This window comes from Diplotaxodon limnothrissa, linkage group LG7 (genome assembly GCF_057381915.1).
Source record: "Diplotaxodon limnothrissa isolate DT_005_m linkage group LG7, D_limnothrissa_male_GT1.1, whole genome shotgun sequence".
Taxonomy (NCBI): domain Eukaryota; kingdom Metazoa; phylum Chordata; class Actinopteri; order Cichliformes; family Cichlidae; genus Diplotaxodon; species Diplotaxodon limnothrissa.
In genome coordinates, this window is record NC_140602.1 from 18,374,282 (window position 1) to 18,485,939 (window position 111,658).

General features: G+C 41.0%; 1 protein-coding gene across 1 annotated transcript; it reads right to left on the reverse strand.

Annotated features, from left to right (window-relative positions):
* Positions 1 to 12,726: 12,726 nt before the first annotated feature.
* Positions 12,727 to 89,443, reverse strand: LOC146628153 (A disintegrin and metalloproteinase with thrombospondin motifs 20). Its single transcript, XM_085359381.1, has 39 exons — positions 89,199 to 89,443; positions 88,630 to 88,991; positions 83,197 to 83,365; positions 73,796 to 74,049; positions 68,801 to 68,884; positions 68,129 to 68,253; positions 67,978 to 68,018; positions 67,537 to 67,642; positions 64,308 to 64,454; positions 60,180 to 60,321; positions 58,914 to 59,018; positions 49,182 to 49,327; positions 48,840 to 49,021; positions 47,856 to 47,992; positions 47,582 to 47,699; positions 44,999 to 45,094; positions 43,150 to 43,316; positions 42,733 to 42,862; positions 41,903 to 42,029; positions 41,610 to 41,820; positions 41,351 to 41,515; positions 40,802 to 40,972; positions 39,850 to 39,969; positions 38,419 to 38,526; positions 36,845 to 37,009; positions 35,088 to 35,357; positions 33,835 to 33,996; positions 33,451 to 33,627; positions 22,964 to 23,131; positions 18,868 to 19,041; positions 17,866 to 18,036; positions 17,118 to 17,318; positions 16,817 to 16,946; positions 16,091 to 16,185; positions 15,891 to 15,985; positions 15,655 to 15,788; positions 14,317 to 14,408; positions 14,096 to 14,200; positions 12,727 to 13,828 (listed from the first exon to the last, which is right to left on the reverse strand). Exons 1-39 carry the CDS (start codon positions 89,287 to 89,289, stop codon positions 13,739 to 13,741), a joined length of 5,733 nt encoding a protein of 1,910 aa, XP_085215507.1. The 5' UTR covers positions 89,290 to 89,443; the 3' UTR covers positions 12,727 to 13,738.
* Positions 89,444 to 111,658: the final 22,215 nt, after the last annotated feature.

A 111,658-nucleotide genomic window follows, 5' to 3' on the forward strand; every position in this document is an offset into this window, starting at 1 on the left:
CTTTTTTGGGTACAGGGTTGTACTTGTAACATATTAGTCATTGTGCAATATCTATAATCGTTATACCTTCACAGGTTAGTGTTTCTGTCACAAATAGGAGTCCCAGACCTCTTGCGCCTTAACAAGAAACTAAGGTTAATACGTAGGTAACGTTTGATTGTTATCAGACTTTCCCAACAGATGTCTACTGAGTCATTACTAGATAAGTCAAAAATATTAATTTGCTGTGGTTAGGAATGCATGTATAAATTACTTGATACCGTAAGAGTCCAGGAAATGAGGAACAGAGGTCACACAGGAGGAAGGAAAGAAGAACAGAATCAATGTTACAACCACATCAGCAGTGAGCAGAAAACAAAATATTCCCTTAATTTTATTCTAATGCCTCAGCAGCTGTTCTGAGCCAGAGAAGCTGGCGTGTGAAAAGAGAAAAAGCTGGGAAAACAACAGCCCTTTGTCAGACACAGACCTAGAAAGGATCTCTACAAGCATTAGTACTCAGGAAGGAATGTGAAAGAAAACATGTTCATTGCATCCTGTCCGCAGGAAAAAGTTTACAAGTAGTTCAGTAAAGCAAAGAAATTTCAGAATTTAAAAAATGATTAAGAATTCTATATTTAATATTTCCAAGTACAAATATTGTTTTCTTTTCATCTGCCATATCTGAATGCATATCAACATGTGAATCTTCACAGGTGAAAAGCTTAGGACATAATATTTTTATTTTGGAGGGGAGTGCGTGCAAAGCTAGCTAAATCAATCAATCAATCACTGAATACTCTGAAGCTACATGTGCAAATGAATTAATACCCTGAGGCTACAGTATGTGTGAAAGGAACTAGTCTGTTAAATTACATTTGTTTTGATACCTACCTAAACCCTGGTTGTGCTTTTTACAATTGTTCCTCATTATGAGTAACAATTTTAAATGCTTTACAGTACAAAACCCTGTTTTGGCTTCTCTGATCATGTTTATTTTAGTCCAAGAATCATGCACTGACTGGAAATTGTCTTTAATCATTAAGTGAGTGTTGTTTTGTACAAATTTAAAATGGGTTTAAATGAACAGTGATCCACGAATCAAACAGTAAATACAAATGGCAGTTGAAAAAGAACTTTAAATGCTGACTTCAGACCTTGTTTTAAAATGACAACCTTTATTTTTTTGACTTTTACTTTATGAGTTTTCTCTATTTGGCATCTTTATTGCTTACTTTACTTTCAGTTCGACTGCGATTGGATCATGCGAGAGATGTCATCCGTGGTTAAAAGATGCCTTACAGGATGGTTAATCTCATCTCTTTGTTGTCCCTCACCAGGTGTATCTCAGAGCTCGTCTTCATCTAGGGCACTACTACAAACTCCAGGTGACGTTCCCATACAGGGGATGATTCTAAACAAACATTCCAGGATAATCAGTCCTAGACAAAAGAATAAGGGGGGTAAGCTGGAGTCTGCAAATGCTGTAAAGTAGACCTATCATTTCCACTACAACTAGAACTCTATAATAAAAATATTTCTATCAGCGAAAATTACCCTTCCATGGTCTTGCACCTGATGTAAATCAGATGGAGGAAAAATTCCGCTTTCTGCTCTAATAAGCATCTTGTGCACACAGATTCAGCGTTCATGCAAAGATCAAACATTTCTCTAACATTCTTGGAGATACAGTGTTATGTATTTGCCAACATGAAATTACAAGAATAAGGACATCAACACATGTACTTATGATGTACATTTTGCACAGTAAGACGTTCTGCTTTGACATGCAGGGCATGAACATCTAAGATGAGTCTGCCAAATAGCTATACCTACTGAGGAACACCCAGAAGAGAGGATTTTGGGTAGTTTGTAGCCCTTGTCTTGGTCTATGAGCCTAGCTCCTCTCAAGAAAAGGATCCCTTTAGCCTTATTGTCAGTGTTCTTTCATGCGGGAATAATAGCATGTCAGTGATGGCCCGTGCAACAATAGTTCAAGATGAGAAAGGTGTAAGGGTCCAAAAGAGAACTAACAACACAAGGTTTTGCTTTGGCTGTGGCGCGACTATCTAACAAAGCATCAGCACAACACCCCAATGGCCTCGCTGTGTGGCCTCAGTTTCTTCAAACACTTTCGAAAGGCGGCATTACTGGAAAATTTTCTTGAAAAGTATTTTATCACCACAACAGATAAGTGCTTTAAAAAAAGGTACGTTTTGCAGCGTGTGTGTGGGTTATTAATTGCTGCTATGGAAACCATCTGGTTGAGAGAAATGTACAGAAAAATAAACACAAGAGCAGGATCAAATATATATCTACAACACATCTGTCATTCAGTCATCTCTACATGTGATTGTCTTTAAGAAAAACAGCAATAATAAGCCCTATTTTTGTGTCCTTTTTATCTATCGGGGAGGTCACAGAGGACAAAGAAGCAGATAATATCTAGGTTTATGATCTACTGTACTGTGATAAATGCTTTTTATGAGGAAAGAACTGCAAATTAGTATGTAAAATCTTACAATGAAGCATGACTGTCTAATTAGAAGACATCTAATTATGTGTCTAACAAGTCTTTTTGGCCTTCTTCTCAGTCAAGCCTTGTCCTTATGGCAGCTGACAGACAGTCTGATCAAAGTGGCCTCTGATGCTGCACTCTGTGCCAGCAAAATGTGTCACAAGCAGCTGGGTGGGGTATGCCGTTGAGCTACAATAGCCAACCATATGGAGTGTTAAAACTGAATAAATCCTGCTGCTACCAAGACATGTGAAACACTGTTAATTCTTTCTTATACTGCATGACACGTTATAGCTCACTCAACACTGCCCATGTGCATAATGCCAACATGAGGTCCAAGGAACAAGGCTTTGAGGTTCTTTTAAAATGAATACAATAAAGCTTTGGAATTGTAGGTAGGTAACAATCATTAATTTTAGAGTGGTAGCAGTAAGGTTCACCTGAAGCATCAGAGAGAAATGACTGGTGGGTAGTTTGCTTGGTTCAGAAGGGCCATAAATTTCATGTACTCCACCTTTACAAAACATACCAAAACCTAGTCTTTTCGTTAGCTGAAAATTTTTAAGGTAAAAAAATATGGCAAATATCTCAATAAAAGCAGTTTTAACAAAAGCTGAATGAGAGCTGATCCATGTTTGCTGTGTCATTTTACATCCATGCATCAATACTGAGATATTCAAAGTCCTTTTTGTACCCCCTTTTCCTATGAAGACAATTGCTGTTCTCCTCTTTGCATCACTGTAGATATATCATCCATCCATGCATCCATCCATCCACCAAAACTGCAAACAAAAAAAATTCTTTCTCTCACAGCTACTAAATTTGAAATTTGCTTCTCATCTTCCTTCTCTCGCATTCCCTTCTGCTCTCACTCTTTCCTCTCTGCCTCTCATATTATTTCCATCCACTGCTGGTTTCAACCCTCAAATCACCCCTGCTGCCTCCGCACTCAACCAAATCTTTAACGAGCAGTGTGAACAACTTTGCGTTGTTGTGTGCAAACAATTGCATCTGCGCTGTAATTTTGCTGAACTTCCGCTACCTGTGGATGCAACTGCCAACACAGCCACGAGTGTTTCAGTGAGTAAATGAAAGTAATGACGAATGTGTTTCTTAATAAACACGTAAGCTTTTCCCAAACAGTACATGAAAAGTGCAAACTGTGTCTCAGTGAGCTATTTACTGTCTTACAAAAGACTCATTTAATGAACAGGTTCAGCATTTAGTTCAGAGTTTTAATGTTCTTGCAGTTTTGAAAAAAAAAAAAAGCCAAAAAAAAGCCATCTGTTACACATCTCACACCCAAAACAGGAGTTTAATTACTTGAAAAACACATCCCTACTTAAAATTATGGGTTTTGGTGCCGTGGGTTTTGTTTTTTTAAGCCAACCGATTTGTTCACAAAAAAAAGAAAGAAAGAAAGAAACTTGGATCTGTTTAAGTGATGCTTTCCCCTGTTTTTCAGACAATAAAATAGCTGCTGATTTGCAGCCTTTTGGATTGTAAGTACAAGCAGTGACACTGAGTGCACTCCCCAGAAGGATCTTTTCCATGGCTAATATATATTGCCAAGCAATCATTTACAGTCATACAATTCACGCTCGTAATTTGGGATTTTAGAGTCCCAAAACAGGCAATTTGTCTGCATGTTTTGGACTGTGAAAGTAAAGCAGAAATTCCAGAGGAAACCCTAACAGACAAAATACTTATAATGCACCGTTCTTCAAAACCCAGTTTAATAGAGACAATTTTGGAGGCCAGCTTTCCCATTAAACAATCATTTTTCCTGCTTCCCAAAGCAAAGTGTCATGAGCACTGTGTATACTACTGCAGACATACTTTAAAATAATATCAATGGGCTACAACTGAAGGTACTTATTTATTATTGTAAAAAATAAAGATGTTCACATGGCAAAATGAGGCTGGAGAGCTTAAAAGCTTGTCATTGGCTATTATGCCGGTGTACTGAAGTGGTTTTCTGTGTTTGAGCAGCTCGAGAGAGAGAGAGCATCGAGTAAAACTGGAATAAGTGCCCCTCTTACTAAGCTAATAGATTAGATGTGTGTGTGTGTGTGTGTGTCCGAGAAAGAGACTGTGGTCGTATTTAAATGTGTGTGAAGCACATGCACATTATCAAACACAAAGACTTCCCCAGACACGTACAGTCTGTGGTCTGTAGTCCAGACAGAACGACATGTTCAGAACAAGACAGCATCACTTGGAGTGACTCTCAATTAGAGCAGGTACACAAAAGGGATGGAGATGTTTTGGGGGGAGGGACATGGCTGAGGTTTTGAGGGCCTTTTAAAGGATGAATAGTGCAGTGATAGTGGTGCTTTTTTTGTGGGTTAAACATGGTCACACTCTTTTCCAAAGACAGAATGAATAATAATTACAACAGAAGTGATTTCTTTATTTACATTTCTTTTATTCTTTTCCCCCTCATTTCCTCCTGTCCACAGATTGTATCTTACTTAGTTTATGGGTTAGTTTATGTCTCTCAGGTACAAGAAAGTAGAACATATTACTTAGTTGAGCACAAAAAAAAGAAGTTCTGGTTCCAAATTCAGAATGAACTGATTTGAGTTTACTTGTCAGATGCAAGGTTATGGATCAATCCACCAACAGCGATAGATCCGTTCCAAATGGTCTTACCTACCACTGTTAGAGCAGAGTGATACACTCTTTGCTTTCCCTTTATAGTAGCAAGGAGCTACAGTTCAGTGCATGTTTGCTGAAGGCAACAGTGCCATCATTAGCTCATACTATGCCTTGACACAGTATCGATTTTTCTAAGAATATCCTAATAAAAAAAAAACGAATCAAAGATGCTGCTGACGATATAACCAAGAAATGTTTTAGGTATGAAACTTACTGTGCACAAGTCTTGAGTCGCCCCTCGTGTTTTTAATATTCTTTCCTTCTAAGGAGCCTGACTTTCCTCTAAAAGTTTTGTAAAACTTATTTTTAAAGTTTGAACAGTATTTTTCAAATGCTTTCAAATGCTGTCCTTGACTTATATACTGTAATTCCATGCATGTTTGCATGTAAATCACCTTTTCCCCATTTTTCTTTCTGTCTTTTTTTTGTTAACAAAAACAGGTGATTACTCTGTAACAAAAAGTTACTTTAACTGAGTAAAGTAGCTTACTCTGCTACTGATTTGTGAAGAAAGCGCTGGTCCTCTATAGAATACAGAGGAAAACAGCTGGAATTGGAAAAATGCCCCTCATCTATTCTGATCTACCTGGAAAGTAATTCCCCCATGACCTCCAAAATCGTTTTTCATTACCTTTGCAAACATTTCCATTGAAGACACATAAATTTCACCCTTCTCCCCTTCATATAGCATTAAACCCATAAGATGCTGAAGTCACAATAATCTGAAAGCATTTCAGCTGCTTGAACTGTGCGCTCTCTGTGTCATCACATGACACGGTATATGTGGGTTGTACTGTATATGCAGTTCTCACTGACTTTTGTGAAATGCATAAACAAAGGAGACATTCTGTTTAGAGGTCTGATATTCCCTGGTGACATGAGCCACAACAGTGTGTAAAAAGTCTCCGGATTAATTGGAGTGTAAAGCTGTTAAAAATAATTGGCTTCCCCCCTCCCACCTCTTATCGTGAGTAGTTTCAATCACAAAAGACTGCCCACAGCTCACAGCTATAGTCGTGTCTGGCCTTTGCCTCAAGTCATTGTAAGTATGCTGACATGGGGCAACATTTTCCAGGCTTCTTAACAGCCCAAGTTTTACAATGGGAAAGTATTTTCTATAATAAAAACACTACCACTGGCCATAATGTGCGCATTTATTAAATGACTTTCAGCAGGTTTTTATAATTCCTTCACTGTGAGAACTTTGAGCTTCAAATGAGGGGTAAAAAAACAAACAACAACAATATGAGCTACAAAATAAAAGCTGTCAAAGAAAGCCTTGCTGTATTGTATGCCACGAAGATCCCTAAGCCGAAGTGGAAATCCTTCAGGGAGTGTGTTCTGTTCACTGCTAGCCCTAATGTGTGAGTCACGCTGGGGTCTCACATTCATGGATCAAACAATGCAAGTCCATTTTTCACCACACCACATGTGCACATAGGCTATTGGCACATACTTGCAGGACCCCAGGGCCCCAACGCTAAGCAACCACCCCCTCCATACCCCCCTCCCCTCGCTTGCACTATGCCCGTTTCTGACAACATACCACCCAGCATACCAGTGAATAGGTGGTCAATGCTGGACGAAGGATGCAATCCCCCACACATCGCATGCAGCTGTTACAAAGTGGACACTTTAGACATGTAACACAATACCTAAAAATGACCTCATTCAGCTTTAACCTGTTAAAGTCAAAGCTGGCACAATTTCTTTAAAAAAGAGCTGACAGAGAGCCTGACAGTAGTGTCTATAATGCCCAGACGGCAACGTGCCAACAGCTTCTACCCCTCAACAACCAATGGCCCAGTTGGCAGTGTAGAGTACTTCAAAATTGTGCATGGGTTTGTTAGATTTTGACACAGACATGGTGCATCAAAAGATGAAACTGATACTGTTCAAGGCCAACTGTTCCACTGCAGGATGTGTGTGAGGAGTGGAAAAGGGGTTTATGTGTGAGGTTTACGGGATTTGAGCTTGCTTAAACAACCTCGTACTCCTCCTGCAAAAGCTTTTACTGGAAACAACTGCTGGGCTTGAAGATTGGACGTTTGTGCTCACGACTCTTTATCCAGTATATGTGCATACTTGCATTTGCCCAGATATTTAAAACAAAATAAATAAATGCTGGAGTACATGAACATTTGAAACCTCGCACAACAAAGACTTTGCATAATCAAAAACAAGACTTCACAAATATGTGACTTATATTTTTTCTTTGTATTATTGTAGGGTCTTTACCTTACAGTGCAAGGCACCTTGAGAAAACTCCTGTTGTGATGTTGTTGTGATGTTGTTGTGTAAGTAAACTGAAATTGAACGTATACGATACACTGAACTGTGCACTGTATGTCTAGAATACACTGTTCTTGCTTCTTTACTTACAGTTAATCTTTCACGTTAGCCATAATGAGGTAAGCCAGTGGCTTTTCTAATGCTTTAGCACCATCTACTGGCCGGCAGTAAAGGTGCAGTATAGGCTTTGCACCAACCCAGTCCATCTCAGGTGAAAGTCTTAATACCACAGTTTAAACCTACAATAAATATGAAAAGCCGCAATAATATTTAACATCAAAGCACTTGATTAAAAGATTTCTCTGCCAATTTTCAATCATTTAATATTTGTCATATATTTATATTCAAGCCTCATTTATGTTCTTCATGAAGATCCCCCTTTTACTGATAAGGAAACCCGTGTTCACCTTATTGAAGAAGACCACTGAAGCAAAGCTGTAAATAATAAAATCACTGATGTCGTTAGTAATACTTGTCTTTTCCTACAATGATGAGTCTTAACGGATGAAACCTGAACTCCAAGGCATTTTAATCAAAAGTTTAGCAAAACATTTTGTATACATAAAGAAACAATAACAACAACAACAACAACAATAATAGGAAAGGGGTTTCGCATTGTTTTTACTGTTTTTGTCCAGCACTTTCTCGTAGGCTACATTAATAAACTGACGACAAGCAAAAATGTTCCAGTTGTGCAATGTAGTTGGGCCTATTTTATGCTCAGTAACTTAAACCCACTTTGCATAAAAAAGCAAAAAAAAAAAAAGCAATCGAATATGACAGTAATCGATTATTCATAGTCCTCGTAATTATGGACATAATGATTCATGTATGTAGTTCTATGTTGCGGACGGTAGGGGTCACTGTTCTCTCAGTTTGGGAAATGTTTGTTTCTCAGGCCAGAAAATGATCCCTTCTTAGATTTCAGTGCAGATTCTCATAGCTGAAACGTAATTTTAAGTGGCAAAATGCAGTAGCTCTTCCACTGCTAAATTTAAAGTTTTTTCTTTGCCTCAGTAGTAAACTTGTAAACTAACTTTTTTAATGTTTCACACACTCATCAACCACTTGGTTAAGTTGGTAAGTTACATCTTCCTAGTACTGGGTTGTAACTTCTTTGGCTTTCATGATAGCATCACAAAGTTGGTAACACATCCATAATGCACATTTTGAGTTCCACCGCATCCCAGAGGTGCTCTATTGGATTGAGTTCAGGTGACTGTAGAGACCATTTGAGCACAATTCAGTTCAATTCAGTTTTATTTATACAACAGTTGCTTCAACACACTTTGCATTGCAAAGTAGACCCTACAATAAAACATAGAGAGATAAACCCAACAATCATATGACCCCCTATGAGCAAGCACTTTGGCAACAGTGGGAAGGAAAAACTCCCTTTTAACAGGAAGAAACCTCCAGCAGAACCAGGCTCAGGGAGGGGCGGCGATCTGCCACGACTGGTTGGGGTGAGAGGAGGAAGACAGGATAAAGACATGCTGTGGAAGAGAGCCAGAGATTAATAACAAGTATGAATCAGTGCAGAAAAGGTCTTTTAACACATATTGAGTGAGAAAGGTGACTGAAGAAGAAACACTCAATGCATCATGGGATCCCCCAGCAGCCTACACTTATTGGAGCATAACTAAGGCCCTAATTATATGCTTTAGCAAAAAGGAAAATTTTAAGCCTAATCTTAAAAGTAAAAATAATCTCTGTCTCCTGAATCCAAACTGGAAGCTGGTTCAGTGTACAGTGAACTCATGTTCAAGAAACCAGTTTGAGATTTTTTCTCCTTTGTAACATAATGCCATCAGAAGATGGGTGAAATGTTGTGGTCATAAAGCGGTGGATGTGATCAACAGCAGCAGCACTCAAGTACACTGTGACATTTAAACAACCATGCTGCAGCAGAAACCAACACTCATGAGACCAGGCATTGATTTTCTATTAAACTGTTCAATTTTGGTGAACCCGTTTGAATTGCAGCATCAGTTTCCTGTTCTTAGCTGGCAGGACTGTCACTCCTTATAATAATAACAAGTATTATAAGGACCATATAAGTTATATTATGATTTATTCAACAATGGGGTTATTGTATCAATAACTATTTCATCTTTAATGTTTACTTAATCAGTATGAGAGTAATGCAAAAGTACTCACTTTTATGAGCAAAATGTACTATGAGACATACAGTACACATAAAACAAACATTTGACATTAAGTTTTTATTACAGATTTATTCTTATTTTTCATAGTTACTTCTGCCCCTTAGAGCAGGTTGCAGCTGTAGATTTTACCAGAATGTCTGTGCCGTTACCTCAAAGCAGACTGTGCGCCGTGGTCAACATCAATCATTAACACTTTTATGAGGATTCTCTGCACAGGTTTGTGTTTTTCAGCTCCATCATTAGCAATATCTGGTTTATGAAAACATTAAGGCAAGAGGAGTTTTTTCCCAACGTCCACAGCCTGGGAAGTCTGAAAGGACCTCATCACAGCTTGATTTCACTGGAAAACTGCTCTTGAAGGGAGTTGTTGTTGTGCTTCAGGACTATTCCAAATCCTTAGATTAGATTTTAGGAACCAAAGCAGGCTTTTGGCAAGAAATCAAAGCAGCTCTTGAGGCACTACAGTATCTGTTTTCATTTAATGTACAAAGCTATCTTGGTGCAATGAGCCCTAGAAAAGTGGCTTATATATAAGCACTCCACTTTTTCCTGAAGTACCTGCACCTTTATTACCAAGGGAATTTGGTGACATAATTCCCTGAAAAGGAACTTTTCCACTTCTTTCTGGGGTTTACATGAAACTTACCTCATTCCTGGATTTTGACACAACTTTGATGATTCGCTCTGTAGTTGACAGCTTAAGGTGTTTCTAGATCTCAAGAATACATATATATTAGTGAGGACTGGTTTTAAAAGGTATTTGCTCTGTTTATATGTCTCTTAAGTGGAACTGAACTCTTGAAAGTCATGTTGTGGAAAAGCAGTCTGCATCACTAAGTGAATCCACATGGAGCCACAATGTGGTGAGCAAAGCACCCAGCCAGAGCTGACCTGCTGCCCTTCTTTAGAATCCAGCTGACTCTGTGGCCGACAGAAACTGCTGTAGTGATAAGAAGGACCCGTGCTTTAAGTGACTTCATACAGCCATGTAATATTTCATTTAATATATTTACTTTGCTGCATACAGAATGTATATGGAGTTTGACCTTAGATTTTGAGTTTAAATCTATGTGCACATGATTATATTAGAAAACAGGGCAATGACTTGATCTGTTTGAAGGATTATTTATATAAATTATGTTGCATATTGTTTTAGTTCACTAAAATAAAAATTAAAAGTAGACTTTGCAAAAATAAAGACCAATTGAAATGATTTTGTCAACTTAGTTTGGTTAAAAATTGTTTTGCAACTTGCATGATTAGAAATTCATGGATAAAAAGTCCCAAAGAAATAGATAAACAAAACACAAAACTAGTATTTAGTATTTTAGTTTTAACTAGTAATAGTGTTAGAGTATAGATATTTATAGATTGTGATTTGGGATTTTATACTTTTTAAAATCAATATTTTTAAACTGCATTGAGCCTTGATGTGAGAGACCCAGATCCGACCCTCCTAGCAGTTTAACGTCACGTGTCTTAACGTAAAGGGAGTTGGTATCCAACTTTTCTAAAAACAGCAAGAAAATAGCAAAGTATAAAAACTGAAAATTGCAAATATAAAGAACCACACCATCACTTTGTTCATCAACGAGTCTGTTGGAAAGCAAGTTTTATTCTTACTTATTCTTTAACATTAGTGTAGTAGCAAGACATACAAGTAATAGTACAATTAGTATAGCACCAAAATCATTTGTTTCTTTTATACAGGCTGCGTACATACTGTAGGTACATAGGATTCTTTTAAACATCTTTGGATAAAGCATGGCAAACAAGCACACCGTTTCTCTACTCAGTACCAATGCCCATTCAATATTTTAGCACACAGTTTGCAATTCAAGTATGAATATTACAAATACACATATATCATAAGTTACAAATCTTAATGGTTATTACAAAAAAACAAAAACAGGATTACATTTCTACAAAACTGACAGCACACAGTGCATCAAGTATTCTTTAAATTTCTGATACAGACCTCATAGCACAATTGACCATCATAAAATGAACGACAGCCAAAGGTTTTCTAGCTGCTCACTGACTTTTATTATTTTCAGCCATTCTTTAAATCAAAAGAAGCGGCATTGTCTGAGAGGGAAAAAAAAACAGTCTGCATCTACTGCCTAACTTTGGTTAAAGCTTAACATTAGCGAATCCGCGTGTTCAGTTGGTTGATAGTTGTATTTGCGGTCATGGCAAAAGCCGGATATGATGCGTTACAGTAAGTATTGCTCAATGGGAGAGTCCTTCGCACAGTCGCTGGTCTGTTTTATCGGGCAATCTTGCATCTAAAACATTAGCTCTGTTCATAAAAGGACCACAACAGGCTATAAGGAGATCCTAGGGAGTCTGCTAGAAAGAGTTGAATCTCTGCCCTATCGAGTGTTATTCCCAAAGCCAGTTTTCCTTCTCAACATTAGAGGTAATTCCAGTTCAAAAGCACCTTTTAAAAGATCCTCATTCAAGATTAGTGGTTATATGCTACAAATAGTAGGATAATACCTATTTTAGCAGACAACGGACAAAACATATCAGACAATGGCTTCTCTGTTGGTAGTAGTCATTGTACCGTCATACAGAACATATCTACAAGTCAATGCAGAATAAATATGTTCAAACATAAATATATTACAACACATATCTCAACCGAGTATGGATGTCTATGAGAGGTAGGGTTTTGCAGGCACCTACAGTAGGCCCAACGGAGGGTGTGAGGTGAGACGCGCACGCATACACACACCTGATACTGTGTCAAGGTGTAACAGATGAGAACTCGTGTGACAAAGAGAAACACCAATAACAATCTAACTATGAAACACACATGCACGCACACGCACAAAACAGACAAAATTGTACTTCAACACCAGGAAATATGGAAATAGTTCAGCTATTTCCTCACAGCACTAGTGTTTACTCTGACAGTCGTGCCTCAGTGTCAGTCGGTGGACTGTCTATGTGGGTTTCAGTAGTTTTGTTAAAAATACCTGACAACAGATGACAGCAGACAGACTCACAAAGTACACGACAACTAAAACAAAACGTTATCTGTAGTTATTCTAAAGGCTCCTGATGTTCTCCTAACGTTTGACCTCTGACATGAGACAGGTGTGGAAGGACATCAGTACTTAGTTGCATGCTGATACGTTTCAGAGTCTTGAGCCGCAAAAACAAAAAAAGCATAAGAATTTCTCATTCCACCGACCGTAAATGTTTGTACGTCTCAAACTATGTCATTACTCATGCAAGTGGCCCCTTTCACATTTTTCAGGTTAAAAAATAATGGTTATTTGATTTATACGTTATTCTCATTATTGTGTTGCAAGTGAAAACGCAAATGGGAAAAGGGGTCACCTCCTGAGTAAATCCCAGGATGAGACATACGTTTAAACAGGAACCTGAACTACTTTTGTTCCATTTCTTTTCCATATGGGAATCATTCCTGCTCATCTGTTGCTGAGAACAAGATTTGTAATGCCCTCATATATATACCAAAGCAGCTAGTTCCTGTAGCCATCATTTTTCTTAATCTGTCACAATGTAGAAAAATAACACAACTATCCCTTATATACTCTTCCATAGTCTGCGTATAGACCTTTTTTTTGAACCACAGTAGGATTGCAAGGACAGCATGTCTCCTTTTATACTATCTTGCTGACCACCATATCAGTTGGATCAGAGCCCAAGTGTTTTGTGTCTTTCTAAGTTTGGAAAAAGTTCCTTATCAGCCGGGAGGATATTTCTTTTCCTCCTGTCTTTGTATTTGTTTTCCCAGTGTTTTCAGTCCTGTATCCCGTGTTATGATACAAAAAAATCAATTTGCGTCATGCAAAATAATTTAGTCTCCAAAGCACATGAGTGCATGACAACGTCTGCACAACTGCTGACTCCTCTTAAGTGTTAGTAGTTTGGGTGAAGTACCTGATGGTGGCTCTGTAGCACTGCACTATATATAGCGTCCTGTCTGTTCAAGCTGCTGTTTGGGGATTGAGGATATTACTGTGGGATAATAATTGTTAAATGGTCCCCCTCTGACACTCACGGATGACTGCAGGATCAAATCTCTCTTATTGCCAGTATCTTATTCCAGACAGATTTAGGTGGTTTGGTCTCTGCACAGCTCTCAGTGGACTTGAAGAAGTAGGCCGTTGTGAGCCTGGGGAATGCACTTCCCACAGAAACCACCACAGCGGCCGTAGATTCTTGTCCCATCCTACAGACAGAGACAAATGAGAGAGGAAAAGTGGGCAAAGGGCAGAGAATGAAATCTTCATAAATGTCATGAAGGGATTCCTGCTCAGTGAATCACATTGATGACATTTCAGCACTACAGGCTCACACCACAACTGGAGTGATCCAGCATGAGGCTCAGTCCACCCCAGCAAAATGAAAACAGTGATCCATTACTTGAAATCTGCCCGGCATGACCCACACTAAAGGCAAGCATTATAGGAGTTCACTTGGAACGTTTTGTTTTTACCTCCGATCTGTGGACTTTGACTGAAACATAGTTGCCCTGAGATGTCCACTTGGTGGCCTGAGCCACTTTGAAGCCAGTGCCAATTAGATTGATGCTGAACTGGCCCTGAAAACACAAAAGAGACGGATTTATTTCATAGAAGTTCTCTAACAGGTAAGGTAAAAGAATATAAAACACACAACCAAAAAAAGCAAAACTGTCTTTCTTTTTTTTTCACAAACCTGTGGACATTTGGCTGCACTATAACAATCCCCCGCTGTAGCAAAGGGCACTGGCTGACCAAGAGGTGTCTGGGAAAACCGGAGGTCTGTGACTGGTAAACAGATACCAAAGACACTGATTTAAAGTCACAGTGACCACAAGCAGAAAAAATTGACTGAAACCACATGGCTGTAGAGTATCAACAACTAAGATTTTACTTTCTGGAAGAAGATATTTTTCAACATCTTTTCTCCTATAGTGAATTTGCTTAAATCTAAAGCAAAATTAGCAAAATCCTACTTTTTAAAACATATTTACCTATAGGAAATCTTTATGTTACACTTTCTAATTGTTTACTGAAATTCAAATACTGTTTGACTGCATGCAAGTAACATTTGCAATATTGCAAAAGGCACACCACATTAGCACCTCTTCATATTCTGCCCCTCATCTTTAACTCATTATTTCTCCTCGGCTCTCTTTAAGCCACCTGAAAACTAAATGAGTGTTGCGCAGACTGGGTGTGGGAACATGTGCTGTAAGGACCCAGATGAGGTGAAGGAGACGGGAGGATGATAGCGTAGGTACTAATCCAGCTTCTCAAGCATGCAAACTCATGCAGACACATCTTGTGTTTACCTATTTTTATGGCCATAACGCCTTTCCTTAGATATTCCTAAAGCTAATTAAAAGCGGAACATCTAATCCTACCCATTACCTTTATTCTCACCATAACCTAATTTTAAACTTAACCTGGTAGCTAAGGTTTAGCGATGAAAAAGCCTCTCAAACTTGCACAGTCCTGCAATTTGGTTCCAACAAATCTGCCTGAAGCCACAAGTATAATTGTGTCTCAGCTTTTGGGCCCTGAGAATATAATAAACACACACTAACACACACCCACACACATGCAAAGACAAAAGAATAACAAAAAAAAAAGCACAGTAATCTACATTGTTTTATGTAATCAAAAGCATACTTGGACAAAATAGGGCAGGTGGAGCTGAGTGGAATAATGAGCAGAGGAATATGGCCTGAAGATGTGCATGTGTGCACATTGTAATTGTATGATTGCTTGCATGCAAGCGTGAGGACATGTTTTATTTCTGATGCAAAAGGATGGATGAGTGCTGACGGGCACGGTTTCAAGTCCTCTCCAGGGACACGAACACACAGTGCTGAAATCTCATTATTTTGATTTGGGAGGAGAGAGCGTGGAGTAAGGCTTACTTTCATTTGGACTGGGCTCTGGATGTGGCATTAGCGCTTTGGAGCGAGGCGTGTGAGGGTTAAAAAAACACCCATGTGTGGTCACGATACAGTGCACGGCGTAAGGCAATCATGAAGTAATTACTCACTCGTTATCCTCAGGGAGTTTAGGTCCAGACGAACTTTGTGGAAGAGTGTGTATCCCGCTGCTGAGTAGTCGTTCCTACACTCACAGTCCTGTTTTCGGCTGCCGTTATACGGGCATTGAAATGGGTTCAGCAACCTGTGCGTTTAAAGAAATATGGGAACTGAGTGCAAACAGCACAATAACCATATTTCACACATTGCATAACCATACAGCGAGTCATCTCCACATCATACGCACCTGTGGCCATACACCTCGGAGTAGTTATCGGTCTGACCGCTGCGCAATGTCACATACTCCTTGGGGAAATCAGTCTGCATCTCAGCACAGTAAATCTAAGAGCAAACATATTGAGGTAAAGGATGAGATCCCACAAGTTTGCTGCTGCTGCTGCTTGAATCATGACGTGTGCCGGAGTAATTCTGGCAGAACATACAAACCTGTAGGATCCGGGATTTGACTTTGAGATAGTATTCGCCATCTATCCTCACGCCCTGTCTCATCTGGACCTCTCGGCACGTACTGAACAACTGGCCTGGGAGAGGGAGTGAGGAAGAAGAGCTTTCAGTGCAACAGTGGGAGCTGTCGACAGCTTTTAAAAGCTGGAGTATTTAGCCATCTCATTTTAAAAGTTAGTACATAAATCTTTTGTCAGCAAATAGCATAAAAATGTTGAAAGCTAAAAAAACTAAGCACTTCTCCCTAAAGCGGATAGTGACTTGGATCTAATCTTCCCAAGCTTGAGGTGTTGTAATTGTCTTGTTTGTGTTGCAGAGCTCATATTGAGCTGATTAGCTAGTCAAGATTAATACTTGACCAGAGAACTGACTGTCCAGTATATCCTTTCAATTTCATCAGTGCCTGACTTGGCAGAATCTAAGTCAGGAATGATTAACCCTGCGAACTTTGGCTTGCTGTTTTACAGCACTTTCCAAATCCACAATAATGCCTGGCTCAGCTGAAGCCCTTGAGGCATTCTGACAGACTGCACAATTTGCAGAAAACTGCTGACTGTCTGTTTATTGTTCCACTAAGTGATCACTCCAAGAGCCTTTAAGTAGTTTATTGTGTAAAAACAAAGCAAAACACAGAGTTTTTAGAATCAGATATGGTTGTTTCCACAGAAAGCACCGACAGTGACCATTACATTACATTTTACCACTCACATTCTCTTTCCTGACATGCAGCCTGAGACTCAGGTCTCTCTGACAGACGACAGTGTTTGGACGTTTGGCCTTTTGAGGTCACGCACTCCACTCTGCGCTCCATCACTCCTGCTCCACAGGTCTGCGAGCACTGGTAAAAACACGCACATACACAAACTCATTCCCTCTAAAAGTGAAAAAGGCTCCAGTCCAAATCCACAAATGAGATTTATTAAAATCCACAAGTCATCAAAATGTATTGTTAAAACTGTGATTAGCTGAGGAGGATTTCTTGCTGTCTAACAAGCCTTTTCTGACTCACCTTGCTCCACGGGCCAACTTTCCAGTAGGACATGTGATGGCATTCCGTGAGGAGGCACGGCCGGCTGCCAGGAGGGCGAGGCTCAGGACAATTCGTGCTGGCAAAGGAGGACTGAGTGTACACACCCTGAGCGGGAGAGGTGGGCATCAGGGAGCAGGAGACAATACGCTGCTGGTAGCCAACACCGCAGCTGGCAGAGCACTAAGACACACGAAAATACACACAGTGGGTTAAAAGCTTTGGCTTTAGAAGAAGCTGTTGTGCAGTAGAACGGGGCCTCATTGGTACTGCTGATGAGAATTGATGACCTTGCTCATTTTAAAGCCTTCTCCATTTGAATGAGCCTGATTCTACTGAAATGCAGATGTTTTGAAGCAATTAGTTGATTACGATGACAATTAAATTAGCAGAAGATGTCAAACGTTTTCGTGTTTTATTTAATGAACATTTTGAAATAAATGCCACATTTTCATCTTGTCAGCTGTTTTAGTACATACACAGCAGATCTCCCTATGACTATTCGAATATTTGTATGTGAGAAACAAGAAGACACCTCTAAATAGACACAGTTTCTCCTTTTTATCTCATTTTTAAGTTAACACCTTTTGGGTTCAGACAGTTGTTTGAAAAAAGAAAAAGATGAAACAAAGTTCCTTCAGTCTTAAATTATTTCTTTCCATTTTAGAGAAATTATGAATTATTTGATACCAATACTGAAACTTATTACTTATATTTCTCATGTTCTTACCATTGACCAGTCTCCTGTTATCCACATGTAGTGACAAGGAGCTTCTTTGCAGGGCTGGAGCAATGGAGGTCGGGCTAATGGATCACAGTAATCACCCTGAGCAGGTGTCATTCCTGGATCCATGCACACCACTTTCCTGCTTCTCACGCCTTCTCCGCATGTTGCATTACACTGATAAAAAAAAATCACACACAGGGTTGTGAGATGGATTGTGGTTTCAGCAACTAAATCAACTTCTAAGACTCCTGGACATCCCTTTAGCACAATAAATGCACATCCCTATTAAACCTTTACACAAATGGAGGAAAGTGAGTGTTGTGTAACAACTGGAACAGTAACACAATGCCAAACATGTGCTCTTGACAATGTCAGTGTTAAAGATAAAAGTTAAAACAGATTTCCCTTCAGTAATGGCTTAAAAGTCATAAAATGGATCAGGATTTGAAAATTTGTGTGTTTTTCTTTTCACTTTCTTTATATTTCATAAGAACAGAGAGGATTTCAGCGGCAAACTGTGAGAGAAAGAAGGTTCAAAGTTTTTGCGGCAGCACAGACAGAGATCTAAACACTGCAAAGATTCAAGCAGTGCTATGTCCCTACAGGATGTCCCTTTTTTTAATGCCTCGCTTTGAGGACAAAGCACATCGCATTAAAGAAAGATGAGCCAGGAAGAAAACAGTCTGCTAGTGTGACACAGAGCAGTGCCGTTCAGTAGCACAGAAGGGGCGATGGCCATCAGTACTCTCAAGTTTGGATATCATTGATTTGTATCATATTTAGTTGCGATGGTTAACACTAAAGCCCTCACGACAGATAAAGGGTGTATGCAGGACGCCCATCTAATGGTGCAGAGAGAGAGAGTTAGCGACAAAGTGGAGATTGCAGCCAATAAAAGCTTTAATAAGATGCTTAAACATCTGAACATCTGTTTCACACTTGGAGAGTGAGCAAAGGAAATACGTCGTCACAGATAGGAAGAAAGAGAATAAACAAGTTACTTACTTCTTTCCATTCATCAGCGACCCAAGTGTAGTGTGTGCACTCTGCAGTTTGGCACGGCCGCGCAGTAGGAGGACGCGCGCGAGCGTCACACAGGTCCTCGAGGACTCGTCCCGTACCTTTTAGCCTGCAGTAGACATCGCGGTTCTGAACTCCGACCCCACAGGTGACAGAACACTAGTAAAACACACACAAAACACACATCTCATTTCGAAAACATGGCAAGAAGTGGGAAATGACTCTAAAGGAAGCTTATTTTTCTCCAGCAGCAATAAGGCTATAAATACAAAGTATTCGTTTTTGTGGCTTTTTAAACTCATTTCTGTTGTAGAGCTGACCTTAAAGGGGCACTAAGCTGATGACACAGTCTTAAAAGCTTAAAAAAGAAGGCGACTGAACTTCTTTAAGTCCGTAAAGATGTTTCGCCTCTCATCCAAGAGGCTTCTTTGGTTCTTAAAACAAATGGTGGAGAGTTCCAAGCATTTAACCTCTAGTGGGAGCTGACCACTTCGGAGGTGGTGCTGAGGGTCGCTGACCCACTATTGATCCTGTGTATCATCAGATGAGCCAAAGTCTGATAAAAGGGGTCATTACCATCACAGGGGGTTACGGGTGAATCCACTGTGTGACCTTGCCCCACCCTCACGCGATCTGTTGAGGTCATCTGAGGCAAGATGTGAGTGGAGGGTAAAGATTTCAAAGATTTCTCTGATTTGATGAAAGTCCAGTTGGGTCAACCGTATGTTCTAAGAGATTTCTTTACATGTGTGTGCTCCTTTTCTTGATTTTTCAAACTCTTAAGACTACCATGGCCTGGATGAGGGCCTACACAGACACACTGATTTTACACATTAAATCCAATTTCCTTGACATGAGAAAAATGCTGTACAACATATTTTGTTATTAACCTTGACTTTGTCATTGGAGGTATGTTGCCCTGGAGTTTAGACTTAAAATTGTGCATGAGTACGGTTTAGAACAAGTCACTATTTAGGAGTAGTGGGGGTCAGTAGTAAGAACTGACAGCTGAGTTGCATTTTAGGACCATGTGCTTATGATGCTTCATAAATCTCTAAATCACGGACTCACCAATTTAAACTAAGACTATATAATGTCTGCTCAGCAGCAGCCACTACAAGGGGCAGTTACAAGATAATGGTTTATTGAATTTGCCCTTATTTTCTGAGATGCTTACGTATTGCATACTACCATTCTAACAAATATGCTAAGAAAATATGTGTTAACAGAGTAAGTGAGACAGCAAAATCCATCTTATAATTCTGTTGGTTTTCCTCTCCTAAGTTTCACAGGCGATATTTTTATAACGTTTGTTTGGTCTGCCGAGTTAAGATATGCTGCTTTGATGCTCCGGTTCAATGCACTTCATGAATCCAGAAATGGGTTTGTTCCTATTCTGTGAGCTGTATATCTGGGATCACACAAAGATCTATCTCAGACATCTCTTTGATGTTCTTTGAGAAGCATGCCTGCATACTAAGGTAGCGCTCTGTAAGATTTCTGTCAGTGCGCCCCACGGCAGCTGTGGCTACAATGTAGCTTGCCATCGCCAGTGTGTGAATGTGTGTGTGAATGGGTGAATGACTGAATGTAGTGTAAAGCGCTTTGGGGTCCTTAGGGACTAGAAAAAGCGCTATACAAATGCAGGCCATTTACCACGATTTCAGCTGACCACGCTGATTTCTCAGCTTGCCCGCCACACATTACACATTCATAAAAATCAGTGTACGACCCAGAAGTTGCTGCAACTTCTGTTATCGTTGCAGAGTTTATCCTTAGATGTGAAGGTTCAACTCTTTGAGTTTGGAGAAAGAACAAAAAGCACTGCAGGAAATCTGACCTTCAGATCAAAATATGCCTTTAAAAAGCAAAAACAACAGCAAAAAAAACTTGCGTCAAGCATGAAAATAGAACCTGCTGTTCAAGTGATTCTAGAAGTGATACAGCATAACCCAGCTTTAAAAAGTGTGCGCTCTTTAATCACAGTGTTTAGTAAGCAGTTTAAAGGGTCAGCTCATTTCATTTAAAAGGGCATTTTTTCCTGTACTTTCAAGCTTCGTATAGTGGAATTAAACAAAACTTGTTCTTTATCATTTTTTAAAGCAAACATAGATTTGACCATATAAACAAAATCATTCACCTTCATTTTATTAAAACAAAATAATTCAATAATTTGTGAGAAACATGCAACTAAAATCCAAACTCAAAATAAGATAACCAAATCAATAAGACCCTGAATCGTCCTTTCAACTTCACTTTACAATAAACATGTGTAACATGGTATTTCGAATAGCAAGTGGAGAGAATTTTGTCCTTGAAAACCAAACTGATTCCCAATGGGAAGCACCCCCTCCTCCCCCCCAGCTCCTCTAATATATTGTCTATTACATTCGCAGTCAGAGGTGACTGAGAGTGCTGGGTAGCTTCGGAATAACTCAGGCACTGGGTGCTGAGGTTTCAAAGTTGTCACATGCACGGACATTAAGATATAAAACATGTCTTTATGCTCTAGTTGAGGATTTCATGGTTGCTGGTGGTATGTGGAGGAAGATGATTGCTTCCAGACACCAGCGAGAGAAAAAGTGAGAGGGGAGGAGGAAAGGCTCAAAGAGTGGGGAGTGGCAGGAGTCTTGTGAAGGGGGAGCAAATGTAAGCCTTGCAGGACCTTTGGGGATTTTACATTTACATTTTATACTTTCCAAGCAGGCATGAGAGGCTTTTCATGAACTGCTATGAAAGTATTCAGTGTCCAAGTCACCAATTAGTACAGAAACCTCCTGTAATTCAGATATTTATCCCCTTCCCACCCTGTTTGCATGTGCATGCACCACAAACTTGGCTGCATCAGCTGCCATGTTTATCACTTTTCATTTTGACAGATTCACATTCACATGGTCAGTGTGTGGTCTGACAAAAAGCTTTCATAGAAGAACTGTACTCTAAGATAGGATTTTAAAAAGTTCCCTGAATATTTGAAACCACAAACACAAATGTTACACTAAGTGTGCTATAGTAGTGCACAAAAGTCTCGTGTCACTCCTCATTTCTTTACATTTTGCTTCCAAGAAGCCAGACTTTCTTGTCATTTTTAAAGTGGTCTTGAGCAAGAGTTCTTCAGGCTCTCTGAATGTCGTTCAAAGGTTTTCTATTGACATTAACCGCTTTTTGCACTTTAGTCCAGTCCTTGTACCTGACCATTTATAGAGTATTTCTTTTTTTGTTTATTGAACCATTTAACACTGACCTATGAAAAGATCAAGAATAAAAAGGCACCTAACTCAAGGGATGAACCACTTTTGTGTCTACACATAGCAGAAACTTAACCTAAGAACCAATTTGAAATTGCATCTTTAGAGCTATTAACTCAAACTTTGACATATCTTGGTATGCTGTCCAATGTGTCTTAAAGAAAACTGAGGAAAGTTGACAAGTGGAGGGCAAAAGATGACATATTGGGCATAAATAAAAACAACGCCATGTGCAAAGCATCCAGTAGTACTGCACTGGCTTCATTTCTCAGTATCACAATGATCCCAATCACATTGCCAGCGCAGTACAAGCACACTTGGAATGCTATCGGTTATAGATTGGCCTCCCCACATTCTGGACCTCAACATTATTCAAGCAGTGTGGGATAATCTTGACAGAAAATGGAACCAAATCCAGCCAACATCCAAAAAAGAGCTTTGAATGTCATTAAAGAAGCCTGAGAACTATTCCTGAAGATTTCTTTAACAAATTACAAGAAAGCTGCCTAAGAGAGTTCAGGCTGTGTTGAGGAATGAAGGTGGTCATCACACAATTATTGACTCTGAAGCTTGTTAGAATTTTGCACAGTACTGTACATAAACAGTCTTGGCCTTTAGAGTTTAGTTTACACTTTTGGGAATGACACATAAATCTTCAAAAAGAGCAAACTGAGCGGTGATTGGACAGGTGCTCTGTGTGTACATGTCCTACATCTGCAATCTCTAGAAAGAGTTTGTGTTTGTGCCTCAGCTGCAGTTACTCACAGCATGGCCTCTCTGAGACTTTTGGTTATTATCTAATCCCCAGAAGATAGCAAGAAGAACAAACATACCTCCCTCCATCTGTTAGCTTTCCAACTGGGGCATACTCGAGCCCGACAGGCCTTCTGTGTCCGAGGCCGGGGCAGATGACTGCAGTGCTTCTCTTCTATTTTGGTTTGGTTCTGATATACACAGACTACATCCCGCTGTTTGGTCCCTCTGCCACAGCTTACTGAACACTGGGGAGGAAATTGCAGGGAAGGGGGATGGGTGTTGGATAGAGAACAACACAAAGTTTAGTGAAACACAGTAAAGTCCAACTCATAGCTCGATTAGCGCTCACGCTTATGATTGCACCATGTAAACATTTCTGTACAGAAGTTCCTCGAAAAGTAAGTCAACTGAAAATAAAGTTGTTAAGCACAAGTTACCACACTGAAAACCAGAAGAGATTGATTTTTTTAAGGCAACCACATTCTGTTAACCAGAAATCTCATTCATAGGCTCTCTTGTAAAGCCTCAGATCAATATGCATAAACAATCGCATTTAATGCAGAACTTAAGGCCTCAACAGAAGAACACCCCTTTGACCCAACACCTAAAGGCCGACTGAACACACACTCCAAAACAAATTTAAATAAAAAACCCAAAATAGTGACGAAAAACCTTTATGTTAAACAGCCATGCTGATGGAATACAGTGAAACAACTGAACCTGTAAACACAGGGATTGCTTTTAGAGCAGCAGAGGCACAGGAAGCGGGGACAAGGGATGCAATGCAAAGCACACCGTAGATGCACACGCAAGACATTCATCTGGCACCAATAAGGAACTTAGATACACTTCAGGAAATCTAGACAATGAGGCAAGAGGACACAAAAAAAGGCATGAAGAATAAAAACCAGACACACCAATAAAAAGATCTGAAACGGCCTTTGCCTGAGATGTTACAGACAGCAATTAAGGTGCCTATTTCTGCTTGCTGAGTGAGTGCCTGTATACAAGGCCACTCTGAATAAATGAGATGCTAGAATCGAACACACCAGATGAGATTTTGCCTGAGCATTTTTTCCAGTCCAGATAATGAACATTATATTCTACTGTCCTCTAATTATGATCTCAGATTATTGCATAACTCAGAGGTGGTGACCTATGGGCTTTGCAGATGTGGAGTTTGTGTTTTTCTTCACATTCTGGGAGGTAGAGGAATGGTTTCCTGTTTAAACAATCTAATAATCATATGCTCCATTCAAAGCCTTTCAACAAAGCCACCTCATCCTGCCTTTTCTTGGTAAGTATGGTGCGGGTAGCGGTTGACACTGCACACACACGCATCATACACATTGTAATTATCAAGGCATTTTAAACACAGGGCCCGCTCAGCTGACAGATGACATCAAAGCCAAGGGCCAGAGCCTGAGTGACTAGTCCCCAAGCACGGCAGATTCACATACCTGCTGCACGCTCACTCAAAAAGCAAAACAGGACTCTCCTTTACCTCAGACAAGAGCAGAGAGAGGCAAACAAGTTGGAGGGGGGGGAGATGAGGAGTGGGGCTGGCCCCTCCTCATTCTTGTAAAAGAAGCAGGAAGAAAGAGAAAGGCAAAAAAAAAAAAGGGGTAGGGAAAAAAAGGAAATCACAGCCATACGAGCTACGCTCCCCCAGCTGAACTGTATCTGCGTTTTAACAGTGGAAGAAAAGACATTATATGGCATCGCGCTCCTCCCGCAACCCTGCCAGCCTCATCTGTCAGCCATTACTTAATCATGGCCGATAACACAGAGCACAGAGAGCTGGCACAGCGCGTGGGACCAGAAGACAGTTTCACCTCTGAGAGCAAGAGGAGGGCAAGGACTCAGGGACCTCTGATTCAGCGATCTACAGCTGGGTTGCTTCACTCACCAGCACCCACTCAGGTAAGACCATTTTCCCTATCAATCAGCCTGCTGCTTGTCTTTTATGTCCTGCATTTGTACAGTGTCAAACTTAAAATATGTCTGTTTTTTTATTTTCTTGGTGGAAAATTGATCAACACACATACTTATGTTAGTTTTTAGTGTATTTTACTAATGAAAAATTGCTTCATCTGAACCTCCACGTATGTACTGTATGTTTTATTAGTTGTGTTGAACTTCTAGTACTATTCAGGTGTGCTAAGGTGTAGCAGTTTTGAATACAGGTTCACAGTTCCTTGGGAGAAACGTATAAATCAACAGGTCACACGGGAGGGAAATTAAACCCTCTTGAGACAGATTTGCCCTCCCACGTTGTCCCAGCAATTAATTTCAGATGATTTGGCGGGCTAAGCCCACTGTAATCCAGTGAGGTTCATTTAGGCACGATGTGGATTACTCTAAAATGGAACGACTCAACAGCTTTAGATTTGGCAGCTGGAAATCAGCCAAATAAAACAGCTTTTGTCAAACAAGTTTTCTTTTTTTTTCCCCATGCAGAACAAAACTTCTCCAGAGGAAGACATAATTAATATTTACAGCCACATGTAACAAAGAGGCAGCTTTTCATTATTTTGCTTAGTGGCTCTAAAGCAGCCTTTTTGAGTTGATCAAGATTCACAGTTCTACCACAAATCGCATAATTGAGTGCTAAACCAAACCCAGCTAATTCATGCCATTTTTCTCCTTTTTTGCATGCTACAAAACTACAAAATACAGACCTCTGATTTTGATTAAGTGAACACTATGATCTCATATGGATGCTCCAACTGGATAATCAAACTGATATCAGATACCTTTTTGTGCATCAATGCCTTTGTCTAGGACTGGCAGGCAGAAACCTCGAGATGACCCAACCCACTGCTTTAATCTAAACAGGTAAGCCAACAGAACACATGGAAATTGTTAAAACGCCCCAGGGAACCTTGACTGTAGTTTAAAAATGTGTCACACTGCTAATAAATGGATATGACCTTGCAGTACCTTGTGGAGAGGAAAGAATATTCCACAAAACCAAGTAACCACCTCGTTCAGACAGACTAGTTTGTCATCATGGCCTTAAGCAGCAAACATTTACTGCTGCTTGAACTATAATTATGGGATGAAGAGGTTTTGTTTGGCAATAAAAGCAGAATTCAGGTTTGTTTTATGTTGGAACTGAAAAATATTATGTACCTCCTCCTAAATCCATCTGCATGCTGGTTTATCCCAGAATTTCATCTTTTTTCTTAGTGTAATATATCATCATAGTAGCTTTTTTTTTTAATTAAAACAAACTGGATCATAGGACAAAAAAGTATATCTTTCGCGTTTAAAATAGCTTTGTAGATATAAATCCTAATAGAGGGACAGGGACAATTATGGTGTTGTATATTGACTACAGTAAGTGGTTCTAACTGAGTACACATCTTAAAATGTGAGGACCATGGTTGCATTCCAATCACATTGCAGCATGCTCGCAATGCAAGGGGATGGTAATACCAAGCATATGGCAAACTGTAGTTGCATACAGTCTTCAAAGGAGCTCAGTGCTGACCTGGAGGAAGAACAGCGTGTGGAATCATACTCTCAAGCACATGTTGTCAAGGCTGAGTGATAAAATATCACTCAGTTGAGCAAAGTTGACTTGTCCTCATTAACCATGCTAACCCAGCAGAGTCTTAATCTGGTAGGAGTTTAATAGGTGGGAACTAACCAAACGCTGACATAGTTGACATAGCGACATGTCTTGAGTAACTATGTTCTTGGCATGCAGCTGAACACATCAAGTTCAGATAAGGAGAAGAGGAAGACGTGGTGTCACAGAACATTCAGGCTTTTCTGTCCATGGTCTTGTTTTGCAGGGAGGTTTCAGAGACAGAAGCCAAAACAACACATGTTATCAACATGGGAACAGCTGGTAAGAGTGGCGTCATGGGGCAAAAGAATGTCAAGAGTCATAGATCTTTTCTATCCAACAGGCTAAAACACCCAATCAGACTTCTTCATCCTAGTTTCATTGATTTATACTGAATATCCAACTCCAACCAAGTTTATAAGATGCTTTGAAATAAGAACAATGACAATGCACATACAGTATATGAAGATCAGGATGCAGTTCAATATATTGACCTAACAAGTGATGAATTTGAAATGATGGAAGTTGATTTTGTCATATTATTCATTTATGGATGTAGTTGACTTTATAATGTGGAAATAATTTCTGTCTATCCAGTTTTTCACAGACGTTTTAACACAAGATCCACATTGAACTTCCAAATGGCTAAAACTAAGCACATTCTGACCTAAACGTGTAAGTATGAACTTGCCATAAAGTGTTAAATAAACAGCAGGTTGAGCGGCATGTACAACAGTCTCCAACACAGTTTGCTTTTCAAGTCAACACCACTCAGAAAGAATATAACAAGTGACATAAGGAAAAAAATGGACTATCCAGTCAATTTTTCCAACTCTAAAGATTCCACCGAGACATTTCTCAATGAGCTTGTTAAACATCCTGCAATGAGCGCTATAATGAACACAGCCAAAAATGAAGAGTAGTCATATAAACATAAGAATAAAGCAAATTCTTGATGGCACAACTTGGAAAAACACAAACAGCAGATCAGTTAGTCATAAAGTAGTGACCTGTGACACGGGGCAGCCAAGTCAAACTTCCTCTTCCTGCTAAATGTTACGCAGCTGCTTTTCTTTTTACAAACAGCAACGTATGGAAAAGCTCAGAGAAGAGAAAGATCTGAACCTTTCAATTTTTTCTAGGAAAAAGAAATGTACAAGGAACTGATGCAAAGGAATCTTACACTTAATGCATATTTTCAAAGTGGTATTCAGTTTTGTTTTTAGCCTTTGTGTGGAGATTGCCTTGTTTACCTTATAAATTGTTTTCCTCTCTTTCACCATCATTTTCTTTTTGTTTTGTAGCTCTCCAACACTGTACCTCATTTTAGTCCAAGTCCAAGGACGGTATCAATTCTTAGCAAAGGAAAATTTTTCCACCAGAGGAAAAATACAATAGGAATCAAGACAGAAAGTAAATAACAACAATGACGGAGAACAGATAATAGTCAGGTCTCAGAGTTCCTCCGTCAATCCAAATGCATCATGCAGGGGTCATGTGGTGAGGTGGAATTAACATCCTTTATAACTTCAAAAAGAAACAGAACTACCAGGTGGTGATATATTAAGGTTTTTATTTTAGCTAAAAGTTGAAACAAAGCGCTATTTGCTCTGTTACTGAAACTGACCTAGAAGACAGTGTCAATCATTATCGCACCCACAAGAGGGGAAACAGTCCATTTCACTTCATCACTTGATAGCATCGACATGCCCAAACATGAACAGGCCCCATTAAGTCTGTGGTGGTAGCCTCATGTGAGAGGACTTTTCATGTAAGTGGAGTCTATGAAGTAACTCCTGTGGGTTTAAAAACACTTCACAGTGCTTCACTTAAAGGAATGCGAAAAAGCAGATGTTTTGTACCTGTGTGAAAACACGATCATGTTCTCTGCCATTCAGCCAGCCCGGAGAAGACCAAATCAAATGCTTCCAGAGACCTTCAATCCCTGTCTCCTCTCTGTTCATCTCACTGCATCAGCTCCCAAGCTGGATCACCCACAACAGCTACGCTCACTAAATGGGCACTTTATTTTCTTTCAGTAGCTTTCACACACTCACTGTGCTTCAGCAGGAGCAGGAACGGCATTAATAGACTTCTCCTAACTATCATTAAACTAAACTAGATCATGACGATACTTGTGCAGCAACCTGCAAAGATAGCTTCTGATATCATCTCACGGCATCAGTGCCACCTAAATCTTAGCGGTTTGCCAAAATGTGTAAGCCCCAGGGATTGATCCTTTATGTTAAAGTCTTTTACCGATTTAGCACACACAGCAATGATTGTTCTAGTGAGAAGCACCAGGAAGCCGCTGCTCTAATAACCTAAACTCAACTAGCACACGGGCAGCATAAGGAATCACAAGGCTGATGATGTCACAAACAACTGCCCCCAAAGTGACAGGTTTGATGTTTCCCCCCCTGTTGCCCTCAAACTGGAGTCAAGTATGTCAAAGCTCTACATGTGGATTTCATTTGAAGCAGCATGATTAGCGTGCAGACGCTTTACTGTGATCCCCCCTCCATGGGAAACCCACACTCGACGGGAAGTGGTATGTTTTTGTTAACAACAAACAGGCATAAATCACATAAGTGGTGCAACACAGCCGTATCACTGGTCCTTACACCCAGCTGACATCAAGATTGCTTTTAAGGTAATTACCATTAGCTAATGATATTTATGTTCCTAAAAGTTTATGTTGAACTGTGTGCCTATAATCCGGAACCTGTGCAATAAATGTGGTAATTGTTTTGTGTCTTTTTCTCTTTTTAAAATACTCTCTGATGGCGTGTATTGGGAAAATGAATATGACTTTAACAGTAACTGATCAGTCAGACCTTTCTGGTTACTTACAACAGATTGATGGAAAGACACTTAAGTCAGTCAATCAGTCAGTGAAGAAGCAAGTAAACAGTTGAATTTATCAAGATATGTTTTTTAATATGTAGAAGGTGCCAAAAAGGAAAACAAAAATGAAATCAAGGGCACAACAAGCAAGATTAGTGTCTAAGATTAAGTCTCAATCTGAAAAGGTGAGTTTTGAAAAGTCAGTTTAAGGGTGTAAACATTTTATAAATCGAGAGGCAGAGAGCGAGAGAGGCAGAGCTCATTTATGAATATTTCCAAGATGGTAGTATGTACTCAGGTTTATTTCCAGGATTGTTGTTGTTGGTTTAAATATATTGAGAGGGCTTGATTAGAATGGATGGCATTTAAGGGTGTCTCTGCAAGATTACAAGGATTTTAATAATACAGTCTCTTATGAAATGTTTTGACAGAAAAAAAGGCGGGATACGTTTGAATATATTTGATTTATGTAACATATAACAACTAACATATACACTACTGCTGATGGTTCAAAATTATAAAAAAAAAGAAGATTTGGTATATACTACAAAGGTAAGATGCTTTTACATAAGGTAAGATAAATCCAAAGCCATGAGCAATATTGGAAATGTTAATTAAAACAACTGCCTGCCCCCCACCTCCCCACCATGCTGCTTGATCTCTATCTGGCCTCTAAGCGTCTCCTATTTCACCTGAACAAAAAAGGTTTGTTTGTATGAACAATAAGTGCGTTTTGAGCCTCTCAAATCATTGTGAATTCCTAAATTATATGAGAGTTTATGCATTACAGAAGATGAATAGGTAATTGTAATTTTGAATAGAAAAAGACTCAATGATTATTGTGTTGTGTACATTGGTGCTTTGTAGGTCAATAGTTAAAATAATCGTTTACTTTTAAAGAAAGAAGTAAATAAGTAATTCTGGCATATTGTGGGTTATTTGAAGCCTTTGTTGAAATACTAATTTAAATATAGAGTTTGACAGTACTTCAAAGATTATAATTGCCTGCATTTTGCAAACAGTGTTTGGTTTTTTTTTTAAGAATTTCTACTCCTTTCTCCAAAAACTAAACAAGACTTGCCAGAAAAAATTAATACCAATTATTGTTGCGGTTTAAAAAAAGAAAAAAGATAACATTACACTGTCTCCAGCCAAATGCATTACAGAGAGCACTATTAATACAATGGTAAACAGATGTGCCACCCAGCGCTAAGGTTTAATTTGGACTCTGCATGTTTTTCTCCAAAGAGATTAGAGAAGAAAATGTTAAAACACATAAAAGGAAAAGGGCCTGGAGTGTTATTACACTGCAATGTGCCATGGTATGTGAAACACTATAGATACTATAGAATCAGAGTTTAAGTTTTCCCCCCAAAGATTAAATTATTTAAAGTATTACTGAAAAACAAAACAGTAAAGTCAAATTGAGGGTCAAATACCAAAATACCCCTAATGGCCCACAGATCACATCTTTTCTATGGGGTGCTGTACGTTAACTTTGTACATAAACTGTATGTGTATTGCATGTACACAGTATGTAGAGCATATAAATGTACTGTATATAAAAAGTCAGTGCACATGAAAACAAACTCTTTTTAAAGTCAGTTGTTATTTACCTTACCCCTTGCAAAGCAACGTGTTTTTTTCTGTCTTGCTGTTCCTCGTGCAACATTTTGGCTTTATGACATTCACTAAAGTCCAGTGTTATTTTTTTGTTGTTGTTTGTTTGTCAATAAAACATTACAGTGAGAAACAACACAAATTTCACAGTTATGTTTCTTTAATGTTCTTTACAGTTGGAAACAGCTAATTTAACATATTTATATATTTCGCATGTGAATGAAATAAATAGCAACAAGCACAACAACGTACCAAAATATGCAAAATAAAGCAGAGTTGGCCCTTTGGGTTTGTGCAACTTTGCACCACAGACTTTAATAAAACGACTGGGAGTGAAACTGCCATGGGTGAGGAGTCTCGGTTGTAGTGGAAAGTCGTCACACAAATACGCAGGGAGAGAAGCAAAAAAATAAAAGAACCCACAAAAAGAGGCAGACTGCGATCCTCCTCCACTGGGAAGGATACCAGCAGAGACCAAGCTGCAACACTTCACCTGAAATATTTGTCATGATACTTTTTTGGCTTAATCCAAATGTAACTCGGAGGATTTACACATGTCACAGTGTATAATTGGTAATTAAGCATTAGTGGAAGCCTGACTCTGCAAATATAGATTCAATCCCTGCACGGTGTGTAAGTCCAACACATACTCAGACTGTATATGGCAAATGCTCTGTGTTTACCTGGATAAGTTACAAAGTGTTCACAGTTTACGTTACTAATACTTGACTGAAGAGCTGTCTTTTACTGAGTTAAACATTTCAAGTCTTTCATCCATATTAAGGTTGAATGTGTGCCTAGTTGCACCTGTAATGACACAAACACGCCTTCACTTCAACATTACTAACGAAAGATGAAATGTTAAAGAAAAAATGGCTTCAAGGTTCGGGTGTTTAGTTGCTCATTAAAGATTAGAACAATAAGAGCAGCAAACATATTTCTGAAATAATATTTAGTCTTCATGCTAATATAGAACATACTTTTCACCTGACAGCCGAATTTGGAAATGATGTGGCTCTTTGAACATGTTGCCTCTCAGTGTAGCAGAGTGAATGCAAAGACCAAAGCAGAATTTGGTCTTTGCATACTTCGCTTACTTTTTTTGTACGTAAAAAAAAAAGACATTAATAACCCTCCAAATGCAGAATTATTTGGCGGACGTGTGAAAAATGTCAAATAATTCAAGTGAAGCATTACACAAGTCTAAACTGCAACAAAATATTAAAGCTGCAACAATTAATAATACACTGTAAACAAATAAATATGATTCATTTGAACGAAATCCTTCAGAAATAAAACTGGCCAAAGGATGAAAGAGAAACAACAATCGACTGTAATTTTACACAAAGGAGGTATCTGCGTGCTTTCTTTGATCAACAATAATAATGAACTTCTCAATGGTTTTGATTTACTGCACACTGACTAAGCTGAACTGATGCTATCAACCAGAAACAGAATAAATAAATTATTTCTAAGCCTGGAAATATGATAAAAATTCAATCTTCACAATACCGCTAAGTCATCAATATTTAAAATTAAGTTATTAGCACCTTATTATGATGACGTATCCCCTTCTAACTGGAAGATGAAGTATACACAGTGAGAACTGGGACACGTCTTTGAAAGCTGTTGGAAAGTATGGAATTCTCCCGTGTGACATACATTACATCATATATTAAACAACCTTTACTATAATGCCTCTTGTTGAAAAACTTTGCATTTTTTTTTTAGGTTTTAAATATAATTTCAAAACGACTTTTTACGTCTTTTGTGAAATTCTCTCTTTTCCCTTAAACGTTACTGCATATATTTTCAGTTTAACCCAACAGAGATGCATTAAAATGTAAGTCAAAACAAATGATGGAAAATATTTTCCTCTGTACAAAATGTCATTATTCATTGAGAGACAAGAGAAGTTTGACCAAGAGCACCAGCGAAATATTAAATATAACCAGCTCCTTGCAAAATATCATCATACTGTACAAAAAAACATCTACAAAATGCACTGAAAGTCGTTGTTGTTGCTGTTCAATAAAGGTCATAATATTAACTCTTATACACAAATATACACTTGTGTACTTTGGGCACAGGGTGAAGACAGCAATAACAACATAAATCATTTACTTCACGCCTCATGTATAAAATAAATATTTTCTGGAGTTAGAAATATATGGCATTGTTAGACAGCACTGTCCTGATTTATATGTTTTAATTTGGAGCCTTGGCTCATAAATGGGATCCATGTGTTTTTAATGATTCCCTAAGTGGAGCAGCATTGTTTTGGGTATGTTTTTCCTCTTTTTTTTAACTTGTAATCAGCCCCATGCCACTGCAGGGCCCATCTGGGTGGGCTCGAGCTGGGTAGGCAACAGTGGTGCGAGATAACCCAGCTCTTGCTTCAGAACCTTTGATAGTTTCAGGCTGAAAACACACTAAGAACGCAGATCTGAAGTAAATGCAGCACACACCTTTCTTGAGGAAGAATAACCACTGAAGTTAAATTAGTTAGTACTATCATACCGGCTTCCATGGGTCACGGTGCCAGGAGGCAGAGCCTGGGCAGGACTGCAAGTTGCACTGCTCCATGTCAGGTGGCTTGTCTAGGATGTCACAATTGTAGTCATTGAGCCTCTGTCCATTGGGCCTTTGACATACCACCAGGCGAGTTCTCCTCCCTCCACCACAAGTTTGGGTGCACTGAGGGGAACAGCAAACAAAATGTTCTGTTTTTCGGATTCCAGATCAGTTTGCTTTGACTTACAGAGACATGACTACCAGATTTTTAGACCAAGTCCCTGTTTGTGTGATAAAAAATACACAAACAAAAATGGGGATCGCATAAATGGTCGATGGAAAACAAAAGAGATGAGCGAACTGCACTTCTAACTATAAATATGGTCTCACCTCTCCCCAAACACCGTAGTTCCACAGAGGACAGGGCCCAGAATCACAGTTCTTGGACTCAGCAGGTTTAACCCTCTCATCACAGTAGTTGTTGCTGCGTCCATCAGCATCCTGACAAACAACCACCCGCCTCTGGAAGCCTCCTGCGCAGGTGCTGGAACACTGGAGAGCACACAAAATATGCAATTATATTCAGACAATGATTATGATTAATTCAAAATGATTGGACTACCAAGCTCTTGAATTGACATCTAACATAAAACAAATGTAAAATCTCTTTATAGAATCTATTTGCAGCAGTATCATGTTTACATGAGTCTAAAGAAGAACTTTCAGTCTCCACCGCACCCATTATTTATGAAGTGTAAGAGTACATACATAATGCCACTAGGGACAATCTGAGTAAAAGTGACCCATATGTAACACTGCATTTGGTTTCACACTGATAACTGGTTGGAAACACATGAGCAATTTCATGCCAAATGCATGTAAAAAGCTCTTTTTATATAACATTAACAATAACACTACTACCAACAGGGACAACCACACCTACACTGACCTTCCTCCACACATGCAAACACTATGCAGACGTAAAACTACCAAACAAGGTTAAAAGGATTAAAAGAAGAAATGAAACATGGCATTCTATCTGAATTTGGGCCAACGCGATTCAAAGCCAAGTATATTAAGAGCCTCAACTGCCTCAAACTATTTGGATTTGTTAATGCTGAACTAATTTCAGCCAAGGAATCAAGGCACTACCTTTTGAATCTGTTAATAGGACCATCAAAAACAACACTTTTGATACCATATTGTTTTTTTGGTATTGCTAAATACCAGTCACTGACACTGACATGAAATATAACATTTGCTATGTATACACTGCAGCCTTCAGTATTCCTTTTAAGCTGTCCATAAAGTCCTTTACCATGTATGGCCTTCTGCCCTGGGAAATGAAAACATCTGCTACCTCACTCCTACTAGATGTGTTCGCAAGAATGTGTTTACACACACACACACACACACACACACACACACACACACACACACACACACACACACACAGGTCTCTCAACAACATGTTATATAGGCATGGCCTGTATATACACTGCTGGTTCTACATTAATATGAAAGCTTACTTTTGCTGTATGTAAAAAAAAAGACATTAATAACCCTCCAAGTGCATTAAAAGGAACCTTGACAAAATATATTTGAACCCTGCTATTTCTTCAACTATCTCATGCTGAACATACTGCGCCCCAAGGTCCGGTCCTCCATTGGTTGTCTGCTGAAGGCACATTCCAGCTGCTGTGCCCTGGGTGACGTCCTGGATCCTGAGGATATTCGTAGGGCTGGTCATTAATGCGTTGGCGGTGGTAAACAGAAGGACAGGGTGCAGCAGTACACTCCTGTTCTGTCACGGGCCTCTCATCCGGGTCACAGAAAGACTGGTCCACTGGCTGGGGGTAGTTGGAGCAAACCACTTGTCTGGTGGCTCTTCCTACACCACAAGTCACTGAACACTGTGGGAAGGTGTGGGAAGAGAGCCAAAGAGTTTTAAAAACAAAGGTGAAATAGAAGAGCTGTGATTTTTAATGAGAAAAAAATGCTTGGAAAAAAGAAAATCTACTGCATGTTCTGCAAAGCTCTGAGAACTATATGTGGGCTTTTGGATACCTTAAGTAAGAATCAATGTTTCAAACCTCGCTACGTGTTGCACCATGAGAAGCGCCGTCTTGTGTGACCAATTGCGGAAGCTCCACTACCACCACCACTACTAGTCTGACCAAGACAGACCAATCACCAATCACACAGGTTCCCAGAACCCCCTTTATAATAGCCCCCAGCCCCAAACCAAGCATACCTGCTTTCTTCCCTACAAAGATCACTAGAACTCCTCAGTGGTCCTGAGCCAAAATGATCCATCTTATGCTGATGCAACCATCAAGGTTAGACCATCAATGTGGGTATTTCTAGTTTAAGGATTAACTACTAAGTTATATTTGATGTACATATTTACATCAAGAGATATTCTTCTAGTAGTGGTTGTTGCATAACTGTAACACATCAAGTAGCTTGAGTTTTATGTTTGTTTAGCTATTGCTAGCTGAGCATTAGTGATTACTGCTACCACTGAATATTGTCAGGTAACCATTGGTGGCGTCTTGCCCTTGCCCAGCTGCTTGTGAGTTGACCCATCCCCTCAGGCATCACCTGGGTATCAACCACACAGAGGAATCTCTGGGATGCCTGCACTTCCACGAGCACTGTGGAATATTGCTTAGCAGAGAACCGTGGTTACACTAGTAACCAAACATTTTCTATATACTCCTAAAGTCTGGATAGTGAATGACTGCTTACCCTTTTTTTAAATTTTGCTTTTGATCAATTTCAAGATTTTTTTTTAAAATTTATCTCTCTCATGACATTTTTGTTGGATGTTTTCCATTTTCTGAATTACATTTGAGCAATGTTATTTTCACTGATGTTCCCATGAACAGATTTGCAGTATTTCGTGGTGAGTTCTTTTGATGGGAAGCCCCCATGAGACTAAAAACATGAATACAACAAGAGTAGAAATCAACATTATGTGACATTAAAATGTAATCTAATTAGGGGGGGGGACAATGGGAAACTCCCTTTTAACAAGAAAAGTCCTCCCACAAAACTATGCACAGAGAAGGCAGCCGTCTGCCTCGACCAGCTGTGGTACGTAGAGAGCAAAGAGGAAAAACATGATGAGTGAGAAATCAACAGACAATATAGAGTTGGCAGGTTGGTCCCACCATAAACTGTAAATCAAAGAAATCTCACTTGGGTTCAAATAGTATAAGGAATTTGTTTTTCACTCAAGCAAATTCATGCAAAAACTACAGCTCATCACTGACTCCATGCAAATGCTGGTTTAGTGACGTCACGAACAGTGTTTACAGCTCATTGTGTTTCAACACGATTTGAAAATTGTTGGAAACATCTGTTTCTATTCGACACAGCTGGATGTTTTACTTACAGGTGACCATTCTCCGGCGTGCCATTGCCCACAGGGGCTGAAGCAGGTGGCAAACTCAGCGGGGCGGGGCAGGTGGGCGCAGTAGGATTCGTCTGCCACTCCTCCGTGGACATCTCGGCAGCTGACATAACGAGCCCGCTTTCCCTTGCCACAGGACACGGAGCACTGGAGGACATGCACATACAAGCAGAGCTCTCTCACGTGTTCTCCATTCTTTAACTTCTTTGCTTCTATTTAGTACATGGGGATCTGCCAGGCCCGGGAGCCATCGACAGTCCCCTTTGAGGCCTTCCCCAAACCGCAGCTCAATTTATGCCAAAGCATTCACTTTTACCTACTAAAACGCTGTCAAACCTAAAATGAGGACGTGGGCCCAGCTAGTGAAATGGTTTTGTAAAGAAGGAAGGGCAAGCTTTATTGTGATATTTGGTAGCACGAAGCATTCAAAAGGTACTGCTGTCTGAACACAGGCAGAAAAATCAGCTCTAGATTTGTGTGCTTCACTTTACTGTAACCCCTCGACCATTTTAGGCTAGAGAGAAAATTCTAATGGTTCCCAAGAGATGAGAATTACAATATAAAATACATCCAGGAGTGCTGTATGACATGATGCTTATGATAAAGGGTTCAACTTTACCTCATCTAATTCAAGTCACTGATCTGGATCTTTTGGCCATGTTCAAAGTATTGGTGCCTAATTTCATTACAGTAATAACCTGGCTTTTTTATGCAGGAAAGGAGCAACTTCATTATGTTTTTTAAACGTATATACTGTGACTTCTTCACCTTACAAATGAATTCATTGTCACTGGTATCCTAACATAACTCCCTCAGCGCTCATAATTATGCTCTGAAGGTTTACTCCTGCCATCTCAGCGCGACACCATGGAAACATTTCTGAAGAGATGAATATCTAATGCAATCAAGCAGCTCTAGCTCAAACAGAAACATTAATATCGCTTTCATATCAATGTCACACTGAGGATGGCAATGCTGCTCCTTGGGGAATGCATGCATGTATATATGTGCATGTGGAGCATGTGTGTCTGAAAGACCGTACTGGCGCTGGCCTCTGACATGTGAGCTCACACCGGTTTTTCAGATTGACAGATGGGGTTCAATCTCAGAAACCGAAGACTCGTGTTTAGATGAAATCTGGTTTCCATTTGCTCCGAATAACAATGCAAAGTATTAGAAAGGCGGAGGGACCTCTTTGCCAAGACACTGGAGCCTGCACGTGTCTGCATATTGTATGTCTGTGTGAGTGTGTAGTTACAGCAGGGGGTAAAACAGAGGATTGTAGTTATGTGCAGTATGTACTTTCTAGAGGAATGTTGGGATATACAGTGATGTTGAATATGTCAACCTAATATTCGTAAACACATAACATGACTTGAGTGTGGTTGAGACACACGCACAAACCGCACACAAATTGCTCCATCAATATTCTTATTTTTCATTCTTTGTCAGAGGCCTACAGTCCTACTTTCACTCGATCTACACACACAGTGATGAACAAAACAGTACAAAGATTATGCTCTAACAGATCCACCAACCTCAAGTTATTTCCTTACCGCAGTCCAAGAGCCATATCTCCACTGAGTCAGGAACTGCGCAGAGTTGTCTGGACGAGGAGTGCTTTGTGCTGGAGAGGCTCGTGAGCATGATGGCATCTCACAGTCCTTCAATGACAAACATTGTAACAAACTGCCCTGTGATGAGCTAATAAGCAAATATGCAAGGATCTTAAGTTGTCTTAAAGGAATAGGGTAAATTAAACAAATTGGGGCAAAATATGGTTATTAATATACCCCAAAAATATATCATTGCACCTTTCTAAGCCCTAGAACCCTAAAATGTAGTACTGTTGAAGACAACCTGAAATCAAACACCTAGAAACGATCACTTATCTATAAACTTTAAGATCAGTCAAATGCCTTGAGTGTCCATCATTGTCAATGGACATCAAAAAGATTTTTTAAGTCAGTGTTACCTGTATGTTTCCCCTTCATTCTGCAGAACTATGCATGTTCCAAGATTGACACTAAAAGGCTCTACCTAAATTCTAGTTTCTTTATATGCATCTAAAATCTGAGTAAAGGGAGGGTACCTTTGAGCAGAATTTATGACCTCAGCTTGTTTGGAAGCCAAACAAAACACCATTAGATTAGTTTTCAAGCTAAATCCAGTAAGATTTAAAGCGGCACTTGTCCATGTCTATATCTTAAAAAATAATCTGCCATATCGAGCCTTACCACAACTTTTAGCTCACTGTTGACCCACAGCTGCAGTGTTTAGATCAGTTCCATCACTCTTGCCAACCTTCTTTCCAGCCACAGCAGGCAGCTGTTTTCACTCAAAAGGCTCTGATAAACCCACTTTACACTTGTGTTACCTGACCAGCACCAAACCACAATCAGCTGGCAAGTAGATGGGGAACATAATAAAGCGTTTAGCAATTTAAAGTGCTAGTCTCCCCATTGGGAGCTGGTAAAGCCAAAACAGGAAGGTTAATGTTGGACTTAATGCTGATATATTAACATTCATTTGTAGCTCTGACAAGAGTGTTGCTGGCACTGCTTCATTTCTGGTGGTTGTTCAGATAGAAGAAGTGTTTTAAAGGTGATAAAATACAGATGCTTTTAGTGCTTTTTCCACTTCCTCTGAAGTAATCAGAAATTACTTAATGCTGTTTTAAAGTGACTTAGGAACATAAACTCATCAGTAATCTAAATTGTGCGTGCCACTTGCCGGATTTACAGTAGTAATGAGCGTTGTGTGTGTGTGTGTGGGCGGGCGGGCGGGCGGGGGGATGCATTTTGGATTCATATATTTGAAGGTCACATTACAATATATTTTCAGGGAGTAGTCCCATAAAAAACTTAACTGTTTGTGAAATATTTCGCATTATGGTGAAATTACGGTAAAATCCACTTAAAACCTATTAATTAAGACTCTGTATGGTTGACTCTTGACTCGATGCACGATCTTAGGTTTCTTATTACCTGACTGTCTCTGGGCATCGCTGCAGCATTGCACTCTCTGTCATCTACTGTGTCGCCGTAATCCCCCGACACACACCTTACAGCTCTCATCTGGTAGCCATGGTCACAGGTCACTGAACACTAAAAGAAAAAAAAACAAGTTACACACATGCGCACCTATGCCAACTCTGCTGAAGTTGGAGGTTGAAGGTTGATATCTTAGACAGGGCCTCAGTCAAGGTCCTGCTCAGCAGAGGCCCTGACACGTACACACAGACATCCATTCACATACACACCCGGAGCCTCAACTCGACCCTTTACCCAGTTCTTAATTCACATACAAGGCTCTCCCATCATGTTTAGGTACCACACGAGAGCACAGAAAATGCCACAAGATAGATTTATTTGATCTGCAAATTATAATTACCCAGGCAGTAATGAGTCAATATATTCCAGCTCTGTAAATACTACTATCTGACTTAATACAAACATGTCTGGGAGCGTATTATTAGTTACAAAACTACACTATGAATGGTGAAAAACGCCCATTCATGCCTGTTTTATTTAGTTTGTTCTTTACTAAAATGTAGTTAAATCTACCCAGAGACAGTGGGAAATTTGTATATTTGAATGTGTATGTGTGTCTCTAATAGTGTGGGTCAGGTTTAGTCTTACAGGATATGAGGGCAAAGTGAAAGTAGCATAAAGGAAATGGGAGCTGGTGTCACAGTAAGCACACTTTGCTGTAACTTGCAGGTATATCAGGTTACACACACGCACTACAAATCTACACTGAGTCTCCTACTGCCACATTCTCTCTCTTTGACCACACACATATCCACAACCACATACACAGAGTAAATCCTAGGCACTCACACATGCAACCCATTTCCTCAGTCAAACACTGAATGGAGTCACCTCGCCCCGCTGTGTCAGTGTGTGTGTCTTACTCGTGTGCGTGCGCAGAACTCACCGCTCCCCAGACGCCAACTTGCCAAGATGCACACTCGGGCAGCTCGCAGCTTCCCACGGCAGGGGGTTTACTTGTCATGTCGCAGAGGTGCTCGCTCAGCTTCTCCTCCCTGGCTCCCATGCTGCAGGACACTTGTCTGTGCCTCATCCCTTTCCCACAAGTCACCAGGCACTGATGGTAGAAGAGTTGTAGGTTGAGGTTTGTTTGTTTTTTATGAAGTTACTGAAAATCTACGAAACAGTCGATGGTGAGTACACATTTTTATGCTAATTGTCCTGTCCTATTTATGCCATTGGTGTGAACACTATAAGAGAAAGCAGTTATACTTCAAGCTGCAGGTTCAGGGTATCCCCTGTATTACATCACATATACACTATATATAGTACGCCAGTAATTTGATTGTTTATTATTTGCATGTGGCTTTGCAGAAGCTTACTTTTATGAGGTGTGTTGAACTCATCCTCTCATTCTGAGGAATAAATCATTTCTATTCTGGGATATCTGTTTCTGTGTGGTCATATCTGCATGTCTAAGAGCATCCAGGCTCACCTCACTCCACTCACTGATGATCCACTTCGGACACGGGTGGTCGTTGCAGGTTTCAGTTACCACCCTCTGGTATTCATTGCATTCTCTGTCCACGAGCCGGCGGCCCAAATTGTTCATGCAGTAAGACTCCCTGCTACGGCTGCCACGTCCACATGTCTTAGAACACTGCATATGGAAAAGTCATGCAGGTTGGATGGCTTTAAAGTCCTTAACCGGGCTAGGCCCTCACAATGTACAATGTAATTTCCTCCGACTGTACCTGTGACCAGGCGCTGTACTGCCAGCTCTTCAGCAGACAGTCACCGTGGCAGGGCTCTCTGGTCGTTGGTTTGGGGATGTCGGCACAGGCACTGGTCTCCATTCTCTCGCTCTGTCTTTTCATCCGGTTGTACTTCATACACTGAACATCCAGGTTGCGATAGCCTGGGCCACATTTAGCTGAACATTCACTTTTTCCAGCAACGTGCCACCTGCGAGACAGAGAAGGGTTGTCATGAAGTGTCTGACTGTGGGCGTGCACGGGAAGTGGGACCGTGGGACATTAATACACACCTGACTTCACAGTCTATGTTGCATGGCTCGTTGACGGCTTCGGGATGAGGTAAATGTTCACAGCGTTGGTCCGACACCTCAAGGTGATCGCTCCTACGCACACACACTCTCTTCCGTCTTCGCTCACCTACACACACACACACACACACACACACGCACAAACAGTGAAATAAAGCAACGTTCAGATCGTTCAACATCTGGTAGTCACTTTACTTAAAAATATCACATTTCATCGCCTTTAACAAGTCTTGCTAGCTTTCTAACATTCAATCCTCCAGCCTTAGGGGTGTGCAGGTCTCACACCTCTCAAACACACGCTGTGCACTCTGATCCACTGGGAAACCGAGTAGCTTGCTACTAAAACGGAAATTTGTGGGGTGTAGTAAAACCAGGCGAAGGTGAAGGTGTCAGGTAATGCGATTACCTGGGATCAGAATGGGGTTGCAAAGAAGGGGCTCTTTAGAAACCAGAGGCTGATTGAGTAAGTTTTTAAAATCTAGAGGTGTGAGTAACATGATGGAGAAGAAATCAAAATATTAATAATATTAATTAATAATAATATTTGCACTGAACCTCACACTATACATTTTGATCTTGTATACTTCACACTTTTGGAGTGTTTGGCCATTGACTCTTCACAAAGACAAATGCTGCACATTTTGAACAACAGTGAGCTTAAAAAATATTCATTTCTGTATTTATGAAGGCATCCCAGCAGCTCAAAAGGTCCCTTCCCCCCCCCATTTCTGAAGTGATTTTAAATTCACAGAAGCCAATGAAAAATGATCGTGTTCTTCATGTGTGGAGATTTGGAAGCCAAGAGATCTTACCCTGGCAGATGCGGTTGCACTCGAGCCAGGAGCCTGAGGGATCCCAGACAAACTGCTCCCTGTGTTCCTCAATGGGTATGTTAAAGGAGTAACGAACATCTGGGTTGTAGAGGTTTCCCACACACAGGACCTGTGGGAATAACGTTGGAAAAGGCGAGGTCAAAGGTCTGACATGCTTATTATTTTGTCCACACAGAGTTCTCACCTCTTTAACAGAGGGATTAAGATCAGTGTGTCACTAGGTGAGAACGAAAGCAAACTTTTGCAGAAAAGAGACGCAGAGGTGAAAACTGAAGCGGTGTGGGGAGAAACATTAACAGAAGAACACACAGTATGCAAATAATCAAAGCAGAACTGATATAGTAATAACATAAAGTTGACTTAAGCATTAAAAGAAAACAAACTTCCTATTAATACCTGCAGAATGAGCTCCTCCTCAATACGGTCAGTGCAGTTAATGCGCTCAACTTTTGTGTCTGAGCCGCTGTAATCAATGACGGTTCCCTTGAAGTCGATTTCCCTTTTGAACATGGCCACCACAAAGTTTCCATTCAGGAGGAAATTGGAATGGCTATCGGATAATGCTGGAATGACATTCGAATAAGAACGACACATTTCACCACAAGAGACAGAAGAAGGAAAGCTTTGCCCTCGCAATTTGAAGTTTGAGGAATGCGCGAGACGGCATTTGTCACTTTCAGCCTACATTTAAAGTAAACAGTCTGGCAGACAGCTGCCAACCTATTGTTCTGCCGTCCGAGGAGGTACCGTATGTTGAAACAGCGGTGACACCAAATTGCATTTATTTGGAGTCAGACTCCGGGACTCTCTTCGGTGATTGACACTGGAGTGGAAACAAAGGATCTTCACTGACTGCAAATACACACAAATACCTAAACAACCACCTCTGAATTACAGTCTGTGAGTACATGCCAAAACAATGCATCTAATCAAGCCTAGTAAAAACTTTTGTTGTTTTGCATTTAAATCTGCAAGTTGTGCAATGCCAAATAATCAGAGAGAATTGACAATGATGCACGCAGATAACTTATGGCAACATATCACATATTTCTTATGCCTGCAGAAGAATTTGTGCACTGTCCAGAATCGTGTACGCATAAATGAAGAACAATGAAGAAAAGACATTAATGTGCAATTTTCATTACACGAGGAAAAAGAAAAGAGCGAAGAAAAAGGGAGAAAGATTGATAGCACCCATGGGAGTAGCCAAATGAGAAAGCAATTATGTTTATTTACTGAATTCAAAGTAGCACTCATTCAGAGCATACTCGGAGTACTGGCGACAGAGACGTCTGATGTTTCACCAGCTCTGAAAGGCTGTTCTTGACTCACGGCACAGCGCAAACGCTGTATTTACATGATTTTTGTTTTTCAACCTGTTTCGTTGGAGTATTTTGAAATATTGTCACAATATACACGTAATAAATGGAGAAAAATGGCGCCTGAACTTCTAAGCCACTGACACCCATTTATGTCACCCTGATCTTCTCTAAACAAATTCCTCCATATTGCACCAGCTGAAGTGGCAAAACTGAAAGGGTGTTGCAAACATTGACCATATTTAATGCAGACAGCACTCCCAGAATTGGCGGGGCAAAAGGGGTCCACCAGAAATTTCTTCTGACAATTGGAATTAAAACATCTTGAACACAACTTGATCCATCTGAAACATGGATGCCTGTACACTTTACAAAGGGGGCAAAAGAGCTTCTCTCTTCTCTTTTGCTTGTCTTTTTTCTTTTCCTGTGTCCTCCTCTTGCTCACATGCAAGCACAGAATAGGTCCATCTGACCCTAAAACCCTTATTTCTACTTCCATGCAGCTCAAGCTCCACATGCATCTAATTAGCACTTATTGCTGCCTCATTTATCTTTCCGAGTGGTTGACACTCCATTTGCTTACCCTCAACCAACGCTCCTCACATTTCCTCGATATACGTGCTCAGTAAAAAAAGAGAAAAAAAAGTCCTTTTCCTTTCATTTTTGAAAACAGTTTGACAGTAACTTGGCTCGTTTCTTGAGTTCAACCCCTTTTTCATTAACATCTGCCTTTACTGCTCTGGGTCACCGAGTCAGCGCGGTTTATGGTCATGTTCGGGGTAATGGCATTGACCTATGAGATGAGAACCGAAGAAATGTAATGTATACATCTGACTGGTTTGGACTGCCACCGCATTCAGACTGAATGCTTTTAAATTTGACCTGGTGTTGCTTTAAAAACCACACCTTCTTACTGGTACACTCACCGAGGTAGTTGTCATCTTCTGGTTTTCCAGAGTAGCTGACCTGTTTGATATCAATGTTCATGGCTCCAGCTGGAATCCGAACCACTGTGTTGTAACCTAAAGAAGAAGAAAGAAACAAAACCAGGCAAACAAGAGACTGAGACCGTTTTTAAGAACTTTCAAGAGGGAAAAACGTAGCTACGATAACACCAATGCACTGAACACTCCCCACTGTGATTTCCATAATAGCTTCACTATGCTACACCAAATTCCTCTTAGGGAAGTTCCAACCACTAGGGATTTAAATGTCACACTTGGAAAAATACAAAAAAAAAAAGTCTAGTCATCTCAAATAACCTGCAGGAGGCCCTGTTATAGTCTCAGAGGCCTGACCGTTAAATTATATGTAATTATTCCCTGGACTTACCTTTGGCCTGTAATTACTACACCAGGCCTGTTGTCCCATGATAAACTAACAGAGAAGGCGACTGAGCATGAGCAAGAGAAAGAGCCTGTGAAGACCAAAATATGATAACCGAGATGCAGGTATGAAGGTTTAACAACAAATTAAGCAAAACACAGAACCAGCGAGACCAAACTGGGACCAGAATTTGCATGAACTGCATTCATAATGAGCAGCTGTTTGGTGCAACCATTGTCTTGCACTTTTGGTCTCTCTAATAGACTGCCTTTAGTCTAATGTTTGCAACAGGTGGTGGAAAGGTAAACTAGGAGTCGATTTATTATTTACTCATTTCCTTTTTCATATAGGCTCAGCTTGAGAGTCACAAGTGAGAAGTGAAAGGAATAAAATACAAGAGGTGGGTTTGAAGCGATCTGACAATTAGCCTGACACCTTAAGCCACTCGGGGGCAGCACTTGTTTTACATATCTTCTTCTCATCAGCCTTGTAGATCTCACACATGTAGGTCTTTCTCTTTCTGTCTGTTAGTCTTGATTTGAAATGAGCTGCACCAAACAGAGATGACAGACAGTAAGGTTTTTTTTTCGTCTTGACACTTTTCACTCATAAAGATTTGCGTGAAACAAAACAAAAACCTTGCCAAAGTTGCCTTTTGAGTTCACTGTTACTGCTTTTAAGTGCTATGTCACATTCACTACCTAGAGCCACTTGGGTAACGATAAGCTCACAGGCCCACAGAAATACATCAGGAACAGCCAACACTAGACCCTCCCTGAGGCTACGTGGTATCTCCTAGCTTAGCGACTGACCGCACACACAATCAGCCCTCACCACAGAGTGACCAAGAAAAGAATAGTAAATACAACACCCCGAGGTTAAAACAAACAAACAAAAAAAAACTTGCACTTGTGGAATGATTTGGTTTACCTTGTACAGACTACTTTCTGACACTAGCGAGAAGGAATACTATATAGTATTTGCTTTGCTAAAGAAAATTAGCTTGTGTTTTTAATCCCTTAAGTATTTTGTGTACAGATTATTTTCATTTTAAGTGAAGAACATTGAGGAAACTTCAGTAAAAGGCGGATGGTGTGGGAGTTCTTGATTCACAATAACTATCAACAGTTAATGTAAGTGAGTCACCAATTCCTGTGTTTTAACACAGTTTTTTAAAGAATAATAATGTATTTGTGCTATTTGAAGTATTATCGGGCCTTGGTGTTAGCTACAAAAGCATGTTTAATACAAATTGTATTGCGAACATAAAGATATTTGTTTACAAGTAAAAGGAACCAGACTTATGGTTGACAGTTCATCATTTTGTGTCGGCTGGTGAAGAAGGATTAAGGGGAAAACTAAGTAAACACAATGAATGAAACGCGGACAAAAAAAGGAATAAATCAAGAGACATGAAAAGAAAAAGAATAAAAGGTTCAATGGCAAGAAGACAGGCTCAGACTCAAGACAGGAGCAGAGGGATATCCTGCCTGGGCTACACTCCCACTCCTTCTTTTTTCTTTTTGTCGTTCTTATGGTTAAGCCAGATTTCCAGGGCTGAGGTCAGTGCCTGATTTGGTTGAATACAGTCCTCAAACACTTTGCCACCCCTGAGCCAAAGGAGCGCAGAAAAAGGAAGATGGATAGAGATGCTAAAGTTGAGTGCCAAACTAGCACAGTACAAATGACAGAGGCCACACCCATAGCTTTTTATGCTAATGCTGGTCCTGTTTTACTGCCCAGACTTAAAAAGGATTGGATGCAATCAGCAGTTGGCCCACAGTGAGGCCCTGCTTTAAGCACCACAGCTGAAAGGGGATGATGTCAGGTTTGTGTTTGCTATCAAAAGACCAGACTGAGTGACATGAACAAAGTTTGTAAAGCTTTAGAGCAAACTGCTTTCATGTATTTTTTCCCCCAAAATTTGTCCAAAGCATACATTGTTCTTCACATCAAGCTTAACATGTTAACCATAACCATACATGACATCAGTGCCTAATATGAACATATTGAATGTCAGTGTTGTAGCCTCATATAACTAAAAGTCTTTCTAAGCTCGTCTATGTTTGCTGCATATACAATTTATAACAGCCTGTTTATTTGCAGAATGTGCTGACATATGTTTTGTGGAACAGTCAGTTATTAATGGACAGAGCGTGCAATCTGAGCTGAGAGGGACTTACCATACTGAGCATCATTGAAGGTTCCTTCCAGAGTTTTGCACGATGAGTTGTCGCCGCCACACACGCCGCACTTGTCGTTCCTGGCCTTTGAGTTCAGCACGTGATCGCAGCCCGCTTGCTGCAGAAGTGCAGAAGATAGAAAAGACAGAAATGTGTGCTTTAGAGTGAAGCTCCTGACAGCGCGCAACTAAGCTGAAGCTGACGGCGTCGGAGGGTATGTGAGCAAGTATTGCTTTGAGTGTAATCGGGAAAAACAAGGAGCACGCAGACATACCCTGCAGAGGCCCTGCACACAGATGTCGTAAGTGTCTGGCCCGCACGGTGTGCCGTCGATGACACGGTCCTTCAGTTGATAGTATGCCGTAGTCCCAGCAACCCGGCAAAAGAGCTTGCACCGATCCTTCATTAATACTTAAAGGATACAAAGAAAACAATTAAATTAAAATTCTGAGCAATAAAGATACATTTTCAGTGAAATCCTGCGAATCCTTAGGAAACAAACTTTTTAACTTAAACCTATTTACTTCTTTGTGACCCTCAGCAGACTCTTGCTTTATCTCTAATATTTAGACTCTAGAATATCTAGAATATTTATTCTCTGCATTTCGTTGCCCTGTACCTGTGCATGTGCAATGACAATAAAGTTGAATTCTATTCTATTCTAGATGGTATCTGACAGTGTACCCAGACCGGGGCTTGGCTTCTTCGCTTCAGCATCAATTAACTAAAAGAATCACTTGCAGCAACTTTGCCAGATGGTAATCTCATGGGGCAGACTATCTAGGCAGGGCCTGACATACATCTGTAAGAGAAAGCTGCCAGGAAGTTCATATGGAAAGACTTTATGTTGCCCTTGATTAGTGTCAATTAAAAGTTTACTTAAGGACACCTTAAAAAAAATACAGCTGTAGATTTTTATCATACATTCATCAATTTCTCAACAAAAATTGCCTGTCTTCCCCTGCCATGTATTAAAATTCAGGCACATTAGATTCAAATGCAATGGCTGTGGAGGCGTCGCAACTTTGTAGGTCTTGGTCCTTGCTTCTCTCTTACACACACTTGTGGATTTACAGATAAGTTTATTGACGTATTTGTGCAAACTGTGAGTAACTGGATGCAAACAAAAAATCACTTTAAAAATGTGGGATGTGGTGTTTAAGGTGAACGTTTACGTAAAGTTAAAGCTACATGCTCAGTTGCATTTAAATAGTGTGTATTGCTGATGGTGTGGCTTGAATGGTTTGGGTATACTCACTGCCACTGTACTTGGGGACCCAGCGGACGGTGGGAGGTAGACCATTGATGTTGAAGTGTTTGCCGTCAAACTGAGAGCACTGCTCTTCCCGGAAATCCTTCTGTCCTCGTGGGCATGGCTCAGTGTTGCAGGAGCGGAACTTCATTCTGCGACCCACACAGAACTTACCGCCGTTTCTGGGCCTACAACAACGGGAAAATTAACGATTACAGAGGCACTACGCAAAGTTTGAATTTAAAGATCACATTAAGTGATCTTTAAACATGTTGTTCACATCCAAATCATAGTTATCGCACACATATTTGCACTCTGACCGTCAATAACGATCTCATTATTTCTTACTCAGGCTTGTTGCAGTCTCTAGTGGTGCTTCTCGTTCCTCCACCACAGGACCTGGAGCAAACACTGTAGGGCCCCCAGGGACCCCACTCGCCATGGACTGGTTGCAGATCCAAATCTTTATTTACACACATCCCATGTCTGCAATACTGAAATGGAACACACACAAGCAAGAAGAGAGCATGTTAAAATGTATAAAAGCAACCCCTGCATTACTGAAGGCAACATAATCTAGTACAGCACACCTGGGCACAGTGTTCTTCTTCGCCATCTCAGTCATCGGCTTATTAGATCTTTAGTCCCACATGAGAAAATTGCATTTCCACAACACAATCGATAGTAAGAGGAAATTTAATGAACACAATGACAATCTGACACTCACAAAAGTGGTTTAGTGTATCTCTAACCCGACCCCTGTATTCCAAACTTTATATTTTATAAGCCATCTTCGGAATTAAAAAACAAAATACAGGAACACAGAGCTTTCATGCAACAGACCCAATTATCCCACAAATAAGGCTTCCAGTGTCAAGCAGTGTGTACCCGCTAAGCAACTTTTGCCAAAAAGAACTAATACCGCTTTCATAAGCAAAGCACAGCACGCACATTTCCCTTTGTGTGTAACCAAATCCTCCTCTCAGTGACTAAGATATCAGAGGGTCCTGTTCAGAGAAAGAATGCAGGACAAGACGGCGTCTGTCTGGGTACGTAGCCCGCCGTCCGGGCACACAGGCGAGGGGAGCAGTGGCACCATGATAAGGAAACTCTAGAGTCGTGATAACAAGAGGAAGAAAGTTCATTACTAGCCTGACATCAGAAGCTCCCTTCTCCTGCTCAGTTTTTTTATCCTTTAACCAGAAAAGGAAAACGTTCTTTCTGGACACCTCACAGTGTTTATTTTGACTGCACTCCGTTTGTCGGGAGCTTCATGTCCATCCTGTTACTCCCACCCCCAGCTCCAATCAGCTGAGAAATGAATCTACTATGTCTAATCCTTTTTCCACTACGAGGCATTTGAGCCCCTGCGTCATGTTCTGAAGACTCATGAGAAAATGGAAACAAAACCGTGCCACATTTACTTCACTGGAATTTTATCATTTCAGCTCATTAGCCAGTGAGATCGGTCAATCAATCAGAGGTAGCTCCTGGGCAATGGCTGACCTGGTTAATTTCTGCTTTAATGCAAATTAACAACATGTATTCATTACCTCAGATGTACAAATGCAAAAGGGCATACACAAAACCACATGGAAGCAAGTACTATTTGGCTGCTTCTGCTATCCTGGCTTTGTTTGCATGTGTGTTTTACACACTTGTGGGTCTTTAATGATGGAGTGTAAAGTCTGTACACAATGGCAGGCAGGTGTTAAGAGCTGCAGGGTATGGACTAAACAAGCCACAAACATTTTCATAATCCGGGCCTAGTTTGAGGAATTCCCGGGCTCACTCCTCCTGAGTCCGAGTCTAGCGTAAATGCAAACTGAAGGCGCCAATAATTCTGTTGGAGCGCAAACAATGAATTAAGAAAAGAATCAAATGGAAAGTGCTGAAAAGAATTTGATAAAGCATGCGCATTATTGGAAATAGTTTCCATGTCACAGAAAAAGGCAAACAGGTGCTGGACTTTGGAGCTCACCGAGTTCATGGAACTGTCAATGAAACACATTTAGGCAGTAAGTCCAAAAGCTTTCCTTTGTTACAGCAAATAGTTTCCCCTCCCCTTGCAGCCCCCCACGCTCAACTTGAGGAGTGTCAGCCCAGACCTGAGCATCCCTTCTATACCTCTTCTCCAGGGCTACCCATCCCCCCTTATCCCCTCACGGTGAATTGCAAAGGCCGAGCGGAGACCACCAGAGTGCAGACAGGCAGCAGGACCCAAGGAGCTGTCAAACACAAGGCTGACTGTCTGTCACAGAGGACCACGGACTGTGTAAGCCTCTGAGGCATTCCACTATCCATGCTGGCACCCTCTGTTTACATCCGTTTTGTTTGGCCTGAAAAGGTGATGTGGTGAAAAAAAAGAAAGGAGGAATGGGGGGGGGGGGGGGGGGGGGGGGGGGGTGGAAACCAAAAAAAAAAGAAAAAAAACACACATAAGTGCGCAAATGTGAATGTGTATTAAGTGTTAAGAATGACTGCTTAGGGTCTGAAGGCACTTGGATCCACACTCACTTCCAATTAGGTTCCTACCAAAGAGCACATACACATTTGGAAAACACTGAAATAAAAAGGCGCATTTAGCAAAGCCCAAGTGCCCATTAAGGACACCAGGCGAGCCTCTTTTTGCTGAAAAGATTGTCAAATTTTGACCTCAGCTGGGAATGTGTTGAAACACTTGGAGGTCCCGTGAGAGAAACCCATCCAGCTGTGACTAGCATGTGTTTCAAATTAGAAATTTCACAAAGGTACAAGCTAACTTACCAGCTCATATGAAAGTATGCATATGTGCATACACCTATATTGCATGCATGTATATATATAGATCATGTAAGCTGAAATATACCCAATACCTTTGCCTCTTGGCTCTTAATGACATACTCAATAAAGATTAAATGAGTAGCCCATGGAGTCACAGAGAGCAGTTACCAGCATGCTAACTCAAACAGTGAAAATAGTAAGGACAGCAGCATCTGCTCTGAGCACCTCAGCTGCTTTGGAAGTTAGCGCCCTGTAATTGCCAGAAAACTGTTGCAGAGAGCGCCTCATTTCTGAACCCAAGCCATACATCACAAGAGGAATGAGAAGGTAGAGGACTGATTTAAAAAGCACTCCGCTCTTTCATTTTAACACGGCCATTTCCAAAAGTCATCACCTTTCATGCGGGCGGTGCCTTTCTCATGCCTCTGGGTTAGGAGTTCACCTCGGATGGTTGGGGGTTTGTGTATTGTCTCCAGCAGCTGGGAGCCCCCTTTCCTCCCAACAATGCAAAATTAAAACAGACTGCAATCTTAGAAATGCTAGAAACATCTGGAGCAACCCCTCAAAATGCGATGGCATGGACCACCGCAGTTAATTTTCAATATGGCGTCATTTTGTTTTACGTGTTTTATCGCTTGTCCTGGAGGTGAGGGAAGCTGTAGAGGCCCAATGACAACATAGGATCATCTGCAGCACTTCCATTTGCTGGCCATGCGACTGGAAATCAGTCACCTTACAGCTGCTTTTACAGAGTGGATACACACAGACTCATTTTTTAGCCCATGCACGTGTTTTCACTGTCAGTTCCTCGAGTCTCCTCTTTGGTCGTGTCTTAAAAGACCATAAGACAAGACAGAGAAATGAGAAGACACATTGGAAGGAGTGTGGCAGACAACAGGAGAAACAACAACCTCTAATTTTATCTCCTCTTTGCTTCCTGTCCTCATTTGTGGTCTCCATTTTTCCGAGGAGTGTAAGAAACATTTCCGTAATAAAAAAGGATTGATGATTGATGATTTTAGTAAATTGATCACCATTTTTGAGAAAAAAAACCTTTAAATATAAACCCAATCTGTGATTAGAACTTAACACCAGAACTGAGCAAAGCCACAATGTTACAATGCCACTCAAAGGTATAAAAGTATACAGTACCATTTGCTGTTTGATCCCGACAGACCCTGTGTCCAGGTAACTACCAGTCACACTCGTACAGCTGTTGTGTATATGTGTGTTTTCAAGTGCCATTATGTCAAAATGTGGTCACAGAAAAACTGCAGGTGGATCTACCAGCTAGTGGTTAAATGTTCATCTGTTTCTGCATGTCTCTGACTTTGGACAGGCACTACTAAAACAAAGATCTATGCAAGACACACTTTTGTGTGGTCTTCCATAGTTGGCTGTGATACTGTTCTCAAACTAATGACTAGTAAGTGCTTACCTATATATGTGCTCACCTAGTTTTAGATATACAATTACACAATCTACATACAAATGCAAAAAAGCTTCCTGCAAACAGCTGTAACAAACAAGCTCAACTTCAGACTCTTTTTGCTCAGCAGCATGCATCTGTGTGAGCAAAAATAGATCAGGTAAACTTACCAAACAACAGACAGGCAGAGTCAGCAATTATTTTTTTATTGGTTATTTTTAAGAAAGTTAAGCTCAAACATCCTCAGGAAGTGGTGGAGACTGCAAATACATTCGTTAGGCACATATGTTAACTCTAAATGAATGCTTATGTTGGGTCGTTGTAAGATGTGTAAAGAGACAACTGCTTGCTAACAAGTTAGCCAAATACATTATTGTGTACGTCAGTGTGGTTCAGAGAGAATACTCTCATAAGTGTCTCCCTGAACCATCCTTGTACAAGCCAGGAAGGGTTGACTGGCAAAATGATTGCACACTGACTAATCAACATGTCTCTTCTTATATAGTTACATCCTGGGACTGTGAGGACTCTCATACTTGGAATGTAACATAGAGCATCCATAGGCTTTGAGTCCTGCTCAAGCAAGAAAAGCTTGTTTAAGTTTGATACACATGTGCCCCAGTGCGCTGGGCAGTTCAGTTGTGTGCAAAGTATTTGAGCTATCATGTTTGCAGAAATAACGACACACAAACTCGACCAAAAACATGACCTCCTCTTGAGGTAATAAAGGCTTTCTACGTTAAGTCTGTGCTTGTGCAGGAAGTGGGTTCACTGCTACAGTCGGATGCAGTGTTTTCAGCTTCTTGCTGTTGTCCCATTATCTTGTAACTCTTTCCAAGTTCCACTGAATATATCGCCTTTCACACAGCGACGGGTTTAAATGTCACCACATTATAGCGTAATCAAGCAAATACACATGCAATGAAAGCTCCACTCAGTGGTTTCCGGACACAGAATTTCAATCAGTAAACTGCACGAATGCGAAAACAACAATCCTCTTGTTACCCCAAACCCACAGATATGTGTGCGATGATAGCAAATCAAAGTGGCAACATCCTGCAAATACCCAGAGATTAGCTGAGAGTAACACTGATACTGGCCTCGCGATCCCCATGCAGACGTGCACGCTCGCACAAGACTGCACACAAACGCACTGCCTGTCCCGGCATCGTACAACAAGTCTGTCAAGCTGCCAGCGGAGATCCAGCCAACACTCATCGCCTCCGCCAGCATACTCCATTCTGCCCCGGCTTCACTTTTCAAGACCCCACTATCTCAGCTCTAAATGGCTGAAACCAGAGCGGGTCGTCATTCTTTTCCAAACAAGATTCTGTAAATCAAAAGCAACTTCCTGTTTCTTAATTTACACTAACTGTTCATTTAAGCCATGAACAAGAGTATGTGGAAATCTTTCTTTCAAATATTTCACACACTAAAAACTTGGCTAGCAGCCACCACATTAAATAAATTTAAAAAACTAATTCATTGAATACTTCATCATTTCTTGCTGAGATGCTTTAGGTCAAAACCTTCATCCAAAAAAATAAAAAATAAAAAATAGAGCCAGCTTAAGCTCTGTTGCCTCTCTTTTGCCCCTCTGCCACCCGCTGAGCCACAACGTGGTGAGAAGCAGCACTGGGATCTTCAAAGGGTAGGATACTGATACAAGGCCTAGCAGCCCTGCACTTCGGCTTGACACTTATTGACCATGCAGGCTGGCCCCTAATCTATGCACACACAAAGACACATAGTTGCATGCACACATCTACACATGTGCATCTGCTCACACTTAAAAACAGGTACTTCTCCAATAAACGCACACATTGAAGCACACAATTAAAACACACACGCAAACAGTCGCAGCCAGGCGTGAAAGCGGCATCCTTTTGAAGGGTGAGGGGACTGAAACGGGGAAGGGCAAGAAAAGAGAGGATGGAGGGGGAAGGAGGGAGGAAGAGTGGTGGTGGCATTTATAGACAACAAGTGATGGGATGCCCTCGTTAGCGCACGGCCCACTGAGCCAGATGACAGAGGCAGCGGCCACGAGGTCATGTGACCGCATTACTCACTCCGGCACCCAGTGAAAGCAAAAGATGGGGAAGGAGGGTGGGAGGGAGACAAACAGGCAGGATTGGAGATATTCAGAGAAGAAGGGAACAGAGAGAGAGACAGAGAGAAAACTACCCATGAACCCTGCACTGCCCAGTGCCCTGATTTAACTGAGCAGTATACAAACAAAGTTTTTCTCCACCTCCCTCTTTCATTTACAGGACATGCTACTCTCCCACTATTTGAGGCACTGCCCTCAATTACCCAATGTGGTCGAAACTTTGTTTCATAACTGGAGAGAGCAAAACTTCTTCCCAAAAAGCACAGAAGCGCAAGAGGGAAAATTAGTTTATGAGATGACATGGAATTGCTCAGAACGACACAGTAAGCAACAAAACACGTATCTGAAAAGAGCTGGGATCCTCAGTCCCCCAAACCCCCCCACCTCGACCCCTATCCCAGAGACATAGCTGCAATCCTACGAATCTGACAGCTAAAAGCCAAGAAGCCATGAGGGTCTGAGGCCCGTGCAGAGCCTAACACTTGAACCTAACCACGGACCAACGCAAAAGCAGAACCAAGACATGTAAAGAAGGAACAACGCAATTCTGGCACAAAAGAATGAAGAGGAGTCATCTGGGCATGCAGATTATCAGACTTTAAACATGCTCAAAGACACACAAGCACACCCCACTCAGACACCACATTAAAGAGCACTTGTGTGGGCAGGTGAGCGTTGGTGTAGGGTCCCCTGCTCTTTCAACTAACGCCACTTCAAAGAGCACCCTGCATGAAGATGAATCTGGGCCTCGGCACCACAAACAAAGGTGGTGCCACTGCTGACGCACACACAGGCAGAAATGAAAGAACATTTTTCTCTCATCTGTTATTCCAGAAAAAAAGAAAAGGAGAAAACATTCAGTGAGCAGCAGTTCTCTTGGTGAAAGTGCCTTGTTTGATACCAGAGGTCAGAGGAGAATGGCCAAGCTGCTTCGAGCTGACAGGAAGGCGACAGTAACTCAACCACTCATTACGTCCAATGTATGCAGAAGAGCATCACTGAACAGAAAACATGTGGAACCCTTTAAACAGATGGGCTACAACTAGAGTTGGATGTCTCAAGACCGGTCTTGGTCTCTTTTACGTGGTCTTGGTCTTGCCTTGGTCTCAACGGACTTTGGTCTTGGTCTCGCTGTCTCAGATCGACATAGTGGTCGGGAGATTTGGAGTCAACAGTATCCCTGACACACATTGTAACTTTCGATAATGTGTCATGCGCAAAAGCATCAGCTCTAAGAGCCGTGCTTACAGAGTGCTTTGTAGTGAATCAGAAGAGTCGACTCCCATTGAGCGAGAGCCGGCTCCTCACTTAATTTCCTTTCACTGCTCAGCTCTCACACAGTGGCTCAGCTATGCTCCAATCCCTCCATATTGTGGCCAATCACATGCGAGGATATAGGATAATATCATTATGTGAAAAACAGAGAGGGTGAGAGACGCGGCAGTCAAGTGGAGCGTGCTTCTGTCCTTTCACTAAGTGAGTGAGACAGTAGACAGCGGTGAAGAGGGCCGTGCGAGTGCATCGCAAAAACACATATATATGCCTGACACCTGTAAACGAAGCAGCATCTGGCTGCAGTTTAAAGACTTTTTTGTCTCATCTCGACTTTGTCTTGGTCTTGACTCGGTCTGTCTTGGTCTTGGTCTTGTCTTGGTCTCGATACCCTCTGGTCTTGGTATTGTCTTGGTCTTAGTTTAGGCGGTCTTGACTAAAAGTCTAGCTACAACAACAGAAGACCACAGCGGGACCTGTAAGGCTCAGATTAGGAAACTGAACTTTGCACAGTTTCATCAAAATGGAACAATAGATGATTGGAAAAACCTGGGTTATTTGTTGCTGACCATAATCGTCCCTTTATGACCACAATGTACCCAGTATATCACTGAGTTCACTGTACTCAAATAGTCTCCACAGTCACCTGATCTCGGCCCAATAGAGCACAACTGGGATGTAATGGAACAGGAGATTTGCTTTATGTGTGTGATGCTGTCATGTCAACATCAATCAAATAGTTTCCAGTGGTTTCCAGTACTTAATACCTACAAAAGTGGCCTGAAAGAGCATGCGTCTAGATTTATTACCTATGACAATGTAGGCAAGGTGGTATCTTAAACATTTAGCTCAAGGCAGTATATGCCTACATAGTGATTCATAAAGTGGCAAGTGGACAGAGTAATCAAAGAAATTTTGAATTTGAAATAGAAATTAGTTGTGGAAGGTTAGATTAAACTGCAGCTAAATCTGGTTAAAACTATATATGATATGCATACAGTATATTTCACTGTGAAGTAGTTTCTTGTAAAATGCTGTTATGCATAACTGTTAAGAATAAAAACCTGACTTGATATAAGATTGTATGCTAGTCTCTTTAAACCTTAAATTAATTCTGATATAGACTAGTCTCCACTAAAGATCAGGCATCAGTGGTAATCTAGCTAAATCAGCTCCAGTGGGATTAAGGGGTTGAATCTTAATAAAGCAAACCTGTGTGCGATTGAACTCTATGTGTTTCTCCCACATTCAGGTCGAGAGCAGTATGGGAGCTACAATCCCAGGACCATTACTGTTTAGTCTGGTTGTTGTAGTTGGATTAAGATGTTAGCCATCCCCTGTTAACCTTTCTTCGCTAGACTGGGCTGATCCAGAACCTAACATGGTGAGGAGGGAGATAGAGCAAGATGAAAGGATACAAGGGATACGAGATTTACATGGGTCCACACTACAAGACTGCTGGAGGGCATAAGGTTAAGGAGAAAAAGAGAGCCCTCCTTCTCTCGCTCCCTCTCTTTCCTCCTCTCCAGCATGTTTTGAATGCTAAACACCAGCCCACCATAACAGCCTCCTTCACCTCCTCCTTGCTTTCCTCAGCCCTCTCCTCCCCACCTCCTGCCCAGCAGAATCACTGATGTGAGGTCTTTTGTGAGAGCGCTGGCTGGCCTCAGACTGGCTCTGTTACGGTCTGACCACTGACCCAATCACCCGCCTTTTAAAGAGGTTTTGGGGTCGTAGGTTCACAACAAGGTGACTCAACTGTGAACGGCGGTCGGCATCCTTTTTCAAAGGGCCCATGTATTTACCTTTCCCTATCAGGGCTCTCTCTCTCCCTCTTTTCTTTACATTTTTGTTTCTTCTTTTTCACCCCTTTCTCCACATATCTTAAGTAACTGACCCGTCTCAGGCCTAATTAGCATAGCATCCCAGAGCGAGGGGAACACTAAGGCTAATGGGGGGGTTGGGTCTCCGTAAAACACTTAGAGTACAGCTTCAAGTTTCTAACAAGGACCATCACCTGAACCCACTCGAGCAGGTTTCTACAATCAATGTGGCGACAGCATAGTAATATATGATAAATTATTCCTTTTTCTTGGCAGAGGAAATGAACTAGCAGGGAAAGGCATCATGATTCAAAACAGAACTCCATTAGAGGTTTGGCTTGTGTCATTAATTTAAATGCACTGACAGAAATATCACATTGTTAGCCTTTACTGCATCACAATAATTATTCATGTCCATTTACTAGATGAGAGACATGTGTTTTCCTTCCGCTGTGCAAGAAGGTGGAAAAAATCCTATGGAAACTCAGTGCTCAACGACTGTTTTTTGTGCGGTACCTTTAACCTACACTAGAGGTTCAGCGGCGGCATTATCTACACCTACATTCTCAAATGGGCAATTCTTGAATATCAGCTGGGACACCCTAAGTGTGTTCCTTAAAATTGTTAGCATTTTTGGTGTAGATGATTTCCCATAATCTATACATGGAGAGACTGAGACTTACCATTCCATGTCCACAGTCAGTGCCATCAGCGAGTGGCATGTGCTGTGTACGGCACCCTTTGTGGTCCCCCTCCGCACTCGTACACCACAGCCTCTTGCACTGTTTCTGTGGGGGAAAAGAAACAAACGCGAGCAGTAAATCATTTGGGAATTAACAGGAAAAGAGCTTTTCTGTGATGTGAATATCCTGCAAGGTGTTAAAGCATGTACAAAACCCCTCTTATGCCAAAATATTTTTTTCAACAACACTGAATAACACAAGAAATAATTGCTCCAGCCATTTTGGTCTTACATAAGAGGGATAAAGCATGTGGTTGTAGTCCCAGTATATTAACGGAATTCTACAAACATTTCAATCCAAGCAGCTGGTAGTCGACTTTTTCTGATTCCCCGTTTGGTCAGTTTAAAGAAGTTTGACCCCATAATGGCAAGTCTATCATATTTGATACATGAGTTTTTAAGACCTCTACATCAACAGTGTGATTCATTTTCTCCTGAAATACCTGATATATACTATGAGACAGTAGCAGTATGCTACTATGAGCAATTAAATCACACTAAAATGAAGAATGTAGCAAAAATGATATGAATTAAAACTCAATTATGCAAAGTGATATTTAGTTTCCTTGTTTTCTTTTATCAGGAGGTTCAATTAACACTACAGTTTTCGCCTGATTACTTCATGGTTCAGGCTTTAAGGGGTTAAGTACTCAATGAATGCCTCAGATATCTTAATATAAGAACGAAGATGTGCAATTTTAACAGTTTTTCTACATGATAAATAAATGCTGTTGTAGTAAATGGAAGATATATGACAGTAAGAAAGAATCATAAGAAATAAGTGTGTAAAATTACAGAAAAAATATGTGGTAGCGCCTTAAAACACTGTAACAAAGTTTTGTTCATTCACAGAAAAGTCCTTGTTTACCTTTTTCCTCTTTTTTTAACTATACTACTACAAAACTATAATAGTGAGAAAACAGGAAGTTTTTACGTCTTACTTAGGTTTGAGTAATAAGAATGGCCATGTCGGAGTTTCAGTAACAAAAGCTAGAAATTCAAATAAATTCAGTTAATAGTCCAAAAATTAAGCCCTGCTTCACATGTTTTGGCCCAGGTGTCCAGTGGGTCAGATTGGAGCCTTCGGTGGGTCAGTTTTGGATCCTTGGCCTTATTTTTGTCCCCTCAAATGTTTCAGGTAAAGAAATGTTTCACTTTCATTTTTTACCGTGGCTTTTTAATCTATTTTGATAGCAAGACAACGTACCAAGTAAGGACAAATTTGGGAACCGGGACCAAACATCAGTTCACACTGTCTGTTGGCATTGTAGAGCTGACCAGGGAGGAGAGTGGGCATGTCATATGTTCTGCCCACAGGCTCATCAAGGAGGCACTCCCCATAGCCGGTGCTAAAAAATTAAATAAATAAATTCAAAACAAATCATGTACACATTCAACAGGCAGACTTTCACAGTACAGAATTCTTCATAACAATGTAGTAATTCCAACCCTAAAATGTATCAGCACACTTCATCTCTTTCATAAAAGCAAGGTAAACATCTCTGTGTCACTGTCTGTGATCATCCACAGATGTGTTTTCCTTGTGGGTGGTCTGTAACGTTACAGAGGAGAGAGACTGATACCGCTTCCCCGCTGTCACTGTGAAACTGGAGTTAGGCGCCACAGACTGAATAAAACAGTATTTTGATGGAGACAAAAAAAGGGATCTGCTTACTGATCACATTTGTATTAGATGTATTTTCCTCTGCTGAAGGCAAACAAGAACATTTAGAATGCTAAAGCACCATGATTAAGTTAAATAAATCTGCACCAGCCCCAGCGCTGCAGTATAATGACAGATTGTGCCGTATATGAGCCACACCCTGAGCCATGACACAATAAAAGAGACAACAAAAGCACAGCTGGACTTACTGCGTCTATCCACCAGCAGTCTGCGTATAAAATCATCCGCATTTACGGCCGTGAATGGGCACAAATGAAACATGTTAGCAGAGCAAGGCGAGCCACAAAGGATCTTCTCTCGCTTTGTTTACTTTGGGAAAAGGAAACTTTCAGATGAGACAGGTCTAGATGTGTAATTAGACAACATGTCTGCACTGCTCTGACAAATTTCATCCTGGATCGAGCCGCTAAAACACCTGCTCAACAAAGCACCAGCTGATGTGACAGGCCAATAATTACACAGGATTATCCTCCGTTACCATTACTTTGTTTCTTTACCCTTTCATTTCCAGCCATAATGTAAGAAATTGTTGCAAATGCTGGCTTGTGGCAAGAGGAGGGGATGATTGCACTAGAAGAAAGCAACAGCAGTGGAAGACACTGAATGGAAACCACATAGCAGCCTGTCGAGGAATCATTCGGACAGTCCCATATTACAGTGTCTTTCAGCAGTTGGTCATCTGTCTAATCGGTGCACTGGAACTTAATGGAATTATTATTAAGACCGAGACAGACCGAGGCAGAAGGGGTCATTGTGGTCATATTTTAAATGAAACATCTATGTTCTGGGGAAGGGGGACAAAAAATCAGCTGTGTGGATTCAAGACGGTGAGCCAATTCCCATCTGGAAACAAGAGCTGTCACACCTGGAAGCCTTTGGCAGACTTGGAAGTGTGTTTATTTACAAGGTGACTCGGTTATTGTGTTCTTGTCACATGAGACTAAACAATAACAGTTTTCACGTACACCATAAAGGCAAGATGTCAAGAGGTCAGCTCATGACAGATTGGAGGCTTCTACAAAGAGCTAAACGACATGTGCAGTGTTCGATCAAACAGTAGTAAGTCTGTCATGTCAGCGTTTTGCCTCTGACAAGATGAATTATTGTTGTCCTTTTTTTTTTTACTGCTGTGCAAAGATGTGCTTTTACTTTGTAGTGCTTAAAACGTAAAACTTAAGGTTCTCTTCCAATTAAGTGTTAAAAACTTCAGTAAGGTTTTAAGCTGTCACTTCAGAAAGAATCATGCCAAAAACAACAGAGATCCGTTTAGATGATGCTCACAAAGCAGGAGATGGATTTACAAATTTATGACAGCGTTGTGTCAAGATCTATAGTGAGAAGTAGCATCAAGAAATTCAAAGAGTCACACAGTAAAGAACAAGCCTGGCAGAGATGTGTCTAAAAACCCCAGAACAACTGCCAAAATGCTAGTTAACGATTTAGTCAAGTCAGGGATAGTGGTCTCAAGGAAGTTAATCACTAGAACTTTGTGCAGGAATGGACTGTGAATTCACAGACCAAGAAAAACTTCTCTTCACTGCAGAAGAAACAACTTCAAGTCAGACCTAAATATACCAGGAACAACCTGGAGAAAGATACTAGAAGTGGGTCCTTGGATCAAATAAGACTAAACTGCTTGTTTGACTAAAGAGACAGTGTTTATGTTTGGATTACGACGAGAGAGGCGTGAAACACAGTAGTGGTGGTATTGTGTTGTAGGGACGTTTAAGTGCATCTCAAAGTGGAAGGAATCATAAAGAAAGAATATGTGACTACTCTCATGGAGGGAGGCTGATAATTCTGTCTTCAACTGTATGAAGATTGTCTTCAATCGGTCGTTCGGTCGTTGCTGTGCTTTTTGGAAGTCGAATTTCCCAGAGGAACCCACCCGAGGGATTAATAAAGTTCTATCTTATCTTATCTTATCTTCAACTTCCTCATCCACAACCAGATGGCTGTCCCTCCGTGAGCCTGGTCCCGCCTGAGGTTTCTTCCTGTTAAAAGGGAGTTTTTCCTTCCCACTGTCACCAAGTGCTTGCTCAAATGGGGTCATCTGATTGTTGAGGTTTTTGCTGTATAATGTCTTTACTTTAACATAAAAGTGCTATATAAAAAATTGAATTGAACTGAATTACAGTTATATATGAATAAACACAAAGTAGATGTAGTAGCTCCTAGTTTTCGTCAAGAAAATAGATGCTGATGGATTATTTATAATAATTTCACATTACACTTTATAAGAGTTGTTGCTGCTTTGGCAAAATTTGAGATGTACATAGGAAATTGATAGGGTTTCCCCAAAATGAACAAGAACTAGAGCGTAGGAATAGTCAAAGAGTTGCATTTAAATTTTATATTTGGATGTTGTGGGTTAAATCAAATTGCACAGTGCCAGAGTAGGAATGAATAGTGTCTTTGTGCAGCAGATGGGACACAATGACACTGCACTACAACAGTACAGTTTTCATCAGCTTTCAGGTACGGGACTTGAGTGCACATTATTACAACAATATTCAGACAAGAGGGACTGCATTGGGGAATCCGTTGCTGTTTGAAAAGGGATGTTTGAGAGGTGGCACGGCCTTTCGTTTTGTAAACTGTTACAGGTTGAATTTACTCTACGGGAAGAATGGGCAGTCAAAACACTGATATACTTGACCAGGTCGGTCCACTCAGCAGGAGTGGTGCTGCAGAAGTGCTACTTTCAATCAATGCTCCTCATTGTTGGCTTGCAAAAAACTTCAAAAGCACTTGGACTGCACTCTCAAGAGCCTTTCCCACCACCGCGGCTCCCACACCGAAGCCAGTGCTTCGTTCTCGATACCTGCACTGTGTGTTACATCCAAAGTGACTAACAAATGTTACAGTTTAACATGAATGCGACTGACGTTCACGTCATGCTCTTCCTGTTTTTTTGTGTAGTAATTAGATACAAACAGAAGAGCAACACAACTTTATCCAAACAATAAAGAGACAGATGGACATTCTTTTCAACTTTGGCTGCAAGTTCCAACCACTGGATGCTGAGGTCCGGGCTAGCTGGAAACTATGCAAAGAGCATGGCCTTAAAACTCCATATGAGGCCATCGCCTAATTCTCGAGACGCATCTGGTTAACAAGGCTGTCCTTTGTGAAGGCCTCTACAATTAACAGAGGAAAGGAGGCAAAGATTAAAGGGTCATGTTCAGGGAAGATGTAATTATAACTGACATTTCCCATTTTGAATCGAAGTCAGGATGAGCGTCCGTGGGTGCGGGTTTGGAGTAGCTGAATCAGCCACCTCCCCATGCACAAGGTTGTGGTGATGAAATGGGATTAGTGACTAGATTACTGTTTGGCCAGCTTCTTTACAAAATAGCTCTGTCTGAGCAGGGAGACAGATGAAGGACTTCAGGAGATCCATCGCTCAGGTCAGCTGAGGAAGACCCCCAAATTCAAACAGGAAATACTCTTTCAACACAAGGCAATAACAACTCCACACAGTTTACATTACACTGACCTGTCTGCAGAGTTCTGTGGGAGACTGGAAGCAGTTACATGTAAAACCTGGAAAAAACATCACTTTCTCTCCCGTGAGAAGAGCTCATAATGAGTCACGTGTTTTGATTACGAAGCAATTTAGAACCAGATAGGAGAGCTGCAGATACCTACTCAAGAAAGTCGGTGATGTACTTGCGACTGCACTTGGACCACGACCAAGGGTTGGTATCGTAGTTAAGTGTAGGAGCCATGACGTGATACTGGTGCTTTATCCCTGCCTCCCGGCACTTGGGGTTGTCATCATGAGGCATGTTGAACCTGGTGCAGAACAAAAAAAAGGGGGGAATTTAGAGATTGTGAGGGTTATCATCCGATTATTAGATATGCCATAGTAAAAAGGATAAATGTCTAAGATCGACTCTCAGTCATTTGTAGCAGGGGTTCACAACCAGCCCACAGATCCGGTAATATCTTTGAGTTATTCCTCACACTTTGCACTTTTCCTCTACTGGTCTGTTTGTTTTCCACTTCGAAATACATGCACATCCTTATTTGTATTATTTGCTAAATATTTAGAGAGTAAAATCCTTTCAAGAGTTTCAAGAAAACTCCAACTGGCCAGTAGGTGGTGCAACATTGTCTTAAAAAAATGTCACACTCCATCTATCATTATCTATTGGCTTCAACATCGAGAACAACATGCTAGTGAGATCTACCTCCAGCTTAGAGGTCAAAGCTCACCATCTCACATTCTCAAAGGGCTTAATGCTTAGAAAAAGCTGGGGGTAATAGCACCTCACACATCAGTTGCTCTCACAGACAGGAGAACAAGACTGATGTGTACACAATCTTACCAATAAAGCTGCAATAACATTGTCACAAACATTTGCTGAGATAATACTATTTCCTGTATTTTCTGCAAGTCCAAAAATCAGTTAACCAGCTAATTGTTTGAGCATTTGTCTTTAGCGATCAAGCAGTGAGACGGGAGTCTTTGCAAAAGAATAACTGTACGTAATGAGGCATGGAAGCTGCAAACTAATGAATTCATCCAGGCTGTCTGTAGCTGGCAGTCTCATAGAGCAGGTTTTCTTGATCATGTCCAGAACAGTGCAGCCCAGCATAGATGTCCTGTTTTGTACTGCGGTTTGGCGCATTACCCATAAATACATGCACGCATGAGTACACATGTATTTATACACACAGGATCCCATGCAGCTGTATGATGTCTTGAGATGTTTACGCCAGGATGTGGGGCAGTGCTGTGCTCTGGGCTGGAGCTGAGGGTCAATCCATACCACCACACAAACAAGATCTAGCATGGCTGGCATGAAGCCCACCCTACGGGAGACGGAGGGCCCGAGGGCAAACACCCAGGAAATAATTAAGCCTCTGGCACAGTAATAAGCTCTGCACACAAACCAAGCCGTTGGATAATACTCACAACATCAAAACTGAATCAACTGGTACTATGCAAAAGATTTTTTGTCACTTATGATGTAAAAAAAAAAAGTAAATAGAATTGAGTTTCACAAAAAAAAGGAGAGAAAACATAAAACTGGATATGTTGCGTCAAATAAGTCAGATCAGAAGGATACAAATGAGAATACAACCTTAAAATCCTGAGATGAGAGCCTTTTAGTGTAATGAGGTTATAAATCAGGCAGTTTTGTGGCTAGATCAATGGAGGAACCAATTTCAGTGATTTACATGCATCCGAAACCACTCACTTCAAGCTCTTAACAAAATAACTGCATCACTCTGTGCACATCACTGTCCCCGCGCCACTCTGCCACCCTATTTGATGGATCTTCAGCACTGAAAAAAGTATTTCTTTGATTAAAATCCTTTGAAAAGCACTTCAAGATAGGCAGGGCTCACTGTCTGTGAACTACACATCTTAGCTGCTCTGAATGTACTTGTCCACGAGAAGAAACCATCTTTAACAATCCCAGAGATTTTATCCCATTGGCTTTCTGATTTGTTTTGTTTTTTGTGTGCACTTTACACACTTGATATACTTTTTTTGCAAAATGTCAGGAAGATTTATTTTTGATCTGGGACATGTGAAGACAGACAAATGTTTTAAGTCCTCATACATGTCACCTTTGAGGAGCTATCAAGTGACGCCACGCCACCTAAAAATCCCTGTGCTGCCTAGTAGTGATCGCACATTCTCGCAGTTATCTGAGAAAGGCCTCCCAGCCATTAGTATAAGTCTCTGATTAATCTGCAGTGCTCTTGAGTGGGTCCCATTACCTGACACTGGCTTTCTCAGAGCGCCAAACACTCATGAGAGCTCACGCCTGCAAACACAGTGATTCGCCATGCCAAGAGACAGAGCCAAGTGGGCTTCCAGCTGCTTGAACTTTAGCATAAACAGATCCACATGAGACTCGAAGTAAAAAGGGCAGGGTGTAAGCTTGGTCCATCTGCTGCTCCTCTGGTCCAGTCTCTCCACTGGAAAAATGTGTGACCGTGGCAGAGGAACTAGAAAAAAATATCTCTCATTCTTAACTATTACCTCACAGGCTCACACTGACAGTGCGCCTTTTTACTACCCAGATGGAGAGAAGCAGAAGAGAAAAAAAAAACAAAGACAGAGGCCTTGTCTTTATCCAAAAGTAAGCTCTCTGTTTTAAATCACCTGGAGCGTTTGTAAGAATGAGAAGGTAATGACTTATTTATCATAATTTCGCCACAAATGGATGTTTGGAATAAACATCGCTTCATACGAGAGATAAAGTCATGTGTTTTGATTCAGTCATTTGAAGACAGATTATGCGTACGAGTCTTTCTTCACTCCACACATGTGGCAGTATTTGCTTGTTGTGAAAACACTCTCTGGCGCAAAGGCATGTTGTGATAACCCCGCTATTACCCGCTCGAAGGCGAGCCGCACATGATGGCGATGTGACATCTCCAGTTTGTTTTACCTGGCTTTGGCGCTGAGGAGTCGGGGGGGGGGGGGGGGGGGGAGGCTTTCCAGGTACTAAATACAATATTTAGCTTTGTACTTGCTCCTTGTACCATTTCCAAGAAAATCTTTGTTGTTGTTCATCAATGCCAGGTCCAATTATTATTAGGATTTTTGAGGGTTTTTTCTGGCATTCACATAAAGTTGTGTCTTTGAGCTTATAGCTATCGAGGTAAAGCTCGGACACATGGAGGGTTGACGTCCTGAGCTCTATAGTAAGGCATTGTAGGCTGGCATGTTATTAAAAGTCAAGGTTTTTTTTCTTTATTATGTTTTGCACCTGTGTCTGCTGCACTCTGTGTCTCTTGATAAGAGGGCTTTTGTAGTCGAGCTTGGCTTTGAGTGGTGACATACGTCCTATGTGTGTGTGTGTGTGAGTTATGGGGGTGGTGGTGGGGCAACAGGTTTAGAACTGCAACTTACACATGGCCCAGCTCATGAGCGATGGTGAAGGATGCACTAATTCCATTTTCCTCACTAATGGAGCAGCTCCGGTACGGGTCGCACATGGTCCCCAGCTCAGCAAGCCCTACAGGGTCAACACACACCAATACGCACACACAGGAAAACACACAGATCCGCATAAACATCTACAAGCCAAGTGTGTCTGGGGGAAAAATAGTTGCTTGAGCGTTTGAGAAGATTAAAGGCATCAAAACTTCTGTTTCCTAAGAGAGATTAGCACTGCCACAGTCTCCCTCCTCCCAGGTCTACCACTCTGTTCTGTCACGATAATATTATTAGCTGACAGCTTGCCATAAACTCATTACAGCACAGTTCATGAGCTGTGGTCAGTGGAGTGGAAAGTTCACTGTAAAAGAACTTAACGTGCAGATATTTTTGCATGAAAAGCCAAAATATTACCTAATGTGTCACATTTGTCTTTAGCGCGGCAGATGTCTTCCCTGTGAAAAAGAAAAAACACCATCCTGTAAATCCCTTCTGAAAAGGGCAGCGTGCTCGAGCGACTTGCTTTCGAAAAGGAGGTGAGGGGTGGGGTGGGAAAGGCAGATACCTGGTTATGAGGAGCGCAGTGTCGTGGTGAGAAGGATGGCTGTCGTCCTGGACGTTGTGGCTCTGCTGCCAGACACAGAAGTTGTGCAGAGTGGTGGCAGCGTTGAAGCTCACAGTGGGACCTTCCTGTTTTGGGTGAAACAGCAGTGGGGTTACGACCAACAAACTGGGCTTACATACAGTAACCTTTTTTAATAATGGTGGTAAAGACATATTAGAACATCAGGTTCTTTAATGTGTGAGTCTTATGTTTGTGTTCATTATGATTATAATGTTTGGACTAAAGATTTAGGTGCTGGATTTTTGGAAAACAAGGACATACATTGGTAATTTTTCAGTGACATCTTGCAACCTACAACGGCCTTATGTTCTTTCCTGTGGTCCTTTCAATAACAGAGGTAGTGAGGAAAATCTCACCGTGACCAAACTAAACAAAGAAAATCCCTAGGCAAATGCCTACTTATTCAAAAACTGATAACAGAGCATTTCATTTGCAGGTGGCTAGCAGCCTTAATACATTATGATTTGTATTCCACATAAGCCCGACAAGAAAGACAGCTTCCTTTCAAAGAGGCCCCACAGAGAAAAAAAAGCCAAGCCAAAGACACCTGCAATGACGTCAACCACGCGCAGATGACCTGCGTACACGTAGCATTCAAGACCCCGTACTCACCTGTTCATTGTGGATGATGACAAGCTTGACAATCTTGATGCTGATGAGGTTTCCTATGCTGGGGTCCCTGTACACTGCTGCTACCTGTAACAAAGACAAAACACACAGACAAAAAAAAATGCAAACTTCCACTAACCTGAGTCAGAGCAGAGCTAGAGTCATGTATTAGTTAAAGTACTTGGAATGGGAACACACAGTCAAGGCTCTTTTAGCTAAGCTCTATTTTGGTTTAATCAAAATAGCAGCAGCTCACCAAAGTCAAAAGAAAGCACAAAGTGCCTCCTCGAGGGTAAGTTTAATCAACAGAGTATTTAAACCAATTACAACCCCCCCACCCAGAAGACCATAGAAAAGGAAAAAGAAAAGAAAGAAACTGGACCTGGCTACAAATGTGAAGCAGCCCCTCTGTGGGGACAGCAAAATATTCCAACTCTTTTCCCCTCTGCTACTCTTGCGTTTCTCGTGCACCCGTGTCACGGTCAGCCAGCGGTGCCCCGAAACAGGGTACGGCCTCATGACAGGAACTTATTAGTTACTATAAACAGCTACCTCATCGTAACATAGAGGGAAGCAAACGTAGCCCAGGCTTGCCCGGGTTGAGTAATAAAACGAGACTGTCTTTGTATGCACGTCATCCAACGGTGACACATGACCCCGCTCATTAGACTCTCACCTCCAGTTTATGCTCTCATGCGATCAGTTTAACAGCCAGAAGCGAGGGGGGACGACACCATAAATTACTGCAAAATGCATTCAGGAGCAAATATTAAACAGTAAAGGTTTTTTTAGGACTTCTTAGAATTTATATTTTGCTACATGTGCAACATTTTTTTACATGGTTAAAAGCTACCTTCTTAAAATAACAGTAAGACAGTAAGACATCAGGGGTCATATCTATACAGTTTATCGGCGTGACCAATAGAAAATAATATGGTAAGTTTGGATAAATTTTTGCAAAAGTAGAGCAAATGTAACCATTTGAAAGAGGACAGGGGGGAAAAAAGCATGCATTTGTGTATGGCTGCCCCCTGGTCTGCAGACATAAACATGATTTGCTGTCGAAACTGGCCTATGCAACACTCACTATACTCCAGCAACCTTTAAGGACACTCCACTGACAATCATTACTCCTCTGCAAGTAAATGAGTGTTTCAAACATTTTGCCTGTGATGGTGTAGAGAGACAGCAGATACTAGACTCAGTTGAATTAATAACCCGTCCTGAGTTGAGACGTTTTACTACCCAGTCCATCACAGTGTCACTGGCTTAATTACCAGCCTTCTTTTTGATTGATTGAATCTTTATTTTGAACATGTTGAAAAAGTATAAAAAAAAATAGAATTAAAAGAGACAAATGAACAAAGCAAACAAAAGGAAAACGAGCAACCACAACTCCAAATAACGTCCATGTTCAAAAAGGAGCAGGAAGAAGCATAAGCTTATTTAATCCCACCCCTTTTCCACTATCTAGTATCAATAGACTACAGAAATACCTCCTTGCAATTACATTATATGTTATGTGTAAATTTTTTTTTTTTTTAATATATACACATATATGTTTCTATCTATCCATACATACGTATATACACACATACGCACATATACACATTTTCAATAACCCCATTAACACCTCAAGGATACACAACCTACAATTATATATATATATATATATATATATATATATATATATATATATATATATATATATATATATACCCATACCAACAAACCCGTGCATGCGCACACACATGAAAATATTAGACAAGAACACCCTATCAAATCTCTACCTTTTCCCTGTACCCTGTAAAAACCATATCCTTAAACCGCTTTTTAAACTGCGCCATGCTTGGACATTGCTTCATACCTTTACTTAGTCTGTTCCACAGCTTCACTCCACACACAGAGATGCAAAAACTTTTTAATGTTGTACGGATACGAGGATGTTTTAAATTTAATTCCCCCCTCAAATTGTATCCCCGTTCCCTTTTAGAAAACATTTTTAGAATATTGTCAGGAAGCAGGTTATTTATTGCTTTATATATAATTTGTGCTGTGAGAAAATGAACCAGATCTGTGAATTTTAGAATTTTTGATTTTAAGAATAGTGGATTTGTATGATCTCTGTAACCAGTTTTATGGATTATCCTTATGGCCCTTTTTTGTAATATAAAGATTGATGATAGCGAACATTTGTAAGTATTGCCCCAAACCTCTGCACAGTAATTCAAATACGGTGCAATCAGGGAACAATAGAGAATGTGGAGTGATTTGTGGTCCAGAATGTGTTTTACTTTACTCAAGATTGAGACACTTCTTGAAATTTTGTTATGTATATGATTTATATGAGACTTCCAGTTTAATTTATCATCTATAATCACACCAAGAAACTTATGTTCAAGTACTCTTTCAATTTCCACACCATCTACATGAATCTGCACTTGTGCATTTCTAAGGGAATTCCCAAATAAGATAATTTAGTTTTACTTAGATTTAGCGATAGTTTGTTCCTGTTAAACCATTTTTTAATTTTGCACATTTCTGAAGTAATTGTATCCAGCAGCTCCTTTAGATTCCCCCCAGAACAAAAAATATTTGTGTCATCTGCAAATAATACAAATTTTAATATATCAGATGCCTTACAAATATCATTTATATAAATAATAAATAATTTTGGACCCAGTACAGAGCCTTGTGGAACACCACAAGCAATGTCCAAGCATGATGAGGAATGGACACCCAGCTTCACAAATTGTTTCCGGTCACTTAAATAATTTTTCACCCATTGCAGTACAACCCCCCTAATCCCATACCGTTCCAGTTTATTAATTAATATGTCATGATTGATTGTGTCGAATGCTTTCTTGAGATCCAGAAATACTCCAGCTGCATACTGTTTCTGATCTATAGCATTCGTAATCTCCTCAATTGATTCGATTAATGCCAGAGATGTTGATCTTTTTGATCTGAATCCATATTGACTGTCAGAGAGTAATTTATATTTATCTAAGAATTTGTCTAATCGTTTATTAAACAGGTTTTCTAGGATTTTGGAGAATTGTGGTAGTAAAGAAACAGGCCTGTAATTTGTGAAGTGGCGTCTATCCCCGGTTTCATACAGCGGCACAACTTTAGCTATTTTCATTTTGTTTGGCACTTTTCCCGTCTGAAATGATAAGTTGCAAATATATATTAGAGGTCCTACAATTCCTTCAATGACCTTCTTGACGATTTTCATGTCAATATCATTACAATCAGTAGATGTTTTATATTTACACATGTGTACAATGTCAATTATTTCTTTTTCCTCCACTGATGTGAGGAACATTGAGTTAGGGTTCCTATCAATCAGGTTTTCACTACAGTCTACTGATGGCAGTGACTCGGGAATTTGTTCTGCCAGTTTTGGTCCAATATTTACAAAATAATGATTAAAGCTGTTGACCTTATCAGCAGTGTTTTCCATAATATTGCCATTATCGATAAAGTATTGTGGATAACTTTGTTGTCCAGAATTATTTTTAATGATACCGTTTAAAACATCCCATATTCCTTTCATATTATGTTTATTGTTGTTCAATATTTTACTATAATACTCCTTTCTACATACACGTATAATATTGGTCAACTTATTTTTGTATTTTTTATATTTATTTTCAGCATCTTTTGTTCTTTGTTTTAGGTATTCCCTATAGAGTGTATTTTGTAAACCCTTAGTGAGCCATGGTCTATCTGAATATTTGTGCTTTCTGTTGTATTTTATTGTTGGACAGTTTTTATCGTACAACTCCATGAATATTCTTAAAATGAATATTCTTCTTTCACAGTCAAAAGTAGGACTTATAAAGTGGTCAAGGTGCTGGACAGGCTAACAGGGTTTGTTTGGCATATGCAGAAGCATGCTGAGGTTACATCGGAGTTAATGACCAAAAATGCCAAACAGTAAAATCTAAGACTAGAAAAACACAGCCCTGGACTTGACTGCAGTTTCCACTGGGCAATTGCTTTAATAGTGGAAAGAAATATATCACAGAGTACGTGGTGTATATATCAGAACTTAAATTTTTTAAAGTGTTGTCATATGTGGCGTATTCACTGAAAAAGCTTCTGAATACTACTGTGACCAAAATGTCAGATTGCTCTTTATTTCTGTTGCATTCATTTCAGCAGAGTTTATCATTTTAAAAAAGGTTCAATAGCACGAGTGTCATTGATTTAATGTTAAAATCTGACCCTCATGATGGAGACGATCATCATAAGAAGTTTCTTATCTGAAGTTGTTTATTTTTTGCTGTAAAGTTTTGGTCATTTTCTAGAGATCTTTCACAATTAAAAAAAGACGATGCATGTTTTCAATGTAAATGTCCACAAAACCACATTAAATTCAATACAGCTCTGCTGTAGATTTGGCATCTATTAAATTAGATCCATCTAGTGGAAAGGTTAATGTTTGTAAGTGTATTCCATCAAGCCTAATTTTGATCTAGTTTGAGACGCTTATTTACACATGGGGAAACAACACGCTGAGCATACAGCCAAAGAACATGGCCACATAGAGTTAAACATTGCTTGGAAAAAAATATGCATTTAGCTCGTCTCTAGCAACCGAGCAACCTACATTTCATTCAAGTTTAACTGACTATTCTATAAGTCTACAAGTCTCAAGTTTAAACAATTCAATGACTTGTGAAATCTGCTGTGAACAACAGCATGGCTAACACTGAGACGTTTGTCATGTTCTTTCACTAAGTTTTTGCTACTTTTCAGTATTTTAAATGAACCTCTAAATCGTTCAGTTATTGATGTTTGGTTAAATTGGTTTAACAGCTGATTTTAAAACCCTTCTCCTCACATACAAGGTCTTGAGTAACTAACCCCATCATATGTTAAAGACCTTTTAGTAGCATGTAATCCCAACAGGAAGGCAATGCCAGCAAACAATACTGAGCAAAAACACATTTAAACACTGAAAAAAATGAGAAACATTATTTTACTTACTACTGACATGATTGTTAGAATGTAGTGCTCTAGGTTGCGTCCATGGTGACGCACCATTTTGGCATCTGCTGTCACCATCAGCTCAACGTAGCGAGGATAGGACAGGAAACGCTTGCGCCTGCGTGGCGATCTCGGGTGTGGGCCGGTGGAGTTGTTCTCGAGCACGCGTTGGTGCTCTACTGTGGCTCTGAGAGATTCTAGCTCCTCTCTCATGGTCCCTCTCATCTCTGAAGAGGCTGGCTTCTTCAAGTTCTCTGTTTAAGAAAGAAAATAATTTTAATGTGGCAATTAGCCTTTTTTTTAATGGACTACTTAACGTCATAAAGGTGTTTCATAAGAGAGCAAGCTACATCTACAGTTCAGTGCATGTTCTGGCGCAGCTTAGTTCCAATCACATAACTAGGCTTCTGTTGCAGACACCTGCCATAAACCGTCTCATTCAAGTGTTTAGGAAAGCAGTTGAACCCAGAGACACAGAGTCACTGGTGAGCTTTGAGCCTGTGTTTTATCTCAGGCAATCTGGATTCTCCTGTCTCAAACGAAGCCACACAAACTAAGAAATCCCTTAACAGCACTTTACTGAGTCACAGAGACTAGGCTCAGTTTACGCCATGCAGAGGCGTAAAAATCCTATATTCCGCTCTGGATACCCCAGTCATTGTATTATTTTGGTAAATTGTTACAATCGTGGTGAAAGGAACACATTAACACTCAAACAGTTCCATTCATACGCCGCCTCCAACAGCAGCCTCAGACCCAGAATGACAGCCATACACAGTGCACACTCAAATGGCTCACTTCTCTCAGCTGAAGCGCACGTGTTGTGCTGGCTACAAACGGTAGATTCCATCATCATGACAGAGTGAAGTTAAAAGAGGAACACAGAGGCAGAGACACAGACCGATTGCCTATATTATTAGAGGCAAGGCAAGAAAAACTTGCTGTACTTAAAAATGAAGTAGCGTTGATTGCACATTAATAAGAACCCTGGAGTTCTGAATAAAAACAGAGTGGAAAAAACAGCAAGAGGTTTCCCAGTCACACCACAGGAATAATCCAAATCACAAAAAAGGGTTGAGTTTGTTTTCTGCAATATCCCCAGATTCTCCTGACTGAAAATGACAACCAATGGAGGGCCAGATAAACTGCACGTATCAGCTATGAACATCAAAATGCTTAAGCAGTCAATCAGCACTGTATAACTTTACACTGCATTTTGTGAGAAGTCCAGGACCGAAGCGTGCAGGTCGATCATTGTGCTCTTCTGATTTCCACTGTTGCTTTGGCGCACATCCGTGATATAGTGTAAGAAAGCTTGCTTAAAGCAGTTTCACCTGTCGCCCTGCCGAGGAAAGATTGATTTAACGTATGCCAGGCGGGCGGAAAAGAACGATCAAAGAGAAGATTCATGAATGTAGTGCAGGAGGACATGCAGAGGGTTGGTGTGACAGAAGAAGTGGGATTGGGTGAGATGGAAATAAATGATCTGCTGTGGCCACCTCTAAAAGGACCAGCTGAAAGAAGAAAAAGAAGAAAAATATCAGGAGCCACTGATGAAATAGCTAAGAATTGACAATGAAAGATTTCACTGTCAATTTCCTATTTTGTCAAAACTCAAATTGCTGTAATTTTTAATAAATGTTTGTACATATAGGTGTAGTATTTTTCTTTTGCCTCCATTAAACCAAGCCGCAAAAGGGACACAATGTAGCAAAAGTTGCTGAAAAAAATTACACCGACTATGTAATTACTTTAAGTAAGACCACTAGTGCTTACGATCCAAGCATAGTTTGGAATCCGTCATCCTCCTCAACTTTGGATAACCCGATTACAGTGAAGACTTCCATTGTGTTTTGTAAACTCAATCTTTCCAGACAGTCACACAGAGACAGATTGTGTGTAACTGTTAGATTAGGGGAAAAAAGAGAAAGGAAAACTCATTCAGTGCTCCGTGAGTATTCAAGCGATGCCCCCAGTGGGCACACGAGGCGAAGCGTGACTCCCTGGCACAATGGCCCACAGCTCTTGCCGCCGTGAGGCCCAACCCCATGCCAGAACCAGCATCCAAGCCAGCGCCAAGCCGGTCTGTGCCTGTGCACGCAGCCCGGGCAGCTGGGCCAGCACGGAGCTTTGTATTTTCCAGGGAAAGAAAAGTCTCAAAGGCCAAAACCCACCGCACTAAACCCCTTAAACAGACTCATCGCTGCAGACAGTCCGACATCAAAGGGATTATCAAAGCACAGAGGAGTATCTCTCCATCCTCAGAAATTGGTGTTAAGACTCAGAGTAAGCAAGTGTGTGATGGAAAAAAAAGAGGAGGTGGTGAAAATATTGCCTTCTGCTATAATAGCCTTTGAATCAGTGCAGATTAGCCACACACAACCTTCCCAAATCGCCTTAGGTTGAAATCCCCCTCTCGCTAGGTAGTGAGCTGCTACTTACACCACGAGAAGACAGGGGTGACTGACCCACTGTATGCACAGAGGCATTACATCACTCACTGGGCACTGGAAAAATCAGCCACAGAAGGTCTTTATATCTCTGTGCTCTGCATGTTGGAATTTACTATCAACAAAAAGAACCTGATAGATATTATTTCTTTTCAAACTTGGAATATAAACTCGAACTTCAGAGGTTTCTCATGATCGGGAGCATTATTAAAAAGGGGCCCTGCATGGCATGAGTGTAGGCATTTCCAACTTATAATCTAGTCGATTCCAATGTACACACAGCTAAATTGTACCAACAGAACACACTCACTTCTATGTTCCAACACCTAATTGACTCGGGATGTGTAAATCTTTATATCACTGTGCCAAAACACAATCAAAACAATGAACATTACCCTGTTTGTGTATTCACTCAATGCCATGAATAATTGCAGACAAAATATCCCATACACACAATGACTGAACTCTTTTAAACATATCTAGACATTTTGATTGGGTTTGAACTGCCACATATGTTAACAGTTAAGCATTTATTTACATTAATCCATAAACATTAAAGTGTGGAAATATTTTACTGTTACATATACTTTTAGTCTGAGTCCATCTATGTATGCCAGCCTGTCCAAAAGGATCTCAATGGGATTTTAACATAGAGCTGCTCTTTCATGACAAATGCCAAGAACCAACAAATACGTAGTTGAACTAATAACCATTGTTTTACAGTGTTTTGCTGGCCTTCTGAGAGTTGTCATCTTAGGCTACACATTAAACCAGGGGTGGGCAATTCCAGGCCCTGAGGGCCGGTGTCCTGCAGGTTTTAGAGCTCACCTTGGGTCAACACACCTGAATCACATGATTAGTTCATTACCAGGCCTCTGGAGAACTGCAGGAGCTAATTTAGCCATTTAAATCAGCTGTGTTGGTTCAAGGACACATTTAAAGTACACTTTCCAATCAGTACAGGTAGTGCCTGCTACTTAAAACAATCAGACAGCGTGGTTATTGGAATACAAGTTAAGAGGGGAAAAACTTTGAAACCACCGCAGACAGGGGCACAATTAAGTGTAATTCTGCGGCTAGACAGTGGAGAAGTAAGGCAGCTAATTGCTTCTGCTGAAGAAGGCTTTTAAAAGTGAAGTGGCGTGGCTGTCGACATCACTGGAAGTATGGTCTTTGTACACTTGCAGTCCACTCGGTTGATATTTTCAGTTCAGAGATAACGACAGCATAGTGGTCGGCTGCAGACCTCCTCAAATGACGAAACACTACTTGTGAATCAGAACTGTGACGGGTAGTAGCCTGGAGTGTTATCTTAGCCAAACCAAGATGTCTAGTTTAAAGGGGTTCATCCAAATATACTAAAGATTAAATCATTATGGATACCATTTGAATTCAATTGAAAATGTTTGGATTGGGATACGCAAGAAGCAACCCTTCCTCTTTGTTGAATACACATGTCTTCAAATCTTAGAGTAATTTGGTTACATCTGGAAGGCCCAGTCAATAGTTTATAGGACAGATGTTGGCGTTTTACAAGGAAGTGCCGATAAAGAGCAAATACACCATTTTCTAAAGCTCTTCAAAATGTGTCAAAGATTTGATGAAAAGTCTCTAATAATATTATTTTTTATTTATCCAAATAAAAGTTCCATTGAGATTAAAAAAATCCTTTTTCAAAAGTGATTTGGTCAAGACAGAGGCAAAGATTTAGTCATTCTAAACAGAAATAAATAGTTTCTGCTTGTACTGACATACAAAACAAGCGAGTGAATACAACATATACATGATACACGATGTTGTATATACAATAACACAGAACTAGTGCCACTTCAAGAGCAAAGACATTAACAATGAGCACTATGTTCTCGATCCTTTGAAACTCCCGACAGGAACTATTCTGGACAGTTTCCTGTCCTTCTATAGATTATTCTAATGACAAAAAGGGGCAGCATATTTTAACGTCTTTTTTTGCAGGGATAAATACTGCTAACGTTTTGCTTGAGTGAAAGCCATAGTTCACAGGTATACAAAACCAGCCCAATCGGAGATTTGCACACACAGGATGCTAATAAAATGCAAAGCAGCAAATTAAACAGGATCTTCAGGTTTTGTTAAATGCATCACTAAAGAGCATCAACCTCAACACTGCAATTTATGCAATCACACGTTTATACGTAATGTTAAAATCCTATCTGATAAGCACATATACAAGGCCTCATTTTTCTTTTCCTCGAAGACGACCATTTGTGACTCAACAATGACTACAGATCTGTTCAAGGAACCATTTAAATATCGAGATGTTGATTTTACTCCAAGACAATCAGTATGGATGACTTAATCACGTCTACCATATTTTAAAAGAAACCCCTACTTTAGATACTGAACTATAAATCATCTTTACATTAAAAATGTAGCTCTGTGTTTTTGAAGGATGTCTGGCCTCTATGATAGTAAACAGCCCGAGACCCTGGCCAAGTCACTGATGATTTCCGGTCATCTCTTGGGTTTACCCTTAGTGGGAAACTGTTGCTCTTCCAGCATCCATGCCACCATGCAGTTAATCACTGTCACTCAAGTTGTTTGAATAAGCTCAAGTCTGTTAAGAATGCCCAGACAGTATTCAGTGGCAGAAAATAGCTCAAGTTGGAATCTGAGCAACACACCCAACACACTGGGTTCAATAGGGCTGTGGCCTCAGGGTAGGCACATGGCAGCTATTAAAGTTACAGACTGTGTGTGTACCCAGCCCTACTCAGCCCTGTCCGGAGTATCTGTTATCCTAAACTCAGCGAGTGCAATGGACCAAATTATTAGCTGCTTGCATTATCTGTCATGGAGTGTTATGAAATTTGAGGCACTAACTCAACAGAGCATCCTACCTGAAGGGAAAACTCACTCATTACACACAAATAGCACATGTGGTGGCTCAAACTCGCAATCAATGCATGAAAAATCAGATTTTTTTAGACTCATCTGACACATTTTAAGGCTAGCGTTCAGATCACAGTGATTCAAAAGACAAAAATATTCAACTGGCATTCAAAAAGACAAGAGAAATGAGTCTTTTTCAAATGAGGGCCAACAGCAATGCAGTGAGTAAGAAAGCTACTTTATAGAAGCAGGTGTAAAAGAAGAAAAGCAGGCAGTGGGAGCTTGAGAAAAGGCAAGGGCCACTGCCAAGCTCTGAAGCAAGACAGACAGGCACATGCAGTGCAAGCCAGAATTGCTCAAACTCACAAAGAAAGAAGTTCGTTTCCCCATTCCTCTCCGCTCTTGCTCAGCAATTCTCAGCACTCAGTGGGACACTTCATCCACTGACAGGCCAAGGAGATGACATGCACTTTCACAAACACACATTCACAAGCAAACCACATTTACACACGGACACAAAAGCCCCAAAACAAACTCTGTTTTTATTCTTTGCCACAATAGGTACTTCCTGGAATGCAGGAGGTTGAGTCAGTGCAAGGGCCATAAGGCCACAGAATAAGCCTAAGCCCTTTGGAGCCATGTGACACCCAGAAGTTCCACACAATCTAAAGAAAGATGGTGAAGATGACAGAGTAATTGCTGTTCGCCCATCACACCCTAGCTGACCACATTTCCTGACCCCTGTCAAGAGCTGTGCTTCAGAGGAAAACAAAGGGTTTAATGCATACATAGTTCCAAGTGAGGCCCGGCAAACAAGCCGCCAAGCCCAGAATCCACGCACCTCTAGGAGGGAAAAGTTCAAGGTCACATCAACTCATCCAGTGAGTGACTCCAAACAAAGAGGGAAGTGAGGTCACAATCAACAAGTGCCTCCATTCACATACATGAAAGCGCAAAGGGAGGGCAGGCACCGATTCAAGTCGGCTAGTTCAAACCGCAGGCGGGGAGGACATTTTTCCATGTAAATGAACCCATTGACCAAAAACCTGATGCTAGCATTTGAGCTACCATGTATACACAGTGGGCACCGAGAGGGGAATCGTATACGATGATTGTGTTAAGGGTCAGGGGGCACAGATGCCATCTGTGCCAAGTATTGCCGCATCAACGCCAGGCAATTCGGTCTCCAAGCTGGCCTCGGTTACCCATCAAGAAATCAGGCAAGCTGCTTGAGAGCTGACGCTGGAACAGGACTTTGGGTAGTTGGATTTCAGTTTGGTGTCAAGCTGTCTTTTAGTCTTTTCACTGTTTCTAATTCAGACAAAATACGACACCCCACAGTTCTGGACTTGCAGCCAGTGGCTTGGTGAAAGAGATTCTTTGCAATTCCCGCTTCCCTTTGCCTTTTGCTTGTCTTCACATGGATTTTTAAAAAGCAAAGGGAGCAGAGCGACAGAAGAATCTACCCCTACCTGCAGCCGCCCTCATTTCTGCGCTTATCTCTATCAAAGGATGACACGGGGATTCACATGCAAGCCGACAGACTGATACCCTGTAGAATGTGTCATTAGGGGTCGGAGCCGTGTTGTGGTTTGAGCCTGTTAAGCTTTATTGCCTCTATGCTTTCAAAATTCAGAGCGAGGCACAACAAGGCACTCTGTGACTTTAAAACATTAATCACCCACTCAACAGCTATCTACTCCAGTAAAGGTATTCTAAACAGAAGGAAAACCACCCAGGTTGGCTGACAGAGAAAGGAAACTGATACAGCTGCAATGTCCATCAAAGACACTGGCATCAGTGGTTCAGTAGGATGAATTTACATTTAAAAATGTCATATAAACTTCCATCCATTCAACACAGCATTACAATAACAGCCTCTCGCTTTATCAACAGACCATGAACACATGTCGTGAAGAAAAGCAGCTGAAGACAGCCGTGACCTGACAGTTAAAATAGAATTTTCCATCAAGGTAACACTTCAGTCTTATCAGTCCACTTCTACATCTGACATCTCACAAGCAGTGACAGCACAAGTATGAATAAGTCAACTATTTGTACGTGTCGGAGATGACAAGCTCAAAGCTCAAAACAGAGCGTCATCTTTGTGAAATGTTTCTATGTGGAAACATCGCTTTCCTCTCCTTTCAGCATTTTTTTCTTTCAGAGATCTTGGAAACTCTTACTTGTCTTAGGACAGCAGATACAGAAGTCTCCGTTGTTCTGGCGCACTGCGCAGTGCACGAGGGAGGTATTCTGAGCCAGCATTTCTAAAGGAAGCTCTTATCTTACCATTCTGCTGATACACATGCTGTTTCCTGAAGGTGTGTTTGATAAAGCGCAGTTTGTTTCATCTTTATCGTTTTCAAAAATATGTTTTGCTTCAGGAAACAGCAAAAAAAGGGGGATGGATAAGGAATAAAATCACCGTATGTCTTGCAAAAACTTTTTTTTTTACAAATCAGAGTGGCTGCTTGGAAGGTCATCAGCACTTCTCTGTGTGGCTCAAACGTTCTCTCCACACGAAAACACGAATATGGAAGAGAAAGCGACAAAGAGAAAAACAGAGTCATAAGATCGCGTTGACCTTGACAGAGAGTCCTTTTAGAGCCAGTCAAAAAAAAAGGAGATTGGAATCGGCTCTCTTGCTAACATCACAGGTTTTGGGTGGGTAATCTATGTGCTTCTTGCTTAAAATGTGGTCTTGTGTGATGCTTATGCGCTCCTCTAATCCATTAATAAAGCTTTCCAGTTTTTCAAACACAATGACAAGCTGACAGCCTGAGTGTGTTGACATTTATTTTAGAAGTCAGTTTAGTCTAATGAAGAAAATTAAGTGGACAATTTTCCTTCTGAGACATCAATGTGCAGACATACTGCAAAGCCAGGAGGAAAATGCCCAAAGACCAGGAGAAAAAACTGCAAGTGTTCCGGAAGCAGGACGACACGCGTCAAGTTAGCGTTTATATGTAACCTGCACTGCGCTGTGTGTCATAAAAAGACAGGACAAGCCTATTAGTCTGTGCTCAGTGAAGCCTTCAAAGAACCAATTTTTCACAACATGTGGAGATTGCCCTTTCTGATAATGGCACAGTCTGGGGACACCTCACAGTCCTAACCCAGGCCCACTGCTTCTTTTAATCCCTTGTTCATTGTTTACTTGCTATCCTTTGATGAGGCCCCGCAGGTGTCTCTAACACTTTAAACACCTACATCCCAGCTACCTCCTGCTGTACACTGAACAAAAGGATTTCATTTCACAGTAAAGGTCATGAGAAGCTATTTCAGGATGCTTCTCATTTCATGTTAACTAGACATTAAACTGGTTTACACACTTAAACTGAATGGTGGAAATGGATGTTCTTAAAACATTAAAAGTCAGGGGGTTAATAGATATATATACACAAAGCTTTCAGCGAATGCTGGGTCTCTGTTTGCCTCACACAGATTGAGCGAGTGAAAGGGTTGAGCATATTGAGGCAGCGTTGGCCTATCCAAGTTTTTTTAACCCACCGCCACACACAAAGGCCACCACTGGGCGACAATGGCTGCGTTCAGACAACAAACAAATCAAGCAGTCGGCATATAAAAGATTTATCGCGTCACTCGACAAAGGCCCCCCTTGGAGGACAACTTTAAGGTCTTCCATCGAGGTGAACTTCACTCAGTCACCCTGCTTTTCTCTTGAGGGCCTCTCCACCACCCGCAGGGCCTCAACCATAAAAATTCAAATGAAATTGGGGGAACTTTCCAGCAGCCTCCCAAGTGGAAAACCCCCCCAGTTCTTTTCAGCTGCAAACTAAAAAGTTATCGCACCTACCCTCTGAGCTCCTGCTACAAACCTGGGACTCAATGTTCCAGCAGAGGAGGCATGAAACCACCACGCAGTGCACAAGTAACAGCCACTAATCAAGGCTGAAATCTGCAAGCCAAAGATCGTGACTGAGTATAATTTACATTTTAGGGCAGTGTTTATTGCCACGGTTCAGAAAGAAAATACAGGAGATAAGGAGGTAAGTGTTTGTGGGTGAAAGTCAGACAGACTGTGGTTACAGGTAGAATACTTAGGCAGTCTATTACCTGAGGCAGCACAGGGATCTGCATTGTTGTCAGATTTGGAGATGTTTCTTTTCCTCTCATGTCGATAGACGAGATGAGGTTTGTCGTGTTCTTCATCGTATTCCTCCCCAGCAGCGTTTAAAAGGGGTTCCAAGAAGAATTCGCCATGTTGTGTTGTAAAAGTTCCAATCTATAAGGGGGGGAAAAGCCAGGAGATGTCACTGGTACAAAGCATGCACGTGCATGTGTGCATATTCTACTGTACGCGTGTCTGTTTATTTCACAGTTTCATTTACACAGGTTGTGGTCTCTTTGCAGTCACTCGGTCCTAGCCTCTGGCACCAGGGTTCACATTATTTCCATGCTTTTAAATAAGCTCTTTTGACAGGTGTGTATGGAAAGAACATGCTGATTGAAAAGGCAACAGAATATCCGTAACTGCTTTCATGTCAGTTATTGTTGAAGTTTAAGCCCTGAGAATTTCATTCCGTGACAATGAAGGCGAGTTTTGAAACATTTTAAGTCTTTTGCATGATACATTTATCAGGGTGCTGTTGCAATTCAGTAAACCGTTTCACACATTTATGCACAGGTTATTAGGTAAGCTGTAAGTGTCAAAATGCGTTTTTCCCCGAAAACCCTGACACTGGGAAGAGTGACATCATCATACGCGGACCAAGCTGCTGACAGAGGAATGCTAATATTGATTTGGCAGCTCGGTCCCTCACAAAGCTTCTTAGCTCACTCAGCCATGAGGCGCACTGGTGTTTGCATGGTAATTTCATGCGCACACTTAAACAGGATATTGGAGGCTGGAATGTTATCTTTAAGGCAGCATTACGCCATAAACATCCCCGAGTGATGGACATTTGACAATGGAAAAGATACAACTCGGACGTGGAAAACAAGTACAAACTGGAACTGCACTTTTCCTCCCTACTTTTCAAAAAGTGAGGGATTAGATCCCCTGCAGGTTTACACTATAGCTCCTGAAAAAGGTTAAAGGCACTCAGTTCTACAGTTAGGTATTTGGAAAGTGGCACAATTTGTGTAATTTTTGCCTTTGTATGACATTCAATTCAAATCAAGATGTGAAGGCGGTTTCACGGCCAAGTGGGACCTGTTTCCTCGTCGTTCCACGACAAATTTAGCAGATAAAAATTCTGGAGTTGATTCCAAGTGTTGCACTTTCATTACTTAGGTGTTAACTGGAACTATGTGAAGGTCAAAGAGATATCAGTTTAGGTGAATGAGGCCCTCATTAGGCTGAAAAAAAACCTATTAAAGAGATAACAAAAACTTTAAGAGAGGTTAAATCAACACTCTGCTACATTCTTTTAAAAAAAGGGAATGCACCAGCCAGCTCAGCAACACCAGAAGGACTAGAAGACAAGGCTATGTTATGGTATGGGCAACTATCACTGTCAACAGAACAAGTTTGCCGGTGTTTATTGATAACGTGACTTATTCCACCAGTGTATGAATGTGAGAGTGAATGAATAGTGGTATTGTAAAGCGCTTTGGGTGCCTAGAAAAGCGCTATATAAATCCAATCCATTATTATTATTATTATTATTATTATTGAGATAATCAGCAGGATAAATTGTGAAGTGTACATGTGCTATACTTTCTGCTCAGGTTCAGCCAAACACTTCAAAACAGATCAGACAGTGCTAATAGTTAAATGAACCAAAGCATACTGCTAAGATAACTTTGTCAACTCAACTTTCTGAAGACAAAGCTGAAGGCAAAGAGACACACAAGCAAGCAGCAATCTAAGGTGGCTTACAGTAAAGGCCTAACAGAGATTTCAGGCAGTCTAGAACCCATCAAAGTATGAAAAACAGTCCTGATATTTAAAATTATCCAAATCAGTGTGAGCCTCTGAAAATAAGGAAGGGGTGTATAAAAGTGGCTGTAATTCCTGAAAAGTTAATGCAATAATTTTGCTTAATCGCTTAAATAAAAGCTGAGAGTCTGGACTTCAATCACATATTAATTCTTTTATTTAGAATAACTATGCCATGTTCCAAAAACATATGGATGTGGGTTCAGTGCAAAAGTGTCAAAACTTTCATAAACAATGCACAGGATAGAAACGCCTTCACTTGTTGAAGCACCCCCCCCCTCTGCCCTGGATCAGTACTGGTTCTTCAGTTCTGAGAAGCCAGTGAAACGAAATAGAAGTAGTTTTCAAATCCAGCGGGGAACTTTGAGAGAAGACAGCATGAACGGATGCATTTGTATGAATGATTTCGAGATGATGTGACTCTTTTTTTTAAGTCCTAAAGTCCACCAATCACTCATCATAGACACAAAACATGCTGTGACAACAACTCGCCAGAGAAGCTGATACTGAATAAACAGTGTTCATGAAATGGTCTTTGCAGTCAAAATAAGAGTCAATCCACTCAAGCATACACGACTACATTTTCTTACATTTACACGGTCGAGTAAAAAACAAATTTATGTGGCTAAAACGCATCAGGAATTATCCACTGCAGAGAACGTTTCCCTTTGTGTTTCAAAAAAATGATCACTGAATAACAGTCAGATATTACTTCATTCTTGACCTTGGAACTACAAAAAAAGCACAAGGTTCATTTGGTACATGCTCTGGTTCATTTCGGTGCACATCTTGAGCAGATGGAGATTACTCTGTTGTCATCAAACTGTCGATGTAATGTCCTCTTTGTTCACAGCAGGCTCAAAACATTCGCTTTCGTCTCATCTGGTTGTGAAAATAAAACTCTGTTTAAATATGCCTGATCAACATAGAAGTACTGCAGCCTTTTTCAAACCATTGCAGTCATAATCTAAATATAATGAATGATTTATACAATGCAAAAATTGGTAGATGTTTGCCGGTGTCTTGTAAATCACTGTCTATGGTGAATTAACTTCAATTAGGTAATTACGGGTGATCCAGTCTAAAGTTTCGTGTAGTGTTAACAGAAAGCTGAACAGATAAATGCTCCCTTTAGTCAGCGGAGAGGAAGAGATTCAGGGTTTCCCAGCATTAGCTCAGCAGCAAATCTGACAAAGGTTTGGGCAGACACAATGGCTGCTGTTCAGTACTGGGTGCTGAACTGGACCTTACAACTGAGAGACCCCTTTTTGAAGCGAGGTCACATTCATGACATGAGTGGACCGACTGCTGGCACACAGCTCTATTATGAAATCTCTCAAAGACACTATGATTTTCTGTGGCTGCAGACACCTGCAGTCAGTCTCTGTTAAATATCTTACGGCATAAAGGTGCCGTGAACCTGATCTTTGTGCAGAGCTGCTTCATTCTGTGCTGGAAGTAAAACAGATGCATTTGTCAGAACAGCCTGACTTAACCTACACTTCTATTATGTGAGTGGACTGAAAGACCCAGCTTCTCAAGGAACCCAAATTTCCCACGGTGTGAGCAATCTTTAAGTCTCCTCCGCAACCTTCATTGGCAGCTGTCTTCTCTTCGGGGCATTTCTCCTCTTTTCTGCCCTTCATGACTCCCTTTGAAAAGGCCAAAAGCTCCTCAACCCTGCCTCCCCCAAGCTCTCCTCAATTGCCCCCCGGTGATATTGGACGAAAGGGGAAACTGCTTTTTCCAGAATGACCCCTTTGTTTTAGGGCCTAATTATTCCTTAATGACCTCATCTCACCAAAATGTGCCCGGGCCATTAAGCCCCAGTGATCAGACACGGAAACATTTATGACCCAATAGCCTCTGGTGGTGTGTCCATTGTCCTGTCATTCTCAATGAGTGATGTTGCAAGGAAACAAGACGGTTTGTTGAAAAAAAGGATGCACACATGTTTGTATAAGTGAGTCATATATCAGAGAGGGCAATTAAAGGCTGCCCTGATAAATGGAGAACACCTTTTGTCTTAAATTGGTGAATAACAAGAAAAACACTTTATTTGACCTTATTTTATTTTTGATAGCTACACTGCTGTGAGTCAATTCTTGCAAAGTGATAATACAAAGATTTATGTTTTTTAACTGAATGTGCAAATAACTATATGACATGCTATTCTCCTGCTGTACATCTAAAATAAGGATAACCATCACTGATAATGGCCTAGAGCAGGAGGAAGGCTTTTGAGGCTATGGTCAGTCTATCTGTCCACTCTAACAACCCCTGCTCTCCCACCCTGCCCCATCCCCAGGCACAGTCTATGCCAGAATCCGCCTGGCGCGACTAAGGTCAACCCCCTGCCCCTGTACCAGTAACCTTATGTGACCCATGAAGTCATCGCTGTCAACAGTTATCAGATTCCCTCACATAGGAGTCAGCAAACTAAATGACTCTGGCATCAGGCGTCCGATATTACACATAAGTCCTATAAACCCCCTTATTACCCACTTATTCCATTACACCCCTATAAAGTTGGCAGGGGAAAAAAATGTGATACATTTTCATCAATGAGCATCTTCTTTCTTCTGTCAATTAATGAACATGCCTCTTTAGGCTATGAAGAGTGACCACAAGAGAAGCGAGTTCCAGGAACTACATGGTGGCATCTTCAAAAGACCTATTTGTCTATGGGTCAAACTTATGATGATTTGAGTATCATATTATAAACATTAAAGAAGCTGGAACAAGGAAATGTTCTGCATTTTTATTCATAAAATTAAAAACTGGACTGCTTCAAAATTGGGTTGTCAAACATAAGGCCTGGGCCAAAAATCGGCCCAAAGAATGTAAATAGATTTTGAACTTTTAACTGTATTTTTATAACTTTTACAGCTTTTCCAGTTGATTAAGTCCCCCCTCCTCCCCACTGCCATTCATACTAAAACAAAGTAATTAACTATTAGTTAATTGACAGAAAAGCGCTTCCTTTTCCACTATCTACTACAAGGTTGGGGGGGGGGGGGGGTTACATCCATAGTAAAAAACAAACAAACAAACACCTAATATTTTTTGTCAATGAACAAAAATATAACATTTTATGAATACAGGACATTCTGGGCAATGAACTACCAGAACTTTTGACACGTTTATCATGTCATTTCATTGGTCCAGTGCACTTAAAATCAGTGTGGGCTGTATATGGCCTGTAAAATGAGTTTGGCATCTCTGTTTCACAAGCACGAGCATGACACCAAATAACTAATAATCCATTTCTGTGTGAAAATCCTCTATGACCACATCAGGGTTTTAGTGTGTTTGCAGACGGACACTTCAACAGAGTGGCTTGTTGTCAAATCAGCCCCAATCCCAACCATAACAACCAGCCCTCACATCCCACCCCACCATCCCCACAGGCACAAAGGTGCAGGGCTTCCCATTGTCACTAGTCCAGTAACACTTGCTCTCGATCCACACTTACACACATGACTTGAGCTGTGGGCTGTGCGTGCGTGGATGGAATTCGTTTAAATGGAAGAAAGCATGTCAGAGTGATTAAAGCTTCCCAAAAAAGAAGCTTGAAGATAGCGGAGTGGAAACCAAGTACTCACCAGACCAGTGCACAGGCTGAAGACGGCAGGGTACTCGCGCTTGGCGTTGACGTGTCCACGGAAAAAGCAGTGGCGCATATCGCCGGGGTCAGTGGACTGGGAGTCCGTGTCGTTGCTCTGCTCCTCTCCCAAGTGTGTCACCGTGTAAGAGGGCGCGATAAAGCTGGAGTCTGCGGTTAGATTGAGATGAAAGCGTTCCCCGAAAGCATCAATCCTGTAGTGAAGCCGTAAACCGGACAGGTCATTGTTTAAACTCCGCCGTCTCCTTCTGTAGTGCAGTTTGTGGGGGAACGACTCTCCGAAGTCATTCACACGTAGCGGCTTGACGATTTCATACGATGACAGCTGCTTGATGAAGCTTTCTGCTCAAAAAAAAGTCAGAGAAAGTTGGAAGTGAGAGACAAAGCAATGGTAACAAACAGCCTAGAGCCTGTGTAACAGACTAAATGCAGATGCAGGGTGACAAGCCTACCGCACGCCGGGAATCATGCTCAATCACCGTTAATAATGTTGAAACACATTTCAGCAGTATCACTTCATCGTACTCGCAAGCCAAAAAAAAACACTACCTTGTTTCGGATGCAACTGGTATTGCAGAGTCTCCCGGACAAAAGCTGACAGATGACACATTAGTCCAACCAGCCAGATTGCAAACTGCATGATTCCCTCCGCAAAGAAACCCGGGCTGTCGTCTCCAAGGCAGTACCCTCAATCTCTCTCCGAGCGGCTCCCCCTCTGCCTCTCCTTTCCCCCCGGCTTGTCAGCAGCAGGTCGTGGGATCCGTGGACGCTCTCTGCAGCGCAAGTCTTGCAAAGTGCACTGGCCTCATCGCATTGCTCAACATGCATCCACTACCCTCTATAAAGGCGAACTATTTATGACACATTCATCCCCCCCCCCCCCCCCAACTCGGAAAAAAGTGCTGCCTAATGTTAATTGCAGTCTATACTGAAAGGAGGGATCAGTGCCAAGTAAGCTTTCCCTTAGCCATCCCTAGAACACCCCGTGCACCCTAAGCACTCACCAACTGCGAAGCAACGCCCCTACAATCTCGAGCCAATAGTGAGTGTGCCTCGGCCACCACACAAGGTACAAGCTGGAGTGTTGCAGTGCTGAGACCGGTCATGTTGCACAAAATCAGCCAAAACAGTAAAACGAAGTGAAAGTCCGGTGATTTCTGTTTGTTTTCAGCCGTGATTCTTGCTATGATTCTAGCTTTGTCACTCTCACACACACAAAGGCACACTCTGAGGAAAGCCACACTTTGAAGCTGTGCCATGCAGCACTAAATTTCCTTGATTCTATATTAGGCTGTTATTAAAAAGAGTCGTGATGTAACTGAGATGCCAAACAATGAAGTCATATTGGATTTACAGAATAGGCTTCAAACCTAGACTGTTATACTGGCTAGGTCAGCATGGTAGCAGATAATAATATATAGATTTTATGGCACACACACATAGGAAGAAGCATATAAAGGCTGGTCTTAATGCATTCACAAACCATTTTTGCATTAAAAAAATGCTTTAAGGAATAGTTTATATCAATCTGTATTGCGCTGTTCAATGAACTCCAAGCCCCCTGCATGTAGCTATGTGGAAAAGAATGAGGTAAGAAAACCCCGGCACACTGCAGAGCAGGTATCAGGGGCAACAGATATTCAACAAAATAAGTCAGATACAGCATGAACAGACGACCAGATGTGGGTTGCAAAGTGGCTGTGTGCAGGCTAAAGCACCCTGAACAGTAGGCCCCATATGAAATGAGCTGGACCGTTAGCTGATGAGGACTGGCATTGAGATCAGCTGATATGCAAGGACTGGCAGAGCTCGACTTGAACGCCTGCCTGAACTAACTTCATGCTTCATATTGTTGTTTCTCAGCTGCCAAATGTCAGCGAGTACTGAGAAACACCCAGCAGTCAGCTGGTTTTCCTGGGAGTTCAAGAGTTTGTGTTGCTGCTGATCAGAAAAAATCAACCATTAAAGAGAAACCTCATCCTGGCTGCTGGTTAAAACTGAAATATCTTATTTTATCTAATGATATGCAAAGAATGTGATATATGTGTGTTTAACAGAGCCTTGACTGAATTAGATCCAACAACAAAAGTAATTAGTTAGTAATAAAAAAAAGCTTAGCAAGTTTAAAGTAAAAGAGTAAATAGTTATATTTTAATTAACTTGCAAAAAATAACACTTTTTAAAGAGTACTTATTAGGGGAAAATGTCAATATTAACACATATTGGACAATACGTGAGATATTGTAACTTACACATTGATATTATTAGCATCTAAAACGATTTAGTCTCAGGTGGAATAAAATAGACTATACTGTGTTGACTGACACTTTCAACATTTTTAACCTTTGCTTAAACTGCCAGAGATGGTCAGTGACTCGTTGTACCTATTAGCATCATTTGTCTATGGGGAGAACAAAATATTCAAATGAGAACAGTCAGAACTTACTGTGGATAATTATGAATAGACAAACAAATTACAGTATGAGTCAGATCATTAAGTTATTATTGTTGCTGACAGGTAAGAGAAATCAAGTGAAAGTAATGTGATATCTGATGTAATGAATTTAATGAAGTTAAATTTTAGTTGACTGAACAGCACGTTATGGAGCTGCAAACTCATCCTGATAAACTAGGAACTTAGTGTGTACAGCTTCTTACATGTTCCATGGTATCAGCAGCACTGTCTGCACCAGTAAAAATGTGTAATACTACCATTTTAGTACCAACTTCAAGATATGTTGAGGAGGTAATTTAGCCTTTAAATCAGCTGTGCTGGATCAAGGACACATCTAAAACCTGCAGGACACCGCCCTCGAGGCCTGGCCTTGGACACCCCTGATGTAGGACAATCAGTCAATCAATTATACATACTCTTGATCTTAACTCGTTATGTGTATAAAGCACATCTGTCCACAGAATCAATTTCTTTTATTCCAAGCTCTTCACCACCATGGCCAAGACCAAAGACACCAGGGACAAGATTAAAGACCTATTAGGGTAACTGTTGCTATTATTATTTGAAAATGAAAGACAAATAAAATGACCAGCTATTGACCAGGAGCTCCGTGTAAGATCTTACCTCATGATCATGAGAAAGGTGGTGGCGGCCTGTTACGATCCGGCTCAAAAGCCGCAACATAAATATGGAGACGGCCTAGAGGTTAGCGACCGTAACACAGCCCAAAACTATGGATTGTCGTGGGAGCTTTTAATGTTCTGTTGGAACCACAGTCACCACCATTTGTCAGCGATCTGTTGAGGGCCGTGTGTCACTCTCAGCCAGATCACTGAAGATAGGTTGTGGATGGATCCAGGGGATTTAGGGGTGGTTGTAGCTCAGGAAGCAGAGCAGGTCATCCACTAATTAGAAGCTTGTCAGTTTGATGCCAAACATCCCTGGGCAAAATATTAACCCCAAGTTAAGTCCCATAACAGTGTGAACGTGTGTGTGAATGTTAGATAGAAAGTACTTAAACTCAGAAAAAGATGCTTGTTTGAACTGGTGTGAATGGGTGAATGGGGCATGTTATATAAAGAACTTTGAGCACTCAGGTAGAGTAGGAAAGCGCCATATAAGAACCAGTCCATTTACCATTTTCCAGGATGACAATGACCAAAAATATACCTACAGTGCTACAAAGGATTAGCTAAAGAAGAAGCACACAAAGGTCATGGAGTGGCTGAGTCACTCTCCAGACCTCAGTGCTATAGAAAATCTGCGTAGGACCGGAAGCTTTAAGTTACCAAGTGACAGCCAGAAACCTAAAGGATTTGGAGAGTTTCTTTAAGAGGAGTGGGCCAAATCCCTCCTGAGATGTTACAAACCTGGTGACCAACTACAAGAAATGTCTTACAATTGCGCTCCCTGCTAGAGTTTCTCCACCAAGTCCTAATTTTGCTTGATGATCAAACATTTATTCATTCAATGATATGTAAATCACTTTACTGTATAATAATTAAGTAACGTGTATGTGTGTTTTTTGTTTTGAATTTTTGGTTGATATTCTGTCTCTCGCCATTAAAATGAAGCTACCATAAAAATTAGAGACTATTTAGTTACAACTGGTGAGAAAAGCACTGAGGAAATCAAAGCACAAAATAATGAGGACAGAAGGCATTAAGAACCATTCTTCACTGTCATCTATTGGAGGAAGTGGATTTCCTTGGCTGTGAAGCGGCCAGCTTCTCGTTAATCATTTGGGCACGTAAAGTGTTCCACAAAGTTGATGGATGTGTGAAAGAAATCTTGTCCTTTGAAGACTGATGTCACAGCATTGTTAGTAATTAGACGCAGTGGTCTCACCGGAAACACTTTCGGATACCAAAAGCTCTTTCTTTGACACAAAACATCTAGTCTTCAAGTCACAGCTATTACTTTTTGAAGTCTCTCTGACTCTTCTCTTTCCCTCTCTTCCAAGAGCTTTTATTTCATCAACACATATCTGCTAACAGAGCGGTGGTGTGGCCGGCGGTAGGCCAAACAGAGGTTTGCCATAGCTTTGCATTGCATAATTTTTCATATATTGCGATAAATGTTAAGTAGAAAGAACTATACGCCTCAGAAATTGCTCTTAACAGTCAGTCCAGGCTTCTGTTAAATATGTAAGCATCTCAGATAATGAAACTTTTTGAAATAAACTTAGACAAAAGAATGAAACAAGACCAAGAATGCATCTGCAAACAGGGTCAAACTTCTCAATAAAAATGCAGGATTCGCACATTCCAGTTCCTAAAAGCTGACAATATTTTAAAAGAATAGTTACTCAGTGTTGAAGTCAGGCTGTCTTTTTTTTTTTTTTTTTTTTTTTTCTTTTTTTTTCTAAATGACATCAGAAACAGCAGTATGCGACATTACGTGATGGCAGAGCTTCAGTTCATCCTTTGTCATTTTTTTTTTTTTTTTTTTTTTTAATAAATAGGACAGGGGGAATGAATGAGAGAAAGAGGGGGAGAGAAAGAAAGAAAACCAAAGGGGAGAAGAGACGGTGAGAAGGGGGGGGGAAGAGAGAGAGAAAAAAAAAAAGAACTCCTGGGTCACCTGTATGGAGAAAAAAAACAAAAAAAACAAAAAAAACAAACAGAGGAGACAGCAAACAACAAAGAGCAACATAATAATAGAGAAAACAAAGCACCATCACAATAAACTAGCTAGTCATAGATATCAATATTTACTAAATAATAAACGATATTGTGCAGCACGCAAGATAGACAGCGCACAGTGTGCTTTGAGGCAGCAGCCAAGAAGGCTTTAGTCCGCGTCTGTGAATACCCATGTGTGCATACCTGTGTGGATCAGCATGCTTGCATTCCAAAGGTTTCTCCATGTAATGATCTGCTAGGGAGTGTGGGGGGGCCACAGCCCCGTCCTCCAGGGTGTGAAGCGGGTATGGAGGAGATCAAAACTCCAGACATCCAGAGGCCCCCAGAACACAAGAGACCATGGAAGACCAACAGAGGGGCAGCCGCGCCACTGTTCCAGTAAGAGCTGAGGAGAGTCCCAGATGAGGGCTCGCCCAGCAGCCGCGGAGCAGAAGTCAGGGGGAGTTGCAGTGACGCGCCCGTGAGCTCCGCCGGCCCCCAGCTGTGCCTGAGTGACCGAGCCCCAGGCCGAGAGGCCGGGGGCACCCCACCTCCAAAGGGGCCCGAGCGAGCCCCAGGCCCCAGGCCCCGACAAGCGGCCGCCAAGGAGTGAGCCGGTGTGTACCCGGACGCCCACCCCCAGACACAAAGAACCACCAACACACCGACACCTGAGGGAGTCCGCCACCGGCAGGGGAAGTGGTGGTGGGTGGAGATAGGCCTCCAAACCTTGGAGGGCCTGAGGTGTCCCCAGAGAGGTGGCGTCTGATACCCAACCTGACATATAGACACAGACATACAGGCACACACAGACACAAACATCCATTCCCACCCTCATACTCTCATATGCACTCACTCCACACTCAACCAACGTGGAGACAGACATAAAGAGACGCTGTACACACAATCACACTCCCCAAGCGTACTCTACAAACCGGGTCTAGGTACCCTTGCCCCTGGAGGGGGGAATTGCACCCAGACCCAGGTGGTGTTACCCTTTTCCCTGCGGTGGGGAGAGGCAGACCACCCCGACTCCGCAGCAGCAGGGAGGCCCCACACCCCAGACCGCAGTCGGACGGCCAACTCCTCCTACTAGCCCTCCCGCTCCAGCAGGCCGCAGAGAATGGGGGTGGGAGAAGACTCCAAACCTCCCTCCACCCGCTCATTGTAGTGTTGATGCATATGTGTTCTAAGGTGCAATTAAAACCCAGGAGGGCATGGAGCTACCTGCCAAGGAGCAGCAGGTAAGCGCATAGTCCCTCCTGCTAGCCCTCAATGACTAAGTGTATTTAAAATTGAGAGGTGGGCAACGACGTCAGGGGTGAGGTATACACCCTGATGGTAATTTGGACTCCGTGATTGTGCCCACCCCCAAGATCCTATATGTATGTGTAATGAGAGTGTGAATAATGTGAATGTCTAAGTTGTGGGATAAAATTGAGGCAGAGGCAGCCAGAAGGGGAAAAAGGGGGGGGGGGGGGGGTAGCCTCCTCTGCACCCTGGTGACATACCCCCACTCCAAGGCCCTGCATGTGTGGGTGGTTGTGGAGGAGCGGGAAGAGGGGGGCAGCTGGAGATGGGGAGGGAAGTCAGGCTGTCTAATCTGATTATGAATTTCAACCTTCTGGGATGAAGTTATTGTTATTTTCAGTAAAAAAAATCTCCCCACTGTAACTCCTCTGATGCCTCCCTGATGTGTTATTCATTCACTCTTCAAACCTCCTGTGAGGCTTTTCAGTCCTCTTGTCCAGTGTCCCAGCTCTTTCACTGGGTATGTGCAAAAAAGAACAGAGTTTGAGACAAACCGGTTATGGCAAGAAAAGCAGATTTACATAGTGACAGAAGAAACAAATTCTCTTATGAAATATTTGAAATGTTCAGCTTTAAAGCCACATAAAAAAAACCTCATTTGGTGCTTAAATCTTCTATTTTTCCTAATTATATGTTTCAATTTTAGGGGGAAAGAAAAGACTGAGCTTAATTCTATGACGAGAACGATAAGTCCCAGATGTGCAGCTTTCTTATACTGCAACAACCGCTGTATGGCACACAGGTGCCAGTGCCTCTAGCTATCACTTTAACACCTCTTCATCCGCCCATCCACAAACCAGCTTTTATAATCTATGGTGCATTTTAGAGTTAGCCACATGCCTGCACTAAATAGCTTATTTAGGTTTAGTCTAGCTACTCATGTGCTTGTTATTCCAGACAGATGTTTTGGCTAAACATCTGCAATATCTGCGTAGTTTCCCAGATATTGCAGGGTCTGCTCAAAATCTGCACGTGTCAGTTCTCTGTTGTAATCATCTACACATTTGTACATCTATACCATCTTTCTTATGTGAATTATTTATTGTGAAGAGTAATTTTCATAAAAATGCATCAAACGAGGTTGGCTCTTGATACCCTGACTGTTGCTTGCAGTGTGAAAAAGTTCTGGTTAGGAGTTTGCTGGTAATTATTTATTGTTTATTATCGGGTTTTTTTTTAATGTGAATCATTATTATTATAATATGTTTTTTATGGGTTGTATTGCTTGTTTGGTCTCTGGCCTCAGTCTACCTTTTGGAGGTTTATGCATACAGTTAAGTGATTGATAATGACCAAGAATGACCTTGATTTAGGTTATAAAAAAAAATAAGGTAAAAATTGTGTAAGATTCACTGCCATCTAAATATTTCACCCCCTTTCCAAGTGTCTACCCAGTAAAACAAATAGTCATTGAATGATTTGCCTCTTTATACATGTCAATGCTTCTTGTTTCTTCCCTTGGTCATTCATTTTCTGTACCAAGTATTTTGTTCTGACACTGATTTATGTCTTTAATTATTTTGCCCTCGGAGGCCTAAACCTCGTTTCTCTTTTCTCATCTGATCAATTTCTGTAATTTCAGACCTTCCTTTAGAATAAAATGACTTGGTCTACATAATAATTTAGTGATCAGCTTAACAGTATAGGTTCAGGTTCTTGGAAAAACACTGGATCTATGCTAATGGTCATCAAACCAGGTCTTGATTGATATATTCTGAGGTGGCAAAATTCACCATTTGCTACAGGGGAAGTTGTCAAATACTGTTTTTATAGGGAAATGAATGCAGCAGCACGATCCTGTCTTTTTTTCTTCAAAATAATCTAATTTTTATTCAAAGGTACATGTGGGTCAATATACATTGACAAAATAAATGAGTGACACATACAGATGAATACATGGCTAAAACAAAAACATAAAATCTTTCGGTAAACTGAATTAATAATGAAAAAATGACACTGGTGTACTCAGCACATTTGGAGCTCTGCAAGAATCCTTACACCGTACAAAGTACTTCTTAGTTAAAGTGTACACTAAACAAAGAAAGCAGTGGAAGCTCACCAACATGTCAGGTGATTTATCAACCAGTCTGAACTTCCCTCCCCTCTCTGCTGTACCCCAAACTTAAGCAAAGCCTAAGCTCGAAAGCTGAAGCAGTTCCAGAGCTGCTCTGCCTCTCATGGGTCGCTGGTTTTGAACTCTGCAGTCATAACAGTGATCTATACCTCCTGATACACATCGGGGCCTTGCCTTAACCAGCCTCTTCTCGTGGTGTTGCAAAATCTTCTTTATTTGACACATATTTGCACATGTACGTGTGTCAAGTGCAAAGATTGTAACATGACAACAGAGAATCATTCCTCCCAGGGGGGTAATGGATTGTTGACCATAAATTTCTCCATGACCGTCCACAGAATCCTTTATTGTTGTGCAGTGTTGCAATGTCTGCTGTTGCACTGCATGCGTATAATGAACTCTTATCACTGTACTATAATTAATATGGCGATACTCAATCAGCTCAGAGGAAAATTCAATAAAAAAGTCACTGGGAGGTGGATAGGGGAGTTACTGTGTCCCTCAAAGAGTTAGCATAACACACTGACAAAGCAATCCCCGGTCTGCGACCATTCAGGTGGTTCTCATGGTGCATTGATCAAGAAGCTCATCCACCTGACTGCTTGCACTACAGATTAGCGCCCCCACCCCATTTCCTCAACGCAGCTTCATAAGATGCTGAATTCTTAGTTGTTTAAACACAGCAGTCTGTCAACCTTTTCCATACTCCCATTGAGTGAGGCACTGTCTGCCTCAGCTCTGCAGACAGCTATAAAACAATGTTAAAGTACACTCTGTCACCCATCTCCTGAGGGCTGATGAATTATCTTATTATGCCAAAAAAACAAACAAACCCAAAAAGAATTCTTCGTTGCTGAAATAAATCGGACAGCAAAGGCTTTAATTTCACATTATTGCAATGGTTGAAAAGCCAAATGAGTGAAAACATGGTGAATTCTTGCTGTTTTACAAGTACAAATTTTGTATTTAGATGTCCTCTTTTCATGGTTGGGACACTGTGTTTATAACTCTGCTGAGCTCATTACATGACAAGCAAAGGCCTAACAAGGAAGGCTTGGACTGCACTGTACAAGGAAACAATCAGCCTAATTCCAGTTCCAGTCTCTGACTTCTTAACACTCTTTTTCCATTAATAGAAAGTGTCTGCTTCCGCACTCTAGCTCCACTGACTAGTAAAGGGGTTAAGCAAACAGAAGTGAGACAAAGCATGTGTCTTTAAATTAGGAGAAGGTTGCTGTCAAGGTTAAGGTCTGCTGCCATAAAGGCCAAATTTAATTCCTCACATGATTGTATCAATTACGCTAAAATGAGAAGGCAAATCATACAGCTGAGTGAAGCGAGATCATGTTTAATGGCGAAATTGACTTTCAGACACCAGGGATGTGTCACTATACTGCAAAAAGACATCACACTAATAAATGTAATGGAGAACAGATGATGATCTAAACAGAAGGCATTCGACCGTTTCACACCCGTGGTGTCCGGTGTGGCCACGCTCTCAACATGACACTTGCGACACGGGTCATGTGACTGTCTTTCTGATTAAATTTCACCGAGAAATGTATTTCCTTTTTTGCACTTGTCAACAGGCAATCGTGCATCCACACCCCTCAATAAAAATAGTGGGTGTTGATTTCTTTTGACAGCTGGCCACACTAGTGTTGATTTATTTTATTCCTGAAAAATGTCTTTGTCCGCTGTGGCATATGGAAATAGCATGAATGTGTTGATATGATGCGGTCAATTAAATCAAACTCAGCTTTTTAACCCTTGTTGTTTGATTAGTGGGAAAGAACTAGCATTTTAGCATCAACCGCTAACATTTACCGCAGCCATCAATCTGCCATCTGATACCATACCATGACCGAATGCCACACTGTTCACCAGTAACCATCGTGTTTTTCTTAAAATATGACTGGGATGCTAAATCCTGACCATTCCAACTGCAGAGGGTAATTTACAGAGTACAATCCCCATGGGCCACAGACAGGACAACTGCTCTACTATTTGTGACCAGCAACCAAAATAACAGTGAGGTTGGGGTGAAAATAGATAACATGCCAGGCCTGGAGGTTCTCCACTTCCATTATAAACAGTCAAAAGCTGAACCTGCCTTTGGAAAAAAAAACTGTCATGTTAGACAAGAAAAAAATGGGAGGATGAGAGAAGACTGACTGGCAAAATAAATACATTAACATACACTACATTAAGAAGATTGCACGCTTGCTTCAGTGCTCTATTGTCTTAATGACAGGAAACTGGATACTTGCCAAGTCCAGTTTGGATTTGGGAGACAGACACCTTTTCAGCAAAGCTTATAGCCAAGGCCAGATCAAGGAAGCCTTAAACATCCCTTATTTATGCTGCTATAAGCTCAGGCTGTTGGGGGATTTCCCATGTAGTGAGCACATCTCCTCCTCTTTCCTGTGTGTATTTTTCTGTGTTTTTTATGCCACTCTTGCATGACGTGAATTTATGTTTTCTGTCTCCTATATTTTATGAAATTTAAATTAATTTAATAAAGTTGAATTAACAGCACCAATGTGGCAAATAAACTGTTCAGACAGAGCAAAAACTGCTCAGCAACACCAAAAGGCCAAAAAAGATCAAAGAAGACCCTAAAGGGTATGATGACAGGATTATTTCCATGGTTAACATCCAAGTCAGGAACAAGCTTGAGAAGGTAGGCGTCATTTTCACAGTCTAGACTCAAGAAACAACTTCATGAAAATACATAGGATTACCACAAAGTGCAAGCATAGCACATCATCTGTCAAAGGGGGTGAAAGAAATGTCATGAATTGGGCATGTATGGCTGCCCGTGGACCTGGGCAACTAGTGTTTATTGATGATGTGACTGCTGACAGAATCAGCAGGTTGAGTTGTGAAGTGTAGAGCGACTGTGCTCTCTGTTCAGATTCACCAAAATGCTGCAAAACTGATCAGGCAGTCCTGCACAGTGCAAATGAATAATGACCCAAAGCACTGCAAAAACAACCCAAGAGTTTCTCAAGACAAAGAAATGGGATATTCTTCATTGATGACCAAACAGAGCATGCTTTCAGTTATTAGATACAAAACATAATGCAGAAAGACCCAAAAATAAGCAGCAATGAAGTCTGATGTAGTAAAGAGAGAAAGCGGATATTCATAGTTGTGGCATTGATTGTCCATAAGTGGTGTTTTAGGGTTTGTCAATGTTAATGCAAAGAAAGCTTTGTTTTTGTCAGATTTGCCTCTGGTCTGCCTCACATTCCCAGTCGTCTTCATTTATGAACAGTAAATGTAATTAATGGGATTTATCATTTATTTATTCAGTGCAAACAAACAGATCTAATATTGTTGCGGTGGTGCTGGAGTTTATCCCAGATGACATGAAGCAAAATTCAGGTACTCCCTGAGAAGACCTACCTATCATACTTTATCATAGATCAAAGTTTTCATTAAATGTGTAATATAATTAAATATCTTCCAACCAGAAAATTTTAGTATTAGGGGATTTGTTGTTAAGCTTTATAAAATGAGAAAATGGAAAAGAAAAATACTCGCGATTAAAATTTAATTTGTACTGTTGGTAAGTCCAATCATTGATTTCAAATCATTTTCTTTCAGAAATAATACCAGTATTACTGAAGGCCACGAGTTGTACGTGAGACATGGCAAATCATTTGTAAGCTTTGACAGTGTCAGTCTGTCTAAAGCAGGGCTCATCCTTTTACACACCCGCTGAGCTCACTGTTATTCGGCACTCACACAAAGAATCACTTTGCTTTTCGCCTCATTTCATTCCCTCACAGAAGGATTAGGGCCTGAAGCATAAAAGTGTTGCACAGACATAAACACACATGCACGCATCTTTTTTTTTTTTAAACCTTCTTTCTCAGAGACCAAAAACTTATTTTAGTTTAGAGTAAGATACTGTTTCATTTAGCTAAATTCTTAAAACAATAGTTGGATGAAAAGAAAGACTAAATAAAAAGCAACAGCCACCAATCCATTGGTTTAGTCCATCATGCAGACTGGAAACATAAGTAAACAGCTCGCCAGGCTGTGTGCAAAAGACCCAAAATCCTACCGGCACCTCATTTATTTTGAAATTTAATCCCAATTTCTATAATCCCAGCTGAATTTCTGTCTCTGACTTAATCTCTAAGCTTAAAATGATATGGCATGAGCAAAGTTCAGAGCCAAACTGTTTATTATAAACATATCTTAACATCTTCTGTACTTCTCCTTATTTAGTTGTGAGGATCCTTTCCTTGAAACGCACACATACACTGTCTGCCTGAGTCGAATCTGTCAAACCGGGCTTTCACTGAGCCAATGTGTCCACTGATGAAGACCTGGTTCGTTCACAGTGAAAGATGGCAGCTTTTCGTGAGCCCGGGAACCTTACAGGCACAGATAGCCTGGTCTCTGAGATATTAGGAGGTCTAAAATTAGTGTTATCAAAATGCTTCACGATAAGAAAGCCTGAGAATTCACACTGCACACTGGTAGTCACTTTGCTCACAACCTTCTGCTGCTCTTTGAGTATCTCACACTGTGAGCGAGCAAGAGATAATGCGTTTTTACAGACAGACTGTTTAAATCTCGCTGAGAGTTCTCCATCAAGGAAGGCACCATATAGCACACAGGTCAACCTTACAGTTATGCACAATATAAGGATGCTATCAAGCTCAATAAAACTTTACCGGCACTAATAGCATTACAACCATGCACTAATATAACCTTGCGAGTGCCAAGTGGTCAAGTGTTTTCAAGCATTCAACACTCCACAGAAGTGAGCTTGAAGTTAAAACCCTCTGCTACCAATGGAGCGCACATTCATCACGTGTATCCAGTGTCTGAGACATTTGGCTATGTACCGACTTTACTATCTTAAATATTAATAGCATTAGATTCCCATTTTTCATTCATTTTATTGATATATTTTATTGAACATTTTTAAACACTGACTAAACTAAAACAAGTAAATCCAGTGAGAAAACCTAATGAACTCAAGCCAAAATTCAGCAACAAATAAGAAAAAACCCCAAAATATAATAACTCTGTCAATCACTTCCTCTCTTTTACACTGAGACTATCTATAGCCAAAAGAGAAAAAAAGGAAATGCCTTCAACACCTGGAAACTGTCCCCTTTTTGTACGTTATCTCGAAACACAAGTAGACAGCCAGTCTCCTTAGCTCATGGAATCATGTAATCTTAATGTGCATGTGCTTGCTTGTCTGTGTGCATGTTCGTGTGTGCGCTTTGTATGTGCCTCACTTCTCGCTACAACAAGGTTAAAATCTGATGTCAGATATTGTTTGCGACCTTCATCATATACACAACTTCAAAGCCCTTGAATCTGCCGATCGAATCTTGATTGCGCACAGCGCTCAGTTCTCCATGCGTTCATTTTAACTTGCAATTGTGTCAAGTATTCCCACGATTTGATGACAGATACATTTGGGCAAAAAACAAAACAAAACCCAGATACAAACGTGAAACTTTTGCAAATGCACAAAAGGACGTGGAACAATTGTTTCATAATGAGAAACTTTATTTTCCCTTTATTGAGCAAACTTAAGAGATCCAACATAATCCAAAACAGATAGCGGTGATTGAGCACATGAACACAAAACAATTTTATGATTACACATCAGTTACCTCCAACAGAACACAATATTCTGTCAGATGTGTGAGCGGTGAGCTTTAGCTTGGTCGTGACATCAGAGACACAAAAGAAAAACGCTCTGCATTCCCTTCTTTCCTTTCGCCACCCTTATCCATACTTCAAGTGGAAGAGAAAAGGTGAAGGGGGGGCAAAAGGGACTGGTTCAAATTCAAAACAGTGTAAATCCTATGGCATGAGTCCATGAAGCAGTCCTCTGGAGGAGGAGGATGGTGTTTGGGGGATTAGCCCCAGTACAGGTGGTCTTCATTTAGTCTTCTACCCCCATCAGGGGGCCTGTGAGCTGCTGTAAGAGCTCAGCACATGGTCATCACAGCTTCCATCCAGTTCTGATCTCCTCTCTACCCACTTCGACTATGTGCTTTATGGTGGTATCTACCTGAGCGTTGCAGCTCATAAAACATGGACCAAATCTGTATTAAGCATGATAGGAACCATGATGGACTGCGTTTTTTGTCATGTAGTCTGTGGTTTTGCAGCTGTGGGGTTAGACTATTACTGCAGAAAAGCAATAAAGGAAATATGAGTGGTACTTTTCATGGTTAATGATATGTTTTAGTAGAAACCTACTGCATTTTTTTTTAATGAAACTATAGACAGTTTCACATAGATTAATAACAAATGAAGTGAAGGAGAAGACGAACACGACAGCAATCAGAATAACAGCAATGTTAACAATGAACTGAAAAAGAGGCCAAACCCAGGTCAGACTTCATTATGAGTAGCCCACTATACCAGGTCTTGAAACCAGTCTTCCAGGTATTATCCCTGTGCTTGTTAGAGTCTGGAGTTGTGTAAACAGGTCTAAATGGCAGGGAAGTTGCTGAAGATCTGAGAGTACCTCTGATCAAAGGAACCTTTACATGCAGCCTGTGTCAGTGTTGTGCATTTCCCAGAGTGAGATGACAGACGTAGATGTGTCTGGTGTGGTTCTTTCAGAACCTTCCTGTATTTCAACAGCCTCTGTTTGCTCAACACAAACAATGGAAAGCCCACTCACCTGCACCTATAGCTCATACAATACCTCACGTGAACTCGAGGCCACTACTGTATATGTCCTGAAAGACGCACAAATGCTGATATTTCTAAGAAACACTGTACACAGTTCTATACAATCTGTGAATTTTGAAAATACTCCACGTCAGCTAACTGCACACATGATGTGTTGATGGACAAATTCTCTGTTATAAATTTTTGTGAGTTAAGATGCCTTTTTCCTAGACGCCTCTTAAGCAAACAAAGAAATGGGAATAAAAAAAGAGTAAGGGTGAAAGAGACAGAGCTGATGGGGTTGGGAAGCTCAAGACAGCTTCCGTGGTCAGCAAGAGCCTTCTTTTAAAATCCCCTTAACAAAAAATGTCTTTCCAGGAAGTCCAAACTCTGGACTGATTTTGCAGATTATTGTTCGAGGTGACACTGCATGAGAGCTCTTTTGGATCGGCTGCTTGCACGCAGTCCAATCCCGAGGTAAAGGGACCACCCATTAGCAGTGTCTGAAGAAATGCCCATTCAATTTCTGCTCCTATTCATAGACCTGCCTGTCTCTCTGGGCTTGCTCCTACACAGGGATTGTGTGACTGTGGGGTTGGGGGAGTGACAGAGTTTCTAAAAGCAGTGGTCTAGGGAATGAAGTCTGGTTGCTGTGAGCTGCCGAATAGGCCAGAACAAGTCGGAGTCGAGGGGTTTCCTGCTGCGGGAGAGCACAGCTTTGATTCACCATTCAGCGCCACAGTCGTGCCCCGAAACAACTGACAGCCGACACCCCGGGGGCCGGGCTCGGTGAGAGGAAAGGTTAGCGCATGTTGCGCATGGTGATGACAGTGACATTGACAATGATGCGAGGACAATGTGGCAGCAAGCAGCTGTGTGGGAGGTGACAGAGGGGTGAGGAGAGAGGTTGAATTTTGTTCTACTAACAAACTTGTTGGAGTGCTTGAGTGAAAAGAACAGACTTTCTTTAAGAAGCGTGTGTGCATAGAAGCTGTGTTTTTAAATTCTCTGTCTGTGTGTGCACACTGATGTGACTTTTTTGTATCTGTATAAGTATATACCTACCACTTGGTAATTAAAAAGTTCATTCAGTTCATTTGAAAAGGGTGTTTACGTCTGGCTCTGTCATTGTCCTAATAAGTGCTGTTGAGGTTAAAGGGCAGATCTGACACAGGCCTCGTGGCTCCAGCAGATACAATCAAGCCCACCTGAGTTCAGCTTCACACGTCTGCTTCATATTACCGTTGACCGCATCTGACAATGTGGCTCACATTATGGGATGCTCCACGGCGCTGCGGTGAGATCGGAAATTGATTCGGATAATGCGCATTAAAGGGAATGACCTAATTATTTGGCAATTCGTGAGCCACGCCAGCCTCTCAGAGATCACCTTTCGTATAGACCCCACTGATTGTTAGTACATTTTGCTGGGTGTCCCCTAAGAAAAATGAAATTTCCTTTGGGAGATTAACAAGCTTTTGTAAGGTTTCCTTCCCCTTCAACACTTGGCGTGAAGCCTAAATTACCCTGTAGGTTTGTGTTACAGCTCAAGCAGCTGAGCGCATAGCAGGCCAATCCGAACCCACTTTCACAATCAATAAGACATCAAGAAATGGTCTCAGGGAAAGAGAGAGGCTGAATGCTTGTTTATTCTGTCTTCCACCTACAGCACCAAGTGTCCCGTTATAGGAAATCCTCAAATCCTGAGATCAGATCATAAAAGTATCATTGGATATTAAGCTTTCCATTGCTATCGACCTTTTCTTACTTTGACTAAAGATATTTAACTGATCCAGTTCTTTTCATATTCTGCCACACTGTAACTACATGTTTCCTGGACTGCCATTGTAGTTTAAAGTGATGCTTAAATGCCCTGTTGTTTAAACAAAAACAGTTCTCCCACAGGACATGGACACAGTGTTGACAGGGAGGGTGACTGAGATTTTATCAGCAAACAAGTAGAAACAAGCCTCTACACACTGAGCTGACTTTTGCCATTAGAATAAAAAGATAGTAGATGCACAAAAATGCGCATCTGCATGAGCAGTTTGCACAAACACAGTGAATGCAGACAGCCTGTTCTTGCACCGCAGTAACACACTGCATGTAAACTGCATCGAAAAAGATGACCCGCAGCACCTCCACTTTGAGGATGACTTCAGTGAACCGGAGTACCAAAGGTCTGCGTCCAATTAAGTTGGAGGTTTTTTTGTTGTTTTTTTAATGATACGTACAAACTCGGCAGAAAAGTCTTCCCTTAATATTGCCAATCCCATCAGAGAAGAGGCTAAAAAACACAGAACACCGCTCTTCTCCTTGAGCTTGATGGGGCCCAGAGAAGGAGCCCCCAGAATGCTGATAACTCCCCCCACTATTCACCAGTACTCTCGGTTCATATTTTTGTGGAGGTCCATTGACTTTCTCCTTTTCAGTCTCCCTTTAATCCCTGGGTCTGTATCCTCAGTGGCTTTCTACAGAGGGGCTATTATTCGGGGCCTTATTACTACGCCCCTCGCGGCTTATCTCCTTCCTGGTGACAGTCTTTTCAAGCCTCTCCCTAATGACCTGGGGAAGCTCACATGCTCAACTTCCCAGGGCTGCGGGGCCTCGCTGATGTCAGAGGGGGTGGCCCCCATGCAGGGGCTCCTGGTGCTGCTAAAGAAGAAAAGAGAGAGAGAAAGAGAGGCAGGAAACAGTCCTGCCAAAGCCTCCATCACACATCTTTGCACCTACCCTCTACCTTATGTCACGTCACGCAGGTGGCCAAGGCAAACCTTATGTACAGGAGGATTCTCTGAAGTGACCCTCAGCTTCCCAGTCGTAGTGTCAGAGTCCATTCAGACTGTGAAGATGTGGTATCTGTGTTTATGATCCTCATCTTCAGTGTCAGAATCGCTTCATCATGATATGAGAAAAAGTGCTGTGAGGTTAAAGGATCCAGTTTAAAGGATCCAATCCTCCTGTTAATATTCAAAAGTGGTCTGCTGGCACAGACTATGTTACGTTCTGTATTCTCGAGCCTTGATTAAAAGTCCCCTAAAGCCAACCATTCATCTTTGTCACAACAAGCGAGGGGGGTTGAACTGCATGTATATGAGCGAACGTTTTCCATTCTCCCAACATTTTCTTTTCCCAAGTAAACCAAGACTGGAACTCCAGCTGGGACCTCGTGCTAAATTGGCTCGAACTCCATTCAGCATGTTCAAAACATTGCAGTAATATCACGCACGGAGGCTATTGAAGCACAGAAAGCTCCAGCCGTTTGTGGATCAGCTCGTTCATTCACATGTGATTTCAATTCACGCAAGTGCCACAGGACTCAGTGAGGAGGAATGATCCCTCTTTTAGGTGATTGTGAGCGAACATGGTATCCTACTGGTGTACCTTTTAATTATTATCCCCCCCCTGCCTTTTTCCTTGTTAAACCTCATGGTGTCTTTGGAAAGGTTCGAAAAGGACACGGCAGGCGATTAGGCCTAACGCTGAGATTGGCTTTCCCATTAAACAATAAGCTGATTACAATTCGGTCCTCGGGGCAGACACACTGATGTATGATATAGAAAGAGATGATGGGAAATGTGGCACAGGTGTCTTCCTGCTTCCTCACATGGCAGGCAGGCCTGTCACCCCGAGGCAAAGAGGAAACAACAGTCTTTAGTGTTTGGTTTGCATCTCCGAATCATAAACTGTTTAAGAGTTTGGGAAACATGTTGAGCTGGTCCAATTAAGAAAGTAATGACTTTAGTGAAGCCATTTACAGTGCAAAGGGCTGGAGACATGCAGGGAGCCCTGGAGGAATTAACCGAGTCATCTGCTAAGCTTTGCCTGTGCTGCCCTTCTTTTTTTTTTCTTCTTTTTTTAATTCCCATCTGGCCCATCTGAAAGGCTGTAAATAAACATACCTTAGTACTTCTGCTATTCACAGAGTGTGCTAGCCAACGTCTAAATACTAGTATGTAAACCTGGATCCCACTTTGTTGTTGCTGTGTTTCTGTATGTCGACAGAAGCTAGTATATTATTCAGAATTTTACCACACAGATAAAACATTACAAGCATGTAATGTACTTTTTACTTTGACCAAAATACACATTACCCACATGAAACTTTTTCATCCACTCAAACGCACCTATCAAGGGAAGACTGTGGAAACCATTTGAAGCAGCCCATTGCTGCCCTTTAACCCTTTGCTTTGTGTTTTCTTTTAGCTACACCTAACTTACTTTTAATGACGCTAAAGCACTTACCCTCCCCCGTCTCCATCAGCAAGGTAACTGAGGAAACAGGAGAATGTCCAGACACTGAGGAAAAGAAAGAAAGCAAATGCATCAAGTGTCTGAGTGAAAGTAGAGACCAGAATCCTACAACACACCCAGAATTTCAGTAAAGCATCTCTGTACTGGTGCCTGACTGGGATTAAGCTAAAAGATTAAATCCATCAACGTGAAGAGCCATTACAGACTTTAAGAACAAAGTCCTCCATTTGTAAATTATGGTGAATGGATTGGTTCATATACAAGGTTTTTCTACTCTACTTGAGCACTCAAAGCATTTTATACATTCACACAAGCACTTTTCTCTATGTCTAACTGCTTTCTATCTAATATTTACCCATCAGGAGCAACTCAATGTTTAGGATTTTCTCCAAGGACATGGTGGCATTAAGACTGGAACACCCTCCATCTAGTAGATGACCTGCACTACTTCCACAGCCACCCCATCAGTGTTGCTTAAATCCTGGACATAGACAGGATATATGAAATGGAAGCACCAAGTCAGTCACTGTTTAAATTTCATTTTAGGTTTTATAAAAAAAAAAGTTCAGTGCTGTTATTTTCTTTAACAAAAACTAATGACGTGGGCATCTAAAGTGGCTATTAGCTGCCTTCAAATTTAGATTCACGTTAGCAGCATCAAACATTTTGAAATGTGGTTTAATTACGTGAAAAGCCAAAAACAGCACAAAAACACGATCTGTTTTCAGTAAACAGACACAACATCTTTAGACTAGTCCTAAATGAAAGTTACATACAGCATAGTGTTGTCTTAATCCCGACAAGGCATCAGCATATCCTGAGATCACACAGAGTGTTCCTGTCCTCCTGGCAACTCAGTTAAGCCAAAGAAGACCCAAGTACTCTGCTCCTGCATGGTAACAACTGGCATCAAAGGGAAAAAGGGGGTAAAAGGGGCTGTGATGATAATGGAAAGTGTTTTGACATCCAGGTTTAAGTAATTATTGGATTTAGATAAGAGGGGAATTCCATCTGATGTGAGGTAAAACAAACAAAACAGGAGATTGCAAATTATTCCACCAACAGCAGAAGTCCCATTGTAGCCTCAGGGTAGTGTTAAGCACTCACATTACATCATGGATGTAAACACAGGTGAAACAATGGAAAAATGCATGTAGCTACAGTGCTATAAAGCCCAGCGGCCTTCCTGCAGGGTCAGAATTGGGGCAGAAGGGTTTTACCTCAGCACAGAAGTATAATGCTGCAGCGGATTGTCAGCGAATGAATATGTGGCTATGAAATGTTCCTGAAACCAAACCGACTGTGACTCAACTTGTTCCACATCCTCCACTCCTGTGTGTTCTCTAATTAGAAATGTAACAGCAAAATATAACATGTAATCATGGCCTGGGAGGCCCTGGTCTTTTTTTTTTCCAGATGCAAGTGGAGACAAATGTAAATTCTCTTAAAGCAGTTTCTGAGTCTTAACATGTGGATGCATCTTTTTTGAAAGTGCAACTAAGGAAAAAAAACAAACAAACAAAAATAAAATATATAAATATAATTAAATAAAATTACTCACAGTATTTGACTGCTTATGTCCAGGACTATTACGTATTATGTAAATGTGAAGCTAGATAGGAGATTTTCTATCTATCTAAACTGTTTCCATCTTTTCCCAGCAGATATTTGTTTGCTTTATCTTTTTGGCCTCTAGCAATGGATGAGTCTGGACTAGTCTTCTGCAGAAGGAAACAAAGAGTTGTCCAAGGTCTCTGACCCAGAGTTTACAGCCTGAGAAAATATCAGAAAGTCTTTAGAAATCACAACAAATGACTCCTGTTACCCACGGACATTACCAAGCAGCCCCCAAACTGATTCCGAGCATACATACTAACCCTCTCCTTCCATCACAGTTAAAATAAATGACCCATAAAGGCCCAGTGAGTATCTTTTTGCATCAGTTAACTTTGGCATGTGTCCGAAACACCTCGCTTTGTCTTCTTTATCCCCAAGGACCTCTGTTGTGGTTTAACCTTTACAGACAGAATAGCTTTGCAACTGCTATTAAGCATTTCCAGGCTTTCATGATGCACATTAATCACTTTTGCAAAAATGTGTGGCGTGTGGTACTGTGTGCTGCTGTAGCTCCACATTCTGGATGAGATGTACTTTTACAAACAGCATTAAAACGTCTTTCTCACTGACTGAAGTTTTCCCTTTAACAGTTCTTGGCAAAGGAATTCTAAAGGAGTTAAAGAACGTTTTTATTGCCTCTCCAAAACAGACAATATAGTCGCATATAGAAGTAACAAACTGTTTACTTAAACAACAAGTAAGATGCAAATGTTGATTTTGTTAACCTTAGCATCTTTGCCCTTTTTTGCAGACAAACTCACAGGGCTATAGCAGTATTATAATGTGACAGTTTTTTATGGGAGTTTTTGAGACTTCTACGTCATCAGTGTGAATTTTTCCCCCTGAAAAACCAAAAAAAGTTGAAAGTGCACTTTTAAGCAATAAGTTGCAAAAAAAAAAAAACAATTCTGAGGTAGTAAGTATTATACAAATTTAAACTCATATGCAAATTAATTATATATTATATTAATTATATATATATTAAATACATTTTTAAAATAGTTTTTTGCTACACAGCTGTTGTCAGTGAAATGAGGCTTGAAAAAGTATCAGTAGTGATGATTGCAGCAGCTGGCTATAATGAAAAATGAGTTCCAAACTGGAAAATTCACATAGACACGTGAGAACAACTTGCTGAAAGATTTCTTGCTGATTAGTTGATGTCAAATATGTAGATGATACAAAACTTTTATTTACAGTGCCAAATGTTTGTTTGTTTTACGTTAAAATTATATAGTGTGTTATATGGAACAATCGCATAGTGACCTATATTACTTCAAATCAAATCAAATCACTTTTATTGTCACATCACATGTGCAGGTACATTGGTACAGCACATGTGAGTGAAATTCTTGTGTGCGAGCTTCACAAGCAACAGAGTTGTGCAAAATACAATAATGTAAACAAGCAAAATACAAGAATGGCTACATCTGAAACTAATAAATATATGTACAATATATAATAGTATATGCATTTCTGGATGTGTATACTAAATATTTTTCTACGTGTGTGTGTGTGTGTGTGTGTGTGTACACATATTTAACAAATTAATTGGAGTAAACAATAAATAAAATATATAAAAATATATTAATAGTTTCCTGATGTGTGCTCAGTCACCCAGGTAATGAACTCCCAGAAAGTTGATTGTAGGTCAAGTGTTCATCTGTAGGTCAGATGAACACTTGTGACCAAGTGACTTCTTCAGAGACTGAAGCAATGTAAACAGAGAGGAAAGGCTCAGTTAGGTCAAATTACACAAGAAATAGACTGAAAATCAATGGCAACACATCTGATGGAGGGATGAATCCAAATTTGACATTTTTGGTTCAAATTGTCACCAGGGAGGTCGGGAGATGAAACAACAGTGAGCAGTCTGTAAAACACGGTGGAGGCCCTGTCATTGTTTGGGGCTCCACTCCAGCCAGTGGTGTTGGAGATCTTGTCATAGACACAGAAAAGTATCATCAGATTGTGATGCAAAACCATTCGGAAAGCCACTGATTGG

Bases quoted from the DNA above. Each gene is read 5' to 3' on its own strand.
- LOC146628153 (XM_085359381.1), bottom strand. From the start codon at position 89,289: ATGCAGTTTGCAATCTGGCTGGTTGGACTAATGTGTCATCTGTCAGCT. The intron at 40,973-41,350 runs GTGAGCCTGGAT...TTCTACCATCAG, and splicing joins TCATCAGTGAGTGGAGTGAG to TGCCTGGTGACTTGTGGGAA. The intron at 17,319-17,865 runs GTAAGAACATGA...CGTGTGTCTTAG, and splicing joins TAACAGGAGACTGGTCAATG to TGCTCTGCCAGCTGCGGTGT.